Genomic DNA, 118,721 nt, shown 5'->3' with positions numbered 1-118,721 from the left:
TTGATTTATGTCCCTTCATGAAACGGATAATAAATGCGGGGTTCATACAGAAACTACTGTATGGACAGATTTTAAGGTCACAGATAAACTTTTATGGATGTTTCTAATTTACGGAACAGAAAACGTCAAGTAAGGAGGTGTTCTATGGTGTGTGGAAACTACGCTCATCTGCTTTCTTGCTGAGAGTTTGACAGTTTGACACGACTCATTTTGCTTTTATCCGTCTGCTGCATATGAAGCACAGCGAGCAGACGATCAGCTTAACTAGCATGAAGACTGGCTCTGACAGTCAGTCTGGCTCTGACCCAAGGTAAAAATAAATCTGTTTAATAACACCTTTAAACTGTTTTTTGTGTGTGTGTGTGTGTGTGTGACAGTAAAAGCATCAACTCATAAAATCAATTAAATCTTTTTTTTTCACATATGTATCTAAAAAGTTCACCTAGTTTTTAAGATTTTACGTTTTCTTTCCGAACAATGAACAAAATAAGTCCTTGAGATGTTTGTAATATATTTTTTTATTTATTCATATTTGCTCATACATCTCTAAGTTTGATGCCGCTTTGCTGTATACTTTGTTTTACTCCTTGTCTCATTCTCCTCTGCACTTACAAAATATTTCAACTATAAATCTAATTTCTGAAATAAGAGGATTAAAACAATTGAAGTGATACTATATATTAGACATCTGCAGGATCCAACATTGCCTATTATCTTTTATGAACAAAGAATAGTAATATACTCTACCATGCATGTCTCACCTGCTGAGTTACATTATAATACACACTATGCAACGTTATGCAAATGCTCCACGAAGGATGCATCGTTGTCGCTGGAGAATAACAAGCACTCTGCAAATTAGTGAAAAGAATCCTTTTTCCAACTGGAGGTTTAAAAAGTAACGCTGTTCAAAATCTCCCCGATCCGTTCAGCATCGCCTCACTCAAAGAGATTCTTACCACCAGAGGAAAGAGGCTTGCCGCCGTGACGAGCAGCTGCCTGTTAAGACACATAAACACACAGACACAGTAAACAAAGTTTAACCCACGTGTATACTTAGTTGTAAGTGTGAGCGTGAGATGTGTGAACCAGCTCACCCCGCTCTGTCCTTTGGAGAAGTTGGCGTGAGCGTAGAGGAGAACTGCGATGTCGTTGTGTCCCTGCCTCCAGCGCAATGGACAGCGCCGTGCTTTCATCCTGTAAACACACAAACTCACACACATTATGACGGGTTCTGCTATCATTGTACATTTACAGACAGAAAAGACACACTTGACATATTTGAATGGATCATTCGGAAGTTAATACTGATTGCACAGTGTAATGCTATAGAAAAAATGTGCTCTGCTATCGGGCTGGATATTTCTTAGAAAAACAAAAGTTGAAGTGCGGCCCGAGGGAAGCCATTCCACTCCGCTCACATATGACTAATGAAGAAGTGATTAAAACATGTACTGCAAATCGTTACAACAATCCCCTATAATTCTCACAAATTCATGTGTGAATAATTGGAGAAATTAGCTCCAAACTAGGGAGGTTCACATGAATGCTCCGCTGTACTTTAGAAAATTACACCACTATAGTTACGCAGAACCATGCTGAAAGAAGGTAAGTATTTAGTTGATGCAAGAAAACGTTTCTATTAATTCCCCATTCCATAGACATTTTCTGCTCACATGTAATTCATAATATATTATGAGGTTGTGAGTGTTAGTTGTCGTCCACGTAGAGTGACTTGGATTAGTTGAAAAAAAGTTATTCATTAGTATATAATCTAATAACAAGTCAGGTACAGCAGTATTTTACTTGTTGTGGGGAATATACTGGTGCAGAAACACGTCTTTTTTGTAGTGTCCATGTTGTTTCAAGATCATGACTTGGAAGCTCATGAACAGTCGGAAGAACAACTTCCTGACTCGGGAAACAGGATCATCCAACGAGCAAGTGAATGCACTTATATTATATACAACTTTTTACATTATCATGTAAATATGTATATACGTCTATTCTATTCTATTTCTTCCCTTTTTAATTATATTGTTTATTTTTGCTATTGGTTTTTGTTCTTTAATATTCTGTCGCTGCTGGGACAAACAAAATTTCCCCGGACATCAAAGGATTTCTGATTCTAATTCTGATTCTGAACTTCTACCACTTTGTCTCCCTGACATAATTACTGGAAATTATGATTATCCTCTGCTTTTGTAACACACTATGTGAGACAAAGTTGCTTCAGCTGCTGAGCTTGAAGCCACCAGGCTCACAGAAGCAATGACTCACATACACTGTCACTCAGGGTGGCATCGCAGTCTGGTTGTGCCAGCAGTAGTCTCACGATCTCAGCATGGCCGTGCTCGCTCGCGCACATCAGCGCCGTGGAGCCCTCGTCGTCCTGGAGATTGACCTCGGCCCCCTGCGCCAGCAGCGCCTGCACCATGTCCATCCTGCCGTGGCTCACAGCCAGCATCAGAGCCGTCTGACCAGCCTGGACAGCAGATGATGAGGGTCAAACACAGGAAATAGGGGTGTGAGTATACAAGTCGAAATCATTTCAAAATTTCAATCATGGCTCGTCCATGGAATCACACTTTTTGAAATTACCATACAGAACATTTACCTACTGAGAAACACAATAATGTTTTGGTTCATGGTTCCAAATTTCCTCATAATAATCTAATAAATGTCCTGGACAGAACTTGGTTATTTTGTGCTAATCATAACAAAAATACAAACACTATCTAATTTACTTTAGACTGTTTATATTCATGCAGGCAACTCCAATTAACTGCCTGCATAATCTCCCTCACAGTTCAACCAAACATGCAACAAATATTACATTTCTCTACAGGCAGGCAAACGATTCAACAAATCTGAAAGAATCCTGTCAAGGCTGGAAAGAGCTCTTCGGGACTCCTTCTTATCCCCCTTTCTGCAATAAAGTTTCCAATAAGAAATGAATAAGGAATGAGTATTAACTTGGGTTTAAACGGAGGAGGTTGTTCAAAGGAAAATCCCCCTTAAATCTTCTTCTCATAATTAGTGGCAAATTACATCGTTCCTTCCTGGAAAAATTATTAGAAAATCACTGACCTATAAAATGAAGTGTTGCCAAAAATACATGCAGCACATTGGATGTATCATTTCACGTAGTTCCATTAGAAGTGGTGATTTATTTTTCTGGAATTCTAGCTTCATGTAGGGACCCAAATTCAGCCCCTGCATGAAATAATTTATATCCAGTAATATCCACATTTGGAATTGAGCGGTTGCGAAAACTGCTTTAAAAATAACACCTGCAGGTGGAAAAAATAATATTAACTCGGCAGTGATGCACAAATGGGCAAAAAACTCAATTTGTGGAGGGCTTATCTATTACTGCTGGTTAGCTGGCTCCCATAAAAGCCTGTTATCCATGCGTCACTTTTCCATTCTCCAGTTTAATCTCATTTGTGCACAGAAAAACAAAACATTCTCTGACATTCAAGGAGGAAAAAAAACTATAGGATTTAAGAATCAGCAACAATAAGCTGCAGCATTCGGACACAGTTTAGAGAAACAGCAGGACGTCGCATCCACTCCCTCTACCTGAGAACACACTGACCTGGCTGGCCTTCGCATTGACGTCTCCTTTTGTGAAGAGCTTCTCCACGACCTTCATGTCCTCTGGACGCTCCACGGCTGCGAGCGCAGCCAGCATGATGGGCGTGTAACCCGCCTTGTTCTGTTGATTCACGTTACACACCTCTGAAGTGGCGGTCAGATGGCCCGAGTGGAAAGAAGAGAAAGAGAAGAAAGAGTTTTATGTCCTCACTTATTTATTGGTGATATCTGCACAGTCTTCCCCTCTCTCCTGAGTGTACCATGTTCTCCGGTCAGCCAATACAAAAGTAAAACCACTGACAGGGAAGTGAGTAACATCTCTTTGCAATGCAATGTTCTGCTAGGCAAACTCCCCAGATCTCATGATGGAGTGTACACGCTCTGCAGCGATGTTCAGACATACTTGCTCCCCTCCCGACACATTTTTGATTGCCCTCTCCCTGTTTCTTCTCGGGGTCACATTACTTTACAATACTTCACAAAACTTTTCACACTTTTAATGATCATTTCTAACACTGTTCAGCATGTAGTCTGCTGTAGTGTTGCGCCTCATCCTCCCAAGTGAGTGAGAGACGGACAGAGAACTGGAAGATTTACACAAACTTCAGACGCCCTGGAGAGAAGAACTCCTGTTTCTTACGGAAAGTCTGTGAGGGAAGTAGCTGTAAAATCTGCCATGACGCTTTTTCTGCCATTTGCGGGGGTCGCACCACGTCATTCCCCATCAAGTGGCTGACAAATACTGGCCATCGGCAGGCACAGACTCTCTAAAGTGCAGTGGGCAAAAAAGGAATGGTTGAATAAATTGTAATAAGTAGCACTTTGTGCCACAGAGTTATGCAAGTTTACACTAAAGGGAGAGTTATTCTGTGTTGTTTTCTGAGAATTAAGAGTACAATTAGAAGTATTTGACATGAAAAAAAAATATGCATTTTGCTTTTTTGTTTTTTAATTCTTTAAATGTTACCAGAATGCAGACACACGGTCCTTGAGCCTCAAAAAATCCCTCTGCTTTAAAAAAAAAAACTATTTTTGAGGTCTCAAGGTCGGCAACTTTGTGATTAGATGGTTGGTACGTGTCAGAAAACAAATTCGTATGAATGCCAGGACAAAAGGTTCCCCAGCAGAACAATACACAGTTAGACAATGTTATTTATTTCCATTGTCTGTGTTTCTGATGTTTTGGCTGATATTATAAGAAACACTTTTACATTACAGGACTTTTTTTAATGTCAAATAAAATGTCCACAGGTTGTTCTAAAAAGCCTGTACATTTCGTAAGAGCGTTGTTTTTATCCTAGCATGACTCCACTCTGCACATCCTGTGACACATCCAGCTACACTGACTCACTCTTCCAAATGGGTTCCTTTTTTAAATTGTATTAGACTGTTTTGAATGTAGTTAAACTGGCCTTTCAGGGCCAGGTGATTTTTTGAGGACAGTCTTCATTTTGAGCCACATAATGAAAAGCTTTAGTCACGCTTTTTCATTCGGGAACATTGGAAACAAAGGTAACTGCCTGTGACAACTGTTTACTTTTTTCTGCTGGTAATGTGCTTCTATTCTTCCTGGCATCTGAACAGAGAGAGGTGGATCCAATCTCTTCTGAAAGCTGCAGCACAGCTATTAAAGGTGCTTCATCTCCTCCATTAGGACCCTTATTCTGTTTTTCTGTTCAATATATACTGATTAAAGCATCTGAATGGTCGTATTTCTACATTTTGGGGCCACTGCTGGAGAGAAGGTCGAAAGTTTATTACGATTATAAAATTGGATTTCCAAAGTACATCTGTGTTTGGATGAATTAAACCTTCTGCACTTTGGTTATTGAAAATATAGGCAGTGCAAAATGTTTACAGATCAATAAAGCTTTTAAACAACTACTCTCACAAGCCATCAGACGTACATTCACTTTTTAAATTTGGTGTAATTATTGTTTTTGACAGAACAGCTCTGAGAGCATAAAAACATTTCTCTTTGCTGGTTGTGCAGCAGCCAAAATAAATGTTTTCTCAAAGCCAGGAAGGACAAAAAAAAGCAAAAATACATGATGACCTCTAGATGCATTACGAGTATGACCATACCTGCATCAAGCAATTTCTTGACGATGCCAAAGTTGGAGTGAGACACACTGTAGTGCAGAGCTGTATTTCCATTGCCGTCAGCCATATTAACAATATGTTGCAATACGGAGTGTGAAATGACCCGATATGTAGTTAGGTGGTCCTCCACGGTGTCGGCGGCTGCTGACTTGTGGCTGGACACGGAAAACCATTCTTGCTCGAGTGTTTGAAGACAGTCATGCTGCAGGGGACATAAAAAAACAGTTATGTGTATGTATGTATATAAATAAAAGACATCAATGTTTTGTTGTTAAAGTATCCTCATAAATGTATCGCAAGTGCAATTTTTCAGTGGGTAGAGAAATTTCTACCACGTCTTCTAAATAGAGGAGCAGCTGCCTATTATAGGGGTGTGAATGAAAGACCAGACAAAGAGCGTAACAAAACAGCGACTCATTATTAAAATCTCCATAACATCACAAAGTAAGAAAAAGGCTCTGGACTTAACGTGCCCCGCAAAAGTTTGTTTGCAGTTTTATAAATTCTGTCATGAATTTCCCTTTTCAATATACGTGTTTTTGAACTCCCCGTCTGTCTGAGAGCCTCTTTCACTCACAAAAGTCATTTTTGTTTTTAAGTTACAGAAAAATACAATGACAGAAAATTACAGAGACGACACAGTGCTGCGCTCTTTGTATCAAATGCCAAAGTCGTTTCTTTTTAAAATGACATACTCGAACACTTCCTGGCTCAGCGTCTGTCCACACCCATAGCAGTGACATACCATTAAACGTGCACGCACACACACACACACACACACACGCGAACATACACACACACACACACACGTGCGCGCATACAAATTGACCTTCAATTGCTCTCACACTGAAGAATATAGTGAGCAAAACATACCATTTCCTTGCTGGATAAAGCTGTGTCATCACTCAGATGCATCTTTAAGGCTTCACAAGCAGAAATCACCTTTTCACTCAACTTACACCTGAAAGGAAGAAAATGGTGCAAGTTTTAGAGCTCAGAAGTTGAAGTCACACTGTCACACATCTCAGCTGAGATTTTTGGGCTTCAAAACCGTCTAGTCTATATCATACCTCTGTTGTGATTTTGCAGACCCTTTCGATCCCTTGTTGGAGCCACATTTGCCCTTTTTTGCTTGCGTTCCATCTTGAGAAGCTTTTTTGTTTCCTCTCCTTTCCACTTCGTCAGCGTTAGCCTTCTCACTGGCAGGGAGCTCGTAAGATGACATTGGGTCCAATCTAACGTCAAACCAGATTAGTTAAAATACTGGTAAAATTCATTAAAGGATAAATTCACCCAAATACATGTAAATTATCTGCTCGCAATGTAAAGTTTCATAGTCCTCAAAACATTTCTGGAGCTTCACGGCAAAATAGATGCAGCATTCTCCTTGGGGACTTAAAAAAAAAACCTGAAGATAATATAAAATGGCTCCACACAACTCATCCAGCGTAATCCACGTCTTCGGAAGCCCTGAGGTCACAAATTAATTTGAAAAGACAATATTGTACGTGCAGTCAAGCTTGTGCACCCACTTCAGACTGGGTGCTGGCCCAGATTCTTTCAGCTCAACAGCTACAGTGAAGATTTCAGCTTACAAAAAGGACGTACATATGTTTCTTTAACTGTTTCTTTAAGTTTTGAAACAAATTCAACATTTTTTTGCTGTGATGCTCCAACAAAGGTTTGCAGACTATGATAATTCACCCAAGTTTCCAGCATCACAGGGGTGAATTTTCATTTTTGGCACAAAGTTTTAGAGTCTTGCTGTACAATATTAGTTTAGATGTTAGATGATTACCCTGTGGTCACCCTCATAAACTTCATGCTCTTCCTGGTGCTGCTGCAGCCTTGGTCAGCCATTCTGTTTCTTCATGACAGATCGCAGCACACCGGCATGAGCTGAACTGTCTAGAAACAACAATGCAGCACATGCTTCTGAATCATACATCTGACTTAATCCATTTATCACTGTGTCAGCGATGGTGTATTTTACTTAACACAACGCACGCAAAGAAACAGATACAGGCTGACTAGATCAATTTGGCCAGGACTATTGAGGATATTTACTGACTCACATCATTGCCATTCTAATCAAACAATTTAATGACATAGCCGATACAAAAGCATCCACATTTGTCAAGTTCCTCCACTCATTCATTCCTATAATTTGTCACCCCATCTGTCCTTGTGGTGCTTTAAATATCCTGACTAATGTGAGGGAATCATTTTAAAAGTGAAAGCTTTCTCTGACGCCAGCTCCTCCTACGAAGCCATTCAATTTTAGACCCCTCAGCCACAAACTGGTATGTGGTACGAGACGGCTTCCAAAACCAGATATCATTCCAAGCATCGCAAGTGTATCCCTCAGAATGCAAAACTCGCCAAGCCAAAGGCAGCCACTTCCTCTGAACCAAAAACAAACTTAAACTGGGCCTTGGGAGTGGTCTGGAAGTAAAAATATTTTTAAAGTAAACTACTTTCACACATTCTTACCCAACCAGACGTTTACCTTACTTTTCACAAAGATGAACTTAAAAAGACATCGACATACAAGCATGCATGTTTACCTTGTAGAGCTGAGGATGTCTGTTGTTCTAACATCTGTATCATTCTTTTCACCTCTGATTCGTTGCCACCCTGTTGGCAGATTCCTGGGTTTGCCTTGTCACACTTAGATGCTTCAACTGAAAATTGAGAGGGTGACTGAAACTCTCTGTTGACTGTGACAAAAAAGAACAGCATCGGACTGACATTACAGAAATGACACATAGTATATTATATAATGATAAAAGTCCAACTTCAACAGGGAGTTTTTGACCACTAGAGACACTTTGGAGAAACTTTGGAGGACTACACTCTATATTTTAGATAAGATATTCACAGTAGATTCAAGTTATAGCGCATTAATTTAGAGCGGGGAACAGACAGTTTCACTGAAACCATTCTGTAGCTCCTTAGTGTCCATTTATCAGGAGATAACTGAAACCCTGCGGCCAATCCCAATAAAGTAGTCACATAGTGGTGTAAAATGGCTCAATTCCAATAAAGCTCCACTGGGTACTTTTTAACACTAAATAAATCCCTGTAGTTTTACTGTACCTGGTGGCTGACAATCTGAAAGATGGATTCCTTGTGCTGCAGCCTTGTTACTGCAGGACAGCTTCGAGATGGCACTTCCTCGCTTACTGTGCTGCTGGACAAACCCTTCCCTCGGGTGAGTGTAGTCCTCTGTGAGCAGGTCCCCATGCTCCCCGAGGAGCCTATGCATCTTCTCTATGTAATGGTTCAGCTCTGGGTCCCACTGGGACTGTGAAGATTGCTGGAACATGGGGATAGGTTTAGTGGATGAAACTGACAAATCCCGTATCCTCCCCTCTCCCCACACCAATGCTCCTCGTCTTGATGGGATCAGGTAGATGGGATGGTCCAGAGGCCATATTTCTTGTTTTTAGTCCAACCAGGAAGTTCTCATTAATGTTTGTGAATCCGACACCTGTGTCTCTGGTTACCTTTGGGTGCTGTCACTGTATGTTTTAAGGCACTTCCTAGATTCAAATCTCCAGTTCCTACACCAATTGAGGTGGTCTCTGGAGCACACTGCATATCTTTGACACGGTTGCCCACTGACACTGTCCTTGTGACAGTCTGAGTGGTGTTGGTGTGCTTGTCTTTGGTACAGAGGACAGTATTAGTGCTGGAGTCTGTGTTGAAGGCATGTCTGGTGTTAGTAAAGCGAGACACTGAACCGGATACAGTGTTGGTACGCTGAGAGGCCGTCTGTGGTGATGCCATGATTCCCAGATCCACTCCTCTGACTTGATCTGTGGCAATACCTTGAGAAACCAAATCCTTTGCCTCATAGATAATGACATCAACAGAACAGTCCCCACAAGCCACTGAATTATACTTAGTCTTTCTTTTGTTAGGCCCTAGGTTTTCCACTGGTATCTCTGTGTTGGTTTCTGCATCACATAGCTTTATCTCCATCCCAACACCTTGTGTGTTTGTAAAAATGTGGCTCCCCACACCTTTTTCCATGGTCTCCACTCGCTCCCTGACCTCCCAGTTGCTCATGGGTACATTTGGTCCTGTGCAAACATCCTTCAGCTCCAGCCTGCAACAAGATATACCCACTGTCTTCACCTCTGTTGCCTCCCCTGTGCTGGCATCTCGTAGCTCTTTGTGATTGCCCACTCCTTGGTCTGTGGTATGAGGTCTTGCCTCGGTGCCTGTGCTCACAGTGGATGGCCTTGCAAAGGAGGCTTTATCAGCTCGGTTCCTGGCTCCTGCAGCCTGAAGCTCAAGTTTCAGACGGCTCATCTCTGTCTGGAGAGCTGATTCCTTCAACTCTGCTTCTAAGAGACATATTCTTTCTTTCAAGGCACCAATAATTTGTTGTTGTGCATCAAGCTCTGCTTCCCGTTCTGCGTAAATGCCAAGATTAATTTCAGACACTTCTGTTGCAACAGACCTCATTTTTACTTGGTCAGTGTACACACATTTGTTTTCTTTTGTGGTTTTAGACACGGTGATATCTGTATCTTTATCAGTTCCAACTGCAACTGACTTGATTGCCTTGACACGAAGAGGGCTGTGACCTTTTTCATGCCATGCTTGCAAATTTCCGCCCTTGATGGTTCTTTCCAATGCCTGCATCTCTTCAGTCAGTCGCCTGAACTCCCTGTGGTCAGTGAAGTCACTTTCCATTATATCTTCAAGTCCTTCCTTGGTATTCTCTTTGTTTCCAATTTCAGAAATGTCCACACTATGCGCTCTCTTCCAGATCACGTCATCTACGTCCTCATTGTCACTGTTGTTCTTGAGTTGAGAAACCAGTTGCCTTTTTTCCTCCTGAAGGACTGAGATTTTTACCTGGAGGATAGGGATGATTTTCACCTGCTCCTCCAGCTCCTTCAGCCTCTGCAGAGCTACTACCATCTGGTCGCGGACATGCTGCAGATGCATGGAGCCAGGACTAACTGGGGTGGTTCTACCAGAGCTCTGTGGGCTTAGCCTTAGGCATCCAGTGCTGCCTCTACTGCCCAGGGACGAGCCAAGCATATCACCTCCTGTGCCAGTAGGCTTGTTCCCATTGTTGTTCTGATTATACGCACCAACGCCAGTGAAGGGGGAGAGTGACCCAGGGGAGCTTACCCCTCCAAAGCTGGCCAGTCGTCGACGGGGACTGGGCTGAGGGGGAAGCTGGTTGGTCACCTCCTGATCCAAGTGCTTGAGGGTCTCCATAATGGTCTTCTCCACCAGGGGGGTTTGTCTTTGTAAAGCAAGAGATCTTGCAGCAGGCTTAGGCTTTGACTCACTAAGTATGTGAGACATTGCTGGTCCTTCATTCCTTGAGGGTTTGCTATCCAATGAGGAACCATGTGGTGGAGGAAGAGGAGGTCGACCTCTGGCTGTAGAGGACATGCCCAGCATTCTTGTATCATCACTGCTTGATGACGACAACGATTCAGCAGAATGCCACTGGCTGGATGTGATGTCACTCTGTGGTTTTTCCACATTATTGTTGGCCACTCTGGGCCTCCTCTTGAGGCTTAGCCGCTTAATGGTGGTGCCGTATTGGAAATTGTCAACGCACTTGAGGTAGTCCAAGTCCAACTGACAATTACAATTAATCCCCAGGTAGTTAGGAAGGCAGTCTTCAGTGCTTTGACCTATTAGACCAACAGTGGAATAGCCATAGATTGTTACTATTGCAGAATTAAAGAAAGCGTCATACCAATTGGCTGGTAAGTGGGAAAACTAATCACATACTAAGTGGGAAAATTCTCCCAATTGCACATGACTAAAAAGAAAATCCTAAACATTGAGTTTAAAATGAGACATTAGATTTATAACAGTAAACTAGGGGTATTATTACTAGGAGAATTGAAATTCTTAACTTTTCATAAAAAAACAGGGTGTCTACAGGCATCAGGCACTTAAATCTAGTGCTTTTCAAGACTGTATCCACATTTTAACCAACGTAAATCAAACAAGCATTTATCTCTTTTTCAGACACTATAGTTAAGTATAAAAGTATATAGCACACATGTTGTCTTATACAGAGTTAGGTTTTAATTAGGAATATGGTTATTAGAGTGAGTAAGGCCAACAGGTAAGTGGAAGTATAAGGCTAAAATGTTTAAGGTAGTATAAGGCAATTCACATTTTAGACTATCAAATTACTTTTCAAGCCTCTAAATACCCTGCAGAAATATAAAAGAAATAAACCACATGCAATGGAAAGTACAATCACTTTATACCGCTTAAGGCTATACACTTTATGCCCTTAGAATATCTTTTTTCTTTCCTTACCTTGACATTACATATCCATCAACTACGATTTCTATTCAGGTCTACAGCCTTCCTTCTATCACCTCGAAATGTTTTTGACTATAAACTCTCTGAGCCCATCCCGCAAGAAGAGAGGAGGGACAGAGGAGGTTTTACCAATGGTGTAGACACTCTGTTTTCAGTAGTCACTTCTCCCCAAATGGTATGTCTCTCTACATAGACTGAACCTACTCTATAATTACTCTGCAACTTTCCCTCTAAATGCCTGACCATGCTCTTGGCAGGTTTTCTCAACCACAGACATCTCCCAAGTATTTCAGCCAGTGAACACACAAAAATAAGAAATCTTTATCATGTATCAAGCACTTGACATGATAACAGGCATAACTGTATTTAAATTGTAAATCTTGAACACTTACGTTGATTCATTTCTTTATGATCGTCCATTACAAGACCTATAAACACATAGCTATAAAAAATAGCATTTAAACTTTTAGGAAAGTAATAGTTATAGTTACCTGATACATTTCTGAAAATGTAACTTCCTTGTGCCATGGATGTGGTTCACAAAGCGTCAATAGATAGGCGAAGAAATCCCGTTAAATCCAGTTTGAACTTTAAATGAGTCTGTAAACAAAAGAAAAAGGTAGCAAGTTTCTTCATATCTTGATAATTTGTTGTTCCTGTACATGTTTTCTCCTACTGCATCTGCATCTTCTCTCTCTCCCAGCCCAGGTCCAGCAGTCAATAACAGCTTACCTTACAATGCTTACATACAGGAAATGCAACACCGGGCCGTGACATATTATAGTTAATTCTGCAAAAGTACAGCTAGCAAAATCCCTTTGCCTCGGTGCACAACAGTGACTCACCGCACTGAAATGCCATATCACTTTCTCATTAGTAAGCACCTTCTGTTGTCAGCATGTGGAGGTTTTAAGCAGAGGGTTTTTATTTGCCAAGAAGGCACATCTCACTTCTTGTTCAATGACTTGTGTTCTCCCTTCATAAAGTCGGCTACATTTGCAAGTTAAGTGATAGGCTGAATAATGTTTAATGTATAAAATAAGGTTACCTAAGGAGGAATTAAAGGATAACTCCACCACTTGTGCACATGAAAGCAACATTATGTAACTTTCATTTACCTTACCTTTTGTGGCTCCAGAGGAAGCTGCATGTAATCTGATAACATGCTTTCAGTGATGCCACCGAGTGGCTAAGTTGCATTGTGGGTTATGTAGTCACCAGATTTACAAAAACATCTAAAAATATCTCTGATTCTGCTATTTTGATCATTTGTGTTTCACTTATCCATAATGAGTCCAACAGTTTTATAGGAGTGAAATGCAGCCAAAGGTCTTTATTACCTACAATGCAAGTTAGCCACTAAATTATATCATTGGAGGCAATTTATCTGATTACATGTAGTTTTCTCTGGAACCAGTAAAGATGGTGATCTTTTTTAGGGATGTATAAACTGTCCATAAGAGGTCCAACAATGTTATGGGAGTGCAATGGCACACCAGTGGACATTTTCAAAACCTTAGTAGCTGAATTGCATTGTGGGTAATGTAGGCACCAGATGACATCCCTGGAGGCAAGTTATCAGATTGCATTCAGCTTCCTCTGAAACTATAACAGGCTTTATAAGACTTTTTTATAGATGCAGCAGTACTCCCCATGACTAATATAAACAAGTTAATGAGTAAAATTGGTGGAGTTACCCTTTAAGTTGTTGCAGTAGCAAAAGCATTATGACTCAATAGAGTACAGAACAATTAGTATATCACAGAACTAAAGTTTAACAGCCTTAAGTAAACACGTACTGCTGTCAAGTGAGCTGTAAAATAGTAATTATATGTAAATATGATAACGAACATTCACAGATTTACTCCTAGCTGTTACACCCAGTTTCCATCGCTGTATTTAATTAAACATCAATCAGCTTTTTAAATTACACTTGTCAGACTGTACAGCATGTTTGTGCAAGAACATATTTGGTATACGTGAAAGAGAAATCCCACTTCACATCAAAATCAGACCATTTCCTCACTGACATCTAAAGACACTTTGACTGAGACCAGAGTCAACAAGAAGACATGACATCAAGCCTCAGGCCATAAATCCAATGGGTTACGCAAGTTCTCTTTAGAGTTAGCCACAGTTACCATTACAGGAAAGCACAGCCAAGTTTGCAGAAAAAAAAAACCACAGAATCTGAAAACCAACAGATGAATGTGTTAGAGAGACAAAGACAGACACGCGGGAGTCAAATTTAAACATGAGATTTAAATGTATTCATGCTTTATGCCCAGTTCAGCTCTACCTACCTCAAAACATTGTACTTCTTATATAAACACCATTATTTAAATATATGTTTAGCAACAGAGGATCTTATGCATTTCCCAAAGCAACTGAGATATCTTCATTCACTACAACTGGGTGTGGGTTTGTGCAGTTAAACTTAAAGGAAACTTTTTTCTGTATGTGAGGTTTCAGACTCCTGGGTTACTGCCATTTGTGCGTATGTATGTCCTGTGTTGCAGATGTCAAACAGGTCTGCTTCATTTAGGTGTGTTTAAAGTGTTGGCTGTGTTTGTGTTGTTTTCTTGTGTTTTATTTGGTGAGAGATATGGGGCTTGTCCCTTGAAGGGAGGTGTCATGTTTTTCATCAAAGACATATTCACAGAAATTTAACAACATCCACTCAAACAGTCTGGGTGCTGCGTCACAACCGTAAAATGTTAGGGAAATTCCTGCTGTGCTGTTGTTGTTGTTGCCTTAGATTAAAAATATACCCCCAGGATGACATTTCGGTTAGACTGCAACCTATTTTTGTTTTGTTTGAAAGACACAAATCTGCTCTGGTGTGAGAGGTTACAACTGTTTTAGATTAAAGGGGTTCTTGTTTTAATGTGTCCATCTCTTAGACGTCTCTAGACTTATAACAAAGATGTTGTGAGGTCATATTTGGGGGAATTTCAAGAGACTTGGAACTATATTGCTATCTACACTAGATTTATAAAAAGTCATGTAAAGGTTTTGATGTAAACTATAAAAAGTAAACTTCAGCTTTCTTCATATTTGCCAACCAGTGGCCATCAGTTAACCATACTGGTTGGATTTTAGTATAATGGGCCACTAAAAAGCATTCTAACACGATTTTATATAAATTTTAAGCAGCTAAATGTCCTGTTTAAATGCTGCTATGTTGATATTTATGTATAAAAAAATACATAAATCATTCTTTGTTCATAAAAATTGAATTCTTTGTGTCAAAATTTTGAACAACCAGTGATGAAAAGTACAATTTACTGAAGTAGCGTTCTTAAATAAAAGTTTCAGGTATTTTTCTTGACTATTTTCCATTTTCTGCGGCTTTATTCTTCGCTTCCACTACATTCATTTGATAAACTGACTAGTTACTATGCCGATTAAGATTATTCGGTGTTCATAGATGATTACTTTTGACGTGTTGCCAATCAGATATCGTTTTTGGTGGGACAATTGGTGTGAGAGGATGCTACATCAGAGCCAAAATAGCACATTTTAAACTAATATTTGTCAGCTGCACCAAACTATGTGAATTTTTCTCATTTTTTTCCCTTGTGTGTTGCTAGAAAATGTAATAAAGTAAGAGCAGATAAAATTATGACTGATTGGATGCACTCATCAGAACTGGTGAACATATACTAGAAAGAGGTTAAGTAGACATTGCTTTGTTTTAAGGGGTCAAAAGACACAATTCTTGTCTATATATAGATATTTCTTTGGTTTGTGGAATAACAGGAAAACAAAATTCCTCAATTTCTGACACTCACATGCAAACACAAGCTGCTCCAACAGGTTGGTCATTATGGAAACTCAGGTATTCTGCTGTTAAAGATGACATAATTGCAAAATGCCACTTTAAACGTGGCTGACTGCTGCTGAAAGCCTGACGCCTTGTGGTCAAACTGGAGAACACAAGACAAACTTTTAACTGTGACATGATGCTGCTGTAAAAAACTCCTGCTCTACTTTCTGACGGTAAACTGAATGTTGCATGTTTTTTTTTTCCTGTCTGAAAATGTCGACCACACTTAATGAATACTCACCTGTTAGCCTCGGTTAGCCTGCTAATGTGACGAGCTGCCACTCACCTGTAGAAGGAGGAGGAGGTGAAGTTCGGGTGATGTGGAGCTTTAAAATAGCGTCACACAGCAGCTGTAAAAGTTGGGACAAGTTAAATATAATCTTGTACACATTAATGCGAAGGTGGGTTTCTCGTTTCTGCTCTGTCCTCCTTTTTTTCAGCCGTTTTGCTTGTTCAACGCCATTTCTGAGGAGAGAGAAGTTCTCACTCTGCAGGAGTGGGACAGCCACCGCGCATGCGCTCAGAGCTGTCAACATGCCCAGCTGGTGCTCCTGGGAGTCTGTCAGGTGATGAGAGAGCCCCTGGTGAAATATTCATGATGTGGGTTCTTCTATTGAGGTGGTTACACAGCCAAGAGGAAGACATGATGTTTGTCTTGATCATATGGAAGACCATAGCCACAAGTTAAAGATCAAAATAAAGAAAAGTAGTTAACCTAGTTTAATTTATGAGATTAAGTCATAATTAAAAAGTCAAAGGTTGAAAGTACAAGATGAAAAGTTAAAAGTATAGGATAAAAGTTGAAATTAATCGATGAAAAAGTCATAATTGTGAGAAAAAAAGCTGAAATTAAGATAAGTAAAGTCATATTTGTGGTATTAAAAGTCAGACTTGTAAGAAAAAAGATGACATTGCTGAGATTAAAGGTCTCAATTTATGATAAAACGTCATAATTGTGAGAAAAAGCTAAATTTATTGCATTTAAAGTCACAACTTAGTTAAACAAAGTTATAATTATGAGATAAATGTCATAATTGTGAGAAAAAGCTGAATTTATGACATTTTAAGTCACAACTTAGTAATACAAAGTTATAATTATGAGATAAATGTCATAATTGTGAGAAAAGAATCTGAATCTGACTTTAGAAGTTAAAAGTACGTTATAAGAAAGTCAAAAGTACGAGATAAAAGTTATGATTATGGGATAGAATGTTACAGTTGTTAAACAATGACATTACGAGATTAAAAGCCATAATTATAAGAGTTCAGAAATTTAAATTTCATCATAACTGTGAAAAAAAACAGATAATAGTAATAATTATTGCATGAAAAATAATAAGTATGACATCAAAATGTTGAGATGAAACGTCATTATGAAATTAAAAGTCATAATAACGAAATACATATTCAAATTTTATGATAAATTGTGGCTTAACATGGTAATATTTTTTTTTCTCAAGCTTTATTTACATCTTATTCCTTCACTTGAATCCCTCCATAAACTCACAACTTTCTGCAGGTTTATCTCCAAGACAAGGAATGCTTTGACAAATACTAGTTTACATCAACAGTTATATTATTCAAAACACAATTTATGTTTCCACACAAACATCCTACATGGATTTATACCAGTCCATTACATGCTCTACCATTAAATTGTAATAATAAATGTCAAAATGATGTTTTACACTCTTACACCTCTGCAGGACACAGCTGCCTTACCAGAGCTGTTTCGGGTCTGTGAGTAAAAAAAGTGAGTGATTTTGTTTGCAAAGAACAGCAACAGTCAGAGTCCGCGGCAGGAAATGAAACTTGCTCCCTAAAATTGAATCTTTGCCCGGAGTTCATTTATATTCATAATCTCGTAAACTGCACAGCGACACCATGTGGACACAATGCAGAAATACAGTTTGCAGTAGAGAAAATGTGTCGTCTGGAATAAAGAGGGCATTTTACTGTAACAAAATAAATATATGTTTTCACGTAACGACTTCAGACGTGTTTGTGTGTGTACTGTATGTAAATGACCCCTTTAAAAATCACTGTGTGACTCTGTGGCTCTCACACGCTGGTCTGCAAAAAAAAAAAAACTGACCTTTGCAACTACATTTTTATCATTAACCTGAAAAGGCCGTGAATGGTGAGTGATCAGCCGTCACACATTACCTCATGCTGCTGGATACTATCATGCCTGGTATCTTGATTAGTTCAAAGTTCAACTCTAGCTGTCCGTTGTGAAACATGTCTCTGTAGCATTTCATGTAAGCTTATCTTGTAGGTCTGAACTGAAGTCCTTTTACCTTTTTCCCTTGTTTGTGCCACAGACAGTCAGCCGTGGACTGATTACGTGCATGCAGAGGCTCATTGACAGACACAACATGCACCATCGCTCACTCTGAATTAATTTTCCTACCTTCCACGTACTGTTTTGTCAGCAATAGTAAAAACTACAGGTGTTATATAAAATCCTACAGGGTCGGCAAGGACAGTGAGTCCCATGATCTGAACTTTACACTTCTTCAGGAGCATGCGGGGACGGAACGTGTCAGTGTCTCCCGAAAAGTGCTGAGTTAGTCGTATCCAGTAGAAGCACATGCACCAAGTTTTAATGGAAAGAATTTAAAGCATTCTGGGTTATTGAATTTGTCTTAATGTACGGTAATCAACTGGGGAAGTTTCATGGTTATATCTACAAGTCTGTTACTTACTACAATCTTTGTTTTCTTAAACTCTGAGCTCAAAATCCTCACATCATCAGCACTTACATAGACCAAATGTTCCAGTTTTACGCGCCTCTGTATCCTGAAGGTTTTCACAGAGGAGTTTGTTCATGTAACATTCATATCCTGATTTATAGAACATTTTATTCTGGAAAACATGCTGATTTTTTTTTTTTATTGTTTTTTATGGTTGTTGTCCGTGTTTTCTGATTTATGGAGAGTTTCAAAAAAGAGATGTCTAAAATTATCTCAGTAAAAACCTCTGATTCTAATACCTGAGCAAAAAAGAAAAACGAATTTTGAACCTGGCTTCATCCAATGTTCAGAGGTCTATTTTGCAAATGTATGCAAATGAGTGCATTTTTTGATTAGATCAAGCATAATCTGCACATTTAAAGGTGCAATACGTCCTAATTTGTTTAAAACTTTCAAAAATGTACTGAAGAATTTGAAGAAACTGTTTTTTCTTGAACGAAGATGTCTATGCATTGTGTAAGCATGCTAACCAGCTAGCCCCTAGCCAGTTTGCACCTCAAGACTTAATAATCTGCTTTTATTAGGCAAATTTATAAGGCATTAGGCAACTTAGCAGTTACTCTGGTGATATGCTACTCCCTATTTTTTGGGGGGTATACATTCAAAAAGTGGCCAATTCATACATACTGCACCTTTAAACATAAAAAAAAACATTATTATATAAATAATAACAAAAAATAATTGTATTAATGTAAGTAAACAACAGGAGAGGTTTCATGGTTACATCTGTGAGTCACCTTCCCTTAAATAAGCAAAAGTAAAACTCTCAAAACCAAACAAAATGAACTTGTTTAGTTATTGCAGTGCTGTATAAATATTGTTTCTGTGTAAAGCTTTTGGAATAACGATGCACTTCTTCACCGTGAACACTAACAAACAAGATCCAACGTTGTTGCGCCACATAAACACATGATCTCAAATCAGAATGAGCAGCGATTGAATCAGGAACGAGCCATTGTCGCTTTGAAACAAAACAAATGCTCGCTATCTCTGAACTTTGCACTTTCACCGAGGTGCTCAAACCAACCCCTCGCTGTCAGAGAGGACACTTCTGATTGGTCAGAGGCGTTGCACACCCCCGTCCCTGTTCTAGAGTCCACTGTTTAACTTTGGGGCCATGCTCACCTGCTTCACTTGAGGCTTTAGGTCCCGGTCCCACACCTGACGGCAAAATGTCTGACAGAGGAGCCTTCGATACCAACGTGGTGACCCTCACCAGGTTCGTCCTGGAGGAGGGCAGGAGGGCCCACGGAACAGGTGAGCTGACCAACCTGCTCAACTCCATCTGCACAGCCGTGAAAGCCATCTCGACAGCTGTCAGGAAGGCTGGGATCGCTAACCTGTGAGTAGAGCTTCTGTTTTTTTTTAAATGGTGGGAGTAGTTGAGGAAACATGCATGCAGCTCTTAGGTTACCGAGTCATTTAAATGTGTCTGAAAAGGGAATTCATATCTGGGTTTAGGGGTTTGAGCTGCCTGCAACATGACATAAGAATCTGTAAGCAGTTTTAACTCAGGCCTCTGGTCAAAGGTAAACTCTGAACATGTTGTGCACAGTCTCCCAGGGTGGAGGTCAAGGAGAGAGTCCAGATCACACTGTTCTCACTGGTTTCATAGAATAATAACAAACATATTGGCACAAAAACAAGCTGATTGAGGAGCTATTTAATGTCTTTGTGTTTTTAATGACATCGGAAGGGACAGATTTACCCAGATTGTAATCACTTTATTCACTATTATTCTCTCTTGGAAGATATGGCATTGCTGGAAGCACCAACGTGACAGGGGACCAGGTGAAGAAACTGGACGTCCTGTCCAACGACCTGGTCATCAACATGCTGAAGTCCTCGTTCTCCTCCTGCGTGCTGGTGTCGGAGGAGGATGAGAAGGCCCTCATCGTGGAACCAGACAAGCAGGTACTTACATCGGTGCATCGGTTAACCCTAACCCTAACCCTTTTATAGATTTAAAAATGTGGTATTATTGTGACACTGACAAAAACGATTTGTTCTCACCTGACAGGGAAAATACATTGTGTGCTTCGATCCACTGGACGGTTCCTCGAACATCGACTGCCTCGTCTCCATTGGAACTATTTTTGCCATCTACAAAAAGGTTTGTCAATTTCTTTTACTGTTGCATATGGATAATTCCCTGGATTTATTTATTTATTTATTTATTTATTTTGGAAACCCCTATCCAAGTCAGTATCAGTAGAATAAAATCACTGTTTTCAGTGGTGGACTGTAACTAGGTAAATTTACTCAGATTATATATTTGAGTGCAATTATAAAGTACAGAAAGAATACAAAATAAATCGAATTTCCCTTGACAATGTCACCATAAGCTAATACATATGTTTCAAACAAAATCTGGGTTGTTTACTTATGTTTTGTAATCTGATTACATAATCCCAATTACATGTTATTCTTTGCTTCCCAACCCTGACAATAGTATAACACTTACTGGGGGATTTTTCTATATCATGAAAACATTTACTTGAGATATTTTATGCACATTCTTCTGATAATACTTTAAGTTATAATGTAGAATTTTTAATTTGTAATGAGATTTTTTTCATTTTGGTGCATTTACTCAAGTACAAGATCTTCATTCTCATATATTTCCAAGTACTCCTGGTGTTGATCTGACATGAGGTATAGAGCTAACGTGTTCACCAACTACTGTAAATAGAATATTGGCTTTTTAAGAATGTAAGTCCAAGGGTGCCTGGGCCCTGAATTCATTAAAAGGCCTCATATGTCTACATCATCCCTGAGTATACTGTTGGTAATCATATTGACTCCTACAATGTCTCTCAATCATTTTGTGATGTGCTCCACAGACCACAGATGGTGAGCCGTGTGAGAAGGATGCTCTGCAGCCTGGAAGAAACATCGTGGCAGCTGGTTACGCTCTGTACGGCAGTGCCACCATGATGGTCCTCTCCACCGGCCAGGGAGTCAACTGCTTCATGCTCGACCCCGTAAGACCAACGTTTTATTGTGACTAACCGTAACCCGACGACAACAATACTGTCACCTAATTATACATACAGAATAATGTTGTTCTGTTACCATGATTTACTTTTTGTGCATTGTTTCAGTTTGAATGTTTCTCATCGATTCCTGACTTTTCTTCTTCTGCAGGCGATCGGTGAGTTCATCTTGGTGGACCGAGATGTGAGGATAAAGAAGAAGGGAAAGATCTACAGTTTGAACGAGGGATATGCGCAGCATTTTTATCCAGACGTGACAGAATACCTACAAAAGAAGAAATACCCAGAGGTAATAGAAAATAAGCTCACGGTCACTGTTGCAAAGGACGTTATGTGGAACAGTGGCCATTGATCATTACTGCTCTTTATACAAAAAATGTGGGATTCTGAGAATGAAAGTGAAATAATTGACATTTCATTTTTGTGTTTCTAGGATGGTTCTGCTCCATATGGCAGCAGATACGTCGGGTCAATGGTGGCCGATGTTCACCGTACTTTGGTGTACGGAGGAATCTTTTTATACCCCGCTAACGTCAAGAGTCCTAAGGGCAAGGTGAGTGATCGGAATCAACTCAGATCATTTATAACAAGCGCCAATAAAATCCACAGTTTGTTCCACACATGTATTTTCCCATCAAGTCACTCCTATTTCTGCCTCTCATCTCTTAGCTGAGACTGTTGTATGAATGCAACCCCATGGCCTACATCATGGAGCAGGCAGGAGGCATGGCCACCACGGGATCCATGAACGTCCTGGACATCCAGCCCACCAGCATCCACGAGCGAGTCCCCGTCGTCCTGGGATCGCCCGATGACGTGCAGGAGTATCTTGCCATCTGTAAAAAGCATAAAAAATGAGGTATTCAAGTTTTTTTTTTTATGCATCAACCTTACACAGGGCTGCATACGACATGCACTAATTAACAAACTGTCTGGGATAATACATAACTCAACTTTTTTTCAACCTACAGCAGGACTAACGGCGCAATCAAGAGGCTCAATCAAGACATTCATTGTTAGCTGCTTTCCACCCACTCCTTCAGCTGCACTGATGAAGGAACCAGGAACCTCACTGGGCCTGAGAAGTCTGCCTCACACTATGCTAATGCCGTCGTGTCGGTGTAAGCGTTATTTGTAGAGACTTACCCCGTGTTTTTTAAAATAAAGACAACCGAAAAAACATGCTCGTTTTCTTCAGTGGGATACAAAAGCCCCGTATGCATGTATGAGCTGGATGTCTACGTGAGGACAAAGGGCAGTAATGATGATACGGTGATTGATGATTAATTTATAGAGCGCTTCCTAAACATCGTGTTCAAAGGTGCCTCATAGATGCAGCAATATGAAAGAGGCGAGTCTTAAAATCAGCAGGTTTTCCCTCAGCAGATACAAAATATCTCATCCCTCAATTGACGAACACACAACTCTCCTTGGTTTGTTGTAATGAAAACACGATTCTGAATGTTATATTCAGTTTCTGCCCTTTAATATCCCTAAATCCTACACGCTCGTCCTTTGAAATGAAACAAATAGAAACAATTTAGTGTGTGTCGTGTAGGAAAAGGTGAGAAAAGGAAAAGAAAAACATTGTGAAAGGGTTTGAAAGACGGTTCAATCACTGACTCAAGCAGCCTGACGTCCTCACACTTGGGGGGCCTGTGTAAGATTGTAACTCACTCACTTTACACACAATATTAACAGTGTCACTTAAGTGAGGCTGTACGTGCCACAGCCGTGAGGTGAATATAAACATTGACACGTTAAAGCATTGTCTAACATTTTGGGCAATCTGGCGCCCCCCACAGTGTCTGAAATCTCAGGTCTGTAACAGTTTGCCTAGGCGCTGACAACAGACAAAACTCATTATGTCATCACAATGTTATGTGTTGAAACCTTGCATTTTGAAGTAAACATGTGTGTAACGCTGCGATCCTGCTCTCTCACTGAAGTTACCTAGTGCAGAAACAAGTGATAGGGGGGAGGAGTGGCTGAGACAGAGACACCATTCACCCTGACTGATCATCAATCAAACTGTTTAATGATGATTTTATGGTAAAGAAAAAAAAAGAAAAAAAAAAGTGCATATTGTTGCTGATTTTCCTAACCCAGAATCAGCAGCAGCGACCTGACGAACTGTTACTATGGATTTCTGCATTCGGGATGATATAAAGACACAAATCAACAATATATGTAACATTTTATCGTCAAAAATTCTAGTATAACATGTTATTTTCCTCAGTCTGGATCAAAATGGTGGTGATCTGGTTAAAACATGAGTGCATGTGACTGACTGCATTTTAATCCCCCCCCTCAGCAAAGCCTTGTGTGTAAGAATTCACAGAATGGACAGAAGTTAAAAACCCCTGAACCAAACATTCGCTCCTCTTCCAGCTGAGAAATACTGTGTCATTTCATTGACCAGCTGCCCAAATTGCTTTTGAAAGCATCGCCCCTAATAGAGCACTCTGGGCTGAGGTAGAACAGGATGTTTACACTCACATTCACACCTAAAAGCTGCCAAGTACACAGTCCTTCGCCTTTTTTTTTTTTTTTTTTTCTTTTAACTCAGATTCACCCCGACAGTGTCCAACCGGCTGGGCTGATTCTCCCATTACTAAAAGTGAACAATGCTTTCATTTCATATTCTTGCCATGAAAGCTGAGACCAGCTCTTTTTTTTTTTTTTGGTTTGGACATGATGGGTTTTTGGGATGCGAGCCCAGACATCTCCGAACAAGTGAAAAGGACATCATTGTTATGCCTGACCATAAATCTATAACAGTAAGAGTAGTTCTATTGTTGAGAAAGTCCTGTGTCAGCTTTCTCTGTTATTTTTTTTTTCTTCTTCAGATGTTTTCTGTTTCTTCATGCGGTCGATGACTTATTCTAAAATTGAATCCTTTAGAGACATAGTTTAACAGTTTGGCAAATCTACCTATTTGCAATTTTGCCAAGAGTTACACGAGAAGATAAATCAATTTGCATGTCCGTACATGTCTGTGCCGTAGATATGAAACTAGGCCAGTTAGCTTAGCTTAGCGTTACGACTGGAAAAAGGGGGACACAGGTATCCTGGCTGCTTCTGTAGGAGGTAAAAAACCCACCCTACCAGTACCTACAAGTTCATTAATCAACATGTTGTGTCTTATTTGTTCAATCCGCATGCAACCAATCATCTGAACCAAAGTCAACAGAGCCAGGCTAGCTGTTTCCCCCCCAGCTTACAGGGTGCACGCTAAGCTAAGTTGAACACCAAAATGTAGTCTCTTAATCAGATACGACGGAAAGTGAGACGACAGAAGAACATCTTTCTCAAAGCGTTTTCGTCCACGTCTATTAACAGCTTTCATTTCTCTCAGACTCTTGTGTTTCCTCGTTAGCCTCAAACGATTTCTGGCAATCGGCAGGCGCGCCCCGACGGGCCATGGCCGAGCCAGAAATGTTTCAGCTTTGCCACTTCACTAATGAGCCATAAAGACTCACTGAGAACAGCAAAAAGATCCAACAGTATGCCAACACAAAAGCCTCATTCAATCAATCAAGTTTATTTAGAAAAGCAGTCATTATGGCCCCGCGGAACCAAGTCAGCAAACACACAGTCTGTATCTTTCCCGATATTGTAGCCTGGCTTCCAACGAGAGGGGGATAAAAAAAATACATTAAAAGTTTGATATGAAACTTAATGAGCTTATAATAACATTACAGCACAATAATAACACAGTTGTGCGGATGAATGGCTGTGGATGTCGCCCGGAAACTTGGCATCGACGCGCGAAAGCTCCACCGAAGCGGCGCGATGGAATTTTTATTGCCTTTTTTTTTTTTTTTTTTGAACTCGCGTCCTGACAATCTAAAGCCTCTCAATGTGAGAATATTGTATGCGTGAGTCATCCGAAAGTTAAATGGTGTGAATTGACAGCAGATGTCCGATCGCAGACGGGCGGCCCTGCGCCTTTTCGTGAGAAACATCTTTGTGTATGTAGAGAACGCAAAATAATTTATGCCGCTCCAGAGTGCTGGATGGAATCCATACTGTCTGGTATTCGGCGAAATCCGACCACTTCCTCTTTTCTCATGTGTGTTTGTCGGCCTCAGCATTGGAGGGCCTCGGTGCCCACGAGACACACAGGCTCTTACACATTACAGGCACACTTGTTTATTTCGATTTTGTTCTGACTGTGTATGATTATAGGTTACTGAGTCAATATTTAGATTTTGCAGGGAAAGCAAAACCCGGGCTGTTTATGTTCCCCTCGCTACTGTGTGCGGTGTGCGTGTGTGTGTCCCGCCTGTACGTGTGTGTGCTCATGTATGAAGGACACGATGGGACGACGCATCTCTCGACGGAAATTGCATGATCGTCTTCTAACGGCAGCATCGCCGTGTGACTGTTAATTTAATCTCAGCGAGATTTAATTGAGATTAGACAACAGGTTTGACTGTACAGCACTTAAAGATAAAGATCCTGTTGTCATGGCTACCCCTGCCAACTGCCTTATTAGTAGTTAAAATGAAAAGCACACGCAATACAAAGCAACGTGTCACATCTCTGCCTTTCTGCTGTCTCGTTAAAAAACAAAGCTTTATCCAGTTCTCTCTGCCGAACCGTGACAGGTCAGTACCTGTCGATTTCTCTTGTAAGACCTTCAATGTCTGATTGATTTCGCGGCCCGTGTCCAGACAGGCTCTGTTTACTCTACACTCCGATGAAGCGTGTTTCAGTGGTGAGTCTGTGGTGCGTCAGTGCAGCTGACAGCTTTCTCAATCGACAACCTCCGACCTCTCCGCAGGCTCGTCTCCGCTTTGCGCTGGAGCTGGATGGCGACGGACATCACGATGACAGCAGATCCTCTTTTTAATGTTTATGCCGAAAGAAAGGAAAACCATTCTGTGTCTGTTTGCATGGATGTGCATGAAATGTGGCACTGATATTCATACTCCTCAGTTACCTTGGGAGGTAGCGTGATTCGGGAAATCCATCTCCCCAGGATTTAACCTGCGGACGAGCCACAGTGGTTTGGACCAGTCGTCGTTCTGTGAAGAACTCCTGGCAGCTATGGACGTGCTTTAGCCCAGTGAGAGAAACGACTGTTCATTTAAAAGAAAGTAAAGAAAGACACTGAGGGCTCCTGGCTCTTCTCCTGACTGGCTTTGGCAAGAGTTTGCATGATGAAGTTAGTTAGATATGAGTGGCTGAAGTCAGTTCGCCCAATCACCCGCCAAGTATTTCTTGATGAGAGCGAGCCCTTTTATGCAGTTTCCAAAGGTGTCCACCATTGTTCTGTGTAGAAACAAATCACCTGGAGGAAGAACTCTGGGTTTAACTTAACGTTTCCACTAGTATCATCATCAGGTGAAATTAAAGTGACATGGAGAACACGGTTGTCATGTTTCGCTGCAATCCATTGCAAGTCGCAAGTCATTATTCGGTATTCCTGACTTCCAACCTAAATTGCGCCCAGTGCATCTGCTCTGGAGAACGTGGACGCCGGCACCGAACGGATGTTTAAACGGCAAGTCTGTGAACTTCACAGGCAACTTCAAGAGCTGATTTAACAGATTGGCACACTAAAAAAAGAATGGAGGAGTAGGCTCGCACATCCCGCTCGCAAAGGCTCCGATCAAACATGTATCAACTGATGTGATAACTGCAGATATTCCTTTTGCAAACGGCTATTTCTGTTGAGGGATTTCCAACTTACTAACTCTTTCGAGACAAATGAATCTTTTGTCCAAAGCTAACACGGTCACACAGAAGATTGAGAGAATGGAAGTAAAGTAGTACAGTGCAAGACAGCACCTTATGAAAAGGTGAGAACTATATCTATAAATCTATTCTGCGCGTGAGCTCCACACAATTCTCTGTCGGATTGGAAACAAACAAAAAGGATTTTATGGGTGCAGTCATCAGCTACACATGAGTGCTACAATCTCACCTCTTGTTTTATGGGCAGCATGGCTTTTCTCAGCTCAGTGACAGTATGCAGACTCAGACAGAGCCTATGTTTAAATTAAACATAAACTCTGTATCCCAGACCACCCTGAGTGGAGCAAATGGCTAATCCAAATAGTGCCTCAGCGTTTGCTCCAGAAAGGACCCATATTTGTACCTGATACTTCATGCATCCCCGATCCCGTCCAACCCCCTCCCCTGCCTCTTATTTTGGAGGTAACAGTCAAAACATCGAAAAGTTTCCTTGGTAGTTTCCCATTACAAGGCCGCATTTTATACTTCCAAATCCCAAATCTGAAATTCAAACTGACATCTGAGCGACTGCAGTACAACATGAAAACCTCCCCCCGACTCTCTGGTTACACACTCCAGACTTTTTTTTGTGTGACTTTGGAGGAAACTCTGGAACAAAAACTGATGTAAGTTTATTAAAAGCCAAGTTGGATCTGCATTACTGCAGTTTTAGAGGGGAAGGATGTTTAAATGTTTTGTCCAAAGTTATGTTACCAGGCAACATTAATGCTTACAGTGCACTGAGTTGGCCTCAGTAAACCTCTCTCCAGTTTTACCTTTGATAGGAGATTTGATTAAATGGCAAGCACGCATGAGGGCTGTGTCTAAGTACAGGGACGGGCTCAGAAAAAATAAGGGCTCCAGCACAAAGAAAATCCCTCCAGAGTCCATCAGCGTGTACGTCTGTGCAATAATGAGTGTATTAAGTGTGTTAATTGACAAACTTTGCTTTGTTTTTATGTCTTTTAAATGTAATTTTTATCAAGTGTCACTCAATGTCTCATTCTTGATATATCTATGCCCCTGTAAAGCACGTTCTGTGCCTTAATGATGCAATATGAATAAACTTACCAATGTCTAATCTAAGTGTAATAATGTAAGTTTAAATTATAGTAAAATTTTAAATAATAAAATATTTTTTTCAAATAATGGGAGTGTAAAAATCATAATTGGAATAAAAAATTGAAATGAAAATAAATAAGAAAAAAATGTCTTAATGAAAGTTTAAATATAGTAAAATATTAAATAATAAAATAATTAAAAAAATGATAATTGGATAAGAAATAAATAATTTAAATAAAAATAAATAAGAAAACAGAATAATAAAATCAAACAAGTGTTATAATAAAAGTTTAGATTAATAAGAACATTTAAAATGTATGTATAAAAGAATAAATCATATCAGTAATAATAATTATAATAATGATGTAAGTGTAAAATGATTAAAGATATAAAATATATGTTTAAAATAGAATGGAATAACAGAATAATATGAAACGGAATAACTGTGAAATGATGCGTGTTATCTTTGCAACATAGCTGGTAATGGATGAGCACCAAATAATTCTCAGTGCATCAGGACAAACTGATATTCTACTACAGGCGTGTGTCCTCTGAATGATTCCTGAAACACGCAAGAAAGGTTCAAATCCAGTAATAACCGTGGGGGGTTTGAGGCTTTTTTTACTACGTACGTGGGGGAAAAAAGTCCACTAAGATGGTCTTGATTTATTCTCCGGTGTCATGGATGGGGACAGTGGGAGCAGACCACCGCTGTGCTGCGCATCACAAAGGCTGGTGTGTTTGGATTAAAAGACTGCATGTGGTTACTGTCACTGTAGACTCGCTCATCTGAGCTCCGACCACCAGACTCTTCGTAAGCTTAGAGTCAGTGTTTCTTCTTTCATGTGCGTTAATGTTTGGAAACCATAACTAATGTGCTGAGGAGGGAATTTCACCACTTCACACACATAAGCAAAGATATAATATATTAAAGGATGCTTTTGGGCATAATCTCATCTATCTTGGGATATTTCTGCGTGAGGGCTGTGTCACTCTTCCATTGTTATACTGTTCTGCAGTTGTTGTATGTTTTAAGCTGCTTTAATACTGAGCTGGAATGAGATGCACCTTTGCCATCATGCATCCGAAACCGTTGACACTCATTGAAATGTCAAAAAATCAGCCCCCTCATTTCCTGTGTGTAACCTGAATACTCCTGAGGCTGATGGCCCCGGCAATTCGAGCAGCGCCTTCAGTTCTGCTCAAACATTGTTATTACTTAGGTAAATGTCAGGGACGCCCTGGGTCACATCTCATTTTCTGTCTCCCGAAAACAGCAGCTAACGCCTTAAAAAAACAAAAAAAATCGAGCTCGAAATGTGCCCCACACTGGCAGGAAGCCAGACAGACAGAATCACAGAATGTGGCATTGAAATGAAAAACTGGCAATCATGCAATCTGCTTCTCCATCTCTGTTGCGAGAATGTACTCTGTGTGTACGTGCTCGCAGAGTTATGATCTCATCTTCTGGTCCTGACTGTAGTTGATGAAACATAACTTCCGTCTATGTTGTGCTACATGAGGGCTTAAAGGAATATTACACCATTTTGGGGGAATAAAATAAGAGTTAAAAATATAATAATATCACTTAAACATGTAAAGATCTGGCTTATCTACGCAATGGGAATGTGTAAACTCAGCATTTACACCCGAGTCAACTGACAGATTTTTATCACTTTGGCTCGGCTTGGCTAAATTTCCTCATCTTGCCTGCGGGTAGTGGGAACGGAGTCAATAAGCGATTTTTAGTGGGATAAACTACATTGATAAAACCTGTCTAGACCCACTAATTTTGTTGGAAAAGCAGTTTAATGTTTGTCTGTTAATAACTGGGCTTAGCACAAAAGCAAGAAACAGGAGGAAGCAGCTAGCCTAGCTCTCTCTGAAGGTAACAAGAAACGCTTAACCTATAAATAGCCTACAACTAAAGCACACAAATGATCACATTAAATTTTTTGAAAATTACAATTTGCAAACTAATTTCTTGCAGTTTCCTCTTGTTTCCAGTCTTTGTGCTAGGCTAACCAATTGCTAGCTGCAGCAATTTATATTAAACAAGTGCGATAGCTGTTTCCCCTACTTCCATTCTTTGTGATGAGATAATCGGCTGGATTAAATGCTAGCTGTAGCCAGTTGTTTGAAAAACAAGTATTAAATATATGAGGCGACTGTTTCTCCTTGTTTTCAGTGTTTCTGTTAAGCTAACCAGTTACTAGCTGTAGTCATTAAGGCTACTTGTATTGAACGAACAAGGTGGCTGTTTTCCATTTCCAGTCTTTCTACTAAGGTAAGCGGCTGCTAGCCATGACAATTTATTAAACATACTTGTATTAAACTGATGAGGTGGCTTTTCACCCCTCGATCCAGTCGTTGTGCTAAGCTAACCTAGAAGCTAGCCGTAGCCATTTATCTAACATGTATTAGAGAGGCGCCAATCCTCTCATTAAGCTAACTTTCCGCCAGAGAGCATGTGAGCATTTCCCATTACATCAGGCTCACACTTAAGGCAAATGACAGAGTCCATGAACTGCAGCCCATTATTTTAGATCCAAGTTCTGGTGACTCAGAGGTATTACGAAATGGCTAAAATATTGCGAGGACTGTGTGCTAATGATGACCAAATCCATTTCCTATGGCAGGAAACCCTAACGCTAAACATGTGGCTGGCGTAAGTAGTGATTACACCGTCCCCAGAAGATTGATCGGGACCACGGCAGCAAAAATGGCTGTGCCTGACTCTGTCTTTATTCATGCTCATCAACGTTAGTGTCGCTCAGATTTAATCTTACTCCAAGTATTCGATGAAGGAGCCTCCTGAGTGTAGGCCTTGGTATCTGGATTTCCTCCTCAGTAAATCAAAAGCTGGCTATTCAACACTTCAGGTTTACTTCCCTTTTCTCCCCTTCGCTCTTTTGCGATTGTGGATGATGGGTATTCATTTTCTTCCTCTCAGCTTACTTGCTACAGTCTTGATCTAGTGAACAATGACGACTCTGTGTTGAGGTCGTGGCAGCATATCTGTCCCTGAGGAGCTATTTCCTCTGGAACAGAAACGTGATCAGAGTTAAGAGAGGAGGGATTATGTTTAAAACTAAAACTAAAACCCCTGTCTGCCTCAGAGTCTCCTTTTCCCTCTGGATCAGCTACACCCTCCTTTTTCAGGACGCAGAAGCCCTCATTGGTTTTACCTCTGGCTTTATTATCTTCCCCTCTTTGTGCTGGAGAGAATTGTCTGTTATCTTACAATTTCCTGACCAGTGTCACTTGATATCTATGTACTGCCAGCCTAAGCATCTCTGAACTTTCTATTGTTCCTTGAAGCACAGATTTTTACTGCAGGTGTCATTGATCTACAGCAGCACGCACTATCAATTACCCTCCTTTGTGATGGCAAATCCAGCTTCTCTGGCCGGAGTTTAACTCTCTGTTCCGATCTGTTTAACAGCCCCATCTGCTTTCCGGCAAAAATCCTTCAGTGAAACAATAACAACCAGGACATGAATCCTTTTTGTAACGCTATCCAGCTCTTTACCCCGTGTGATGGTGTAGACCCAACGCAGCACATCAACTGTCCGTCACACGCTGCTCCACACTTTGGGCTTTGGCGACTGTAACTTTCAGAGTATTTTTGGCTGCTTTACAGCAACAGTGACCCTCGTTTGAACCTGTGCCTCTGTTCCTTTCTGCGAAGTTCAAAGTCAAAGCCTTTTCCTGCCGTGCAGCGCTGCTTCCCCCCAGAGGGATGCACTTAGTCTGAGAACATGTGGTACCATCTTGAAACATCTCTGATGCGATAAAAATACAGGGCGTGCTGGAGTCTGGAGGGGCAGCACAGACCGAGAAAATTACGGTGGTGAGCTAAATGCTAATGTTTGTGTGACTTATTTGGAATTCGGTCATAATTGAAAGTATGAGGCGAATGCAACTTTTGACCCAGGGCCCAGAATAAACAGTTGGCAGTGTTTGTTTCTGCAAATCATGGATATGTTAATTATGTTGCAGCTTTACATTTATTTAGTTCCCATTTTCAACTTTCTGTGCTCGTTGGGTTAGGAAGAGATCCTGATTTGGCTCTTCTGATTCTGCCTCCACAAAGACAACTGAACACGGTCGTCACGTCTCTGGTTTTGGGCTGCGCATTTTCCCTGATGCCTCATCAAAAAAAGACGTCCAGTTTTGTTGCCAGTGACATGGCGGGAAACCGTCTAGGCGTTTTGTTTAAAAATTCCCAGCGGTTTCATGCTTTGAAATGTTGAAACCCTGTGCTGAACAGTGGTCACTGTCTTGGCTGCCTTCTTACTGTAACACCGCCCCCATCCCCTCCACCTCCAGACGTGAGTGTTAGCTCAGTTACACGTAGTAGAATTCATCGTCTTGTGAGTCGTTGATACATGTCAGGAAAAAATCAAATAACGCAAACGTCCCAGGAGCACAAAAATCATTAGGATTCATCCTCTGGGGGTCACGAATTTACTAAACTTCACACCAGTTCCTTCCAGGAGAATGACTACGTGCTGCTAGTGAGGCTAAAATCCCCCTGATTCAGGTGATTTAATCTCTTCTGTCTCATCATGTGGGTGCGCACCAGGGAACAACAGTGCTGCAGTGCCGTGTTGTCGACCAGGATTCAAGATGACACTTCAGCTGCATATTCATGCCATGACTGGGCAGAGCCGACAGAAAGTTCTTTTCTTGTTTTCACCAAAAGCATATGACTCGCGCCCTTTCATGTGAGAGGAATGAAGGAAAAATATCAACATATCGAAGACAGACATCTGAGAATTTTCCATGAGACGCAGCGAAACGAAAAAATGCAGGCAGAAAAAACACTTGGCAGCTTTTTGATATTGACTCCTTTCCCTCCCTCCCTCCCCTCTCTCTCCCTCTCTCTGTCTCTCTCCCGGCTTGGAAGCACTTGAATACAAAGTTCAGTGAATTGTTCTGGCATGGCAGCTTGTGTGTAATGACTTCTGACAGCAGTGGAGACAAACTGAAGAGCATGTCTGTCTCTGCATGAGTATTTACAAATCTACTCTCGGGAACCGCATTCCAATTCTGGAAACACTATTATATGCAAGTCGCCATGAACAACCGCATGTTGAGGATGCATATCCGGAGGCGCTCGTTTGAAATAAGTGGAGGACGGGACTGTAAAGGGAAACCGGCCTCATATTTCCCTTAGAACCATCGGAGTAGTTCGGTGTAAAAGTAAAGAATCTAAGTGATGTATTGGGGTAATTTAAGAGGTACAGTTTGGGGGAAAGCAGCTGCCTGCTTCATCATACAGAGCCGCCGGCTCCACTGAATCTGGCCGTTGTTCTTGATCTGGCCGCCGTCCAACGCTGATGGGATTTTGGTTCTGCTCTGCATTATGAACTCCTTCTTAAAAAGTGAAATGCAAGCGTGGTCAGCGTGTGTTCCTCCAACCCGACCGCCAGAATAAATGTTGGCAGCTCTAGCAAACCGCGGAGATGTCGAAACTGTACATTTCTTTATGTCGCAGCGTTATATTTCTTTAGGTTCAGTTTTTGACTTTATGTCGTGACGACTCCGTGCTTATTGTCTGGTTCGGGTTTAGGCACGGAAACCACTTGGATAGGGATCGGAAAGGATCATGTTTCGGCTTAAAATACATGGTTTTGGCACCACGAACACATCTGGAGATGCCCTGGCCTCTTGTATAGATAGTCTTGTCAATTGTCGCCACAAACATGGTCGGAATTTGTTCCGTGGTCTCATTAAAAACATCCACTGGTCTCACACTTAGAAATGTTCAAACATAGTCATGAACAGGGGTCACTGGCTTGCAAACTTCACCGCGATCCCCTCTGCCTCAAGACATGGAAGTCAGCTCATACGCGTAAGCTGATATAATATAGTATGTATGCCCACGTTTCATTCTGGCTTCCAGGCTGCGTCCTTGGTTTGTTCCCAGTTGTTGAAAGGAAAGCTTCATACAGGCCTCGCGAAAAAATAAGAGGTACCCAAAATTTGCACATAAGCGAAAAAAAATAAAAATGTTGACTGCTTTTCAAAAAATGGCACAAATCCATCTCTGTTACGAGCCAGCTTTGACCATAGCGGTCTTGGCTGACGTCAGGCTCCTTATGCTGTTTAATGGCGACCCTTGAGCCGTTCGCCATTTGGGCTCCACTTTGATGTTGCTTCAAAATTGAGTCTGCAGTCATCCTGTTGCTCTGGTATGCCAGCTGGAAGAGGTGGGAGGGGGGGTGTTTGGGGTTGTTTGGCGATGAAAAACTCCTCTGCTCTCGTCTTGACTCCTCTCTAATCTCTCTAATTGGTATCGAGGGGTCTAAGCGTCCCCCGAGAGCTGCCAGATCTCTGCGGCCATAGCGTGGTGATGTGACGGGGTCAGGGGAACGGAGTTATTCCAGTGACTGACTGGTTTTCTGTTTCTACGCTTTGTTCCTCTTGACCTCGAGACCCCGACACGTCCATTCTGTTTTTGCTCCCGGTGGCTTCATGCTTCTTGTTTGTTTACTCGGTGTGAGACTGCAGTAGATACCCCTCTTCACGCTCTTTGTCCTGCTAAGTGTTATTGTAGGGAAATAGGAAACACCCTCCACCAAAAGGTAAAGTGGCGGGTGTTTAGGATCTCACGCCGCTGCTTGCTTACACTTGCACAGAATAGGCAGTAAAAAAAAAAAACAACCAAATGTGTCTTTCATTTTACATTTCTCATGTAAAGGCCGGTGCTTTCCCAGCTCGGTATCTGGGAAGCACAGTTCTTAAAACCTCTGAGCTGTCACGTCTTTATTGGTGTGTGCAAATGTGTCAGTGCGGCGTTCACGGGCGTGTATCATAGCAAGCTACCGAGGCTTGTTATGTTTCATGGTGAAAAGTGTAAGACGGGAGCTCCGCATGTGTTATAACAGCTGTCGTTTCTCCCTGCGGGGAGGCAACACGGTCCCAGTGTTTTCCAAAGAAACTGCGCCTCATTACACGCGGGCCTCGTCGCAGGGACGAGCAATTATTCGAGGATCAGACCACAGCGGTCGAACGATAAATCAGTTGAAATCCGAAATTCTGCAGCGGCGTAGTTGAAAGCGTGAGATTTACGGACCACAGCAAACACCACTCATGATATCTATCTAAAGTTTAGATTGTCGATACAGATATGAAAGGTTGGTTGAAGACACATCAGCCACACATTTTTCTCACAACAGACCTGCCATAGATTTACCTTTTTATGTCGTCCTCTCAAATCATATTGACTTTTTCTCATTTTAAACCATTTTTGGGTACTTTCAGGCGGACCCGCCTGCAAAAATTGCTGCACGGGCCCCTGAAAAAGACCGGTGACTGCGTGAAACATTACATGACATTATTATTTGATCCCTCTTTTACTTCCATTTTCTTTTCTGGCATCACAGTTCGCTCCAGCATCAGCTGGTGGTTGGTTCTGATCAGTACATTTCTCCGGTAATGCCTCCAGCCACCCTACAGTGCAACGTGACGCTTTAAAGCTGCCTGCGAAAATAATGACTCGTAGCATTTTTAGAGTTTTATTATGAAACAGTCTTTATTTTACAGAAAACACTAATAAAATGTGCAATTTAGTTGTCTAATCTATACGGTAACAATACATTTTAATTCTATACAACCTTTCAAAATCAAAGTTACTTGGAGCTTCACAAAACAGAGTATCATACAGTAAAAGGAAGACAAATTAAACAACTAAATCTATCTATCTATCTATCTATCTATCTATCTATCTATCTTTACCACCATATTGCTATATAAAAACAAGAACAAAGCACAAATGACTTCATATATATCTTCGTAATGAGGTAATGAGCAGAGAGTTTCTTTCACCACAGTTTTAAAAACAGTAGCGTGCGTCACTGCCAAGCGGTGACGACAGAATCACAGCAGTTTATCGGACCAATCGCAGGCGGCCTTTGCAGTAACCTAATCAGCCCATCAGCTCGCAGCCCTCATCACAGAGCCGCTGCTGGCTGAGTGGATGCTGGTGGAGAAGAGAAGGCTTGATGAGTGAGTTCAGGAGCGAGGATATATCGCGGAGAAAAATCTGGAGTTTAATGCGGTTTTGTTTTTTTGTGGTGTTACAGGTTATCCAAACTTTTCCTCCTCTTTGCGCGCCCTGAACGAGCGCACGTAAAGTCTGCAGACACTGTGGGGAGCTGGAAAGTTTTGGACGCACGTTGGAAGTTTTTTTTTTTTTTTTTTTTTTTTTGTATCCCAACATGATCGGCTCGTTAATGACACCCTCGATGAGCTGTGGCATATTTTCTGGCGCCTCGCTGACTTCAAGTCTCCGTCCTGGTTTAACGTGGTTCTGACGCAGCGTGAAGGAATCACAGAAGCCCCGATGAAGACTCACATTTTTAAGATTCATTCTCCCTGGAAATGGCAAGCCGTGCCATATTGATGGAGCGGGCGGCGGTTCTGATAAGCAGTGTGTTGATCCTAATCATCGGCTTATGCGTCGGATCTCCTAACCACAGTCGTCGGCTGGTCTGCTGGAAAGCCATCCTGAAGTGCCACGGAGAGCCGGAGTGCCATTACGCGTACGACCAGTACCTTTACGCCTGCGCTTCTGTCATCAATGGGGGTCGTAAGAAGTGTCCCAGCCACTGCATATCCTCTCTCATTCAGCTCAACCTAACCCAAAGCGGCCCGGCTCTGGAGGACTGCGACTGCGCCGCGGACCCGGTGTGCAGGGGCACCAAACGAGCCATCGAGCCGTGCCTGCCGCGGACCCGCACCATGGGCTGCACCGAGGCCCGGCGGCAGTGCGAGGCGGACGTGCCCTGCAGCTCTGCCATGAAGGATTACTTGTACCACTGCAGGAAACTTTTCGGAGGGGAGAGGTGCTCGGACGGGTGCCTCAAGGTGATAGCCAACATGCGCTCCATCCCGAAAGCGCAACAGCTGGACACGTGTGTGTGCGACGGCTTGGAGAGGAACATTTGCGAGTTTGTGAAAGTCAGCATGAAGACCCTCTGCTCCGATCCCAGCGATGGGTTCGCGGGAAGCGGCTTCTCGGACGCCGAGGACGACGGTGATGACGACCCCAGCGGGCCGGTGGATTATCCGTACGTGGAGAGCTCGAGTGACTCCAAACCTGGTCAGACTGTGCTGAATGTCCTGACCACCATTTTGGTTTTAACCAGATTAATCTGAAAAAAGGAAAAAAAAAAAAAAAAAACTGCTGCCATGAACAACAGAAATCAACTCAGCAGCCATTCTGGACAATTCAGCTCTAAAAATCGGCACAAATTCGCACAATTCAAGACGATTTGCTGTTTGTTAATCACGTCGAAACAAGCGTGTGCATCAGATCAATAGTTATGTTTCAGTTAAGACTCTCAGAAATGTTCAGATCATGCAGAAGGAGCCTATATAAAGATACATCGTACAGTATATTGTATAAACTTGTTTTTTTAGTCAAAGTGTTTGTTTATGAGCTGAGATTTGCACTGTATGAGTAGGTGAGTCACACTATTCTACTGCGTTATGACCACAGAGGAGGAGAAATGTTCTGTCTAAAAGTGCCTACAAGTCTTTTTTATATATATATACTCACCATGATGTGACCATATCAGAGGCGTGCTGTGAAAGCACAGCAGTTTTTCTTTTACCAGCCTTACAGAGACTTTTTTTTTTCCCTCCTTCCCCACAACCCCTTCATTAGAGAAACCAAAGTTGATGTTTGAAGCCGCTCTGATGTGTCTTAACGGCCAGATACCTGCAACAAGAAAAAGCTCTTAAAGAGCGAAACACTTGACTTTGTAAACATGGATGTGTGCCCAAGGTATCAAGTGTTAACTCTGGGGGAAAAAAAAAAAAACTGTTCAAACAGACGGGAGAAAGGTGAACTCCTCCTCTCTCGAGGGGGATTTGCAGCACAAATGGAGCAAAGAGGCGTCGGGTCAGTTTGTTTATCCTCACCACATGTGTTTGTTTGAAGTCTTCAGAAAGACATACTGAGAAAAAGAAAAAAAAGATGTCTGGGTGAGTGGAGGTATCAAGTGGCCACTCTGAACACACACCTCTGAATGTACATGCACGTGAAATCAATAAATAAGAGTTTTTACAATGAGTCTTGTCAACGTTGTGTGGCTCTGTCTCCGACTTTTTGCCTTCTTTTTTGAAAGATTTAGGCCTCATGAAATAGTTAAAAGTGATCCACTCAAAGTAATCCCAGTTCTTACTTAGTTTGATCACAGTGCGACACATAAGTTGTGTGAGCGTTAACCTAAATGTTTTTCCACTCGGCAGTGTTGTTAAAACTGCCCAAAAGTCATACCCGAGTAAAAGTTAAGATTAAGAGTTTGGGTATTATTTTTGTTGAAAGTGAAAGTAACCCACACGAATAGTACTTGGTAATAGTACTCTGATTTCAAATGTACTTAAAGTGACAGTGGCAGGCTTTTGCTTATTTTTTAACAATCGCTGCCATTGCTGGATTTATGATTTTGTTTATTCTTTTAAAAAAAAAAAAAAAAAACAACAATTTAAAGCCTATGATAGCTTGTGTTTTTCAGAGTTAAGTCATTTCTCATAACCGAACTAGGTTAAAATTATCCTCGCTGCGTCAGAGAGAAGACGAAGAAAACACCTAATAGCGAGAGGACTGAGGCACAAGTGGAGGCCTCAGCAGGAGTACGACTACGAGCTGAACTTTCTCACATAACTCCTCTGTCTTCTCCGGGGGATAGCTGTCTCCTCATGCTTCCCCCCCCCACCCACTCCCTGAAAAAGGGGGTGACGGAGGAAAAAAAAAAAAAGAGTGAATGAAGTGCCCCCCTGCATTGTGCCGCCGCGCCATTGTGTATTTTGCGTCTCGCATAATAGAGGTGCCACTCGACTTCTCCTCCAATCAATGGGCTTGGAGGGCCCGTCTCTTCTCCCTGAAAAGCAACATGGCTGCCCTCAATGGTTTCAAGGCCCATTATTCCAAGTGAAGGAGGGGGACGCTTTTTTTTTTTGTAAGTGGCTGACGGACTCACAACATGAGTCCTCAGGCATGTAAACAGACACATGCGCCGCTGCTGCTATCTACTGATGAAAGATCGCTTGATAAGCTTGAAAATAGAAGGCATAAAAACCTAAAAAGCGGCAGCATGGTGTCTTCTAAAGAAAAATCAACAAGCCGTGAGCTCATTTGCGGCTCATTTTTCTTTCCGTCATCACCCCTCGAGACGTGCGCCGCATGATTGACAACAGCAAATGTGAGTCTGCTGAGCTTTAAACTGTCAAATTGCATTGTTTGGATTGTTTTCAAGGCCAATAAACTCTTCTGTAATCAACGTTATGACTTCAATTATGCATCTCAGTCCAAAAAATACCAGAATAGTTTTGAATGAAGAGGAAGTATTCTGGGTGCGGACCCTTTTTCCCCCAGATGTTTCACACGCGCGACCGCGCATAAAATAAATCCGGCCTCTGTGAAAGGATTCAAACCGCCATCAAGTTGTCAAAACGACTGCGTGTTCAGTGAATAATTACGTTAAATGCTTTCAGAGAATCCATCGGGTCGACTGATTTAATCACAGCCCAAACAGATCTTCTTGTGTACTTTATCTTCGCATGCTCCTGTTTTCTGTTTCATGTTATCAGTTCAGTCTTTTTTCTTCTTTTTTTTTTTTGTTATTTTTAATCTGGCTGTCATATTTCACTCTTTGAAAGTGATGGGAAGGGAAGGATGCTTTGGGATGTTGCCCGACCTGACCGACAATCCCAAAGCGTCAGCGTCAATCAACGTTCTTACAAAGTGAACCTGAACTAAGCTTTTACGGTTCGTTTGACTACGTTTACGTCTCTGAAAATCAATAATCATAGTACCCACTGAATCAACTGTCATACCTTTTAAAATGGGTTATAAATGGGTCAGTAATGTCATTAGTAAACGTCTTTCCTCTTTGGAGTGGATACAGCAGGTAAGACTTCAGTATCTTGGCGGAGGAACTGTGACTTGGTTGCGACCAGTGATGGAATGTAACTGAGTACATTTAATCAAACACTGTACTTTTACAACGATTTTTGAGGTACTGTGGCAAATACTTTACTTTTGACTCCACTACATTTATCTGAGAACTCTAGTTGCTGGTTTAATGCTGCATCTTAGCCAAACTAGCACATTCTCATAGGTACTTTTTTTATAAAGGTAATCAGAATAACAAAAATAAAACAGATTATAATAAACACTGAATATTGGACGTGATAATGGGCCAGTTTGACCATCAGTTGGCTCATTTTTTACAGTTTATACATATATTTAGCTTTTAATCGTACTTTTAGAATGACTTTTTAAGATATTCATTGCCAGAAAATGACTTGTAATACTTAACCTGTTCTTCCCCGAGTCCCTTTTTGAGGCTCCTGCTCGAAAACGACATGCTCAGAATAAATAGGGTATATCTCTGTAATTACAAGCTTTATGTGCATTATCTTGGTATCACAATAAAGGTGACACTTGTGAGATTCCATCAGAGGTGTAAGCATCACTATTGATGCAACCGTGTCAGAGTAAATGCAGATGGAACACAGCATAAATGGAAGAATTTCTTCCCTCGCCTAAAAATAAACCTATCATGTAAATATGTATATATGTCTATTTCTTCCCTTTTTAATTGTATTGCTTATTTTTGCTATTGTTTCTTTTCTTGTAATATGTTTCTGTTTTTGCAATATTCTGTCGCTGCTGTGACAAACACATTTCCCCGTCTGCGGGACATTAAAGGATTTCTGATTCTGATTCTGAAAAAAATTCATTTTATAGTATATATCCCTTTGAAAATAATGCCACAGTAGCCTAAAAACTCAATAAAGCCACGGAACAACATCTGGACATCACCTGTGAGACGTTTGATGCTGCTGAAATAAAGCAGAGAAAAATTACAGAGGTTTTAATGAAGAAATGCCTCGGCGTCCTCAAGTTTGGCACATTTTGGCACAATTTGGCACCATTAGTGCCATTTGAGATTTCTTAGGTACCAAGTTGTAAAATTCATTTCATTTCATTTAAATGTCATTATGGGTCTAAGAAAAACCGTTTTTGAAGAAAAAAAAAAGATGACCCCCCCTCTTCAAAGAAACCCTACAAAAGGACTACATTTGTCTCCAACAGGAGCAGATTTATTTATACACTATAATAATACAACAATAACTGTAATAATATAATCATAATAGTAGGAAAATAGTAATAAAAAATAGTGATAATGTAATAATAATGATGTGCAAAAACAAAAAATTCTGCAAACAACTATTTACAATCAGACACCAATCCTTGGCTTGCACAGCCACAGGTAGAGGCAGCAGGATGTGTTATTCAAGCATTTGGCAGCTCGTCGTGCCACTGCTCAAAACAGTTCTTTTTTGCGGTGAGGCACAGGGGGACATTGCATTTCCTGCAATAAATGGGAGTTTTCACCCTCTTTATGCCGGCGTTCTGGCACCTCTTACAGTACCTCCTACTTTGACTCGCGTCCGTACTGTAATAACGCGGCATGCAGGATGACGCTGGAGCAGGCGTGGAGGACGACGCTGGAGCAGACGTGGAGGACGAGCCTTCAGCAAAGGCCAGCATTTCAGTTGCAAGCTGCTCTCTGAAGGCCTTCTGAGTCAGAACAGGAAGAGACTTCATCCTGCACAACTCCTTCTGCAGCAGGAAACTGTTGACGATAGCTATGTCCACGAAATGGTAGAAGAAAGTCTTGTACCACTCCATAGTCTTGTGGCGTACGGTGTAATATCCGATAAGAGCATCGGACAGATCAACACCGCCCATGCTCTTATTATAGTCCACAACTGCATCAGGCACAGGCACTGCCTTTGTGCTCCACACCCCGCCCTCCTTCACCTTGCGCTGAACAGTCTTCCCACTGAAAGTCTGGTGGAGTGTGGAGCACAGCGTCACCTCCCTAGTGTCCATCCACTTCACAAACAGCAGTTTGCCTCTCCTGATCCAGCGCATGTCCCCCCGCTCTGGCCTTTTCGGGAAGTCGTTGGCGGACGTTTGTGGGAATCCGACCCGGTTCCTCCTTATGGTCCCACAGCAGGCGATGTGTTTTTGGTGCAGATCCGTGAAGAGGGCAGGACTGGTGTAAAAGTTGTCTACATATAAAATGTAGCCACCGCCAAGCAGGGAATAAGGCAGCAAGTCCACAACGGAGGAATAGCTCAGATCACGAGCTGGGCTGACGTTACTCCTGTCACTCTTCCCCGTGTACACAGAAAAGTTCCACGTGTAGCCTGTCGCAGAGTCAGCGAGGACAAACAGTTTGTAGCCCCACTTAGTAGGCTTGTTCCTCATGTACTGCTTCATGCTGATCCGAGCCTTCGACGCCACCATTCTCTCGTCAATACAGATGTTTTGAGAAGGCTGGAAATGAGCCTTGCAGGCCGCCACAATGTCGGTGTACAGGGGTTTTATTTTGAAGAGCCGATCGTAATCCGGAGTGTTTCTTTTGCGATCGTTGTCCACATCTTGTTTGGGGTTGCTGAGGTGCAGCGACCACAAAATTGTTTCAAACCGGTCGCGGGACATCTTCTCGTGTGGGAAGTGAAAGTTATACGGCCACTGTTTCCTCCAATAGTCTCCTCTGTGGTGGACGTGCACGAGGCCGGTGAAGACAACGACGCACAACAACATGTAGAATTCTTTCACCGTCAGAGTCTTCCACGTGAACTTGCTGCCAGCTTCAATCCTCCTGGCTGCGTTGGTATTGGTGTTGTCGATAATGGTCCTGACAACGGACGCACTAAAAAACAACTGGAAGAGTGCCAGAGGGGTCCACGTTGCGGTAATGTCGAAAGTGGGACCGGGGTCCCGGGCAGGCGTGAACCTGAGGGGGTCGGGTTTTTGGTCTCCCTCCTCTCGGTTGTGCCACCTCTCTCCATCCTGTGGCCGGGCTGGAGTCGGGGGAGGAGGAGAGGGACGCCGAGAACCGCGTTGTGAGCCAGAGGGCCTTGGAGGCTCATATTCCTCGCTGTTGAATAAATACAAACAACAATATATTTATATACTGGCAAACAGTTGCTCTGAAACTTCGCAGTAACACGCAGTCCCATGTCCACTGCCGGAAATCAAGAAGACACGCACCTTTCTCCTTCCTCTTCCACCAGAGCAGCAGGCAGACTTCGTTGACGCTTTGCCTTCCTCTCTGGTGTTCTCTTTGCTGTCCTCTTCAATGGCTGGCCACGTGGCTTGGTTGGAGTGAGAAGGGGAGGGGGAGGGGGAGCAGAAGCACCTTGGGAGCCACAGGTAGAGGGCCCTGGGTGCTCATGTTCATCCTCACTGCTGACATAAACATAGACAATGTATTTATATATTGACCTACAACTGCACTGGGGTATTGAACAAAAATACACCTATCCCCCCCCCGTATAAATACCTGAGGTAATATAAATAACTATGTCGCACTGGAGTATTAGTGGCAACTATCAAAATAATACGTCACGAAGAGTGGAAACACCATAATAAGTCTATTGCGTCTCAAAATAAATGAAACGCAATAGCCGGGTCTCATATAAGGCTGGGGCTTTGTTTACAAGAACAAATAAAGGTCGGCACCAGAGTGATGACATGACACCGAATTCCACAAAAAACAATTCTGTAAACAGGGTTCGTACACATTTTTCAAGGTCAAATTCAAGCACTTTTCAAGCACTTTTAAGGGTCATTTTCAATATTTTCCAGCACCTTATTGCTGGGGTAAAATACATATCTACAGGAATATATAAACTCATTATTATTATTGAGTTATTAATTATGTACACTGTATTATGCTGTAAACATCTAAAATTATGTTTCATAATAGCAAAAACTTCAGAAATTAATTATCCAGTCTGATCCCAATTTTGTGAAAAAGACAGAGTTATAATGTCAAGCACTTTCAAGCACTTAAACTAAAATCCAAGCACTTTTCAGACCTTGAAAACACAACATTGAAATTCAAGTACTTTCAAGGATTTCAAGCACCCGTACGAACCCTGTGTAAATGTATTTATAAGTACAATTGAGATTACGTACCTTGAATCAGATTGCTCCGGCTGTAGCAGGCTGTCGTCGTCAGAAAACGAGTCCTCAAGAGCAACGTTTGCCAAAAACGTCAACGCCAAAGCTTCTTCTCCGCTGTATTTGCCCTTATCACTTGACATTTTGTCAAAGAAGATAAAAGAAATAAAAGCATCAGAACAGCTAAGTCCGTGTGTTCTGTTGTTGTGTCAACAACAGCGGTGCGTGATGAGCTCCGTTGTCGTTGCGCGCGGCATTATCTTCGGTCCCCATTGGTCAATCTTGAAGCACGACACCTCGCTGGAATCGTAAGAGCCAATAGAATCAAGTTCTGCGCATTTTTGTCACGTAAACCACACGACTAGCGAATCACAAAGCGATAAGGATGAGTGACACTACGTGAGGGACAGGCGCTTTGACCCAATCAGAGCCTTTGAAAAGCGGGCTAAGCATGTGAAAGAAGAGTAGAGATTCTGAGCTTTCTGTGGGTATGCAGCATGTGCGTGTGTGTGTGTGTGTGTGTAAGCTACATGTTGCTGCTGAGGGGGGTGTTGTTACACTGCCTGATTGCCCCCGCCGGCGGGGGCTTCACTGTCACTTTAAGCCAGCACACCTTCGCTTTCCCATATCATTCATAGACAAGAACATGTATATATACACACTGCACTTGCACTCTGGTTAGACTGAATTGCATTGCAATGACAATAAAGTTGACTGAATCTTATCACATTTTCATTATTACTCTACATTAGTCTTATGTATAGCACACATCAAGCATCTGTTTGTTTTTTTTATCATTAAACTGTAACATCCAATGGTCACATACTTCTCTTCTCTCTTCAGATGCTTTTTAAAATATTTCAGCACAGCAGAGTGACACAGCTTTAAAAGGCTGACTGGACATCTCTTCTAACTGACACAGTGAGATGAGAGTTAGTTTACAGAGGAGCAGTTCAAATAAAAAGCAGTTGCACATTTCCCAAAAACAAAGATGGGAGAGTGTCAACATGACTTTTGTAACAGAGTCTTAGTCAATGCTGAAAAAAAATCAAAAGCAGCTGGCTGATGTACTCAAACAGAAATGATAGCTTGCACTGCTTCTGCTGCTTAATGTGTTTTCCAAAAGAATACAGACTTAATAAGGAAGGACTAAAGGACTGGAACAATGCCTCCACTTGCTGAAGGTTCACGAGGATAGCCAGGAGCACAATACCCACATGGCAACATGGAAGGAGCTGGAGGTCGTTTTGCAAAGCGGTTGACAACTGATAAGAGAGAGACGGCACTCTGAGGCTGAGAGATAATATGTTTGCACAATGCCTTATTTATATGGTATTTTTATCACGTGTTTCTTTCTCCAGTTTTTTATTTGGTGTGATATTTTTGACTTAAAAGAAATAAAATCTTGAACACATACTTGCAGTTTCTGTGCGAGTGTATGAAAATTGATTGTGAAATTGACTGCGATGCAAGAGGGCGCCGGCTAAGATCTTGCCGAGGGCGCCAAGCTACTCAGGGCCGGCACTGACCAGGAGGATATGGAAACTTTCTTCAAACTTTGTGTAGATGAAGAAAACTTGAAAATCAATGCCATGTTCCTCTAAGAGTGATATCATATGATCTGTACCTCAGACAAAGACCAGTACATGTCCACCCACTTTCAAACATTATTATTATGATGATTGTTGAAGTTCTTATTGTCATTGTTGTTGTTATTATTATTATTATTATTGGTGTTATTAGTATTATTATCATCATTATTATATTACCATCATTAATATCATCATTATTGTCATCATTGTTATTATTATTATTATCAACATCATAATTATTGTCATTATTATTATTATTATTAACATTATTATCATGATGATCCTCATTAATATCATTTTAGTATTTCATTAACATTTTTACTGTTTGCCTGCTTGTTTTATGTTAATGTTTGTTGTTGTTAAATAATTTGTTGTTCAATAAAAATTAAAAAACAGTCCAGTGATAATTTAATTTTGATAACATTAAGAAAGAATCTCAGGTTACATTTGATTATGATAAATACACGTTAAAATATATTCCTTTTTTCATCATTTAATGACTAATTAAGGTACATTCATTATGGTTTCTTGTCCCTCTTCGTACACTGTATTAAACAGTTCTTAAACTCTTCTTTCACTCTTTTCCTTCACTGGGCGCCGGATGGCTTCAGTCTTTTGGACCTTGTGGTTCGAGAAGCCAGCGTGGAAGGAGACAGGAGGAATACATAAGACCAAACAGGAAGCATCACAGTGACGGCGGAGTCAAATGTTGGAGAGTGGGCGGCGTTAAACGTTTAACTCCGCCCACATTGAGGTCTGCGGGTCTGCAGTCAGGGGCTTCTCCTCCAACCCCCTCCAACCATTAATAATTGTAATGCCTTTTTATTATTGTTGAGGATAATGAAGGGATGAGAGTCATACGAGGGGCCCCAGACCACTCTTTGCCCTGAAATGTTTTCAATTAACTTCTGGCACCAGAGGAAAAATAGGAATGTAAGTGTGTTTTTTTTTCCCATGCCAAAGCAGAAAAGAGTCGACGGGGGCCTTTGGTGCAGAGGACCAGAACATCATTAAAATTGCTTCATCATAACTCAAACTGTTGCTCGGAACAACCTCCCCTCTGCCCCGCCCCGAGGCCTTCGCCCTCCTGGTTACACTAAGGAAAAAGAAAAACAGGCAGCCTGACGTTATAGCTGGACTTTGCGGACGATATTCAAACAGAGCAGCGTTGTATTTTATCTTATATCATTATTACTTTTGCCACAATTGCACATCATACGTCATTGTATCATGCATGTGGATGAACATCCAGAAATACAATATAAGCGCGTGTTCGTAAAGTGTTCGATGTCAGTTCAGGACAGCGGCAGTGAAACATCTCCCTCCCTCCTCAAGTCTCAGTGGAACTTTGCACAACATTTCAAAAAGCTGCTCGGGCGGCCAGACTTTTTTTTTTCTGTCCAGCCTATTTTGAAACTCCTGGACTAAGGCGAAATGTTTCTAATTCAGTGTCCGCCTCATGTGGACCCGAAGCGAGATGGAATCAAAAATAGTTTGAAACAGAGAAAGATGGGAAAACCTTTTTTCGAGAGAGCCACCGAATGGACCTTGTGGCGAGATTGTTTTCTCAACTTATATTAAAAGTGCAGCTCTCCTCCCCGTGAGAACGAGTTCACGGCAGTACAGCGGAGCGTGTGGTCGACACGGCAGGCCGAACGTTTACTTTTATGCATATAGCAGGCTAATAATCTAATTAACACTGCCGGTGTCATGGTCTTGTGATTTTTGGATTTCTAGCTTGTGCTCAAACAAGCTGCTAAAGCAATGAATTGATTAGCAATTGACAATTTCAATAAGTTTGTCATGAGCGTTTTTCTTCTTTCTCGCGTCTTTAACTACTTAAAAAACATCCCCAAATATTTGTGAATGAGAATAATCTTTTTGTTTTGCAGCTGTACAAGATCTAAACTTCAACCTAACTGCTGAAGGAAAAAAACCCCAACACATTCCTATATATCTGGCTCCTGTGACACACAAACTCTTACTTCCATTGCAAGTCAGAAGGAGGAATTTCTGAGCCAGTGTGTCCAACTTCCAGTCTAAAAGTGTTTCAGTACTACAGTCTCTCTATCTGGAGCATAATTTTACCATGAACTTGTGAAACTGTGACGTTCTTCCCTCGAGCAACTGCTTTGGATGGAAGAGGTCCACCGGTCATATTAGCAATAACACGCAATTTGATACGCCTGCTTAGACTTTCAAAATAAAGCTCGCTGAGAGTTCACATATGACTTGAGTTTGGTTAGGTAAAGGAAAATATCGCAAGTTTCCTCATTAAAGGACGTTACATGACTTTGGTAACATGAGTTAGAAACATTTCACTCTTAATTCTTGGTCACAAACGGGACTCAAACCCCCGTCTTTGTGGGTAAAGTCCAGAGAATGACCCATCCAATCACCCCGACCACCACCTGACTTGGACTTTCTTGCACTTTCTTGGCGCTTCGAGTAGTGACGCTACAGGGTTAACCGCAGTGTCAAAATTACAAGCTCAAGGCCACGAGTTGGGAGTGAGGACAAACTGCTTTCAGCTAAAGCCAAACGGAGTCGTAGCCCTTATAAAAAGTTGAACACCCGGTTATGTAACCTCTACAACTTTGACAGAACAGCGATCACTTTGACACTGTTGCTGAATTTCCTGTCACTTTCCAAAACAACCATTAAAATGTCAACCGGTGAGATGTTAAAACACATTTAAACACCAGCTGTAGAGTTGACACAAAGTCAGCAAACTTTAGTAATGTCAGTAATGTTACACAACAAGGTTAGCTGGCATTGGCCGCCATAAGCTACAGCTCACACCGGGCCATGTCAGTATACGTCTGAGTACGCTGAATTAAACAAGGGGGAGTTTTATTGCTTGTGAGTCCAACTTTGACTGTCAAAAAGGAGCTTTGCATCATTATCTTTTGTACATGTTGTACAAGAATCCACAAGATTTGGGTTGCGTTTCGACCAAAAATAAACAAACTTAGCCAAAGCAAAGTGAAGTGAATAAACCCCAGTGACCCACGGTAATTGGGGGTTAGTGGGTGGACTTGAGGAAGGCAGTACCCCGGGCTTTTAGAGAGGTGGGAAAGGTGGAGGAGGGGTTGATTTATGATTGAGGGTGAATGGGGCGGGGGGGAAGGGTCCGGTATGGGAGAGGGGGCTGCGCTGGGTTGAATGTCAGGGATTTTAAGCCTCCTTGAATTATGATGCAAAGAGGGAATATCTAATCAGCCAATCGGAGAGGTTTCCTCTATCTGCCCTGGCTGTATATGAATTGTTCCCTTTAGTTGCCTCCCCTGATTTCCCTCCTGCAGCCCAGCCAAAGAGCAGCGGTGCAAGGTTTTTTGAGGGAGTGAGAGGAGAACAGGAGGAGTGGGGGGGAGAACACAAAACATAGCTGACAAGGGGCATAACTTCATTTCCACGGTGCTGGGACAGCTGTGTGGAGTAATCTGCCGTAGCAGCCCTCTAAAACTTCAATGCCTTTAGTGACCCGGGGAAGTGGGGAGGGGGGCCGACTCCAACTGTGTCCAGGCGTTTAGGAGTGCGAGGGGGCTCCTTTCACACCCTTCTAAGGGCTTTTGTTGAAAAAAAAAAATATCCCTTACCTCCTTTTGCACTGAAAAGCACGGACTATATGTTTATGAGATGAGGCAACAATGGCTCACGTTTGAAAGCAAACCTTAGAATTTATTTTAAAGCTTTTGTAGCGTGCAAAGTGAAGGATTCTGGGATTTAAGTAAAGTTTTTGTGAGGTAAAAATGAACTGTGTGTTCTCTGTTTGCCAACATTTTATTTTTTCCCTTCAAAACTAGCTTGATAAGCTTTTTTTTTAAAAAGTAAGTTGAATACCTTTAATGTTTAAAGCAAGATGTATGTTTTCGCGTTTCTACTCAGAGCATAACGTGCAAAATGTTTTGGTTAGAATTTATCTTAGATTGCAGATTTTCCCTTTGGATATCTCTGACATTCACACTGAATATGTCTATAATTGTAAAAGTTTTTGAAAGTCCTCATTTAAGCTTTAAATGTTCACCTGTTACTCCGTTTATAGTACGAGTAAATATCAGCAAAAGAAGAGAAAAAGAGGAAAATTGGGCAGTCTATCGATGAGGAGGGGTTCATTATTTTGTGCTAACGGTTCTGTTGAAGACTGAAGAAAGAACAAAACATTTTCGACTAAGATAATGGCCCGAGGCTGGGTTGCTGTCCGCAGTGAATGGGGTCTCCCCGGAGCTCAATAAGGTCCCAAAGTTTTACTCTATTATGCTGACATCCTAAAGGCCACGGGGTACCACCCCCAGCGGTTACCTCTCAAGTATGCATTCATCAGCCCCCGCTACACACACACACACACACACACACACACACACACACACACACACACACACACACACACTCCTCTCTATTTAAGTGATGACAGGAGGCAATATTCACAGAAAGCCTACTGAGAGCGGAAGAAGAAGTAATAAATAAAGCGAACCCAGAAGGCCCAAAGCTGCTCAGGTCATTTTAAACAAATCCACTGCGCAAGTCCTGCACTTTATTATTATTACAAGACAGACGTTCAGACGTGTTTTGTGAATCTTACTCGTGAAATTTGACATGGGAATCAAAACTTTGACATGTGGAGAAACAATATTGCCACATGTGAACCGGACACTTTCATCAGCGACCGGCTTTTCTCACATGTGTATTAGAATTCCCACACGTGAAACTTCACGCGCGTTCAGACGATTGGCTTTTTGATCTCGCGTGGGAGCAAAAACACCGCAAATTAAACCACTTGTGTGAATTACATACATTTCTATGTGACTGGCTTTCTGTAAAGGGTTTTTAAAAATGATTTGGGACTCATAATAAGCTATTTTCTTTTTCCGTCGTTTGAAATGTTCCCCAAGAATTCCCTCCTGAAAATGTCTCATCTAAACGAGGCTGAAGAAAATACTGACTGTAAGCAACTTTCCATTTTTTTTTTTCTTTCTAGGCGTGTGCACATTCATCAAGACTGTGCAAGACTGCAGCAGTACTCTCACTGCTGTTTGCTTAACAAGGCCCTCTCTGACACAAGGATCTTCAGTCATGCTTGAATTGTTGACGCTGAATGACTGCACTGTGAGTTTTTAATCCGGGAGCAAACGTGGGAATCAAAGGCTGTTAAGCTAAGCAAACAAGACAGTCGACCCTTTTTTGCCAATTTTGAGACCAAACAGCCTAATATCTGGCATTTCTCCTTCCCTTTGATAATGCATAAAGTATGGATGGAGCCACTGTGTCTGAAAAGTGTGTTAAACATGCATTTTTTTCTAATGGCCAGAAGGGGGCGACGCCACCGGTCCCAAAAAAGAGGATTGTATGCAATCGTATGAGACGATGACCCAACTACTCACTTGATTCATGAAATAGTTTCCTGATGAGTTCATGGTCTCAATCACAAGATAACATGAAGGTCATTTTTTCATTTATGGTCCCATTTAGAGTTAAAATAGACGATAAAGTCGGGTGTGCTTAACTGCGTGGCTACCTTGAGATTGGTGTCTTCAGGTTCTCACTCAGATCCGGGCAGGATGTCCTCCACAGCTCCACCCGCTCATCCAAATACGGACCATTCAGACACCGATGCCAAACTCGAGGCTTCAAAACGGTCGCCCGAAAAACCAATGGATGGCGTCACGAGGGTTAAACTTGACTTTTCCATGTAAATACACAAGGTAGACTTTGTATTTTCATTCTTTGGAGCTCTTAAATTTGCTTGAGGACAGTTACAGTAAGACATGGAGTAAGACACCATTTATGCCACTGTTTGTGTTGAGAACTTAAGTGAAAACAGCCCTAAACTTGGGGGGAAAAAGAAGACACCAACGAAGAACATTCTGAATTATTATAAGACTTATTTCGCAGTCGACTAACTTGCAGTATTTTTTCTTTCCCCCTCACGTGTTAACCGTCAGAGAAATACAGTTTATTGGAAGCAGATGTGCACAGTTTGTATCTGATGAATTATTTTTTTTCCCCCAACACGATCTGCAGCGGTATTAACGGACAGCCTCGTCTCCAGCGTGAGGAAAACGTGTATATCGCTGGTGCTCTTGTTCCCACTTGAGTTCTGACTTTACTGAAGCACCCTTCAACAGAAGACCGAACTTAAAAGTTATTGCACATTATCAAACACGAGGTTTCAGGAGCTGTTAACGTCAGCTGAGAAAACTAGAATGCATATGTAACGCCGTGTTTATGTCCAACACCTTAATCTCTAGCAGTCCTCTGTCAGGTCTTTCTCTCTCTCGGTCCTGCTTCCACTCATCTGGTTCTCATTTGCACGGCACAGCCAGCTGGAATGTGTCCGTGCTTTTAAAGATGAGTTATTTGCCCATTAATACATACTTCGGCGCAACACTATTTTAAGCCAACCAAAGCGGAGGGCGAGTGTTGTTTGTAGTCGAGAAATCCAAAGTTCTCTTGGATGGAAAAGTTAAGACTGATTAATGATTAAATAGGTCACGCTCTTTTATTCTGTCCTGGGCACTGCGGGCTGCGAAAGACAACACGGAACTTTTCGACTGGAATGGGGTTTTTTTTCGAGAAGCTGCTTTTAATAAGATGTACTGTATCACAATGGAAATAAAAATAACACGCAGGGATCAGATACTTAGGTCAGCAAAGCGAGCAGTGGGGGACCGTGGCACCACATCTTTATTAAAATAACAGACATGCTGTGTTTGATACTTGCTTCGGTGTTCGTTTCACTTGTTGGAGACTTGTGTGCTTTGGTACAACGGCTCCTTTAAGTCTCACAGGAATGGCTTTTCTACTAAATCTACGACACAATCGGTACTTTACACTCAAATTACACATGTTCAAATCACAAAAATGTACCTAAATAATCTATGAAAAGTTTTATGAAGTGCATCATCCTCAAGATGGATCTGCTCTCCATGTGAAACCAAATATGTGCATGACTTTAAATCTTTTTATTCTTGTTTTTTTTTTTTTTTGCGCATAGGTTTGTTCGATAGATACAGGTTGGTAGGTGAATGATCATTTATCTGCCTAGCAGTATTCTTCGCTTGCGGTGCTTCCTCTGCACGCAGCTCCAACAAGCCCGTCCGTGTTGCAGTCGCGTGTCCTGGAGCGTCTCCCCCCGCTGCAGCCTGACCAGGCACCCCAGCAGGACCAGTTACCTTCCTGGTTAACAGTCGGTCTCGCATCTGCAAAAACATTGTCCAATTTTTTACACATCGAGGAAGATTGAGCTTGGATGTTGGGATTTGTCTCACGTCCCCACTGTCAGTCTTACCTCTGTTTCTTATTTTGTCGCCCTTGAAGTTCTGGCAGCCCAGGCCTTCGTACAGGTTGGTACACATGCAGATACACTTTCCGTCCAGCAGAGTGAGAGTGCCTCCGTTATGACATGGCTTACACTTGCACAAGTTATACTCTGCCACATAGTCTGCCGTGGCCTGCCTCAGGTTAGAGATCCTGGCGTTAGCGTCCGGCATGTCGAGCGGAATAAGCGCATAGATGGGCTGTGGCTGTCAGAAAAAACAGAATGTGTACGACGTTTCACTTTCCGTAATATGATGACAGAAGAATTATATCACATCATTTTTCACTTACAACAAGACTAAAGCTAACCTGTCGCCCTGGCACCTTCAGATTTTAGTCTAGTCTAGTCTAGTCTTGGGGAATCGACTCATGGCTCTGCTTCAACTGTGTGAGAAGCTGCCGACGGCCGACCAAAATGTCTCAGGCTTAAATCATACAGTATATCTGACTTAAATGTGATAGCTGTGACCTGCAGGTGGCACTAGTAAGGCAGCAGGATCAACAAAGTCAATAGAATCCTCTGGACGCCATGAATGTCTCTGCAAAATGTGTTGAAATATTTTTTTAAATATTTAAGTCTGGACCGAAGTCAGCCGCCGACAGAGAGTGCTTCCGAAAAAAGGTCACAGTGCAACACCTTTAATTATGTTGTCACAGCTTCTCTGTTCAAGTCCTACCTCACTTTTTATCAGTGCCGGGGCTTCGGCGATTGTCCTGGCCCAGTTTCGATATGTATCGACGTCCATCACCCCGTCTCTATTTAATTTTGCCCTCATAGTAGCAGCACCTTCTAGAGTACCTCCTCTGACTGACGTCATCACCTTGTCCACGACTGCTTTCCCTTCGCGTGCATCTGTGTAGCAACAAGGTGCAATGTTTTAGAGACTTCCCAACAGATACATTCATATATATTCATCACATAGTATCTGTGCAGTCTATTCTAATACAGTTGTGTAGCCCTTACGCTCTCTTTTGTAAAGTTTTCCTTGATGAGCTACAGGGGAAGGATACCTATTCACTTCCTAGCTAACATTACTGTCTGACAGTGTCAGACGATACAACAGAAGAGACATAAATAACTTCTAAAATATCAACCCATGTCCTGGACACATTTCTTGATGTAATCAAATGGTAACGTTAGCTAGGAAGTGGTTAAATGCTAACGTTAGCTTACGGGTTGTCAGTTGTGTAGTTTTACCTCCAAAAATGGTCAAATTTCCCTCCAGATTTTCATCGTTTAATAACTTCTCACTTGCTACTCAACTGGTAAGTGATTAAATTATTGTCAGATTCCCAATGTTTATATGACCCACAACTCAGAAGCATAACATTATCCTAGCATTCAAGCTTGACTTGCCGTTTGACTATTGTCACAGTCTTACAAAGAAGTAGTAGGAATTGTTTCATGGCCAGTATGGGGAGGAGGAATTATTGTAATGAGAGTATTGTATTAAGATAGACTTGCACCTATCCTTTAATCCAAGAAGTGTGATTGGGTAAGACGGGGAAAGCTTACCAGTGGATTTCTTTGTTACGTTTTCGCAGTGTTTAGGTTTCAAGTGTCCGTGAGCTCCGCCGGTGATATCGACTGTGATGCCTATTTTGACACATTCTTGAACTTGTCTGTCTGTGATATCTGCAAGAATCGCGAAGAACAGAAGGTGAGTGAACGGAAAACTTTTGAGAAATGACAAGAAACGGTTTTGGAGGGCGCCACACGTACTCTTCTCTTTGATGGTGTCCTGGTTGAGAACGTAGATCAGCTCGTATTCACCGCCAGACAACCCGTTTTTGGTGTAGTGCGTGCCGTAGTCCTCCAGGAAGGCAAAGTAAATACCCTTCTCGTACTGTAGAGGCAAAGACTTGACATGCTCTAGAAATTCCTCAGCCACTTGGAGCTCGCGGGAGCGCATTCTGTAGGTGCTCAGCTCCACCCTGCCCAACACCCGCATGAAGCTCTTGTTCTGAGTGTGCGGGAAAGAAGAATCGGTAAAGTAACACACAAAAGATTTCCGCGGTGAGCTATGACCTGTGTATAAATTGCAATGTGAATTACTTGACATTTACCTTGATGGTGGTGTACTCTGAGAACTCCTTAATCATCGTTTTCTTCTCGAAGTTAATCCCTGCGTCCACAGACCCATTCTTGCCAGACATGGATTTCTCAGTTTTACTGAATTTGAAGGAAAGTCCGGCGTCGACTATAAAACTCATCTCTTTCAATATTTCCCTCAGGAGGCTGTGTGTGTCTTCGTAGATTTCTCTAGAAGTGGTTTCTTCCACACGAGTCTGGAGAGGTGCAAAGACAAGTTGTTAAAGGAGAACTTCGGTCGATTTAAACATGCAGCTTCATTGCTCAAGCTACCCTTGACTTACCAGTACCGAAGATGCGAACAAATTTGGAGACTTAGCATTGACAGCTAACAGCATGGGGTCAGAACTTTACACTGTGTTTTAAGCGTCTTAACATGCTCCACATCTCACACCAAAAGTTATGCAACATCAGCAGACACCTTAGCACACAGCACTGTAGCGTGTATGACTCAAACTGAATAAAAAAGTAGTTAAAACAGTGTGTTTGTGCAAGGAGCTACTTCCCTGTTTGTTGACATCGGCGTCTTCCGGTAGCTAGACCAAACTAGTCAATCCGTCGAGCGTGCACTTACTCCCTCACTGGCGGAGACGGAAACGTAATCCAGCATTTTCGTGTTTCTGTTCATAATGTACATGTCCATGTTACAGCCTGTCATGAGCCATGAGCCTTACAATAGCCTGTTAAGCCTGTTAAGTGCACACTCGATGGATATGCTAGTTTGGTCTAGCTACTGGAACACACGGATGTCAACAAACAGGTACGTGGATCCTTGCACAAACACACTATTTTAACTACTTTTTTATTCATTTTGAGTCATACACGCTACAGTGCTGTGTTGTAAGGTGTCTGCTGATGTTGCATAACTTTTGGTGTGAGATGTGGAGCATGTTAAGACGCTTAAAACACAGTGTAAAGTTCTGACCCCATGCTGTTAGCGTTCAATGCTACATCTCCGTTCACGGAGCTCTGTAATGGCTGGACCAAATTTGTTCGTGTCTTCGGTTTTGGCAAGTCAAGGGTAGCTTGAGCAATGAAGCTGCATGTTTAAATCGACCGAAGTTCTCCTTTAAGGGATGAACCACATTTTTATTTAGAATCCTCTGGTTGAAATAGGACAAAAAGGTTTTGGCTAACCTCGTATCTGAACACACCAACGTTCCAGGGGGTCCTTTCCGTATTCCCATTGTTCGGATTCCTAACGCGGTCACACTTCCCGTTGAAGTAATCGTTGTAGAAGGGGTTCATTCGAGGAGATGAGCCCAAGATGTTGATTCTGGTGCATGGACACAGTGGACACTTTTAAGACGATATACAGTAGTATGCATATTTAGCCGAGACTCAAAGACTTGAAAAGTACTTGAGTATTGAGGAATTGGAGTAAAAACAATCAATTAATTTCAAGTTGTTAAAACATTTTAGCTACTTCTTGGATTTGTCATGCATAGTCACAATAAATGTGATGATGTGCCATCCTGATTTATGTGCTCGCGACTGTAACGTAAAGCCTACATTTAAATTTAATATCATTTAATCTTTGATTACAAAAATCGGCTTTTACCCGTATCCTGCTGTCCTGCTTTGCTCATTGGTATCCAGGACTGTCGTAGCACAGGGTTTTCGCACAGTCTCACAGTCCTCATCGGATCCGTCTTCGCAGTCATAGTCCCCGTTGCACATTAATCTCCTTTTGATGCAGTAACCTGTGCAAAGATGGGTGTTAAACGTAAAAGGCTTTAAAGATAATAAATGGATGAATATCCTGCAGGGTAATGAAAAAAAGAAACTACCTGACTCGCACTGGAACTCTGAATCGGAGCACACAAGAGGAGGTGGTCGCGCACATGGTTCATCTGTTTGGCAGGCCTCGCTCTGCCCTATCGGGTCAATGCAGGCCTGGCCGCCAAACTGGCCGAACACTTCTACACTTCGAGAACGTCTCTGAGGGTCACAGATGAAAAAAACACAATGTAAAGCATACAGTCTTTTACAAAGGCAGACAACAATAACAACAGAAAAAGTAAAGTTAATTAGAAAAAGGGTTTGAATTCGAACTGCGTGACAGATATATTAGTTAAAATTTTTTTATAAAATACAAATTATTTTATGATTGTCACAGACCTTTTATAAAATGTTTAAAGGATCATTTAGATTTTGGACTTTATCTACACACAAAATGTGTTTGATTCCTTATATGAATTTAAACGAATGAGCTAGTTAGTAGCTAATAAAATCATCTTTTATCTAATTCATTTCAATATTTATGAATAATGTTTTTATTCACATAACATAAATTGGCAAATATACAAGCAGAGGCAGCGAGCGGAAATGGCAGTTAATGCTACTCTGGTAAGCTAAGGTTAGCCACCTTTTAGCGGCATGGGGTGCTACTTTTGCCCATCATTAGGATTAGATTTAGCTTCTGCACTTTTAATGGTAGTCCAAAAGAAACTGAATTGCTTATTAGAGCATCAATATAGTAAATTGATTAACCGACTTCTCATGTTAGCTTACATTTTCAAAAATTAGTTTAGCTTAGGCTATGTTACCAGATAGCCATAACTAGCCGGAGTGCAAGTTACTGCAGTTTGGCTTCTACTTTTTTTTTTTTTTTAGAAACCCAAAACTACAAATTTAGTGTTACATTACTTTCAGTTGTAACAAAATTTTGGTCAAATGTGTTAGCTGTTAAGTACTGGGGTGAGCTCTCAGGATCTGGTGTTTATCTACTTTTGTTCTTTGTTACCATTAGATTTAAATGTCTCAATCATAGGATAGGAGAAAATGGCTAAATTCATTTGAATCCACTTTTTCCTCTAAGCTAAGTTCAGGAAATAAATTAGCTAAGGCTACGTTACCAGCTGGCTGTAACTAGCCAGCGTGCAGGTCTGGTTTTTACGTCTGTTTTCTATATCTTACAACTTTAGGCTTCATCCTGTGGCAATTATTTCTGCCCAAAATTAAAAATGTTCTATGACACAATACCTTTTTGATGAACAGATGACAGGAAGGTGAGATTTTGGTCATATCTAGACCTTAAATGTAGCCTAGTTAGGCTAGGACTGCTACATTTCGGCTTCCTTGTTTGCCACATTGTAGCTAATATGGTATCATAAAGTTTTGCAGTAAATGGCGTTGAATGAAATTTGTATTCAATTGTGACTCACTCGGGAGTTTGAGCAAGGATCACATGAACGCCACTCTGACCATTGGCCCCAAACACAATCTACTGCTGGTGGATCAGGAATGTCCGCTGCCCTGAAATACACACAGGCCTATTAAAAAATGCAACTGTTCGTATCATACAAATTCTGTGTTAAGTGAATAAAATCAACACCCTTGCCGCTGTTTAAATGAAATAGGATATATACATACATTCCTTCTCCAAAAAGCAGCAAAGTTAGACACAGGGCACAGAAGCCCAGCTGGAGAGCAACCTCAATCCTCATGATGGACCTCAGAAGAGACAAGTGGTGTTGTGTGTCCCCCCTCGATCTCAGTCTTTTAAGCAGCCTCTCTGTCAATTATTATCAAACTGCAAATGGACCGTGTTGTGCTCATCAGTCAATACGTTGGATTTTAGGCACAGCAATGTTGATTCAGTGCTGGGAAATTCCCAATTTTTCACATCTTGCTCATCCAGCAGTTATCATCCTGTTCTCTGGTGTGAGCGAAGCCTCTCCGTGAACATGCTAATGATGACTGAAGTGATGATCAATTTCTCATTATCTCTGCAAAACTGTTATACTGCCTGTTCTGATCTACTTTTGAACGTGTTCGTCCCAATTAAAACCACTTAAAACGAGTGACAGGAAACTGATCAAACTATTCCAAAAAAAAGACTTCTGTTAAACCACACAAGCGATGAATGTGAAACCACTTTGAAGCTCTAATATTATTGCACATTGTGGATTTTTATTAAACAGCATTTCTCGCTATCGGTGTGAATAGTTGTCATAGTGAGTCACTGCAACATATACAAGAGAAGACGTACGTTTGTGACACAGTGAGAAACTTACTAGGCGACAAATAAAGTGGAATAAAATACAAATACACTCTAATAAATATATAAAATAGGACTGAAATGCTTTATCTGCTAGATGGTATGTGCATATACAGTATATATACGTGCAGAAATTTCCTGAGATGTACACACACACTCATACAGACTGTTTGTATCTTTATGTGCAACATCCGTCATGAAGTATTAGTAGTGTAAGATATGAGTGTACGTGGGTTAGGAGGTACTGGGCGCTTACGTATTGTTGCAATGTTGAGGTTATATTGTCATTTATTGTGTTTTGTTTTAAGATTTTAGGAATAGGAGCATTATTTGGAGGTAACGTGTTGATTTTTTTGTGCCTGCCCGATTATGCAATCAATCAGACGGGTTTACAGGAAAAAGCAGAGCAAATATTTAAAGAGGCAGCTGTAATACATTGACAAAAACACGTCCGTGGTACGTTTAGGTCACCGTCGGAGGTTGGGAAACTGAGTGGATGCAGAACTCAACCTCACACGCACACTTGTTGTGACCGTCAAAGTAAAAGTTTTTTTTTGTAAAACTGTCATTTGAGGTGATTGAGGATGACTGAGCCTGAGCTGAGGTGCACCTCTTTGTCCACAAGATGGCAACATCGAACAGATAACAGTCAATCACAGCAGCTTTTAAGCACACACCGCTCATGTGTAGGGTGAAGGAACGCACCAGTACAGGGAACGGTTTGCATGCACACTTTCTTTCTCTGACATGTCAAACGCTGTTTCCTTTTCGTTAACATATTAAAAACAAGCCTTGCACAACGCACAGGAAGTTTTAAACCGTTGCACCTAATGATCTGTCATGTGATCTGAGAGGCTTTTGCTGACTCTGCAGTACTTTGTTCTTCAAAAGGAGGGGAGTGCAGTGTGTATAAAGAAAAAAAAAAAAAAAAGGAAGGAATACAGAACACTGCTGTGTGTAGAGAGGAGAAAACGGTGGTGATTTTAAAAGTCGTCTGGAGTTATTAGTAGGACTGTGATCGAATGCCAGCTGATAAGTCACGATCAAGTGAATCATTACTCGGGGACAGAGAGGTTTGACAGCTTAGAGGGGCTGACAAATAATCTGCTTTTATCCAACTGATGTCAAATTCTCCTGTTCAGCATGACGAGTATTTTCTGCTGACTTAAATAAACACGGTTGGACTATTCCCCCATGTCTCCAAAGTCAATCTGGGGGCTGCCCCGTCCTGGTTCTTTCCCTGTATCTGCAGGCAGAGCCGGGGTAGTGTAGGGGCTATGTGGTCATGGCCCGCTGGAGAGGCACAAATATGTGCTTAGGTCACCACTTTTACGAGGTTCGGCAGTTTCCTCCCAGCTTTCTCAGGAAACCAGAGGGTAGGTAAGGTGCTTGGCCAATATTTCTCCTGACTAGAAAGACTTCCTGTTTTTGGTGGGAGTAAGGGTGGGGGGGGGGGGGGGGGGGGGGGTGGGCGGTCGCTGGAGCTGTGTGGAAACACTTGTGGAACAGCCTCCAGCTTTTTACTGTAATCGACGCACTGCATCCTATGGAATCTGTCATCGTATGCGACAGAATATGATGACGTTGCTCGCTCTGCTCTGCTCCGCTGCATTGTGTTGTATTTTTAGACGGAAATGGTTCCAGAGCAGCGAAGGCAGTTGAGAGTTAAAAGGACAGCGAGGATAAAATCTAAGACTACCTCAATTATGGACTGGAGATAAGTAGCTATCTTAGGTTCTGGTTGTGGCTGCAGCCGGGGTTCCAGGATTCACGCCCTAAATGCTTGATGTTTGGATTGTGGCCTTCCTGTCACAAACTGGCAAGGACACTTCCCATTAGATTGTCCCTGTCAGCATTCGTATCATAAAAATAAATCCTCTCCGATGTGTATGCGCTGACCTGGGGCCATCTGTAGTCTGCGTACTTTTCCTTCTCAACGGAAAGCTTCACGTGTGGTATCCAACATGTCCTCCTGTGTGCAAGTATGCAATTGCATTGGGTGTGACACTGATCCAAACAGACAATGAATCACATTCAGAGGAACAGGGAGCCATCGTTCCGACGCAGCGTCATCAGACGGTGATGCTGGAGCAGAGAGACACGTCACTGACGGGAAAGGTTAACGACATCTTACGCCAGAAAAAAGCCGTTTTTGCAATTCCTGATTTTCAGACATGCAGTGCATGAATGTTGTTGAGTTGATAAATATGAAAATAAAAATGCATAAAGCACAATATATAGCGTAAAAATGCAGCAGCTCTTCACTTCTATCTGGATGTTTTCATGATGGACAGACGTGTAAAGTTTGATGGTGTTAAATGTTTGATCGGAGGTGAGGGACAAGATCACTGCAGCAGTTGGTGACTGAAGGGGAAAAGAGACCCTCAGTTAGTCAGTGATCTGGCTTGTGAGGGGCTCATCTCTTGGAAACCAGCCTCTGTCAGCAGAACACAAGATACAAAAGCAGGAAGGACATCCTTCCTCTGTCCCTTTCTCTCTCTCTCTCTCACTCTTATTTTTCAGCTCTGACCTCAAACATGCAGTAAACTGTTAAGCGTACAACTCTTTAAATATCAGGCAACGTAATTTGTTTTCTGCTTGCCAGGCGATCATCTGTTTGCAGAACTATACACAGTACATGACCTGTGCATGACCAGGATCAGAGTTGACTCAGTAGGTTTTAGATGTGATTATCACATACGGCTGTTGTGTTCAAGTCCACCTCATCACATCCAGATCTGCATCCACACTCTCCATCGCCTCTCCGCCACCGTGGTCTGGCCTCCATCAGCGGTTTCCTGTACTACTCAACGGCTTCACCCTCCCTCTTGGATGCCACAATGTCAAAGACTCGCAGTTCTCATCTGATGTGCACATTGCAATGAATGATGTATTCATTCATAAAGAAGTCTGTTCTGATTGAAGTGACATAATCAACAAAATGTGAAGAGGATGTCTATGTCAACGCTAACTGCTGAGTCCCAGCTCATTGTGTCTAGTAAAACAACCTCGTGCTGCAAGGTGATAGTCCAGTAAAGCGCTCTGTAAATCAGTTTAGCGTTCTTAGTACAATAAATGGACAAAATAAAGTCACAAAATGTCAACAGAGGAAAAATCCTCACACCTGCTTTCCTTACTAAACAGAAAAAAACAACCCTATACCTTCTGAACTCGAGTTTTTCTCTCAGCTGCACGGTTAACTGAGCTAACAAGCTAACAGCGGCTAGTAGCTACAGCCATAGATAGCTACAGCAAAGAGCACAGTGAGCAGCAGCTAGCGGTTAGCCTGGTGATAGGCTGCCAACAATATGTTTGGAGTGACCTTCGACAGATGGCTCAAATACCGACGTGTTGAGCTTTCAGCCGAGACTCAACAATCAGCTATCTCTCTCTAGGAAGTTACATTCTGTTGCTTTTAAAGGTCAACAAAAAGCACGTTTTGCTCACACACATCTATTCGTATCTGACGATGCAGCTCCTACGCCTCTCCCTAAACACCAGTGGGTTGGTATTGATCAGAAACAGCATAAAGAAAAATACGTGTGAGCTTTGATTGGACTGCAGTGACAAAGACATCACTGTATTGGCTGTGGGGTGTTTATCTGGTGTTTAAGTTTGCATCGGTCATGTAAAAGTTGCCTAACGTGAAAATTAAGTTGCCAGAGATGGTTCACCATATTAATAAAAAAACACACACACACACAATTACGGAAGTGAAACCCAGCAGTGTTCAGGAAACCAGTCACATTGACATCACTACTCGTGTTGGTGCAGATCTCGGCGTTGACGTCTAATCCAGTTTTGTGGCCATACAGCGAGTTTGAATCCCTTTCCCAATAACTTGTCTCTGTTTCTTTGTTTTTTTTCCTCCGTTGAAGCAGCGACGGCTCTTTGTCTTTTTAATTGCCGCTCTACGAGCCGCCCCTTATCTTCTCTTAATCACCCCCCCAAACAAACATCTATTGATGCCTCTGCAAACATTAAACACAACGCTTCCTGTGTGGCTGGAGCTTTTTTTTCCTCCTGGGAAAATCATAAGTGGCACTCGGTGCTTAGAACAGCAAATATGAAAACTGTCATTAGCTACATGGCTTAATCACCGCATGGTATCTGAGGCAAAATAGACATTTAGACTGAGGAAGTTGATGACCCGTTTTCAGCCAGCAGTTTACTGTAATTGCAGTAACACTGCTGCATGGCAAAGGAAACGTCTGGTCTTTTCAAAAAAATTGTGCTGCGTTAGCAACATTGGAGCTTTTCCTCTCTGGTTTGGACTCGTCTTTTGCCCTCATTTCTTCTACGTTTTATGATATGACGCTCAGTGCGCACAAGGTTTAGATGATACCAATGAGCTTTTTTTAATTTGAAAGCCATGCAGCGCTGTGGACCCGCAGTGTTGGCAGAGGAAGGTGGGATATTTTTATGGTTTTCCGGTTATCAGTTCGGTCTCTGCCACAAATGCTGAGCAACGAGGAATCCTTCTTCATCTCAGCCAAGTCTTTGCCACTTTTTAAACCACTAATAGATAGGCTGTTGTGATTACCAATAACAAGGGAGGTTGCAACTGTACGAAATATCTAGACATAACTTATAGGCCTGGTAGACCTATTTGGGAGGTCATTTGTTGGAAATTTAGAGCTAAAATACCTTTTATTTGGCCAATTGGGGGCATGGAAACAAGCCGTTGAGACAACAATGACATATTATCATCTTTTTAGTGATATTGTGCACTTGTAAACAATATGACTGGTTTATTTAGACCTGGATACGACAATGACGACGCTTAGTCTCGCTTCCAGGTTTGCAAAGTTGTCACTCTCAGACTTGCAGCTTAATTGCCCATAGACCGGCATTATAAAAGAGATGTCTGTAAAACTGTCGATTGGACACTTTAAACTGAAAACAAGGTTAATTATGACTCTTTCTGTTATGATTGTTTGATTCATGGATGTTTGATTTTTTTTAAACGTAAATCAAAACCCAGAGAATCTATTTTAAATGTTTGACATCATCACGATGTAAAGTCTATGTGTCGATCGTGGAACAACTGTAGAATTATGACATATATCACATATCCAATGGTTCAAATAACCAGGAAGTAAGAACTTTTTCAGGGTATGCGCCAAGCGAGCAGTTGCGATTGGAGTAAACAGGTTCTATTTTAAATCTATGGTTAGCAAATAGCTGGTTATTTATACATCTAGCAGATATGGAGCAACATTAGCACTCATGTGGAGTTATGCTTCTGGCCACCTGATGACTGTAGGTCAAATATTCACTCACCTTTTTAGTCTCCACCAACTCAGCTACACCCTCCACTGTGTTCCCTTGGAGCTCTCTGTTGTTTGATGGCGGACAGTCGTAAGAAAGAACCAATATAATAACATTAAGTTATATTAAAAGAGAAATGTGTAAACTACAGGGGCTATTGGTCTATCAGCTCGCTGTTTACACCTTTTTACTCTACACCAACTCCTCCTTTGAGCAGCTACACACTCCACCATGTTCCCTGGTAGCACCTCACAGTTGTTTGATGCCAGACAGGTGGTGTAAAGTTGTGCATTAAAGGAGATACTTGTAAGACGTGGCCAAAAAAAAAGAGTTAAAAACACTGAAAAAAACTGAGCGAAATTTGTCAACAGAGCGTGAAGACACTACAAGTTAGCATGCTAACCAGCTAGCTGATAGACCAATAGCCCCATAATTTCAGCCTGAAGACATATGTCAGCTGTTTACGTAATAAATGAACAAAATACACGTATAAAATGTCATGAAACGATATCCCCTTAGGACTATTTTCATCACTAAACAGAAAAAAACAACGGCAAACCTTTTGCATTCAAGTCTCTCGTTTTTTTTTTCCAACTAAGAGGAAATCATACAAACTAGACATTAACTAGAAAAAAAGGATTTTAGGTCTTAAATTTCATTAGTTTTTATGACAAACTGCAACTTTCTCAAGTTAAAAAAGTAGGCCTATCCTATTCACGATATCAATGAGGTCATAATAGAAACTCAGAAACACTCACAACAGACTGAACAAGGTTTCCCCTGAGCTCTGTTTGAAGCTAGCAAGGTGGCAGGGTCCGCCACATATAAACAAAGTAAAACGGCATGAAGCTGTGTTGTCCTTTAAGGTCAGTTTGAGTTTGTTTGCATAGTTTGTTTAGGCATGAAGAAAAAAAATCAATCAAATCAATTAAGATCTTTCTCTTCTGGTGACAGTGTCTTCCCCCAAAACTACATAGTGCACCTTTAAACTGACAAACATCACACGTGTGTAGTTCATGGCACAATTGTCTTTCTCCATTCATTACCATACATATTTAACATCTTTATTTGATAAGCTGTATATATATATATATATATATATATATATATATATATATATATATATATATATATATATATATATATATATATATATATTGATTTCAGCTGCTTTAATGGAGGAAATGTGTCCTGTTCCAAAAAAATCTCACTATCTCATTATTTGCAAAGTGATTAAAAAAATTTAAAAAATCTTTCTCGTGATATAACACAACATCTTACGTGACCCACTTTTCCTCTACGTGTGTCCTCATATGTGTGTCCGCTGATATTCTCGTGCACGTGAACGCACCGCCCCCCTCTCTCTCTCCCTCTCGCTCTCTCCAAGTTGAAATCTGCAGTGCGTTGGGTCTGTCTGCCTGTCAGTCAGTGAAAGGGTTAAACTGGGAGTTCTGCAGCAGTCTCTCCTTTCTGTCCACGGCGTTTAGCGGAAAACATCTGACTCCTGCTCCGTTTTCCGACGCTGTGTTTGGTTTCTACTCATTTTTCTGTTGCGCCGGAGCCGCGGAGGAGGCATCCCGGGACCAGAAAGCAGAGTTTCTACATCTTTTTACTGCGCGCTTTTCCTCCAAAACCCCCCCAAAACAGGTAGGTGTTTGCTGTGTTGGTAACTTTTTTTTTTTTTTCCATCCATGCATTAATTAAGGATCTGCCACAGAACTACAGGTTGTAGTTTTTTTCTTTTAACAGAGTAATGTTCAAGTGTCGCCTATATAAAAAAAAAAAAAAGCCATGATAATGACCTGAAGCTGGGAGCTGCTCCTCAGCCTTAAAACTGACCTCAAATCAGTTTTGTTTTTCACGTTAACTGCAGGGAAAAGGCTCATCACTGTTTTTTTCTGGGGAGGTTGAACCTCCAGCAGTTCTGTGTTGTCATTTGTGACTCATTCTGCGGCTCTTTTCCTGTCTCAACTGTTGGAATAACAAACATTATAAAACACTTTTTTCTCCCTCTTTTTTTCCAGAACACTCTCTCCTCAGGCTGCAGCTCCTGTGAAGCAAACATCTTTTTTAAATCTGTCACTTCCTTTCCCCCCCGAAAAAGGTTTTAAGTTGCATCTTTCAGCCACATATGCATATCTGTACCCTCGCCTTGTTGCATAAAAATACACATTTTGTATGAAAGTGTCTGCATGCCCTTTGTGCTCACAGTGGGCCTGTGGTATTTCACCATCTCATTCACTTGCAGACTGAGTCATTCCCTCTGATTTCCTCCAGATGTGCAGTAGTTTACGTTTCCTGACGGCCCAGGATTGTGACATTTCTGCCCCTTGCACGCCAGTTATTCTGCTGACAAATATGAATTCGCACTTTTGCCGCTCTGTGACTGTTTGTGTCACACGGCCTCACGCTTTTCCCCCCCTTCCCCATCGTTCATCTGGAGCCATCAGAAAAAGCTGTCTTGTGTTGTTAAAGTGTAATCTGTTAACTGCTATCTGCAGTGAACAGCTGACATTTTGCCCTTTTCTTTTATCAGCCCCTGTCCTCCAGCTCGAGGGACTCTGCCAACTGTAAGTTACCGGACGAGCGCGGTCATGTGTCACGCTCGTGTGAATGGAGCATCAACAAGTGATTAGGGTTGTGTCTTGGTTTTTTTTTTCTATGCTCTTTTGCACAGAAAACAGCCTGTGTGTCCCTCAGCCTTGCAGGGTACTTGAATGCACCGAGTGGAACCTGAACGCAGCAGGTCCTCTCCCTGCTAGTTTTCTTGGAATTAAAACCGGCGCTGGTGGATAAAATGACGTTTTTTTTATTGGTTTACAGCTGTACAGTAGCTCTTGTGATGTGACAACTCATTGACACAGCTAGTGAAAACGCTTCATAGTGGGAAAAAACCCAGCGTTGGTCTCTGGGTTGTTTACAGAATCTGTGTATTTGTGTGTCGGTCCCCCATAAAGGATTAGATATGATTCTTAGAGAGGTAACAGCTGGCACAAACCAGGAACGCACTCGCTGGCCTTCACAGTTCCTGTCTCTTATCTTATCTCCTGTGAGTCTCATTTCCTTTATGAATCAAACAAATTACCTTCCTTAATCACACAGGTGCACTTGGATTGTTAGCCCACTACATCATCACTGTTGAGCTTTATTGGCAGCTTGATAATGTGGACAGCGTTGTCGGTAAGTGATGGTTCCAAAGGCTCCAGTCATCGCTTTGTAGATGCTTAGCTGGGCATCACGAGATCTCTTGCTCCCCTGGCGTAAGATTAACCTCAGGTAATTGCTCAACCTTTGCCCACTTTCAACCTTTGGTCCGTCCTACGGCGTTCACAGCCTCTTTAAACTCGTATCGAGGCCAGTGTTGCTCCTGGAACTGGTCCTAAAGGTATGTACGTCTCACGCAGAGCAGTGTTTGACTTGGTTGTATTCCAAGTGGTTTTGCAGAGCTGGAGTTGTTTTTTTCTGTCGAGGCTGATCGTCGTGATTGTTTGATTCATTAGGTGACTAAATGTTGTCTTGTGATTAATCCACATGGCATGAGTTTATTATGCCTGGTACGATTTGAGGAGAAGTAGGTGAATCTCAGCGTCCGTTACAGCCGGCTGTGATTTTTGTCTCATGTGACATGGCCCTTGTGTTTCCTGAACTGATGATTGATGATGATGTTATTCGATGATGAGCCATGTTTGGCGCAGCTCAGATATTTCAAAAAGTTTTTTTTTTTTATGGGTCTGAAACATAACTTGCAAAATGTGGAGTCTAAGAAGTCGTCTTTTAATGGTCCTCCCTTAATAAAGTTTTATGGATTCAAGACGTGCAGGACCTTTAGGATCTTAAGGATCTTTACAGGGCTGAACAACTGACACAGCAGGGTTAAAGTGTGTTTGGCCCGTCCTTATGAGACTGATGTTTTATGGGTCATGTGTCCTCTTCTGCTTCTCTGTCAGGGAGGCGGTTGTAAATGGTCACTGTGGATTGTTAAAAGAATGTGATTGTTTATGATGTTTTTCGGCAGCTTGAGAAACCTTTGCAGAAGCTGCATTTGTACGATTTTTAAGGTGAAATATAACAAAGAGCTGCGGTGTTGCACAGATGCCCTGGCTGACTGATCTGGTTCTCCAGATGTAAGAAAACGTGTTTTTTCTTTTGGGCACGGAGCCCAACAAATGTCACAGCGTCATTTTCTAAAACTTTTTTTTTTTTTTCTTCAGTGAAAATGAGAATGTGAAGCAACAGCGATCCTTCCAAGAAACCATGAATCATATCACAATCGCAATTTGATTTATTTTACTCATCATGCAGCCCTGCTTTTGACCAGCGACTTGTTAGCAGTTTCACCAGGAAATGATGTGTATTAACATTCCATCTCCTTCTCCTTTTCTTTTTTTTCTTTCTTTCTTCTCTCTCTCTCCCCCCGCATGCACTGTCACCGCTTCGCCTTCTTCCTCCTCCAGACAAACAACAAGAAAAGCATGTGTGGGTGTTAGGAGTCATCTGTTCGGTTGACCTCGCTGACCCCTGAACACGGAGCTGCCGTCTGCTTTACGCCCCGCCCCCCTTCCCCTGGCCGTTCAACCGAGGCTCACTCCGCACCATGTCCGCAGAGGTGGAGAACAGCGCGCCCGTCCCTCCTGCCGATCCCAGCGTCGCGTCCCCGACCACAGCCTCCAACAGCCCTCCCACTTCCCCCGCCACATCCAAGGTCCCGTTCAGGAAAGAGAAGAAGAAAGGTGAGCGACAGAAAATGCGATGGTTGCAGTTAATTCCAAGATTAACTGAAGACTTTTTAGAAATGATGGTTTTGTTGCTTTTACAGTCACAGAGAAGACAGATGAGTACCTGGTGGGCAGGTTTCAAGGGGACGGCGTGAGGTACAAGGCCAAGCTGATTGGCGTCGATGATGTCCCAGAGGCCAGAGGAGACAAGATGTGCCAGGACTCCATGATGAAACTTAAGGTGCAGCGTGGGGCCTCGAAGTGTGCTCTGCTAGCTTTACGACTATAATAAAACCTGAATCTCTAATGTTTTCCAATACACATATTTGTACACAGATTTGCTGTAGCACAAAATGTACAGATACATCATCAGACTATGTATTGTTGATCTTCCACCAGGGTATGGCCGTAGCTGCTCGGTCCCAAGGCAAACACAAACAGAGGATCTGGATCAACATTTCCTTGTCGGGCATCAAGATCATCGATGAGAGATCGGGGGTGAGTTCTGCCGTCTCCCTCCCGTAACCGTCACATCGCACTTGTTTGATTTTCGATTGGCCGGCTGGTAAAACAATGGTCCTCGTATCCCAGGTGATTGAACATGAGCACGTGGTGAACAAGATCTCCTTCATCGCCAGAGACGTGACAGACAACAGGGCGTTTGGTTATGTGTGCGGAGCAGAAGGGCAGCATCAGTTCTTTGCCATAAAGACCGCACAACAGGTGATACACACTCGCACATTCACACTGTTGACATCAACGTAATCGTGCCGTCTCTCATTCTCTCTTATTGCTTGTGTAACCTTGTATTATTTAGCGTTCATGATCTTAAAGGTGCACTTTGTAAGAATATTAGTTGAAAACATTAAAAAATATCAACAACAAAACGTCAGGAAAAAACAGTTTTTATGATATCGATGTGTTGCGTTGCGGTGACATCCACTTAAGTTAGCTTGCAAATCAGCTAGCCTTGTTTCGAAGCTACTGTGCTAGCGGTGTAAGACACAACACTTCCCCAGCTTCCCTAAATTGAGCTAACTTGCTAACGGCAGCTACAGTGAGCAGCAGTTAGCGGCTACTTGTTTTGAGGATGAAGTTGGCAGGTGGCCAATTCTTTCATGTTGCACCTTTTTTTAACTGCCTGTCTTTTATCGTTGTCTTATGCAATCAGCTGTGAAAATAAATTTTGGGTCGATTTCCTTCACCTGACAGGCAGAGCCGCTGGTGGTTGACCTGAAAGATCTGTTCCATGTCATCTTCAACATGAGGAAGAAGGAGGCAGAGGCCTCGCAGAAGGTAACTGTTCCCAGAGGCGTTTGACTTTAAACTGGAAAAAGTTTTTTTTTTCTTCTTCTTCTTCTTCTTCTTCCAAAAAGCTGAACAGTGAAAACATTTTCTCTCTGAAAGAAAAGCACTTTGGCATCGGTCTTGAGGGAGGGCTGACAGGGTACACACTGTGTGCACTACCTCCTGAATGCCAACACTGCCTCTCTGTGTTCCTTCAATGAATCACATCTTCAGACATTCCCCTGAAATGATGTGAAATGACACATGCCTCGGTGAAATAAGAAAACAAGTACAATCATTAACAGTCTGCCTCTGTTTACAGGGTGAAAATGGCAGCGCTGTAGTTGAGGTAGGCACTTGGAAGCGAGCGTTGTTTTCCCTCTCTCACTGCTTCCTTTAAAATCCCTACTCAACCTTCTGCTTTTTTCTGTGTTGTCCTCAGAATGGAAGTGATGCCTCGCTAAGTGTGGACAAAGCAAAAGCGGCCCAAGTAAGAATTTCTTCTCTGTTGTGTTTGCAGTTTGATATTAATTTGAAGGAGTTATAAGAGCTGAATAAATACAGTATGTTTCTGTTCCCTTTTGACATCCAGCCAGTGGAGCAGCTCGACCTTTTTGGAGACATGTCGACCCCTCCAGACATCCAGGCTCCAAATGTAAGTGTGGTGCCATAGTGTCAAATGTTCCCTTTATTTGGGCAACATAGTGGAAACGAAGTCAATGAAGTGTAGCTGGATATTTACAGTATGATACTTAACTTTTTTAGCACAACTTGAAGGTGCCAAATTCTTTTTTTTTTTTATAAATAGAGCAGTCTTTGTGCTGTATAAATACTGTGAAAGTATCAAAACGCTCAGTCCACTGAGAAATGCATACTCAGGCCTGTGAGAGCTGACCAATCAGAGCGGAAGGGGGTCCTTAAAGTGACAGGAGCTAAAACTGAGCTTTCAGACAGAGGATGAATAGAGGTGCTACAGCAATGGACAGTTATCAGTATCAGACTTTTATTCTGTATTATTATTAAGATTTTTTTTAAAAAATGGTAAGAATAATGATGAGTACAGTCGTATCGAATATGTTTTGCTACATGTTGCCTTTTGATCTGATTTAATGTGTTTGTAAGAAAAAAAACATGTCTCCAATGAATAACTTCAGTACATCCAAGATCATTCCATGTGCGATGAACTCAATTCTTAAAATGTCAAATCTTTTGTGTTTAATTGGGAGTATCAGATTTTATAAATTGTACAATTTAGACTTCAATCAAAAGGATCTTTTTAAGAATTGAGTGTCTGCTCCATGTATACCAATCTCAATGTTGTCTATCAAACCTTTAAAGCTGCTACAAGTAGAATCTATTGAAGAGACATTGGTGTTGACTTTGGCGACACCTGGAGTCTTGTACCTGCGGTGTTTTCCTTCAAGGAAGTAAGAATTTAAGTAAGAACAACTTTGATTTTTTATGTATTTTTTTGGTTCGGAAGATGGTCTTTAAGCTGTGTTTTGAGGTAATACTTTTGAGGTAAATATTCTACAGGTAGCAGCTTTAAAATCTCTTGTCTTTTCACACCATGTAATTCATTTTTCATTTTGGTAACACATTTTTCTCTCCCTCTGCAGAACTGATTCATAAATTCTTCTTTTCTCTCTCCCACTGTCCCTCTCATGTTAACCAGGACTCTAATGATATTCTCTTGCTGGACTTCTCTGCTGAAGTTGACAGCAATCAGAATTGCATAAAGGGAAACTCCTTTGTAACTTCCTGTGCCCCCGACCGTCGGGCATCTCCCCAGACAGAGAATCCCTTTTCCTCGACATTTGGCTACTTTCCAACCCCAGACACTGACCCTTTCAGAGATGACCCCCTTTCTAAATCACCCACTCGGGCGACATCCGATAATCCACACATCTCCCTCACCACCACTAATCACCTAAACAGCACTGCTGGCAACGCTTGTAATACAATTACTAATGGTGGTTTGAACGGAGACTCTGAACACCTCAGTCAGCAGATAAATGGGTTATCCAGTAAGACCATGATCCTCGCTCTCAGTAACGGACAGTGGCCACTAGGGGGCAAAATATCTCAGGGCAACACGATTACCATGATGGACGGGAATGACTCTGGACTGGCTCTGTCGAACAAAAACCCATTTTTTGACTCATCTTTGCAAACTGCCCCTTCCTCTAATGGCGTTACTCTACCCCCGCAACCCCCGGTGACGATTAGCAAGGATTCAGTAGTCATAAATCCGCCTCCACAGAGCTCTAAGGCTGGACGAGGTCGACGGAGTGCAAAGGTGAAATTCCATAGCTAGATCACAGTAGAGAGATGCATGTGTGATGCCTGAAAATGGGTTTATGCACAATACGTTTGCTAACACCTCCCTTTCTGAGCATTTGGGTTTTGCATTGGTGTCTCACAGGAACGTGCAAGGGATGCATTTGGTTAAGATACGATGCAAGGCCTATAATTAGGAAATACAGTTAAGGGCTTGTTGTTTGGATCTGTCCTGTCTTTTTGCATGCACCGGTGTTCACATGCTTCTCTAACTGGCTTGAATAAATGACACTTTGACCCTTTTTTTTCATCTGCGCTCTTAATCTATTTTCTAACAATCATGCTTCAGTGACAAAAGCCCAGGTGAGTGGCAAAGCATGCATATGTATTCATCTTTGACTAGATAATTGTGGTTAATAATTTGTTGTTGTAATACTAATTTTTAAGTATTGTGTAGTTTATCGGTTATTATATAAAGAAATGATGTCATAGTGGTGCTCAGTCTCTGATATCATCCAGTTGGTTTTGTTCCTGGAACATCATAATTAATGTTGCTCCAGGATCATCACAGTAATGTTTTTCCTGAAATTAACCAAGTATTTTTCTTCCTTAAACGTATCCAAAACCATTTGGCCCCGATGGCTTGTTTCCAGAAGTTGACTTTTCCATGAGTTGAACTGATGGTCCTGGAGCAACATTAAAGGTCCAGTTTGTTGAGTATTGTTCCCATTTCTTCAAATACTGACACTTTGGGCTGCCTGGGCTGGCAACCAACCCAAAGCATCAGTATTTGAAGAGTTGAGAATTAATTATCAACGATCTTACAGATTGGACACTTAATTAGTTGTTCCAGGTCAGTTGCAATAATGGGCCCTGAAATGTCATTAGTTCTGATGTTCTAGGAACAACACCAACAGGGTAACATCAGGTACACCGATGTGGTGCAACTGTACTTCATATTTTTGCATTATTTTCTGTGAATAGTCCACAGCTAGCGACCTGTTTGGAGCAGACCTGTTTGCTGCTCCTGCTTCCTCTGAAGCGCCCCCTGCTTCAGCTGACCTTTTCAACAGTACACCCGCCAGCTCCACTCCGTCCTCCATAGCTGCTCTTGGTAATCAACAAGAGGGGAACTTTGTGTCTTATCCAAATATTAAGATGTTGTTTACTTTAATGACTTTTATCGCCTCTAAACATCCATATTCCTTTTTCTTTATATTCAGGGAATCTTCAGTTGGGTCCTCCAGCTACCACAGGTATCCCTGCTGCAGGCATGTGGGGAGCCGCCACCACTGCACCCAACATGTTCGCCATGCCGGGAATGAGCGCTCCAGTCCCAAGGCATCCCAGTTTCCCACAGCCATCTGCCTTCGGTGGTCTACCAATACCACCCACAGCCTGGGGCCAATTTCCACCTCACATTGCTCCACCTTTATCCCCACCGCACATCTTTCCCGTGCCTCCAGCTGCTGGGCCAGCAGGAGCCATGACCAATCCTTTCCTGTCGGGTGCGTTCCCTGCAATGGGTGACCAGCAAGGCCCTGCACGCCCTCCTCCAAGGCCACCAGCTAAGGAAGTAAGGGTAGAAAACAGTGCCTTCACAGCCTTGGACCCCCTCGGAGATAAAGAGAAGAAGACTGGAAAGGACATGTTCAAGGACTTCCAGATTGCCAAACCCCCTGCCATCCCGGCGAGGAAAGGGGAGTCCAACGCCGCTCCAGCCGCCAACAACAACATGGCATTCGATCAGTACTTTTCCAGTAAAGTGGGCCTGGCTCAGGATAACGCAGATCATGACGACTTTGAAATCAAGCAAGCGGTTGTCAACGGTAAACCAGCTGCAGTTAGGCATGGGAGTCCACGCAGTTTAACTTTTGCAAGATGACTGTGAGATTTGTCACTAACCATGTCCTCTGTCTTGTCTTCAGATGTTCCTAAACCAGCTGCAAACAGTCAAGACATGTTTGATGACGCATTTGGAGCCCCAAATTCCAGTCCGTTTGGAGCGCCACCTGTAGCTATGGTACAGACGATTCACACGGACGCATACATTGCATACCACACACCAAGTGTCACAGTATTCATTTGTAATTTTGGCCTTTTTTCCTTGGTCTTACGGCAGACGGCTACCGTTGGTCAGACTGCTGGTTCAACGGCTGATTTTGGGGATCCGTTTGGAAATCCCTTTGCTTGACCATAACTTTGTGTATAAGTAAGTGTTCATATTTGTTTATTCCCAAACTGAATTTATACAAGATGAGGACCGTTTTGACCTTTGTCCCTTCTCTCTGCCCTCACAGTTGAAATGTTGAAAATGGAGACCCTCACATCAAATAACATCTTTGGGATGAGCCGTGCAAGACAATCCAAAATGATGAACTCTTCTTACTCTCGTCCCTGACCCATCCTTCTTTTGTTGTTGTTGTTGTTGTTGTCTTTTTTCTGTCCAATCAGTAGTTCCCTTATTGCTAAAGACCACTGATCTAAGAAGTAAATGTTTTGTCATGATCTGCTGAAGAACGAAATGTGGTGTGTGTGGGAGAACGGGCATGTCCAAAGAGGTTCACTGCTGATGCTGTCTGTGTTTAAAGAAATAAATAATTCAATCATAATGCTGCAAGGTGTTGACACGTCCATTGTCCTCTTCAGACTGAGTTTGCCATTGGTGAACAGTGGTGAACATGCACTTTCATACATTCCAAAAAATATTTACTAACCTTTTTAAGAGTTCAGAAATCTCAACTCTGTGTGCGCAGGACCTCGACTGGATTTAATTGCAACACCACCATTTCTGACTACAGAAGATCCATATTGTTAAAGTAATAATATTGATATATTCAGATATAATACCACAGTTTACCACATACTCTATTACAATCCTAGTTATCTGCAAAATGTACTTAAAGTATGAAAAGTTTAAGTAATAATTCACAAGAATGGCCGAATTATGTCTTTATGATTAGAATATATAATAGGCTCATCACTGACTTCACAATTTAAATCCACAAAGTAACTAACATATACAGTGTCTGTCAAAATGTGTTTATCAATGAGTATAGGAATATGTACTTTACTTGAGTATTTCCATTTTCTGTAGAGAAGAAATACTGCACTCTTTATTATTATTTTTGAAATTAATTTTTTCGTCATACATTCAGAACAAATGACCATCTTATAAAATGTGATTAATTGTTATCAATAAAAATAACTTCTAGTTTTTCAAATAATCAAAATTAGCCTCTGCAACAGAGAAAAAAATTAAATGTTGCTTATATGTTACATAATTCTGATGATGGAAAATACTCATTATTTTCTAAAGCACACTTTCTTGCTTCTATTAGCTACTTATGTAGGCCTACAACTTAAATTATGAGTATTTTTAGATTCGTGTATTGTTCCTTTTACTTAAAGTAAACACCTGAATAGTTCTTCTGCCACTGAGTAATACAGATATTATGTTTCCTGTCTTCAGTCCCTGAGAAGGAAGGTCGCTCTTACCTGTAGACAGTACGATCTTGCCTCATCCTGCTATTTGCGGCTACCCAACTACATTTCCCATAACCCCCTTCTCTCAAGCAAAGACCGCGTCATTGAAAAACATGGCGGATTAGTGTGTGCATGGGATCCGCTACTCGCTTCCAACCCGTCGTCGATAAATGAAAGCTTATTTCTCCCCGCAAACGACATTTACCTGAACAGGTACGTTGCTAGCAGCTAAATAACACACGTAGACGTAATAAAATAATACAAGTAGCTGTCTTAGCTTCTGAATATTAGGAATATGGCGGCCCGAGTCTCGCATACTGCAAGTGTTGACATGCGAGTTTAAGCCCAGCTTTGAGCACTTTTTGACTTGTTTTCTAAGATTTTGAAACGTGTTTTCGTTTGAATACGGTGCGTTAGCTCATCAGACCTGTGGTTAAAATCTCGTGCGTTTGTTTCTTTAACGTTTCAGTCAGACTTAACGGCTTCTCAGCTGTCAACGTCAGTAGTCCTGTCACTTTAACGAATAGCTGAGCTTTGCACAACAGCAAGATATAAAGAGGGACGTTGTCGTGCTGGTTTAACAGCAGTAAGACTTGATTTTCAGGATTGTTGTTGTATTCTGACAGTTAACGTTACACTTGCAGAGTGAAACCATTTCTTTAAAGGATGTTTTGGTCCTACAGATACAGTCAACATGACAATAACAAGTTCTGCAGTCTGAGTTTCAATGAGTTACATCAGGCAGTACTTAAATCAAAACATCCTGTTATGTTTTATCACAGTAGTTGAACAGTTTTTTTTGCTTGTTTAATTAAATCAAATCATTAAAATACATATTAACATATTACTTTTAACTGTGATGGGAGACGTATCAAATAAATGAAAACATACTACAGTTAAGAGAACAGAACTATTGTCATACTTAACGTTTACTGGGCAAGACAAGAAAAATACACATTGGTTATCAATTATTCACATAATTAAAGCACCATCAGATCGTCCTGTCATATGAGCAGAATATGCTAAGTTTGTGTTAATGCTAATGTATCCTTCAAAAGCCTTCCTTTCTTTTCTCTCAAGTATTTAATGTTCTCCAGATATCTTTAACAGGTGATCAATTGAATTGTTGACATATTAAAATGTGTCCAAATGTCCCAGTTGTTCTATGAAGAGGATGTAGTTCACCTGTGGTTTTCCATTGCGCCTCAGCTTCACAATGTCTGAGTCATTTTCTTAAGTTATTCCACTCCCAGCTGGTTATCAGGTATTGTTAGCGTGTTGATGCAGCTTTGACTTCCTGTGCGTTTTCCAGGTCAAAAATGTTTCGGCGGTCGAGGTTCAGTATTCGGCCCAACGTTGGTACGGCAGGGAGAACAGCAGCAACACCTCAAGAAGCCCCTTCAGTAAACCAGGAGGCCGATGAGACCCCCAAGGATGTCGGTGAGAGCAGCGCTGGTGCTGCTGTGACCGATAACAAGTCTGTTGTGACCCCGCCAGAAAAACCCACAGCCCCAGCGTGAGTGACGAGCAGTAAATGACCTCTAAAATGTATTTTACCACTACTTTTGTTATGTATAGGAGGATAACATAGAGAATGTGATTTCTTACAACTCTTTAGGGATGACCAAAATGGGGAAGGTTCCAGCTCCTCAGCAGCAGTCCAGAGAAGGAAGCGGTTTTCTATCAAGCCCAAAGTGGCCCCTGGCCGCCCTTCCGCCCTTGCCCGGACTCCATTGGCGCCTGTCAAAGCAGTCTCTGCAGCTCCCATTGAAGTCCCTGTCTCAGACCTCGACAAGCCAACAACTACCCCTACAGCAGCCCCTCAGGGACTCCAGTCTCCCAGGCGACGAAGGCTTTCAGAGGAGAGCAAGCAGCCCAAAGTGCAACCTAAACCCACCCTTAGCCCTTCTGACAGTTCAGGACCTTCAGCTGTTCCTCTGGCTGAGGACTCAGGAGAACCAACCCAACCGCCATCAGAGGGCAGCAAACAATTAGAGAGCACGTCAGACGGTCCAGTTAAAGAAGTTCCTTCCAGATTAACAGATAAAGTCCCCCCCTCGCTACCAGACAGAGAATCTATGGAGATATCAGAGAAAGCCAAGACTCTAGTGTCATCCAAGAGTGGGCTTTCACTGTCCCCACCAGCGTACACCTTGAGTAGGCTCCTGAATGACCCCTCAGACTTGCAGAGGCTTGCAAAGGCCAGAAAGCTCAGAGAATTGCTCAGACAGGAGTTGCACAAAGAAAAGGTAAGTTTACTAAACAAGTAGTTTTTATTTAGAAGGAGCACTTCTCCCCAGTCTTTTAGTTCCACCTTAATCACTACATTTAAAGGGTGTTATCATTTGATGTTACAGAAAATCAAGAAAGCTAAGGCACGTCCAAAGGAATATTCTTTAGACCCTGCCAAAATGACCATGAGGGACCTTATCCGTTATCTACCGATGTCTAACCCCATGCCGTAAGTGTCTACTCGGCAACTTTGTCAAGCTTGTGTAACATTAAATTGATTGGTTGTTTAGTGGAACTGACTATAATGTGTTATTTGTCTAGATCTAGTTTAGAAGCTCCAGAAAATGAGACTGTGGTCCCATCTTCTCCAGAACGAGAGGAGTAAGTTTATGCCATCAACTCTTGTCCTTATTTGTATCCCTACTTTCACTGCATTGAAAAAGATGTGATGTGTTTATAAGCGAGTCTAAACGATGGAATAATTTGGATAGTGTACTACATTTCTAATCAATTTCTCATCATCAGCAACAGTACGTCAACCCCCTTTGTTCTGCCTGAAGTTTACAATGTTCTCCCTGCAGGTCTCCAGAGAAAGCGCAGGAGCCTGAAGTCCCCGCTAAGATTGCAAGCCCAAGAGAGGAGGAGGAGGAGGAAGAGGAGGAGGCAGCAGCAGCAGAGGAAGACCAGGATGACGCACCCATGGTCCCTCAGGTGAAAGTGGCCGAGGATGGCTCACTGATCATTGATGAAGAGAGGTCAGTACACTTCTACTGGCTATTTCATGTATATCTACTTCCCTTTTATTAAGTTAATGTTGATAAGAATAGAAACCGTGTCTTTAAATGCATCTATAACATCCTCCAGAGATGTGATTTTTGTTTTTTTTTGTCTTTTAATATATAAACAATGCAACATTATTGTGATATTGAAGATTCTGGAAACAACGTGTTGCCTTAATACATCCTCTTAATCTGCGTCTCAGTTTGACAGTGGAAGTCCAGCGAGCCAAAGGACCAAACACAATTCAGGACCGTGACCCTATCTTTGAGCGTGGCTCCACTACAACTTACTCAAGCTTCAGGAAAGGGACCTATTCGAAACCCTGGTCCAATGAAGGTTGGCCCGATATTAAGACACCTGGATAGCACACGTCTTGCTCTGATTCGTTGTCCATGTTGTTTTTTCATGTCGTGATTGTTTACTGTTTTCCATCAGAGACAGACATGTTCTTCCTGGCAATCAGCATGGTGGGGACAGACTTCTCCATGATTTGTCAACTGTTTCCTCACAGAGCTCGATCAGAGATAAAGGTGAGTGTTGACTACAGATATACACACATTCAATATAATCGGAAGAAGCAACAGAATGCCTTGCTGAAAACTCAATAAAACATTTGTGTTACTTGCACGGATTTAAACTTTCAGAACAAATTCAAAAAAGAAGAGCGTGCGAATGCTTGGAGGATTGACAAAGCTTTCAGTAAGTATTCAGTTGCACAGTGTTTTACGCTGGTTGAATATTACATTGAATGGACTTTGATGCAGCATTAACTGGCGATTGTTTTGTAGGAGAGAGGCGCAAACTGGACATAGAGTATTTTTCTAAGCTGCTAGAGAAGATCCTGGAAGTTCAGAAAAACAGGAAAAAACTCAAGTCACTCGCTGAGAAGAACTCTCCGAAGAAGCGTAAGAAAAGGGCAAAAGGTAATTGTCTCTGCAGCCTTTTTTTCCCTATCTTTTCTAATACTCAGTGAGTTCTGTATTATTATAACTTAACAGTATTCTGGGTTACAAATTTGATAATTGTCCCTACTGAGTTTGGCTAATTCAGCAATCCTTGTGTGTTCTAATATCCTCTACAGGCAAAAAAGGAGCAAGGAAGCTGAGTGATGTGGAGGAGGAAGATGAGGAAGAGGAGAAAGAAATGCCTGATTTGGAGGAAGAGGGAGAGAAAGAGAACGAGAGAGGAACCCCCGTTCCTAAGCCCAAGAAGAAACGCAAAAGAAAGACTAAAGAGGATGGCTCGACTGAGGAACCAAATGACAAGAAAAACAAAAAGTGTGAAAAAAGCAGTGATCAAGGTACAGGATCATTCACTTATTTAGTGCCATCATAGATTCTCCATGTGTGTTGCTTGCAGCTTACTTTTGTTTTATTTGATATTCTCAGACGAAGCCTACATACCTGAAGAAACCGAGGCAGCGCTTCCTGAGGATCACACTAATTCAGACATGTAATGAAACTTAAAAAAAAATGTTGTTTTGGATAAAAGTATGTTTAATGGATCTTCTTTTGGCTTAAAAAATGTTGTTTGGTTCTGATATTCAGGTCTGAAAAGACTGAGAATGCAGCTAAAGACACCACAATCAAGCCAGCTAAACTCTCACGAGGCAGAGCCCCAAAACCACTGCTGCCTTTGGGCCGGAAGTTGGGTAAAAAGTCTCCAGCACCCTCCACGAAGGCCAAAGATAGCGCAGCAGATAAAGCGGATGAAAGTGTGAGCGACAAAGAGCAGGTTAGTATTTCAGTTTCAGAGCATCATCGGATCTTTCTACCTACTGATACTTTGCTTTACTGAATGTTATGCCACCCCTTTAGGGAAATAAAGATGCGTCACCTATAAGGCAAGCCAATAAGAGGATGTCAGACGATGATGACATTTCCTCTGAAGAAGAGGACGCTTCTGTTCAACCTCCAAGACCTACCAGGTACAATATAACATGTTTTCACATATTTAATGACCAAATTCCCACAGATTTTTTTTTCTTGATAATTTAAGAAGTTGTTCATCAGTGTGTGATTGTGTTTTGTAGATATGGGAGAGTGCCCAAACCCACCAAGCCCTTGACATACCCTGCCAAAGATGATCCACACTCCTCTGCATCTGAAGCCACTCCTGCCTCACCAGCTGCATCCACTGCTTCTGCTGCCAAGCCTAAAACCAAATGCACGGCCAAGAGGGGAAGATCATCGAAGCCCCAATCAACCCAAGAGTCTAAAAAGCCCAAACTAGTCACCCTCAGGGCTTCTCAGTCAGAATCCAGTGATGAGGGGTATGAACAGCAGTGGGAGGAAGAAGAGTTGGAGAAGGAGCAGCACCCTTCATGTAGTAAGGACAGTATTGCTCCTGCATTTGTTCCCGCCAGCCTGCGTTCCCCACAACCTGTGATTTCAGAGGTGGAAGAGACTATGGAGGAGGTATGAAAAACCATTTCCCATCATATCTTACACAGATACATGCCATTCATTAATTTTATTTTGACATAAAAGCATTTTTTGTGTGTTTTTGTTGTCATTGCTTTTTTTTTGTGCATGGTTTTACATTCCATAATTCAACCCCTTCACTCTGACTCCCCCCCATTCCACACATAGCTTGATATCTTGGCCAATATGCCTGATGTGTTGGGCATCTCCCAAGATGCTTTGTGCCCTGATTCCTCTTTCGAGCTGGCACAAAATGAGACAGGCACAGCCGAACCGTGTGAACATCAATTGGATCTGCTGGTTGTAAGTTTCCAACACCTAAAATGTAGTACCAGAGAAATTTAGTAATTATCCCCAGTAACGCGTCTAACTTGAATATAATTTTCTGAGATCTAAGTTAAAAAATCTGATTGGATCAATCTGCATACCTTCTACCAATCTGCCAATCATACCAATCTGTATTTAGTTTGTGGTTCGTCATATTGTGACATAGCCTAATTTCCAAGTTTAGTTTTGGTACACTTTAATTGAGGAAAAGAAAGAAGTTCAAGTTTAAACAAAGATGCAAGCAGTCTTGATATTGAGCTGGATGAACATGTGGCAACCTCCCTGTCTAAGGAAATGGACCTTACAATGTCTTTGTTTCTCTTGCAGGATGTTATAGACTTTCTTTCTTCAGAGCACACAGAAGGTATGTTGAAAAGTTATTCTGAGCTGAGTAGCTCCCACTTGAAAATATTATATATAGATATAGATATAGCTATAGAGATAGTTAGATAAATTCATGGTATTGATTTTTGGGGTCTTCTTTGTTTTAGTGTCTGAGGACGAGAGCTACAATGAGGCTGCTCAGACTCTGCTGACCATCGGCAACATGGCTCACCTCTCTCAGTCAGCACAGAATCTAGCAACAGACATACAAGATCACACAACAGGTAAGGGACACAGAGCCCACAAGATTCCTTGTTGTGGAAGTGGATTTTATTTCTTTTATAATAAATTACACTAAATTGGAAATGTGCCTTTGTCTTTTAATGCAGATACGTCAGTAAGTGTGGATGACACCATCCAAAACCTAGAAGAAGAGATTGCATCACAGCCTGCTGCACAAGAGGAAAACAGTGCCACTTCTCTTATGGCTGCAACTTCTGGCCAAGAAGTCGCAGAAACATCAGAAACTGTGGCAGTTGAAGAACTACAAAACCGAAAAGCAGATGGTGGTGACCAGCCCATTCTTGAAAGCAGTGATCAGAGGACTGGTTCTGATCCTGACCCTACCCCTCAAATAGAGGCAAGTCCAGAGAAGTCAAAGAAAGATTCTCCACAAACTAGAAAAGGACGCTTGTCCAAGGTGAAACCAAAGCCTAACCTTGGCCAAGCCTCAAGGACTGCAAAGTCAAAATCCCAACCAGAAACAAATACACAGACTATAGATGAAGAGAGCCACACAGTCGCCCCTAAAGACACTCAAGCCACTGAGACTTTATCAGCTGCTGAAGAAATTCCTAAGATTGCAGACTCCAGTCAAGAATTGTCAAAGGATGAAATCTCTTGTATTGAAGTCAAACTTACAGAAGAGCCATCAGGCAGTCAGGAGAAGTCTGCTGGTCAAGAAAAATCAGGTGTAGCAACATCTGATCAGAGTACCTCAAAGAACCAGAGCCAGTGCTTTTCTGACACCAATTTTAAATCAACAGATGAGATACTGATATCTAATGTTCATACAATAAAGAATAGTGTCAATAATCTGGTAGTATCTGACACTGCAGTCCCAGAATCACAAGGGATAAACATTTATTCAGATCCAGTCCAACAGAGTAGTGCCCATCCTGCTCCATGTGTCACACCTGTAGAAGATCTGCCTGTTAGTCAGAAAGAAGAGAGTGAGGATGCATCAACTTGCCAGACCAAGAAGAGTCGATTCCAGAGAGTCAAACCCAAACCCAACCTTGCAAAGACATCAAGAACTGTACATTCTAAGCCTCAAACCACAGAAGACAATGTAAAGACAGACTCCAACCCAACTGCAAACCCAAATTTCCATGAAAAAGCAATAGAGGTTGAAGCAGAACCAGCATGTACCACCTCTCCCGAAAAACCAAGGAAAAGCACTGCTCCCGCTTCAGATTTGATTCCATCATTGGATTTAGGCTCTACTCTTACACCCGCAGACGAACTTCCTATAACTGAGGAGAAGAAAACAGATGTTGGAGTTGTTGGTCAGGTAGAATCAGGTGTAGCAACATCAGATTGCAGTGCCTCAGAAAACCGGAACCCTGCTGAAGCTCAGCTTGAATCCAGGATGGAACAGGACACCAGAAATGAAGAGGATAAGCCGATGTCTACTGTTGGGACAACTGAAAGTAGTTGTATTAATGTGCTGACATCTGATTCAACAGTTCCAGAATCACAAGATGGACAAGGTTCAGAGATGGACTCAGCCACGGTCCAAGAGAGCAGCGATCATCCTGCTTCATGTGTTACACCTGTAAAAGATCCACCTGCTAGTCAGAAAGAAGTGCATGAAGACCCATCGACTCACCAGGCCAGGAAGAGATTCCAGAGATTCAAACCAAAACCCAACGTAGCGCAGACATCAAAAACTTTACACTCTAAAACTGTAACCACAAAAGAGACTGTAGAAAAAGACTCCAGCCCAACTACATCGCCCAAATTCCATGAAAAAACAATAATAAATGTTGAAACCGACCCAACTTGCACCATCTCTCCTGAAAAGCCAAGTCAAAGTACTGGTCCGGATTCAGATTGGAAACCATCAGGGGATCTAGGCTCTACTGTTAAACCCACAGAGGCCCTGTCTGCAATTGATGAGAAAAAGACAGATGTTGCTCAGGTAGAATCGTTCTCTGCAACAACAGGTCAGAGAGCCTCAGAAAACCTGGACTCTGAAGCCCAGTTGGAACCCAGTACGGCACTGGACACCAGAGACATAAAGCCAACATCTGAGCCCATAGAAGAAAAACTGATGACTCAGGTTGGTACAACTGAGACTAGTTGTAGTAATCTGCTGACATTAAACTCTGCAATCCTTGAATCACAAGTTGGTCATGAACCAAACATCGACTCGGCACCTATCCAAGAGAGCAGTGACCATCCTGATCTCTGCGTTACACCTGTAATAGAGTTACCTTTTAGTGAAAAAGAAAAGGATGAAGAACCATCGACCCACGAGGCCAGGAAGAGTCGATTCCAGAGAGTCAAACCCAAACCTAACTTGCCACAGACATCAAGAGCTGTGCGGTCGAAACCTCAGACCACAAAGGACCCTGTCACACACATGCAGCCAGTTGAGAAACCCTCCGACCCAACTCCAGTGTCTGAACCCTCTGACAAGACAAAAGCAGAGGAGGGAGCACAGCCAACTTGCAGTGCCGTCTCTCCTGAAAGACCAAGCCAAATTAAAAGTACTGGTGCTGTGCCAGTTTCAGTACCATCATCAGAAACATGTTCTAGACCCACAGAGGGATCGTCTTCAGCTGAAGTCCAAAAGACTGACGCTGGAAGTGCAGTAGACTCAAGCTTAGAGGGCTCAGAACAAAATGTACCTCGAAGAAGGCAGCAACTACCCAAAATAAAACCCAATTTGGGATTATCAACCAGAACTACACAGGCAAAAGATAGTAAACCCTCAGAACCGCATCTTATGAGCACTTCGGGCGTAACCTCAGAACAACAGCCTGTGGACCTTAACAAATTCACAGAGAAGGACATCAAGCACTTGACATCAGCGCATTGTTCCTTAGAGCGTCTCAGCTCGACAAAATTAGTACCTGCAGAGTCAGAGAAGTCAGGAGATGCAGCAACATCTTCCACTGTTGTGTTGACAGGCTCAGTTCTTGAAAATAAGAGCAGTGAAAAATCCACAATTGAAAAGGAATCCCCACCAGACAAGGTGGTGAGTGCACCTGCTTCACACCTGAACAGCAAACGGGATATTACACTTGGGGCTACAGAGACCAGTACCAAGCCAACAGATGATCCAACTGCAATTTCAGATGTCCAGTCTTCAGAAGATCGTTCTACAGAAACAGAAATTAAAACTGCTAGTACACAGTCCATACCAGATCCGGGAGAAAGCACTCGGCATCCACATTCAGAGAATGAGTCTGAGGCACAAGGTCAACACGCAGTCCATCAATATCCTGAAATGACTGAAAATAAAAAGGATGACCAGAGGTAAGATGAAAAAAAAAAGATGTAATGTAAATATAGTTGTCATTTCTTATTAAGAGCCTAATGTTTTGAGATGATCATCAAAGAATTATTAGTTTTTTTTCTAATTTACTGTGTTTTACCCTTCAAGCACTGATGATAATGAGTCAAAGCCAGCCGACTCTTCTAAGTCCTCAAGAAAAGCTCCTCAGACTCGCAGAGGCCGGCTTGTTAAACCTAAACCCAACCTGGGAAGCAAAAGCCAACCTCCACGACCACAAGTCAGGAATGCAAAACAATCAGAAGCAGGTTTGACACCTTTTTTTTAAAAGGTTACTTACTTTCAAGATTGCTGAGTGGATAGTCACGATGCCTGCCATCTATGGCCGTGCAGTACCTTCCATCTGGAGTAAAGACTCCTCTTTCTTTACAGATTCTGCTACCAGCTCAGAAGGTGTGGATGCCTCTCTGCCCCACAAGCCTGTGTCTGAACTCCAACCTCATAGTCAGGAACCAGTAGAGGGAGCCATTGAACAACATAGTAACCAAAGTTCCCCTCCAAAAGATGCTGGGTCCTCACTGGCCCGCTTGACACAACAACCGAATCAACATGACTCCACTCCAAATGTTGCTGGATTTTCTCCAGGCTGTTTGACACAAGTACCTGACAATTGTAATCAGGTAAGATATTATTTATATGTGCGCAAAAGGATCGTTAAATTATATGTATAAATGCACTGTGTAAAAACAGCAGTAATGTTTTACATTGTGACACAACCATTTAAGTTGATGTCGTTCTGATGCAAACTTGACCAAACCATGTAAACCTGACAGTTCAGGTGTATGAAAAGAACATTGTTGGCTAACAATATCACTTTTTAATCAGTCAAGAGTGTTAAATAATGTCCAGTTTAATGCATCTGGAACATTTCAGGTAAAGATGATGGAGGCGTACTTGAGCTATTCCGACAGGGTTGAGAACAACTTATGTGTACACAACCTCACCAAGCGTTTGGTGTTATCTTGGTCGGGAAGCTCTCACCACACGTAAGGATTAATCCTCAAATATATCTCTCTGATTCTCCTCACACTCCCAGGATGCTTCAACATCTGGTACAGGAGGGACCCAAAGTCAGCCAAGTCTCACAATATTTCCAGACAGTAAGTCCGATCAGTTGAATTATTTACATTGTGTACACCGTGGTTTAGTCTCAAACCTCTCTAACTCTCACTCTCAGTGCTGCCGGAGCAGATGCCTTCAGATCCAGATGAACCGTTTTTCATCCTCTCTTTGACTGAGATCCCGGTCTGTTCATCGGGGGATGTGTCGGACCCTTATCTCCCTGTCACAGATGCATCAATGCAGCAACAGAGGTCGGTGCTTGTCTCTTATCAGCTGGCCTCGCAGGCGTGGAGCTCCTTTTGTTAAGTCTCTGATTTTGAAACTGTCCTCGCCCACCTGCAGTGTTACTGGAGAAAGTTTGGCATTCGCCGGAGATGGGCCTCTCTCTAATGTCGCTGTGACTGTGTCCCCGGAGGAGAGCGGTGAGACAGAACGCGGTGTAAAAGATGAAGCTGCACATACAGTGAGTAAAGTTTTAAGAAGCTATTCGGAGCTGCAATCTGATAAAATGTCAGTATTTTGTCACATATTTTCTTTTTGTCCTCCACAGCAGAGTTCAAGTTTGGAGAATCCAGTGGATCCAAATGGTAGAGTGAATTTATTTTCCTGTGATTTATTTAAACTTAGGATTAATGTCATATTTGGAATGATTAAAGTTAATTGTTTGTGATCATGGAACAGAGATTCCTGGAGTCCAGCCATCAAAATTACCAGACACGGAGGAGAATAATGATGAGACTGAACCTCCCCCAACAAAACAGAGACTAAAGGGCACTGCAAGAACAGGTATGCAATAGATCAATATCTACTCCTCAAATGCACTCTCAGCTAATTAAAGACATATTCTTCATCGTCTCTCCGTTATTCTTTGAACCAGCCAAAGTGCAGGTTAAGCCCAAGACACCAAGACAGAAACAAGCCAGAAAGACGCTCCCCGCTAAGGAGGAAGAGTCCACACAGGACTCAGAGCTTCCTGGTCCTTCTGTTCAGACAAAAATCTCAAATTCTCTAGATGTTGAAAAGAATACACTGACATGTGGAAAGGACCTTGATGATTGCAGCACAGGAGATCAAACTTCACAGACCAGAACGATTACAAGTCAGAACAGGTGAGGAAAAAAGGAAATAAATCAGATTAATTTCCCCAAATGTGTCGTTGATACCCATCACATGATTCATGTTAATTTCTATTTTCCCATACTGACAGAAAACCCCAAGACAACTCTGGCGCTTCAAGCAAACCTCCGCCTGGCAAAGCCGCTTCCAAAGGGCCTCAGGTCAAAACTCCACGCACAGCGGGAAAAAGATCTGAACTAGGACCTGTAGCCTCAACGCCACATGATGTTGCTCCCACACCCAGTCCAACACAGCTGCCAGAGAATACAAACTCTGCACTCTTAACACAAGCAGTTGTGGAAGTCAGGCAGACTTCTGAGCACAGCCGATTACACTCAGACGCAACTCCTAGCACCTCGTCGGGCGCAGCTGAGGTGAGGAGGGTAGAAGTTGGATGAATCGTATTAATTTGGTGGTTAGTTTCCACATCCACGAGTCCATAACGGCTTATCCTCTGTTCTTCTTCATCGTAGGTTTCAGCTTCCCAGCAAAGTGACAATGTGGAGAGCAGCCTAATGGAGGACGAGCCCACCAGCGTGTCTCAGTACTTCTTATGTGACATTTTCACCGACGTGGAGGAGGGATGAAAGCCATAGAGGAGGCCGAGTGAGGGGAGAGGACGGACTTGCAGGCTTGCCTTTTTAAAAATGTTTGTTGTGTTAAGTTATGTCTGTAATGTTAATTTATAACTAAAATATTGTTTTGTCTTTTGTTGTTCAGTTGTAATGTCGCGGAGTAAAATTTACGATACTGATGAATGCATTCTCACTTTCACAAGCACTTTGAACATGTACAGTAGTTTCAATCGACTGAAATGCCTTTTTGAGTGGACATTAGTTCAGATAAGATGTATTAAATTGTACTCATTAACAATCAAAACATAGATGAATCACCAGTTTGACTTAAAGAGGTGGCAGCTTCTTCCCAAATATTTGTCATTTTCTGAGCCTCAGATTCACTTAATTGGTTATGAACTACCTGTGAACATGTACAGTTTGTACGAAAGGAAACGTTTCTTCCACATTTCTGTTCCGTTAACAGACCAAACAGTCTCAGGAGGGAAAACCCGATTACTTGCCAACGTTGTACAGCTGCATGTATAAATGTACCTACCTTTTTTTTTAATGCCTCTTCTGTGTACTCGTATGCATTTTTTTTTCCCATCACCTGTTCTATTCTGAAACACTTTTTTGCTTTGTATTTGACCGGAAAGAGTCTTAAAATTGGCTTCTCATTTAATTCAGTAGAAGTGCAGATGTAGACAGATGTAAGGGAATTTTACTGACGTGTTGTTTTACTGTATATAGTGTAGATGAGTCGAAGCGCTCAAAGCGGTCCTTGTACAGATGCACAGCATTCAGATTATGTTTGATACTTGAAAACACATCATGTGTTATCTCCCTGACATGTTTCGTTAGTTCATTAAAAATAAAACATGAAATTCCACCAACACTTGGTCTTCAGTCTTTGTGTGTGTGTGTGTTTTTTAATGTTGAGATGGCTTCACTGCCTTCTGATGAGACGGTGCATTTTAATTATAAAACTAAATTGAAAATCAATATGTCTTTGGCTTGTCCCTGGTCTGAGTTTTGATGACTGCCAACCTCTGACATGATGGTATAATTCTGTTTCCTCTCTTAAATCTTATTTCAGACTGCATTAAAGGTGCACAATGTAGTTTTGGGGAAGATATTTTAATTAGGAGAAAAACATCGTCATTGACTGATCTTTTTTTATGCCTGAGTGAACAAACTTTTCATTTTTTCATCCTGTTATTACTTTGTATTTGGCGGACCCTGCCATTTTCAAGCTTCAAACAGGACCTTTATTTTTGCTCTGAGAAGAGCTGTTTTATTCAGTTATGGAAAAAATATACATTTCTGAGTTTGAATTATTGGCTCATTGATATTGTACATATTAAAATTCTGAGTTTGAATTTCTTCTTCAAAACTACTTGATGCCCTTTTACACATACAGTCTGGTTTCTTAAACTGGTTAAACCTTGAACAAACTCGTATGCAAGATACATACCGGTATTTGAATCTTTGAAGAAATATTTAGATATTTATTTATATATATGCCCAGTTTGTGCCTCTCATGCCTAAATCTTTCTTCCTCGGGTCGTAAAAGAAGTCTATGCTGAATGATATAAAACTGGACTGAAACAGGATTTAGAAGTTTAATTAACAATTAGCTCTTAAATTTGACTATGTTGTTACATCACATTACTTTAAATTTGGAGTTGTTGTGTTATACTAAGTAAGAAAGCAAGAACATGTCGTTTAGATACTTGGACAGGAAATATTGTTGCAATTAAAGAGACTTTTTGATTGATCAGTGTCCAAATTCACCAAATTATGAACTGAAATTATTTAAAAACAATTGATGTACATCTGGTGACAGACTCATGTAAGCTTAAAAAACTGTTGTACTGTATGTTTTTTGTGAAAAGTAAATCAATTCCAATTGGCCAGTAATCCCCATTACTTATATGTTTTTATAGTTTCTATTCCAGACTAACTCACTTTACTCTCTCACACTTCTTAGCCTTTAAAATAAACCGTTATTATTCACAGTATATAAAAAGCATTCAGCACTGCATGTGACAGAGCTGACGGAATAAAAGACTCCACTAATCCCTCCGTGCTACCACCCCTTGTAGTGAGGCTTAAGACCGTTTTGATCTCTCTGTTGGGTAACTAACTGCTCCGTCTTGCAGGTCCATTCAGTCAGCTGTGAGATTATTCGGTCCGCTCACCGTACAGCTGAGTGCTCAGAGACTGGAGCAGACCTCCGAGAAGAAGGAACATGACTGATAACAGCCAGGTCAGTGAAACAAGATGGGTTTTTATTTTGTATTATTTTTACACTTATGAATCTTTTTATTATAATCCAGCAGAGAAATGAATGAATGTTAATGTTTTTTTTGTTCATGTTTTCTTTAAAAGCTCTTGAGTAAAAGTGATCTGACATGTAAAAACAAACCAAAAAAAAAATCCTGATTAATTTGCACGTTAACATAACAATTTGCAGTGATCCTGTGACAAACTAATATGATTCCTAACGATCAATCTGCGTCATCATCAGTCTCCAATGTGCGCAGTATTTAAAGATATCATGTGATGGCACAAATGAACTATTTAAGATTTTGTTGCTAAACCAGCTCAGTGAATTACATCTTACGTAATGACGTGGGATCCATTTAGAACAAAAGAATCCCACAACATTTCAACACAGCTTAGGCTCAGAAAACATTATTCACTTATGCAACTTTTGATCCTTAGATCTGTACTTTAATTCACTTATGAGGTGTGTGGATGAATGGTAAACCTCAAACGACTGAGCCCAAGAACGTGGAATTAACACTGAATAATTGTGTCCATTATGAAACAAATCAATACACCGTATGAAACAGTCAAGTGTGTGCTCGTGTATTAATGAATGTCATTGTACTTTCTCACAGACGCTCCATTCAGTGTGTGTCTTGTAAAAAAATAAAGTAAAATCCAAAAATCACAACAGTTCATTCAGATTGTAAAGAGACAACAATATCCTGATAATCATATCATTGGTTAAAATGTCAACATGGTGAATAAATCAGATATTTTCAGGAAAAAAGCTCCTGAGTGGATAATCAATAAGAAAATCATATGCAATGATAAATATATACAAAATCTGTTATTCCAGACAAAGACAAACTTGTCTCTTGCAACAACATACAACCTTGTCTTTGCTCACCTGGAGCCGGCGTGCGGCTCTGACAGCGTGAACATGTCCAGGGATTAATGTGATGCTCCAGTTTAACGCCGTCACCTCGGGGGGTTCTGGGCTCTTGCGTAACGGGTCTGGGTCAGCGTGTGTTCGAAGGACTGTTGCCGGAAGGATCAGCAGGTTGTTGGAAAGTTACAAGGCCGACGACAGTGACGGCTGCCTGACGTGTGGTTTATCACCACACATCATCAACATTACCTGTAAACTGTAATTACTCAAACACCCTCACATTATCATGCATCAGAGGACAAGACTGAGAGTCTCCAGCCTGCTAGTTGCTCCATTAGGCTGCATGACACCGTCTCAGATTTGCACGTTATTTTGAGGAGGCTGATGTGAATATGATCAGTTTCCCGGATATTTCACCATAAGCTAGTTGGATTAGGTGAAATTTGGACCTGATGAGGACATTTCTATTAATCAGGGATCAACGCAGTGATTAAAATTCATCCTGAGGGGAACATGGCGACCTATCCAATAGCACAGTGGCATTGGAGGAAATGTCAGAGGATCAACCTTCAGGATTAATTTTCTGGGAACCTGGGAACTCAAAGTGAGATACTAGTCACCAGTATGCAGTGCCAGGTCTTATCTTACTTCCTTCTCGCAGTTCTCACAAGCTCCTGGTGCTCTTTTTTTCCGCCCTCTCCATATCAGGTTCTCATTAACTCCATTAGGAGAGGCACTGTCTGACGCTTAAGTTTCCCTGCTTGCCCGCCTGCTGCTTTCTGTCTGTGCTTGAAGTGCTTCATTTGTGTGTCACCAAAAGTAAAAACCGTGACCGAACTTGCACACACGCCAACATGGTTTGGAACGGCCATCAGGAGCCTTATTTTGTCCGTTATAGCAGGGAGAGCGCTGAAAAATGTGACTGCAGGTGACTGTTCCCACTGTGTTGAATATGAAAGGAACACTTTAATGACTTCAAACAAAAAAAAAACAATTGTGCGTACTTAACGTTTTACAATATACATCGCAGTTGCACCTATAGCCATGGCATGGCAGGCACAAGAATATAAATATTGATAGTTCTTATTGAAAGAATGTTCTTTATTTCACTCATCTGTGACAGGAAGGAGAGGTGCTGAAGCAGATCGAGAGGGAGGTGCGAATGCGGGAGGGGGCCAGTAAGCTTCTGGCAGCCTGCTCCAGGAGAGAGCAGGCCCTGGAGGCCTCCAGGAGCCTGCTGACCTGCAGCGCCCGCATCCTGGCCCTGCTCAGCCAGCTACAGAGGATGAGGAAAGCGCAAATCCTAGGGAGAGTGGGACGAAGGTCAGATGGAGTGCAGGGATATACTGTATGAAAAAAGACAGTCAATAGATCTTTTGACAGTGGAGATGGAGACAAAGAAATGTTGTTGGATCAAGTTGATGGCGTCATGCCCCGTATTGACCACCAGAGGGAGGCAAAGCGAGCCTTTTCAATCCTCTGAGGGGTTTTTTGTTAGATTTGTAGATTTAACTCATTTATTCTGTTTATAATGGATACACTTGTATTTAAGATTACACATATGCATGATACAACTACAGGTATGATGGTGGACATAGAGAACCTTATCTGTGCAACATGAATGCTCATTTTTGTTGAGATTTGTCCATTCGATGTCGTTATTCCTCAGGCTTTTAATTTGTGCTGCTGTCGAGCTGGATTCCACTGGTGTTCTTGTTATTTTGTCCATCGCCTTTACATGCTGTACTTCATGTATGGCTTGTTGGTTCTATTCTGTATTTCTGCTGCTGCAGGCCATCTGAAGACATAGCGCCGTGTCTGGGAAAAGTAGCCCTCTCAGGTGAGCGAAAGTAGCAAAAACATCTCACCACAATACTTGAGCCTGTCTTTTATATTTGCTCCAACTTTTTAAATTTGCACTCTGCAGACCTGCGAATCCCGCTGATGTGGAAAGACTCAGAGTACTTCAAAAACAAAGGAGGTAAGGCCACCGACTGCACTAATGTTGACGTCTTGATTGAAATTATACGGACTGAGAGAAAGTAATCAATGAAAAAAGCAAAGGGTTTGATTGCATGGACACCTTAACCCCCGTCATTCTGCCTGGTTCTTTCATAAGACTGAAATAATTGCCCACTTTACCTGACTTGCCTTCAGAACCAAACTGCATTTTCTTACTCGATTCTTTTCACTTGCAGAGCTGCATCGGTGCGCCGTGTTCTGCCTGCTCCAGTGTGGCACAGAGATCCACGACACCGATCTGGTGATGGTGGACCGGACTCTGACTGACGTGTGTTTCGAAGACACCGTCATATTGTGAGTCACCTGTGTCGTCGCAGTTCTTTAGAGGTTCAGCTGTGGTCCAATTTGGCTGCAAACAACTACAGATGATAATACTAGAAATAACATGTAATTCATTAGACAAGGAAATGAACAAAGTTACACGCTAGGTAAATTAATATGCTGTAACAAGTGGCATGTTGTGTCAAATTAGACAAAAACTAGAAGTAAGAGCCAGTTGAAAACACAACATAAAACTGTATTGTAAAATCAAACAACATTGTGGTCTCTCCTAGCCTGGATGTCCGGAATAGTTCAGAGCCACACGCTTGCTCGTTAGCACCTTATTAGACATTCGTAGAAGTTTTGCTAAACATAACAAGAAAACAAATGAAGTTCCTAACGGAAAAATAAAGTTCTTTGAATTGAATTGAATTGAATTGAATTGAATTGAAAACTGTGCTGCCATCACGATCTTAGTTTTTGTCCGATTTGAAATAAAATTCAGCTTGTTACGTCTTATCAAATTACTTAGTGTATAACAGTGATTGTTTACTGTGTAATAGAGTTATTTATAGTTTTTTTCCAATTTGAAATCTGTTACATATTTTCAGTTTTCAGAGTGAATAACTGTGTTTTTTTTTAATTTTCTAATAGAGTCTAGTTTTTGCCTAATTTGAATGATCAGTTATCAGGTTTTACAAGTTTACTGTGGGATTAACTTTCTTTGTTAACTGTCTAATAAGGCAGATATTATTTCTACTTTAAGCCTAATTTGACAAAAAAGTACAGCTGATTGTGTCTTGTGTGCGTGTGCTCTAAAATAACGTGGGGCCGATAATGTACGAGTCAGTCTATAAAAGCGTCTGTGTGCAAGCAGCAACGACGTGGGTCCGGAGTTCCAGCTCCGTGTCGAGCTGTACAGCAGCTGTGCGGTGGACAGCTCCTCACAGGGGGCTCTAGGACCCAGGAGAGGGAGCCTGCTGGGGGGCTCTCTGGGATGCTCCTCTGGGAGTAAGATCCGTGCCGCGTTCGAGTCCGCAACTGTTTGTGGATCCAGTGGAGGAGATGAGGGACCAGGAGGTGTGTCGCCGCCTTCGTCCCCTCGTCGGTCTTCACTGTAAGGACGGCACTTCTCCCTCACACGCACACACTAAAGGGAATTTTCAACATCCAGAAAAATGAAGATTGATTTCGGACACTTTTTTTTTTTTCCTGTATGAAGGGGGCCCAAGTTCAACCTGCTGGCTCACACGACGCTGAGAATCGAACACGTCCAGGAGGCTTTCAAGACGCATGATTTGTCGCTGGCAGCAACAGGTGAGTTATAAATCACCTCCTCTCTTCCTCCTGTCTCTTCTCCTCTCCTCTAATCCCTAATCCCTTTGTTTTCCCCAGAGGATAGTCCCTTCTGGTTGCCTCTGTACGGCAACATGTGCTGCCGCCTGGTCGCCCAGCCTATGTGCATGATTCTGCCTGTCATGAGTGGCCGACTCAAGGTTAAGGTGACTATATCCTAATATATTATCCCACTTTGTGACTGTTAGTAGTGTAATCACATTATCATCCACTGAAAGACTTCACTCCCTGCTCTCATTCAGCTCGGAGAGGACCTTAATCGCTGGCAAAATGTCTACGGTGTCCTCAGGGGGCAAAGTCTCCTCTGCTACCAGAGTGAAGAGGACCTGGAGTCTGAGGACGAGCCATTACTCGTAATCCACATCAGAAAGGTCGGTTCAAAAATGAGCAAAGTCACAAATAAATAGATGGATTCATTTACGGCTTTGTCCACGCTGATTACAACAACACGCCAAGGCCACCAGAGTGCACTGGTGAATTTATAAAAGTTGTCCTAGAGGGAACACGGAGAGCATCTCACAACGAGCAAGATTCATTTTTGTCAAACGGAAATTACCGGCTTCTGGCCCAGCTTCACAAACTTCAGAGGCACGCAGAGAAGTCAAAGTCAAAACGCTTGTAGTGTATAGGACAACTTTATTGTCAGACCAACACGTTTCAGGTTGTGGCATCATGAGACACATAAAAAAATGATTTAAATACGGTAAGTATGATACCTACCTAACCATACCCACTCTATCAAATACGTTGTTTGTAATCAAAAAAGGAAATTTTAGATATGCATTTAAGAAAGTGTTCTAGAAGTACTAGAAATATGAAGACAGATGATCTTTTTCTTTTAGACACCCTATTACAAACAACAAACTCCAAATGTTGAAGTAACTACATACATTTACTTAAGTACTATTACTTCTATTCACTTGAACTTAACTCTCGTGTTCACCGTATGCTGTTTTTCACATTTGAGAGGAAAGTATTGGAAGCTTTTTAGTTGTCTGTTACTTTTTTAAGTGACATTGTATTTATATTGAGGTCCTAGTTATGAGTGGTAGTTAATAAGTAATAAGGCTTTTAAGATCATTATTATCAAGTATTATTTTGTGTTATTAAGAGTGTATAATATCAGTGTGATAAACACATTTATCATTAGACTCTAAGACAGTTATAAACACTCACAAGGTTTGATTGTGCAGTTCTTAGATTGTGTCATTTAAATTGTGAAAGGCTCAAAGAAGTACAATTACATAATATTTGAGAAAATCCCTAAAATGAATTCTGATTGGTTTTGCATAACTTCTTTAAAATCTTTTTTCAAATCATTATATCTCAGAACTGATATGCCTGATCACAGACGAAGTTAGAAAAGGTGTGTCCCAGATTTGCTCTCAGCTTCCATCAAACTTAATATTTCAGTAGCATCATGACTACCTGTAATGTCTGAGCTATATGGATGTGTCTTCGAAGGCACTCGATAAAGCAAAACTCCAACCTGATTTTCTGAATAAATCAGACGTGGAAATGATTACGTGTGTGTGTCGTCCCATCAGGACACCCTCGTCTGTGTGTCAGAGAGAGACCCAGTCCAGTGCCGGAGTATATACATCAGTACACAGCGTCAAGGAGAGGATGTAACCTACACGCTAACCACGCACGCACCCGAAGACACCCCGCGCTGGACCGAGGCCCTCTGGCAGCACGTCTACAACATGAGTAAGGCCTCAACGGACAGCAGGGGTTATGTAACCTGCGCCCTAAATACTAGCTACCATTAAAGATAATGAGACTATAATTTAAAGGTTTGAGAAAAAGGTATGGCCTTTCTGTATAGAACATAATGATCAGGTGTCAATTTAAGGCGTGGGTACGGAAAAAATTAATTGCTTTAAGCGTCATTATTAATTATAAAATTCTTTGGCAAACTGATGAGTTCACGGGGTTACATCAGGACTCAAATACAGTGCAGAGTTCAGTTAAGGTGATTCACAGTCGGAAACAACTCTACAGAATCTGTTCTCACTTCTGATAGTCCACCTGAAATCTGCCAATACACCGTGAGGATATCGTCTGAGCCCTGCAGTGAGAATTACTTTTGTGAAGCCAATAATGCTGATAGTCAGAGACGTGTTGTACGCTAAACCGAGCTAAGCTAATTGGCTCTTTGCTTCAGCCTTACAGTCAGTATATAAACAGGAATGTGGTATCGATCTTCTCGTCTAACTCTCAGCAAGATATATCTATATATAATACTATATATATACATATATATTGTATTCTATATATATATGTGTGTGTGTGTGTCTAGATGCATCTGTTCCTGTCATAACACAAAAACATTATCAGGCAATATGAACGGAACAACAGCAACGATGAGCTGGTTGGTCACTCTTCATACATTTTTTTCTTTCTTTTTCTTTGTCTGCAAATTTCAACAAAATCATTTTTTTTTCACACCAACTCAGGCATTTATGAGTTTTTCCCACTCCTGGTGCCATCTCAATGATAATAAAGAAAAGCACACATAAGTATCTATTTTTAAAACCTTGCTTTATTTCATTTTGATCATATCTTTAATCTCAAATCTAGTCTTGAATTAAGGGATATCCCTGCTGGCTATGTAGGGGGAATGCAGTTTGGTGAACTTAACGTGAGCCTTATTACGACAATCTGACAGCAGTGATGTGCACAATGGGGGGGCAGGGGGGCAGTCGCCCCCCCTTGTGGCCCAATTGTTGAAAAACGCACGCTAAAGTGCCCTCCTGGGAGCCAAAACGTGCACTAAAGTGCCTTCTTGGGAGCCAAAAAAGCGTGCCAAAGTGCCCTCTTGGTTGGCAAAACACACTAAACTGCCCCCTTGGCTGGTTAAAATATGATAAACTGCCCTCTTGGGAGCCAAAACATGCGCTAAAGTGCCCTCTTGGGAGCCAAAACGCAGGCTAAAGTGCCCTTCTTTTCGCCCCTGCCCTTCAAAAAGTCTGTGCACGCCACTGTCTGACAGGAAATATCAGTTAAAGGTGTGAAGAGTCGGACGACCTAAAGTCATAAAATAAGACTCCCGAGTGCATGTTTTTCATTAGTTAACCCGTCATTTTAGTCCACCGAATCATAAGTGTCGCCTGGCTCAGCCTCCTGTTACTGACTGTAACCTTATCTGTGCTGATATTACATAAGAAAAACAATCGTAAGGCAGGTGGGGTCAATTTAAGATTGATAGATGACGATGATGTGTGTAAAATAGAAATGGGATTCTTAGAACCTGCTGGATCAAGTTTTTTTAATGCTTCTTTTATGAATAGAATATAAGCACGCTGTCGGAAATGACCTGAAGTCTGAGTTCAATTGCAAATCAAATGTTTTTTCAAGGCCCCTGATGTTTTTTTTTTTTTGTCGATTTAAAGAATTGTCATATCCTAACATTTGGCACATACCGTATTTGTGTAATTGTGTCTGGTGTCCGGTGGCAGTTTCCATCGTGATGACTTCATTCAGGCACCGGAGATAAACTTAATGCCAACTTGTGATTACATGACGTCGTTGCGGGGTGTTGTTTCGGATGCTGTCTGAACATTTTTACAGCCTTGTTTTACAGCAGTGTGTCATTCCAGAGAATGATATTGACGAACCACTTTGAGTCACACAGCCAATTATTCGTGCACGGCTAATTTGACGCTGCACTGATGGCGCAACAGTAAGTGGCTACTGAGCACCATGATTAGACGATGTGGTGATATAGGTACGCAGAAGGAAGTATTTGAGTGGAGTGAACTTTTAAATTATAAGGACTAGCCCAGAGAGGAGTATTTGGGTGGAACAAACCTTAGTAAAATGTCTATACGTTTGACCTCGGAAAGCTACTATACCTCAAAAGACTTGCACAAAACAACACACAATAAACACAGTAACTTGCACAGTAAACACTGGACGTACTATCTTTCTTTGTTTTGGGGATGATTTTTAAAATCCCTCCGGACTAATTGCAGGGGATTTAGATCAGGGTGGTGGAGACCGACTCCTAAATGAGGATTGGAAGCAGCTTGGGCCAATCATGGTGTGATGACACCCTTCCGTGAAGGCTTAAAAGAGGTGGTGAATGGCACATAGGTGGCTCCCTCATTCTGACGCTCTGTCTCAATTCAGGGTCTGCACCCTTCGAAGGACTCGGCCTTTGCGGTCTTCGAAGGCGAGTCGTTCGGAGAGACCTCGTTAAGTGCGTCAACCGTCGTTAAAGGGACGGTCTAGCCTTTGGAGCATTTCTTGGTTCATCACGAGATGTTTTACCCTTACGTCACGAGGCCACGAAGGATAGTAGCGTTGCATCCTCCAAAAAGAGGGAATAGAAGGCCGCATTTGGAGGAGCCTTCGAATTGGGACAGCCTTCGCGTGGCGTTGTGACGTAATTGGCCTTCAAATGCGGTCTCTGAAGGATACAGACCCTGAATTGAGACACAGCATGAATCTGTCCCTGTTTCACTGAGAACCTCTTCCCCTTAGACTGCCAGCCACAAACTCTGTCCCAAGTCATTCTAGTAATAATGATGATCACAATAATAATAATAATACATTTTTTTTATAAGCGCCTTACAGGTCACCCAAGGACACTTTACAGAAAAATATTTAAAAAAAAACAGAAACTGCCCTCAATGCCAACAGGCAATACAGGAATAGTGAGGAAACTGGGTTCACTTGAAACCCCGAGCCCCTTTACACCTTCAGTTTTTTTCATGTCTGTAGTTTAGATTTTTATGTAGATTGGGCTGGCCTGTGAGCATTTTTACTGCCAGTGCTGCCACAATGTTGTTGTAACAAGTAGCTTGACATGTTGGCAAATTACGTCTAGCATGATGTCTTGCTGTTCTGCACATCACTAACCTTACTGTCTGGCTTCCCTCCCATGAATGTCTGTTGTGTTTGTTTAAGCTCTGGCACTACATCCGCTGTGAGTTATCTGCTTCATTAACTCCTGGAAGGCTTTCTTAACGGTGGCTTTAAGGAAATACATGAAACTGCCCTAAATGGTTTTTTTTGCGTTCTAGGTTTTCTGGGATTTTATGTTTAAATATGCAGCGTTATCTAATTAAAAAGGCACCAGTTAGTCGGAAATTACAAAACACTGGATAAAGCCAGGTTCAGAATTCATTGTAGTTCATTCTTGTTTCATTTTGTTGACATATTAGAGCCAAAGGCTTTTACAGAGGGGAATTTTTGTTAACTCTTTTTTTTCCCCCACACAAGTCAGAAAATACTGTCAACAGCCACACACACACACAAAAAAACAATAATAATCAAATTAACCACGTTTCCAGGAAAAGCAATGTTCCAGAGATCAGGCTGTGAATGTTATATAACCACACACCTCTGAAAAAACCTTCAGAATAAAACTGGAAAGTTAAGTGTTTGTAATTGCGATATACAAATAGATTGTATACAAATAGACATTTTCTTCTGCTTATCCAGGGTTGGTCGGGTAAACTAATCTACTAAAATCAGATGGAAAATGTCTATCGAGGTTAGCACGCTAACCAGCTAGCCCTGGCCCAGCCTTTCTCAAATTACCACTCTGACCTCTCAGTCCCGGCCACTAGCTGCATGGCTAATTGAGCTAACAAGCTTACAGTAACTACGGTTAGCTGCACTATCTCATGAATTCAAGAGGTGGCCGATTCTTACATATTGTCCCTTTAAAGTCACGTATTTGGGCGTATAATTTTTTTGTAGTGTACTTTGTCGTCTCTTCTATGTGAAATATTTCAAGAGCTTCCTTAGAGAAAATAAAAGTAACTTCTTGTGTACTGTGTATGATCTTTTATCAAATCATAACAATGTGTTAAAAAAACATGTATGTTGAAGTAAACGTGTATGTAACGCAGAAACAAGTGATGGGGGGGCGGAGCAGCTGTGACAGAGACACCATTCACCCTATTAAAATACACTGTGCCATCAAGATGATTTTAAAGCTGCTAAATGTTACTTTAAGTAAGTGGTGGAAGGAGAGAGAAGACAGATTCATGCTGATTCTCTGCCATTAAACAGCAACGGTGCCAAGGGTGTGCTCTTAAGTATGCTTCTGCAGCGTGTCTTCACTACTGGGCACCTCTAACTCATTTCTACAGCGTCTTCACACCTCTGTGCATCTGAGGAATTGAGATGAGCAATAAATCTTTGTGTTCGCTTGAACAATTGCAATACACGTCAGTATTTCCAGTCATCAGACCGAGCGGGTGTGAAAAAGTGAATGTGGTTAGCCCCTCCTTGGTCGGGACAAGGGTGTGTTTCCTTGTTTACCGTTTTAAATTTTTCTTTGCATGTTTTATCCGACTGAGAAGGATAATATCCATATTCCCTCGGTGCAAACCAACAGGAAAAAACCGGCAAAATGGTGCAAAACGTGAGCAGTAGATTTACTGAATTGCTTCTGTTTTGCAACCTTCCTCTGACATCACAGATGATGTGTGAGAAAATGTGAAGGTATTTGCAGCTGCCCGCTCACAGCCTTGTGAAACAAAGGAAACAGTTGTTGTTCAGGCAGGTTTGATAATAATAGCACCAGTAAACCCTATTTATAGAAAATCTTTCAAAAACAAAGACACAACATGCTTTTACAATAGAACAATACTAAATGCAATAAAGCCCGACGTTTAAAGAGAAGAATAAATGTAAGTTTGTTTCTGTAAAACCACTAAAAAGTTAAAAACACAACGTTTCTATCCGTTTGTTTGTTGAATTTTCCATTTTTCCTTCGACACAACGCTGTGCTAATGCTCTGGTTAGGTTTAGGCACAAAAAACACTTGGTTACTTGAACCAAAACATCATGGCTGGGCTTAAAATGCCTGTTTTGGTCACCACACTCACGGATTGAGATGGAACTTTTGGTTGCGCCAGAAATCACTGGAAATATCCGCAGGTCTCCTCAAAAACACCTGGTTATGTCGGAACTAAAATGTCTACAGGGATCCTTAAAAACACCCTGTGACGTGACTTAGGCTCTGGTAGCCCTCTTGGCAGCGTTGTTGGCTTGTAATAGCACCACCACCACCCCCCCCCCTCCACCTCTTGCTGCGACAGGTGACTAATAAGGATAAAATGTGAACACGATATGTCTGGTAAACATGTCACCGTTGGACGTGACTGTGGTTTGCAGAAGACTGCTAACGTAAGATCCTGGTGACTAGGCTGGAAAGTCAATAGCATGTCTGTGTCGGATTTTCACCAGGGGTAGCGAGTACATAGTGAACAAGAGGGGGTCCCAAAATTGATCCTTGGGGAACCCCGCACATGAAAGGTGCACGAGTGGTTCAAGGCTGCAGGAGCACATATACGTTTGGAAGACACCAACTAATTATTGTTCTGATAATAAGGCGATCTTGATTTATATTTAAATTCAGAGCACACATAGAAGGACAGCATTCTCACATCTGTAACCAGAGTAGTCTGGTATATGATACAGGTATGACATAATCTCTTTACTGAATGCACGGACAAAGATTAAAGCTGACATACATAGCCGCTGAGTTTCTGTGCACTTAAACTACTGTAAACTATTTGACAGGTTTATTTGCACAGAGACAAAAGCTGGCTGGAAGCAGATTAATTACTCTGCCATTCATGTGCGTATGAAAATCAGTGCTAATGCTATTTGTTGCAGGCCAGTGGAAGCAGTGCTGTGATGGCCTCATGAAGATTGACACGCTCAACTCCAGGAAAGCCATTACAGTGAAGCAGGGATCGCTTTACCATGAAATAGGTAATGTAACAGGGGAGGCCCTTCCGGATCTTATCGGTAGTTTTCCCCGTTTACATGCACAGCTCATCATTTCGCAAAAACATGGTATCCGTGTGATTCTGGGCCCTTCCTTTTTTATTTCTGTCCTGCGTTTCAAACTATTAGCAGACCTGAAAATCTTTAAGAGTTGTGTGATCTAACGCCACGGTAAACAGATATGCTTTTATGCGTGTCTGTCATCAGGCTGATGAACGCTTAGAGGCACAGAGGAAAAGGTACGATTTGTTCTCTGAGAGTACCGGAGATTTGTCCATTGGCCGACAAAACACTTCTGAAGCTTCACAGCAAAGTGGCTTTTCAGCACTCTACCAAACAACTGGAGTAGCCAGGGAAATGTAAAAATAAAAAAATAAAAAATCTTATAAAGAGTCCATACGTAATCTGGCGTATTATTATCAACTGTGCGGTTGAGCTCGTGCACACACGTTAAATGGTGTACGCTCATGCTTTTAACTTGGTGGCTACAGTGATGATTTAGGCGTATTAAGGGGTGTACTGTAAATGACGTCTTTTCAAATCGATCTGTGATATCGGACGTGTTCGAGGATTATGACGGATGAGCCGTGTGGAGCCATGTGATGTTGGTCTTTTTCAGTCGGTTTTGAAAGAAGTCCCCATCTGCTTCAAGTTGTTTCGGAGAATCACACAATTCTGTTTTGCTACGAAGCTCCAGAAATAATGTTGTGTGGCCTCCAAAATCTCCCCCAGTTTTCCATCGTCGTGGGCATGAGAAGAGAACGACTTAATTTCTGCCTTTTTGCGTGAACTTTTCCTTTAGTCTTCACTGTGACTGATGCAAGTTTTGCGAGTCTGCTAATTAATTTATATTTCATGCAGGAAATAAAAGACAGCGATGACTGCCTGGGACAACAGGGGAAAAAAAAAACTCGCCAAGACCTGAGGGTGTATAGCTTGCAAAAAATGTTTCAAACTACTTGTATTTCAGGAGCTAAAACCTGTTAACATACGTATCAGTGAATGGATGTATGGACTGTAATGACCTATCCACATTTAGACATCTGACTAACCATGCCAGGAATTCTGACAATATAATGAGAGGTAAAACGTAATGCTCCCTCGTGTCGCCTTGCCTCAGAGCTGACGAACGGGTTTGAGTAAATAGCAGGATGTAAGAAAGATAAATAATGCTGCCCGACAGTGTCCTGGAACAACAGGCCAGACTGTTGACGTGAATAGGGGCATTATCTCCAACACCTGCTGACAAAAACATCAGTCATCTGGAACGGAAAATATGCACACTATAGCAGGGGAACAAAAATAGGCCAACACCTAAAATGTGGGTGTGTCGCTTAGACGTCAAAATGGCCCCTTTTTTTTTTTTTTAAGAACATTCCAGTCCTCCAGTCAGACGGCCTCGAGGAAAGATAAGAGGATTCTGAGGGGAATTTGGCGAGATGAGATTTTGACATCTCTTCCTTACAAGAAAGAATCATCTCTCCAAATTCCCCTTTTATCAGTCTGTTATCAACAAAAACACGGTTTCCTGTCATGAAAGGAGATGCTTTGAATACTTGCTCCAGAGTTGGTTCTCTTTAAGATGGTAAAAAATGGAGTGACTCACCCTCCTGTTGCGTCTTTTGCCCCCCTCTTCTTTTTCAGTAACACCATCCTCACCCGGAGACGGTCTCGCCGTTCCAGATTTATCCGGCGAAATCCGCACGTTGCTCTCTTCCTACTACAAGGAAAGGTAAGCAGCAGCAGACCTTCCCCTCCACCAACACCATCACCACCACCAGTGTTTTAACGAATAAACTCCATTGATTTTCGTTAATTATTCACATGTTCTTTTTAAACAAGCTGGGACAGGGGCAACAAAAGGTTAACAGTTAATAGTATCATGATACGGTATGAAACGCCCCTTGAACTGCACAATTGTCCGTAAGCCACACAGTCCAACAATTTAAGGAACTGCAGGAACGCGGGTGATTTCACCATCTACAATCCAGAGTATCATCTGGACACATCTCTGCACCTAAGGGTCAAAGCCAGTCAACGTCATAATTGTCTGTCACCCAATCTGTCTGGCGGACGTGATTTTAGACATGATGTCATCACACGGGCTTGGGAACACTTGAAAAGGAAGAAAAGCCCTGCAGCTGCACCTATAAATTCAAGTTAAGACCGCCGCGCAAAGTGAAAGCCATATATCAACAACACACAGAGACACGCCAACTTCTCTTGGCCCGAGCTCACCTGAGATGGACTTGCGCAAAGTGAAAACATTTCCCGCGGTGCACATTTCAAAATGTTTTGGTAAATGATGAATATGTTGCACTGTGGGCTACAGAGGAAAAGGGCCACCCAGACAGTTACCAGCACAAAGGAGAAAAGCCCGGCTCAGTGCCCATAGCATGGATAACTTGCTCCACTGATGTTTCATTTCTGTTTTAAGCCCACTCCCAGCTTTTCTTGAATTGTGCAAAACCCTCTCCTCGGCTCCCCGTGACACGCATAATCACTTGTTTGTTGTGGTCGTCTCGAGATGATTGCTTTGTAACTGGAGGCAGCGCAACACTAAAGAGGAAACTTACGACTTTACAACAGACAAACAAAAATGTCAGAATTGTACCCCTCCGGGACGGACGAACGGCTTTGAGCGATGAACCAAATTCCCGCTCACACACTTTAGTTTTTTACTTTCGCTGTTTATTTTTCCGCCAACCAAGGTGATAGAAGTGTGAGTGATGACATCTGGGTAATTTGTGACAGCTTCTTGAGATTTCAAATTTTAAATGCCGAAGAATGAGGCGGCAACTTGCTCCGTGAAATCACGGCCGGTTTCGCAGTGGAGCCGTCGTGGGCGGTTTGTTTTTTTTTGTGTAGAGCTCTGTGACTCAGGCTTTATCAACAAGTTGCAATTACATAAGATTGATCCGATTATTGCTCGGTCTGTTTGTTCGGTTTATCTATTTTAATGAGTGAAAACAAAAGAATTATAAGCAGTGTCGCGGGTCACACACTGTTCTTACAGGAGCCTAATTGAGGTCAGCGGGGACATGACATGACATCACAGCCAAGCAAGATAAATGCCTCCTTTCAGTCGAGCACATAATGGCCCGCTTATACATTGTAGGCCATGCCATCAAACACTGGATGTTTCCCAGATGATTTGACTTCTTAAAACGGCAAACAGTCAAAGTTACAGGTTTAAGTCCGCACATAATGCACCTGAGTGTCAAATGCTACACTTATTGTTCAGGGGTGTCATGGTTTATGTACAGAGAAAGGCCAGTGATGTCTTAAAGAACAGGTTGTACCAGGGACAGATGACTGTGAACGCTTCATATGTCAATGTTCCTTTTCTACAGTACACTAGTAACGAGTCAGACCTCTCTCTGTGCTGTGTACGTGACCAGATTGCACACAGCAATGAGTCAGGCACCAGTGAGGTGCAAGTTAGATGGCTTCCCACAGAATGCAATCGATCTACTTTTCTTTGAACTGAAGAAAATGACTTGACACAGGGCGTGAATACAATTTTAGATGTGTAAGTAAAGGATAAATTGACACAAAAATGAGAATCCCATCATAATTTAGTCGCCACCATGTCGATGAAATGCTGGTTGAAGTTTTGTAGTCCACAAAACATTTGGAGTTTTACAGCAAAACAATGTTGACGCGGTCCCCTAAACACCTGGATGTAGATGGAGACTTGTTTTCAAATGTTCAAAAAGAGAAATATCGCTCCGTAGAGCTCGTCCAGCGATATCAAAAGACTCCGGAAGCCCAGACATCCTGAATGTGTTTGAAAATACATTTACACCTTAAGTTTTCTCTTATCTCCATCTACTTCACATGTTCAGGAGAACGCTGCAGCGCTGTTTTGCTATGCAGCTCTAGAAATGTTCTGTTGTCTACGAAACTTCACCCGACTTTCTGTGGACATGGTGATGAGTGGATGATGACTAGACTTAAGTTTTTGGGTGAACTTTTCCTTTAAGTTTTTGGAGAGCAAGCAGCCTGATCATGCCACATGGCTGTTGCATATGAAACATAAAACATGAAATGAAAAATGCCTTTTAGAGAATTTTAGGGCATCCACAGTCAAGCAGGCAATAAACATGTGATTATATAAGTAAAAAAATAAGAAAAAATCATTAGTTTGTATCTTCATATTTAAATCCAGTCATGTCTTCGTACCTTAAAACAAAAATGTCACATGCACACCTATGTAAGCTTGAACCAACCAATTTCAGTCAATAATATCATGCCATCCACCCATCAGCATGGAAGACGGTGTAAATACTATTTTAAACGTCCCTCCCTACCTTATCGTTTTTACTAGAATCATACAAAAGCACAAATAACACAGGTTCAAAAGGGACTTAAAATGAAAAAAAGTAATAATAGCATGTTCCATAGTTTTGTTTATTCCCAACTAACCAACCAACCAACCAACCAACGGACACTGGGGGAAAAAGTATGTATTTGTATATGTATTTCCTCCTGCCAGGAGAGGAATGCAGTTCACCAGTATTGTGGTGCACTTGTGAGCTGGCGATTTAATCTGGAAAAAATGTTTTGTTTGTGTTCTGGTAAGTCAAGCTAACTCATCCTCATACCAGTCATTGCAAGATAAGAAATTGGCAAACTCACAGCTGAAGCTGAGCTCTGTAACCGATACATGCATGAGTAGCTGTAACTGTCAGAGGGTGTTGTGTCTGCTGTGAGTGCAGACAGGTTTCACAGTGTGTGTGTGTGTGTGTGTGTGCATGCACGTGTGTGTGTGTGTGTGTGTGTGTGTGTGTGACTCACATAGTAACTATTTTCTCTTTTTAATTCACCTGCCTTGGAGATGTTTATAACAACAAAGAAATAGATAAAAGCAGATAGAATAAGGCTTAATTGATGCTATCTTTGCAGAATTTGTCGGTTGCTGTAAATAAATTGATTTTTTAAAATCTCTTTAGACATTTGCTGTGTGTTGGTGAGTCATCAACCCATCTGTGCTTTTATAACCCAAGCTTTGTTTTTCCAGCAACGTCGTGAACACACCAGAACACTCAAAGAAATACGAAAATACAGGCAGATACTGACACCGCCACACACCTCCAGTGGGTCATGAGCGGTGATCCAATGGGATTTATTTTTGTTTGAGTCTGTTCATTGTTTTTGTTTTTTTCCTGCGTAGTATTGCTTTCTCCCTTTTTCTTACAGATATTGATGACCCTTGCCCGCAGCTGCACCGGAGGCGTGAGGACCTGCTCTTATTCTATCCATTTGTGGTTCCTACACCTGGTGAAGACAACGAACAAGGACATGATAAATGCTGCTATTTGGATATTCTACAGAGGACACATCCTTCTACACAATCTTCTACCTCTCCTCCCTGAATCTTAACTGTTTGCCCAACTAGAAGTATAAACCGTACTGAAGAATGACCAGTGTAAGCCTGAAGTCCCAACTCATCACCGGCTCTTATGCCACTAAACTGTTGATCATTTGAATTTCAGTTAAATAAAAATCTACAAAAAAAAACAAAAGGAAATAAAACGATATTTCTTTTACAATATAAAAATGTGGTATTCCATGTTTTGGGATGCTTTCAACGGTTTCCTCACGCAAATAAACTAATGTAACATGCTTAAAGACCAATTCTGACCAATTCTGTTCAAACCTTGCGAGTTGGACTTTCGTACGCTGAAACCACGAAAGCAGTTTAGCCGCCTTCTCCGGATTTAAAGACAGAGAGACTCTCTTGAGTCATAAAGCAAACAGTCCCGGCACACAGCCTTATTTAAAGGTAAAATGATACAATTTATTGACTCAGAAAAAATGAATTCCTGTTTGTCATCACTTGTGACCCACCTAAAGTATGTGGTGGTGTCTGCATCTGCAGTGACGCTGCCCTCTGCCCCTACTATTTCACCGTGTTCAGGACATTCTTGAGTGTCAGTGGGTGTGACGCTCTTCTCCTCCTCGCCAATAACAGCGTGCAGTTTGTTAGGAATGAATGTTTGTTTGAATGTGTTGACAGCACCTTAAATTGTTCAAACTTCCTGGAATAAACCTGTCGCCCACTGTAAATCACTGCGGCGGCGGTTTCCGCAAACCGAGGATACGTTCATACTTTTTGCATTTCATCATGTTGCGACTTCTGCGTTTCTTCAGGGTTCAGTTTTCTGTTTCATGCTGCGACAACACTTTGCAGTTTTGGTTTGCATAACTATTGACCGCCAGCATTTTATTGCCTGGCGACTGGGTTGCCCGGAAACCACTCAAACTTAATGTTGATGAAGGTTTCGCCTCTCATCCAAGAGGCTTCGTCAGTTCTGACTCACTGGATGGGAGTTTCATGGCTTTTAAACTCTGTTTCGAAGTATACGTATATGTAACCTCCTGAGGGTTCACCTGACATATAAACGGCACCTTTCTAACCTGCAATCTAAAGCAAAGACAAGCAATTAAAAGTCAATCATCAGCTGTTAACAACCAAGTTGTTCTGCAGCCTATAAAGAGGGTCGAAGCTTCAGCACACATTTAGTCCGACACAATGGAGGAATATAATTATGCACATTTACTCAATAAGGTTCAGTATGTAGGATCAACTGGCATCTGCTGCTGTGGCTGCAGTTTGCAACCAACTGAACGCCCCTTCTGTCACCCTCCTATCCGTAAATAGCGTTTATTCATTTTAAGATTTCTCTACTTTGCTGTGGGTGGTGAAATGTAACCAAATTTGAACTTGTGAACCTGTGAAGACATCAGGAAGATCGAAATGATAATAACCTATGAGGGAATTAGTTTGGTGAAAGGTCAAAGTTCAGTATACTGTAAATAAAGTTTATTCATTTTGGAGGTGATTTTGAGGTGAGAGGTCTCTACTTTGCTGCTATGAAATGCAACCAAATGTGTACCTGTGATAGAGTAAGACACCAGGAAGAATATACAAAGACAATGATGAGCTAACCTGTGAAGGAATTCGTTTGATATAATGTCAATGTCAGGACACTGTAATTAGAGTTTGTTCATTTTAGAGGTGATTTTGAGATGAAATTTCTCCACATTGCTGCAATGACATGTAACCATGGATGAGGAGCCAATTCCTTTTTAGATATAAAAACCATCATTCTGAGGTAAAGAAAAACATATAACAGGATAACAGGATACAATACAATATGATTAACTCTATTGTCCCCATAGGTATGGCTTTGACTCAAATACAATGCACATACACTGTAACGCCCTCCACAGCGGAGATGACAGCAATAAAACATAAGCAGCACATGCCAACACAAATTGCACACACTACAGATGTTGCACATATTACACATGCTGGACATACCCACACAACCAGTGTTGATAAGAACACGTGCCATTGCACACTGCCTGCCACCTCAAGATGCAAGTACACACTGGGGTGTTCTATATCTTCTGCCAGAGGGCAAGAGCTCATATTCGGCATAGAGAATGTGCAAATGTCAGCCTCTGTGCATACTATTCATATTTTGACTCAGTGTTTTTTCAATCCCATGCCTAACAATGCTCTCTAAAACCAAACAGTGGGATAAAAACACAATCTTCTGGTTCACAACCTTCCAACAAACTTGACCTTATAAGTGCAAATTCTTCTGAACTTGTACTTTACTCCAGTTTTTTTTCTAGTCATGCCTCTTTTTCATTTCACCTTATAGTGGGAAATATTGTACTTTTTACTACAGTACATGTGGTTGACAATTTTAGTTACTTTATACAGTTTTTTGCACACAAATCATGTTGTCAATTAGTTGATACCCCGCAAACAAATTGCTAACTATTTTGATTGTTATTTGTTCATGGCTGTAGTTTCACACATGTGAGTGTGTAGAATAATGACGTACATCAAATGAATGAAATCAATTTCAATATGCTACACTTTAAGTTTTTAGCACCAAAAACCCTTTCGAAATATTTTATTGTGTCATTTTCCGTGTGTAGAGAACAGAGATGTTCAGACAGTACGGCTCAGCTTACCGAGCCAGAAGTTCAGGTATCCGATGATAGTGAAGACTGCCTTTGTGCTCCGGCCTCATAGTTTTAACAGCATGAATTCCAGCTGAGTGTCACTGTCTGACTATTCCAGCTTTGCAAGCCAGTATTACCATCCTGCAAGCATCATATTGTTAAAGCCCTGGAGGTAGACATAAATGAAGGTATGCACTGACGTAAACTCTTTCTCAGAGACTTGTCGAACTACAATGCTTTAGTGACATGGGAGCTCAAAAAAAAAAAAACAGTGTTATCATGTTTGTGGTAACGAAAAGTAAAAAACGTACTACACACACAGACACGAAGAGGCCTCTGAGTTAGGCAATAACCTGCCGAGAAGCGACAGGAAAATACTTCCTTAGACATGTTCATACTGGATTCCTCACAATCACCACTATCGCTGTATTTTTTCTAGCTTTTTGCAACATCAGTGATGCATTTTATGTGGTAAAGCACGCGAACGGAACAGGTAAATCAAGTGAACAAAACCAACCCAGGAAATATGTCTGACTCTATTAATGGTTTAGCCCTATTCAGCCCTATTCAATTGATTACATCCTTTGGACAAAGAACGACGATAGTTCTCTTTGGACCTTTGTGACACAAATAACAATTTGTACACAATTATCAATGCCTTAAGTTACACTGATGGGAGTGTCGGTCTTGTGTCATTGTTGTTGTCACACCTAAAAATTCCACATTTAATGATATAGCAATAACAATAACATAATAGTAGACTCTGAAGGTCACCCCGCAAGCCTACTGGTATGACAAACAGATAAAAACAAAGCTTATGACTGCAGTTGACGCAGCCTCTTCTGATTCAACTGTTCATTTAAATGAATTGCGGGGTTGTGCACAGCATACAGTTATGCAAATGTTGGGACAATAATTACCACACCTCATCCTCAAGTGTAGTTTAAGGCCACTACCCTCGCACACCCTAGTTTTTCATTCCTAAGAAGTGCATAAAAACACAGTAATGGTTGTTATGATAGGATCGATCAAAAATGAATTCGTTGTTGGAATGGATTCATGAAAAAGTTGGGATTTGTGAAGTGCAGACGGTGTAAGATCTGGTCCAGTGGAGGCAGAAAGGGGACATGGGCTTTACCATGGTCACCAGTCGAGTGCAAGGTGCAGCTGACTGTAACTAACTGTAAATGTAAGTACGAATGGTTCAAAGCCCCTGACTGCAGGGTCTTAGCTCTTCCCGACCATCATGGCCCAAGCTACACTCTTCCCCAAAATCCCCAGTTAATTGAAATCAATCAACCAACCTATGTGGCATTTAGGTATAGTCTCTGTGGTGTCATGGACAGGTAATCAGCTGTGCAGTTTTCCTTCCTTTTTCTGTGGAAGGCTAAGAATGTAAGAGCGACACCATCGTGTTATCCCATTATTACTGTCTCTCAAATTCTGCAGCCGCCCATGTGGTCAGTCTCAAGGGTGAATTTCCTCTCTAGAGGGTTTTAGCAAAGAGAGTCCAAGATTCACCTGATGGCAAACCAGTCTTCTGAATACCTGACCTCATGTTTGGCAACCCTGCGTCGAACGGGATCACCCGATCAACAAATGAGTCATCAGACTTACATTTCGCTTATTTGAGTTTATTCATATTTACATCATAATTAGATCAAATGTATTACATTTATTATGTATAACATTACTGTACAGAAAGGGCTTTAAAAAAGTAAACAACACATTCTCGTTAAATCAATCTTTGCTACTGATATGATAGATTATTACATGTTCAAATTATGACTTTAAATATATTAAAACGTACCACAAGGAACCTTTAACTGGTTATGAAGCAGTCTAATTTTAATACTGATCATTTTTACATTAGCAAACAAGGCAAGAGGTTTGGCTATAGATTAGACTTATTTGAGTTGGATAAGTCATACAATTTAAAATGTGTTTTCATGGCGGACTGCTGAGGTTCAATTGAACAGTTGAGGAAAGAAGCTGCTCTGTAGTCTGGTGGTAGGCCACTAAAACACATCCTCTGTCCCCAGGGGCCGCCAGAATCAACAATAGTGAAAGTTCCTTGTAGTAGCCTTTAATCTCTACAAACTTCAGTAAGATACAGCATATGATAAAGCATGGTATACAGCTTTAATATGGTGTTGGAGTGTCAGTTTCCGATCCGATCTTCACATCGAGCTCGAGATGATTTTCTTCAGCTTCATCACCTCCTCATTGGTGAGGTGCAGCAGAGGAGTGGAGCCGGAGTTCATCATTAGTACAGTCGAGGGAACCCTCTCTGACCTATCTTTATCTCCCTGAATGAGGTCGTCATTGTAGGATTTAGCGGCTGCAAAGTTTTGCAGAACTGCGAGGGGATGAGAGGCAACGTTCACTTGGATAGGGGGAGCACGGGTGTCTTTCTCGTATGAATCCCAGCAACTTGTGGGTTTGGAGGTGTATGGATTAAAGACGCCATGCCGATTCAACGGGAAGACATCTCGGCTCTCTGCGTTTTTCAGAATCCCACCTGTAGGCAGCAACTTGTAGCTGGCAAAAGGATTCTGGCCCATGTGGTTGTGGTGATTACCGGTTGTTTGGGTGGTTGTTGTGGGGCTTGGCAAATTCCTTGGCCTAGTTCTTAGATCCTGGGCGTCTGAGCTCCAGTTTTGAGGACTCACCTGAAATGGCAGGTTGGTTGGGGGGGCATCTGTGTTGGAGCAATTCGTTTGTCCAGAGTGTTCCTCCAGAATAGGAAGAGTTGGTAGCTGCTTACCTCCCGGCACCATGGCTGAGGACTTGCACAGCCTGAGCCAGTTCTGAAACACAGACAGCGGCAACTCAATTTCCATCTCGCCACCATTCCCTCGAGGGATGCTGGGCAGTATCTGACTGAGATTGAGCCCCCTTGCTTCTGGACTGGACCCCTCTCTTTCATCTGGTTGCTCCACTGTAAGGTCTATGCTTGGAGAGCTGAAACACTGGGCGCCTTCATCTGCTCTACGTTTCAGAGCAGAGTCATACGCAGGGCTCCTTGAAGCTGTGATCGCTTTGACTTCAATGACGTACGCCTCCCTGGGCTTCCCTGGATTTGCACTTGGTGTATCTCCTGAACCCGCCTCAACATCTGGCGTCTCACGTCTTTCATTCCTCACCACCGGTGGGCAACGAGGAGTGTACAGAGGGGAGGGTTTGTTCAGAAACTTTGGGTTCTTGCTGGACGACGGCGGGGAGAACGATGAGGCGGGGTTGCTTTTGGCTTCCTGTCTTGATGCTTTGACGCTCAGGTTCAGAGGCTCAGCCAAGCCGGATGAGGTCTTGTACCGCTCTGCCAGGAAGCGCAGGTGTTCCAGGGGCTCGTTGACAATCTCTGGGTTCGGACAGGGTGGATTGAGAGAAAACTGGGGGGCAGGGGAGCCCTGCGGTGTCAGCATTGTGGAGGTGACAGGGAGCTGGGGAGGCAGAACTATGTGGCCAGGGTGATAGTAGTGAGCGTATTGGAGCGGCATCGGAAAGGTACTCCCATTTTGGTCTGACTGCGGGGTTTGAAGGTGCTGTTGGAAAGAAAAGAGTTCCGTCAGAGGTTGAAAGAACAGATGACATTTCAGGGAATATTCTTATTTGTCTTCTTGCCAAGAGTTAGATGAGACACTTGATACCACTCTCACGTCTGTACACTAAATATGAAGTGACAATCAGCAGCTTAGCTTATCTGAGCATAAAGACTGACGATGTTAAGTGCAAATTCCGGTATTATAGACCTATTTCAAAACTTTTTTAAAAGAATGAATCATTTACACATCAACACTTGTAAATATATAGCACCCAGGTTTAACAATACTGGAATTATTGTCTTTTGAAAGCCTGGCTGTGTCCACAACCTGCTCTCCAGTTCACTGCTTAACAAGTTACATTTTGTCCTATTAATACAAATATAGAAACTCTTTCATTTGTTTTAAGAGGGGTAATCGCAGCCAGTGGAGACTCCGGGAAAGTGAATTGTCTTTTTCACAATTCACATTTCCTCTACAGATCAAACAATTAATTGTTATTATTCAAATAGTGAACTTTCAAACACTGTTATGTCTTTATGCTATGTTAAGCTAACCAGCTGTTTGCTTTAGCTACATATTTACCTGATGATTTACCTGGTATCCATCTATTCATTTGACTCAACAACAAAACAAGAAAAGAATATTTTGTTCAATAAACTATAAAGTGGGAATACAGGCTAATCAGGATCTTAAACTAGTTTTTGTAGCACCAGAACCAGATTAATCATAAGAACAAATCTTAGATAATTGTATTCACGGATCAGTATCATCGCATTTGATATGTATTTATAACACAATGAGCCACGTCAGGATGTAGTGAAGTAATGAGTAGGAATGACTATTTGTATTGAATCGTGATCACACAAGTCTGAGTTTGTATTTTTGCCTGTGCCTCGTCAAACAAAAGAAGTGTTCAGCAGTTAAGGATCTATGCTGTGTCTTCCTTATCTTATGTCTTAAAATAACACCAACCTGGGGCAGAGGTAATGATAACAGCTGGCGTTTGGCTGGCCTCTGGCCGTCATCGTTTTCTTTGCTGAAGTTGGCAAAGTGGAGATGCTTCGGCTGATGAAGAGGCAAATTGTTCAATGATATGCCTTTCACGTGGCATTCATACGGCAGAAGCAGCCTGCAGGAACAACACATCAATCAGATAAGATCATAATGGGAACACAGCCTCAACTCCACCTGAGAAATGCACGCGCATTGTTTAACTCACTTCTCGTAGTGTCTGCGGGTGCAGGTGGCTGCGCTCGTGCTGCGAGGGTTTCCTCCGAGCATGTTGTATACTTGCTTCCACAGCTGCTGAGCAGTCACCTGGAAGAGAGCAGCATATTGCATTTAATTTAATTTAATTTCACCTTGTTTGTTTGTATCACAGCAATTCAGAGCCAATGCCACATGCATTACCATTTATAGCCTAAGTAAGTTTTGCAATGCAATTCCCCTTTTCAAGATTGGCTATTATCATTATAAGAAGAGTTTGAAGTCAGTCATTACAATTTATAATGACAAATATGGCGAATTGGAAATATTTAGTCACCTGGTGGTAGCCTCCCAAGTCTTGGACTGTCTTGTACATCACAAATAGGTCAACTGAAAAATAGAGAAAATATGCTTTTTCAAATACACTTTAATATTATAATGTACAGCTGTAGAAATTGTCCAATTAAATGATTTACAGATTGTTCTGTAAATCAGAAAATGGTGGTTTTAGGAAGTCTTCAAAAAAAATGTTTTGTTGCTGTCTGACACCCAAATATAATATATAAGAAGAACTGAAAATTATTTTCTGAGTTGTAAATATTTGACATTTATGCAGACGCTTTCTAAAGAACAATGACATTCATTCATAAGCTATGTGTTTTAATTGTGACGTTGCAGCTGGCGTTTACAATACTTTATACTTTTGTTAACAAATACTGTTCATAAGTTCATCTTTAAACATTTTTTAGATGACTTTCTAAAACTTGAGAAACTTAAGTTTATAAACTCTTTAAAGTTGCTTAATAAAGGGTTAAAGCATTTCATCATTTGTTAACAGTGAAATAACTATTGACAAAAAGTTTAATTAACTATAAATGTGCTATTTATTAATAATGGAAATAAGAGGAAAGTGTAACAAAATAATTGAGTTACAGTTTATTAGGATGACTGTGATTAAAGAAACTATATGAATTTATGCTGTTATATATTAGTAGGTGGATAGATAATATTCATTATACCTTATAATAGCACCACAAACATATTTGAAACAACAAAGGTCTGCTTTGATGCATAAAACAGCTTGCTTACACAAAATGTAATGAAATAATGATAATTATATGTACTTTGTTTGAAGCCCAGATTTGGGATCCGCTCTATGGGCGTATCTCTCTTCTTCATGAACACGTAGAGATCTTTAAGGAACTCTTTCTCTTCTTCTTTCATCTCCTCTATCGGCCTTTTGGTTCTCTCCTCCTGGATCTCTACGAGTGCCATATCCATGTGTGCCTGGGAACACAATCGACAGAGGAGACGACGTTTCAATTTGCAATGTGTCGACCAAGCGTGTTGACCAAACACACCAGTAAAACCTGAGATACTGCGGTGACAATGCCTCACTGTTAGAGTTCACATCACCTTGACTAATGCTTGTTTAACACTTGTGACCACATATCACTTGTTTGTACTTGCCCTCAGTGGAGTCAGCCCTCCATCTCGTACATACAGACAATATACCATTGATATGACACCCAAGAAACAGCATCAATGCACTCTTTCATCCCCCAGTTTCCATCGTCATCACTTAGACAAACATGTCAGAAAACTAGCATCTGTTTAAAAATCTATTTTTATTAAAAATCAAAGCTAATTGTTCGAGTGTCAGGTATGAATACTTAATAACTTATCAAGTATTTATCATTTAATATCATTTACTGGCATCATGTTACTATAATTGGATTCAAGCTTTTAAAATACATGAATACATTTATTGAAATACAATAATGCTTTTCAAAATAAAACAAAAGGGAGTACTTTTGGTTTAATTGAATAAAATAATAGATTATAAAATAAATACATAAATAAATAATAATATAAAAATCATCATCAAATAAACTCTGTTGTTCCTCACCTGTGTTTCCATTTAGAGAATAAGTGTTGATGGTATTATCTCATTGCCGTGAAGATCCCGGGGCGAGCGGCGCACAGGCTTGTGTAAGACTTGTGCCAGTGTTGTGAAGTGAGAGGTAGAAATCAGTGCAGCCGGTTAACAATGTCGCAACGAGTCAGTCACACACCTGTCGCTAGTATCTGTGTGACAATGTGGGCAACTGACTGAGGGGGTGTTCTCTCCAACGTCTTCCTGCTGAGCACTCCACCGTCGGACCAGTTTGACCTGCTCTGGGGCATGTGTTGAAAAACGGTTTATTGGAGCCCTCGACACATATTGGCAGAATAATAAGCTAACCAGTGGAAGTCTGTGTTCATGATATCCAAGAAAAAGCAAGTATCTTTTCAAACAAGTCCAGTTGGAATATTTCTGGGGGTTTATGATCACCAGAGACAGAAGAGAGGCCATAAGATTCAAGAGTTGCTATTCATCATTTCATCATTCAATGATTTCATCATTTGGCGCTTGTGTGGGATTAACAGAAAAAAGAAGGTACTTACTGTTACTTACTGTGCAATATGATATTGCATTATCATGTAAACAGTCTTGCGTGTTGTTTCACTGTCAATCATGCCACTCTCTGAGAGGAGGAGCCAAGTGTTTGGAATGCT

The 118,721-nt window shown here is 41.7% G+C and overlaps 8 protein-coding genes and 1 pseudogene across 12 annotated transcripts; 5 read left to right on the top strand and 4 right to left on the bottom strand.

Moving 5' to 3' along the window:
• Positions 1-498: 498 nt before the first annotated feature.
• LOC115593206 (KN motif and ankyrin repeat domain-containing protein 1-like) lies at positions 499-19,856 on the bottom strand (annotated as a pseudogene).
• fbp1b (fructose-1,6-bisphosphatase 1b) lies at positions 19,630-22,787 on the top strand. Its single transcript, XM_030436654.1, has 8 exons — positions 19,630-19,951; positions 20,361-20,523; positions 20,630-20,722; positions 21,453-21,593; positions 21,757-21,894; positions 22,039-22,158; positions 22,275-22,464; positions 22,577-22,787. The coding sequence occupies exons 1-7, from the start codon at positions 19,782-19,784 to the stop codon at positions 22,461-22,463; spliced, it is 1,014 nt and encodes a 337-aa protein (XP_030292514.1). The 5' UTR covers positions 19,630-19,781; the 3' UTR covers position 22,464; positions 22,577-22,787.
• A 13,609-nt stretch (positions 22,788-36,396) lies between these two features.
• On the top strand, positions 36,397-38,499 carry gas1b (growth arrest-specific 1b). The gene has a single exon (XM_030434675.1). The coding sequence runs from the start codon at positions 36,804-36,806 to the stop codon at positions 37,578-37,580; it is 777 nt and encodes a 258-aa protein (XP_030290535.1). The 5' UTR covers positions 36,397-36,803; the 3' UTR covers positions 37,581-38,499.
• Positions 38,500-41,511: 3,012 nt separating this feature from the next.
• LOC115592376 (piggyBac transposable element-derived protein 4-like) lies at positions 41,512-45,133 on the bottom strand. 2 transcript variants are annotated; one of them, XM_030435017.1, is made up of 3 exons: positions 44,434-45,133; positions 43,504-43,701; positions 41,512-43,390 (listed from the first exon to the last, which is right to left on the bottom strand). In XM_030435017.1, exons 1-3 carry the CDS (start codon positions 44,559-44,561, stop codon positions 41,731-41,733), a joined length of 1,986 nt encoding a protein of 661 aa, XP_030290877.1. In that variant the 5' UTR covers positions 44,562-45,133; the 3' UTR covers positions 41,512-41,730. The 2 variants fall into 2 exon arrangements, with proteins under 2 accessions (XP_030290877.1, XP_030290878.1); XM_030435018.1 differs by having other exon boundaries at positions 43,504-43,698.
• Positions 45,134-52,649: 7,516 nt separating this feature from the next.
• Positions 52,650-69,057, bottom strand: c9 (complement component 9). 2 transcript variants are annotated; one of them, XM_030435798.1, is made up of 11 exons: positions 69,053-69,057; positions 58,587-58,677; positions 57,210-57,360; positions 56,981-57,122; positions 56,557-56,695; positions 55,395-55,616; positions 55,051-55,291; positions 54,844-54,963; positions 54,005-54,180; positions 53,299-53,533; positions 52,650-53,209 (listed from the first exon to the last, which is right to left on the bottom strand). In XM_030435798.1, coding segments are annotated over exons 1-11 (1,677 nt in total). In that variant the 5' UTR covers positions 69,055-69,057; the 3' UTR covers positions 52,650-53,051. The 2 variants fall into 2 exon arrangements, with proteins under 2 accessions (XP_030291658.1, XP_030291657.1); XM_030435797.1 differs by lacking the exon at positions 69,053-69,057 and adding an exon at positions 58,795-58,919.
• On the top strand, positions 66,091-75,587 carry dab2 (DAB adaptor protein 2). Of its 2 annotated transcripts, XM_030435795.1 has the most exons (15): positions 66,091-66,340; positions 69,148-69,423; positions 69,510-69,649; positions 69,808-69,906; positions 70,000-70,131; positions 70,621-70,704; positions 71,018-71,044; positions 71,138-71,185; positions 71,288-71,350; positions 72,371-72,994; positions 73,960-74,089; positions 74,199-74,804; positions 74,904-74,998; positions 75,098-75,187; positions 75,276-75,587. In XM_030435795.1, the coding sequence occupies exons 2-14, from the start codon at positions 69,288-69,290 to the stop codon at positions 75,167-75,169; spliced, it is 2,256 nt and encodes a 751-aa protein (XP_030291655.1). In that variant the 5' UTR covers positions 66,091-66,340; positions 69,148-69,287; the 3' UTR covers positions 75,170-75,187; positions 75,276-75,587. The 2 variants fall into 2 exon arrangements, with proteins under 2 accessions (XP_030291655.1, XP_030291656.1); XM_030435796.1 differs by lacking the exon at positions 72,371-72,994 and having other exon boundaries at positions 66,092-66,340.
• A 901-nt stretch (positions 75,588-76,488) lies between these two features.
• zgc:162472 (transcription factor TFIIIB component B'' homolog) lies at positions 76,489-89,760 on the top strand. The gene is made up of 29 exons (XM_030436075.1): positions 76,489-76,674; positions 77,774-77,977; positions 78,080-78,710; positions 78,819-78,922; positions 79,015-79,074; positions 79,275-79,448; positions 79,676-79,809; positions 79,909-80,003; positions 80,118-80,172; positions 80,262-80,396; positions 80,555-80,773; positions 80,862-80,925; positions 81,021-81,207; positions 81,291-81,400; positions 81,506-81,890; positions 82,065-82,199; positions 82,551-82,587; positions 82,715-82,831; positions 82,937-86,093; positions 86,221-86,378; positions 86,503-86,750; positions 87,167-87,230; positions 87,308-87,443; positions 87,535-87,655; positions 87,743-87,779; positions 87,874-87,978; positions 88,070-88,301; positions 88,400-88,682; positions 88,782-89,760. Exons 2-29 carry the CDS (start codon positions 77,781-77,783, stop codon positions 88,893-88,895), a joined length of 7,494 nt encoding a protein of 2,497 aa, XP_030291935.1. The 5' UTR covers positions 76,489-76,674; positions 77,774-77,780; the 3' UTR covers positions 88,896-89,760.
• Positions 89,761-91,010: 1,250 nt separating this feature from the next.
• On the top strand, positions 91,011-108,967 carry LOC115592371 (rhotekin-like). Of its 2 annotated transcripts, XM_030435009.1 has the most exons (13): positions 91,011-91,134; positions 93,152-93,351; positions 93,822-93,868; positions 93,956-94,009; positions 94,227-94,344; positions 95,189-95,428; positions 95,534-95,628; positions 95,707-95,813; positions 95,910-96,038; positions 97,215-97,377; positions 103,309-103,407; positions 105,067-105,154; positions 108,625-108,967. In XM_030435009.1, the coding sequence occupies exons 1-13, from the start codon at positions 91,117-91,119 to the stop codon at positions 108,629-108,631; spliced, it is 1,365 nt and encodes a 454-aa protein (XP_030290869.1). In that variant the 5' UTR covers positions 91,011-91,116; the 3' UTR covers positions 108,632-108,967. The 2 variants fall into 2 exon arrangements, with proteins under 2 accessions (XP_030290869.1, XP_030290870.1); XM_030435010.1 differs by lacking the exon at positions 103,309-103,407 and having other exon boundaries at positions 108,625-108,960.
• Positions 108,968-113,027: 4,060 nt separating this feature from the next.
• arid6 (AT-rich interaction domain 6) lies at positions 113,028-118,225 on the bottom strand. Its single transcript, XM_030434874.1, has 6 exons — positions 118,072-118,225; positions 117,287-117,449; positions 116,500-116,552; positions 116,176-116,273; positions 115,929-116,085; positions 113,028-114,956 (listed from the first exon to the last, which is right to left on the bottom strand). Exons 1-6 carry the CDS (start codon positions 118,081-118,083, stop codon positions 113,592-113,594), a joined length of 1,848 nt encoding a protein of 615 aa, XP_030290734.1. The 5' UTR covers positions 118,084-118,225; the 3' UTR covers positions 113,028-113,591.
• Positions 118,226-118,721: the final 496 nt, after the last annotated feature.

The sequence above is a fragment of the Sparus aurata genome, chromosome 12, assembly GCF_900880675.1.
Source record: "Sparus aurata chromosome 12, fSpaAur1.1, whole genome shotgun sequence".
Lineage (NCBI taxonomy): Eukaryota > Metazoa > Chordata > Actinopteri > Spariformes > Sparidae > Sparus > Sparus aurata.
This window is presented reverse-complemented; position numbering and strand designations above follow the sequence as displayed.

Bases quoted from the DNA above. Each gene is read 5' to 3' on its own strand.
- fbp1b (XM_030436654.1), top strand. From the start codon at position 19,782: ATGTCTGACAGAGGAGCCTTCGATACCAACGTGGTGACCCTCACCAGG. The intron at 20,524-20,629 runs GTACTTACATCG...CTCACCTGACAG, and splicing joins TCGTGGAACCAGACAAGCAG to GGAAAATACATTGTGTGCTT. The intron at 20,723-21,452 runs GTTTGTCAATTT...TGTGCTCCACAG, and splicing joins TTTTTGCCATCTACAAAAAG to ACCACAGATGGTGAGCCGTG.
- gas1b (XM_030434675.1), top strand. From the start codon at position 36,804: ATGGCAAGCCGTGCCATATTGATGGAGCGGGCGGCGGTTCTGATAAGC.
- LOC115592376 (XM_030435017.1), bottom strand. From the start codon at position 44,561: ATGTCAAGTGATAAGGGCAAATACAGCGGAGAAGAAGCTTTGGCGTTG. The intron at 43,702-44,433 runs GTACGTAATCTC...TGTTTATGTCAG, and splicing joins CCGGAGCAATCTGATTCAAG to CAGTGAGGATGAACATGAGC. The intron at 43,391-43,503 runs GTGCGTGTCTTC...TTTATTCAACAG, and splicing joins GTGGAAGAGGAAGGAGAAAG to CGAGGAATATGAGCCTCCAA.
- c9 (XM_030435797.1), bottom strand. From the start codon at position 58,868: ATGAGGATTGAGGTTGCTCTCCAGCTGGGCTTCTGTGCCCTGTGTCTA. The intron at 57,361-58,586 runs GTGAGTCACAAT...TGTGACCCTCAG, and splicing joins ATCCTTGCTCAAACTCCCGA to AGACGTTCTCGAAGTGTAGA. The intron at 56,696-56,980 runs GTAAAAGCCGAT...TCCATGCACCAG, and splicing joins AGCAGGACAGCAGGATACGG to AATCAACATCTTGGGCTCAT.
- dab2 (XM_030435795.1), top strand. From the start codon at position 69,288: ATGTCCGCAGAGGTGGAGAACAGCGCGCCCGTCCCTCCTGCCGATCCC. The intron at 72,995-73,959 runs GTGAAATTCCAT...TTCTGTGAATAG, and splicing joins GAGGTCGACGGAGTGCAAAG to TCCACAGCTAGCGACCTGTT. The intron at 74,805-74,903 runs GTAAACCAGCTG...TCTTGTCTTCAG, and splicing joins CAAGCAAGCGGTTGTCAACG to ATGTTCCTAAACCAGCTGCA.
- zgc:162472 (XM_030436075.1), top strand. From the start codon at position 77,781: ATGTTTCGGCGGTCGAGGTTCAGTATTCGGCCCAACGTTGGTACGGCA. The intron at 80,397-80,554 runs GTAATTGTCTCT...TATCCTCTACAG, and splicing joins GCGTAAGAAAAGGGCAAAAG to GCAAAAAAGGAGCAAGGAAG. The intron at 86,094-86,220 runs GTAAGATGAAAA...TTACCCTTCAAG, and splicing joins AATAAAAAGGATGACCAGAG to CACTGATGATAATGAGTCAA.
- LOC115592371 (XM_030435009.1), top strand. The intron at 96,039-97,214 runs GTCGGTTCAAAA...TCGTCCCATCAG, and splicing joins TCGTAATCCACATCAGAAAG to GACACCCTCGTCTGTGTGTC. The intron at 103,408-105,066 runs GTAATGTAACAG...CTTCTTTTTCAG, and splicing joins ATCGCTTTACCATGAAATAG to TAACACCATCCTCACCCGGA.
- arid6 (XM_030434874.1), bottom strand. The intron at 116,086-116,175 runs GTGAGTTAAACA...TTGTTCCTGCAG, and splicing joins ACCCGCAGACACTACGAGAA to GCTGCTTCTGCCGTATGAAT. The intron at 114,957-115,928 runs GTTGGTGTTATT...TCTTTCCAACAG, and splicing joins TATCATTACCTCTGCCCCAG to CACCTTCAAACCCCGCAGTC.